General features: G+C 43.5%; 3 protein-coding genes across 6 annotated transcripts; 1 reads left to right on the plus strand and 2 right to left on the minus strand.

Annotated features, from left to right (window-relative positions):
• Window positions 1-8,970: 8,970 nt before the first annotated feature.
• LOC127071988 (neurotrimin-like) lies at window positions 8,971-25,021 on the plus strand. The gene is made up of 5 exons (XM_051011958.1): window positions 8,971-9,826; window positions 15,558-15,709; window positions 17,552-17,762; window positions 18,125-18,421; window positions 18,500-25,021. Exons 1-5 carry the CDS (start codon window positions 9,757-9,759, stop codon window positions 18,682-18,684), a joined length of 915 nt encoding a protein of 304 aa, XP_050867915.1. The 5' UTR covers window positions 8,971-9,756; the 3' UTR covers window positions 18,685-25,021.
• A 141-nt stretch (window positions 25,022-25,162) lies between these two features.
• LOC127071971 (3-ketodihydrosphingosine reductase) lies at window positions 25,163-27,602 on the minus strand. 4 transcript variants are annotated; one of them, XM_051011910.1, is made up of 6 exons: window positions 27,271-27,602; window positions 26,950-27,141; window positions 26,394-26,697; window positions 25,900-26,329; window positions 25,592-25,833; window positions 25,163-25,520 (listed from the first exon to the last, which is right to left on the minus strand). In XM_051011910.1, exons 3-6 carry the CDS (start codon window positions 26,529-26,531, stop codon window positions 25,308-25,310), a joined length of 1,023 nt encoding a protein of 340 aa, XP_050867867.1. In that variant the 5' UTR covers window positions 26,532-26,697; window positions 26,950-27,141; window positions 27,271-27,602; the 3' UTR covers window positions 25,163-25,307. The 4 variants fall into 4 exon arrangements, with proteins under 4 accessions (XP_050867867.1, XP_050867858.1, XP_050867889.1 ...); XM_051011901.1 differs by having other exon boundaries at window positions 26,913-27,141; XM_051011932.1 differs by lacking the exon at window positions 26,950-27,141.
• Window positions 27,603-46,685: 19,083 nt separating this feature from the next.
• LOC127071953 (RNA-binding protein MEX3D) lies at window positions 46,686-111,344 on the minus strand. Its single transcript, XM_051011835.1, has 2 exons — window positions 109,637-111,344; window positions 46,686-77,148 (listed from the first exon to the last, which is right to left on the minus strand). Exons 1-2 carry the CDS (start codon window positions 109,935-109,937, stop codon window positions 76,145-76,147), a joined length of 1,305 nt encoding a protein of 434 aa, XP_050867792.1. The 5' UTR covers window positions 109,938-111,344; the 3' UTR covers window positions 46,686-76,144.
• Window positions 111,345-111,546: the final 202 nt, after the last annotated feature.

Genomic DNA, 111,546 nt, shown 5'->3' on the forward strand with positions numbered 1-111,546 from the left:
CCGTGATCGATTCCTTTTATACATGCGGTCGAGAGATCGAGAGGCATGCTTTCCACTCGCGTATCCTTCAGGATCATGATGTTCAACGAGTATCGGATTTCTGCCCTCAAGAGAGAAACTATAGCGTGGCAACCAAATGCTTTCCACTTTTGCTCGCAGATCCTGCCAACAAAAAACATCTACGATGTTCGCGCGATTCCGAAAAGACTATAGCGTTTTTTTATTATTCCACGATAGCGTTACGTGACAACGGCATCTTTTCGCGATATCGTATGACAAAATCGTGGCTGGATCGTAACGACGGCTAAGGTTTAACGCGAATGTAACGCATTGTCATGGGAATGTGCATTCGGTGCAAATATAGATCTCGAACGATCGAGAATCGGTCTGCTTTACGCGATCGCTAACCACCGTAATTCGAGACGGACGAAACTATTTCGATGGGCGCTTTCGACCGATTCAAATATTCACCAAGCAATTTCATCGTAAAGCTAATTCCGTGCTAACGGATTCCGACGCATATTCGACTACGAGGGTAGTCCGTCGTTGCGGAATCGTAAGTGCGAATTCGCTTCGAGAAATTGCCGTCAGATATGTATGTGTGTGAAAAAGAGAGAGAGAGAGAGAATGAATACACGAGAGATTCGCGTGTCGTCGGGTAATCAAGTTGTATTTTAGATCCGCGTTTCTAGTGGAAGCGATATAGCGGAAGTCGCAATGTCGCGAACTCAGTTTATTTACTTAGATATTTTCTTGTACCGCTCAAAGAACGAGGATGGGATTTATATAAACGGTAGCTGTCCTAGCGAGTTACATTAGGAGGAAGGGCGAATAGCTCGAAGAATAATAATCGTAATTCTAGCACACTCGGGACTAGTTTCATTGCAGCGTTAACAACGCGAGACCCGTTTTACATTATTCAGGAGATCCAAGAACGTTCCAACGTTGTTCCGTCGCTGCCCGTCTTCGCTTCTTCGGTCTCGAGGATAAGTGTTCTCGGAGTTACGAGTATCGCAGGTATTATCATAGAGCTCGATCGACGACGGTGCCGGCAGTCGTCGAGGTAAGGGGGAACGAATCGATCTCATCGACGTAAATTATTATCTCGAGCGAAAGAGAAATAAAAGTGGGCGCAAGAAAAGGTTTCAGAGTAGAGCACGGACGCTAACTCACACGTACGCTCAAAGATTACCATAGTCTCCTACTCGTACGTCGTACGAGTTTAAAATAGGCGCTTATCGACGTTTACATCTGAAGATCTTACGATTAATCATGATGTAGACGACGTTATCGAATTTATCAGCTCTTCCTCGTCTTTTCTTCTCTCTTTCCTTCGCGAAAGAAAAGTTTGCGCACGCGTTCGTGCGTACGCTCGAAAGGGAAAAAAGAGGAATGATTTTGAAAGGAGGTCGAAGGAAACGTCGAGGAGTACGACGGTGACGAGGGGTGATCGACGGCCAACGTGATAAACGCACGAGCTCGCGCGTTGATTACACGGCATACGTTACTCCGACGACGTCTACCGTCGCTTTCTTTGCACAAGCGTGTGCGCGCGTATGCACGCCGGTCTACACGCGTGAATTATGGACGAGCGAATCATAATAATGACGACGAGGATTCTAGACAGGTAGCGTAAATGAGAGAAAGAGGGAGCCGGAAAAAGAAAGAGAGAGAAAGGATGATGGTTCGCTGCGTGTTGCATTAAATCGTCCTATAGCGACAAAAGTATAAAGGGGTCTCTCGCTCTTTCTCTGCGAGATTATTATACCCACGTACCACCGACGCTGTCAGACGCAACCTCTCGACGAGCGTGACTTTCGAGCCCGCTCGAACTTCTCTATGGGATTTTCTATAGGATTTCTCTCGACTTTTCGCTCGTAGTTACTGTACTTCGATGGTTGCGTCGCGAGCAACGCTTAAAATACCAGACGAATCGAGAGACGAAGCTGTTCCTACTCGTATTTATTCTGCGATCCACTTATAAAAATTTAGTTTCCCTTTCCGCTTAATGAAGCCATAAAAAGACTACAAAACTGGGAGAAGAAAGAAATGAAAGTTAATAGCGGGAGACAGTAGTTTCGATTAAAAATGAAATTTCCTATATCGTGCTTTGGCGATCTCAATTATCGCCACGCTAATCCTTTTGCTTATCGGTGAGCGTCAACTCGTAAAAAGAGAAAGAAAAAAGGAAAGTAATCCTCATCGAATAGGACAATAAAGACGATAACGCGGACGATGAAGAGTACAATGGTTAAGGAGTAAGGACGGACGGCAGTGTCGGATAATGGGAAGATCATTATTTTCGCGAATAAAGTCGTCGTCGTCGTCGTCGTCGTCGTCGTCGTCGTCATCTTCGTCGTCGTCAACGTAGTCGTAACCGTCGTAGTCGCCTCGTCGTCTTTGCCTAAGCGCGCCTTAATTAACATCTGCCCCAATTAGAATGGCTCTACGAAGGTCTCGTCGGCTGACTCTCTCGCCGCTCTCTTCGTTCTCTCTCTCTCTCCTGACTCCGTCTATCTCTCTATCTGTCTCTTTTTTTCGTCCCTCTTTCACTCTCTCACTTTCTCTCTGTCGTTTTCCTCGGCCCTCCTCATCGTTCGTTTCGCCCTTTCTACTTCTCTTTCCTCGTCAACAATCGCACCGTAACAGTGACCCGATTGTTTGCAGAAAAGACATGCTAGCGACGTTTCCAGACTGAAAAAATGACTACAATGCACACGCTCGCGTAAGCAGGCACCGCGATGGCGGCCAGGGGAAGGAAGCAACGGCTCCGCGTAGAAGCCGCGGATCGTTTAAAAAACGAGGAAACCGACCCGACGAGAGAAGGCACGTACGTTTCTTGCGCATCGTTGCCCGTAAACGTGCACCAAAATCCTTCGATATTATTTTTTAAAGCGAAACGCGAACGCACGACGCCGTCCCGAAATCGTTAAATTCGCCGGAATGGACACGAGAATTCCTCGTGCTCGGAGAAACCTCGTTTTCCACGTTATTTTCTACAGATCCATTAACGATAATGGAAAAAGGATCCTCCCTGATATCGTATACGATTTTTTTCCCTCTTTCGCACTCTTTAATCTTTCCCTCTGTCTTCCCTTCTTTATTATTGTCTTCGTTTTTCGTTAAGAAAAAAAAACCAGTTGTCGGGCGAAAGTGTACGTCGTATCACCTGTTCGAGAGCTAATAAGGTAGAATTGCAAAATCTATCTTCCAGAAGGCAAAGTTTCGTTGGTAAAGGAAAAAGGGATTTTGAAAGAAAGGAAATAAGAACGACTTATCGTCTCTTCTTTTATTTCTCACGTCGCGACCGCAATATACAGTATATTCCAAGTGCAATAAACGTATCTCGCTTGTATATCTAATGTGTAAACGTATAACTTACATTTATAGGAATAACGATACGTATACGCAGAAATATAGAGTAGAGACATACGAGCTCGCTCATGGAGAAACGCATGTTCCACGGAGAACGATACATTATATCGCGTAATAATTCCAGCAACGGTGCGCGTTTACGCGTATGCTTTCTCTTATCGTATCTTATTATCGGGAAATAAAATGAGATCTTTGAAAACGATATCGCGGTACTACCTTCTTTTTCTTTTTCCTTCCCTTTTTTCAACAACAAAGAGAATTTCATAGCACTCTCGAGTATCGCGTTCGTAAATATTCGTATATTTTCATCTCTATCGTTCTTTTTGCTTTGGACAAAATTCACGTCCGATTAGTACGATTTGCGGTTCCTAATTATAAGAGATTCGATTAAAGCGTAATGTTCGGTACGTAGAGACTCTGATTATCAGTAACGAGCGATAAATTTGCCGATGGAAAAGAAAAAGGCTCCTAACGTCGGTCCTCGAGGATACGCGATAGGTATAGTTGGCTCGGAAGGAGCCACGAGACGTTATTTTAAAGCGCAGAATTTCTACCCTCCAAGCAATTTGGAAAGGAAAACGAGCGGCTGTTTCTTCGTCGATATAGAGTAGACGCTTCTTTTCTTTTACCCTCTTCTCTCCACCCTCCGTTTATGTCACTTCTTCGAACCTCGTTCCAGCAATTCTCCCCCTTTTCCTTCCCTCTTTTGACGCCTCGATTTGTCAAAGGTATTAATCGTAAGAGCGATAACGTCGTTGCTCCTGCTTTCGCGTATGACAAACTACATCGATATGGCGTGCCCGCGAATGCCACGGGTTAAACGGAAAAGCTTACTTATTTTACGTGTTTTCACGGAGGTCCGTACAACCGAACTTTCAGGATAAGCGAAAGTACGGGGGGGGGGGAGATGACAGAGGGAAAGAGAGAGAGAGAGAGAGAGGGAAATTAGACGAACGAAGAGAGATGAGAAGGAAAAGAGAGACATAGGAAGCGCATAAAAACTTTCATTTTCCCACGCGTTATCCAATTATCTCGGATATTCAGGTACTACTCGTAACGTCCTTAATTATTCGTCTTGGAAGAGGAGTGCCCAGTCATCGTCCCGTGAAAAAATTCCACCGAGCCGAGCCGACGCGACGCGACGCGACGTCCACCACTGAATGTATACGCTTAACGCGCGCGATTTCGACAATTTTGATAAAACTTTCGTAAAGAGCCTGCGTCGAATCGAGAACGATTTAGCATCTATGTAAGAGGAATACGGTAAGAAAAATCGCGCGTGTACGATAGCATTACTTTTAGAGAATAACGAGCGTATGGCGTGAGCAAATTCATCGTGAAAAATGATTTAAGTAACGCACCGTGATAAGTACAGTAGCTGGTAATGCTAGCGAGAAATTGGTCCGGTCGTTTAGCGATAATATAAAATAATAACGGGCCACCTTCGTCGTTCCTCGTTACAAGGCGAATTTGTCGTTCAAAGATAAATGTTGGAGCGAGTGGCATGCTTCGCACGACGAGTCTGCTTTCGTTTCTCTCTGTCCACCATCAGAATTCCGCTCGTACGAGCGTATATGGAACAGTAAAAATATAGGGAAACGTTTCCGGCATTCACAGCTATGTTACCAATCGAGAGGAGACGTTTTTCTCGTACGGGCGAAAGAATTTTCAACGAGCTGGAAAAGAGAGAGAGAGAAAGAAAGAAGAGAAGCAACTGCAAGAGATTCCACTCCGACGGCGGAGACGAGACAGGAAGCAGTCTGATGCACTTCTTGCAGCTGCGCGCGACGTTTACGCTCCTATTCCGGAAAACGTTTTTCTTTTTTCCCCCTTCCCTTCTCTCTCTCTCTCTCTCTGTCTCTTTATCCTTTCTTTTTCTCCATCTTGTAACTTTGCCTACGTACACGCACTCGAGAAACCCTCGAAATAAATGTCGCGTTTCGAGCATGTTTGAAGGAACGTTTACGCAGAGCCCCGGGAAAACGATAAAGCGCAACGTCGTGAGAATACCTTCTTTTCTCGCCGTGAAGATAGAGACGAGTGGGCTGCGTGCGTACACGCGCGTCAAGGGGACCGACGCTACTTACTCTCTTTCTCTCCCCTTGCGATACGGTAATCTCGAAGAAAGCTCTCCGTGTCTTTTCTTTCTTTTGTCTTCGCGCACTTAATAAGAATGATTCGCGGATTCGATATATCTCAGATACGTTGTGTAGCCATCTAAAAAAATTTGCGAGAAAGGCAGAAAATTTGTACGAGGTTGAAATTCTTCGGGCACGACTCGACGTCTCTATGCATTTTTCTGCGCGACGGTAACTATTTTATATATATATCCTATTTTATATATACATATATATATGTATACGTATATCATTCGACTTTTTCGGCTATTCTACAATAGCGAGGCGAAGATTCTCTTCTCGCGAAGAGAAGCCAATTAACGAGCGAGCTCGACGAGAAGTTTCGCTCGTCGTTCTACGTGGATCGATATACGGAGCATGAAAACACCGGGACAAGCTGAAAGTCCAGAATCGAAGGAGCGTACTTTGTGAAGTGTAATGAGGAAAATCGCGAAACAAATAAGTTGGAGAAGTTTGGTAACCTTGACCCCGTATTAAGTCGGCCAACGGTAGATGCAAAAAGCTCCCGTAGAATTTCACCTCTTATATCGCGTACCGCATCGATAATGCGTCGTCAAATATTCGCGTTGCTTCTTTGCAAAGTCTAAAGTCTTTTTCTATCTAAGAAAAATCAACGACTACGTACGAATCGAGGGGTACGTACAATTTTAGAGCTAATAGCTCGACGATCTCTCGATTGCATCCCTCTTCCTCCTTTCCCTTCTTTCTTCTTTTAACGGTAAAACGTAGAGCGAGGGAGAAATAAGATAGAAAAATTTACGAAACTTCTACCTACGTAACTCCGAGAAAGGTTCCAAAAGAGAGAAAGGCAAAGGACTGCACGATAAATCTCCGACGGTGGAAGGAAAATGGCGTAAGTTGTATAGAGGAGCAAACCGTCTGATCACCGACGAGAAAAGTTATGCAATTTACCAAACGTTGGCACGTAGACCATCGTCCCTCCTTTTTCGCCTCCAACACGGACTCGATAATCCACCTCTCTCTTCCACGCTCTACCACCGAGTCTTTAGGTTTTCCTCTCGCTCGAAAATTCCTGCTCGAAGCGCGAACGGTGTCTTCGATAAAGCTTAATCTCGACGAATCAACGATCGAAGATATCCCGGATACGTTGGGAACGGCAACGTACGGATCTTTCCAGGGAAAATGGAAAGTGTTTCTCCTCTCATTATTCAATTTCCTCGATACAAAGTTTAACTTTCTATTTTATCGCATCTTTCAGACGTCGCGGAGCTACTCGCTCGCTCGTCCCACCTCTACCCTTCGACGCGGCTAATTAATTTTGTATCGCGATATAGCGGTAGAAGCGGAAACTGGAATTTTCCAATCTTCAACGAGGAGCCGAGCGCTCGACGTCGCGCGAAGAAGTTGGCTGATTTTATCGCGGGTTAAGTCTTCGCCGAGTTATTCGATACAGCGACTACCTATATCGAACTAACGCTTTCATCGAGTCAACAAGGAAGCGATCGAATAATCGATCAGTCGAGAAGAAAAAAATTAGATGGAAACATTCGATAAGACGCGAAGCAATCGCGATCGAGTCGATCGAATTTTTATCGTGTCTTAACGAAGCGGTCGAAGGGACTCGTTGGAAAGGAATCCGTGCGAGCGTAAAGAGGAGATACGAATTCGGTGAGAAATATAGAACCTTTGCGCAGAAATTAGCAGTTCTCGGCGGAACTTTTCTCAAACGAAGTCGATTCTTCGGCGACGAGCGTTGCAAAGGATGCAAATATGCTAAGGAATTTGAGAGAAAAATGAGAGAAAAGAAAGTCGTTCGTCCGTTCATAAGTTCGCTTGAAAAGCGTAAAGTAGGTACTCCGTGCCGAGGAATCGTCGAGCAAGATAAAGTTAACACTATAAGAACCCGTCAAATTGGACCCAAGAGATACGTCTCCGCGAAAGAGGATGCAGGAGGAAACGAGAGTCGTAAGGAACATGAAAGTTTGAAAAAGCATCGAGGAAGAAGCATCTCCGTTCTCTTTATCGTCATTTTCCCTTTGAAAGTATTATTCGTCGCATGGAAAATATTCGACTTTCCGTCGTACGAGACTCGAGTAAACTTTTAATTTCGGTAAAACGCTCTCGCAAAAGGACTCTCGAACGAAGTACATGTAACGTATAAAGAGACGCGTATACAAAGAAGTGACGTATCCACGTTGGTGACAATTATCCGAACAATAGCAGAAGCGAAGGATTTTTATTTCCGCGCTTTTTCTCGGAAAGAGTAATCGTTACCGCCAGCGATCACGATGTCCACGGACACCATAGAAAAAAAGGAAAAAAATTACTTTTGTAAAGCGATCGAGTAAACGCCGGCTCGCGATGAAACGTGCGTATTATTCTCGTCCATGTACGAGTATGTACGTCAAATGCAATATGCGCCGAGGCTCGATATAATAAAAGCTTATAAATACATTTTACCTAGCGACCTTATACCAACTTTGTTTTATCTCGAAGCGCGTGATCGCATAATGCATCCGTTCGCTTCCTCTCGTTATTCATCTCGATCGCCGATGCGTCAAACAATTATTCTAAAGATATTTATCGATTGAAATTAAATTCCAAAAGTTTTCTCGCCGCTTAGAAAGAGCACCGACGACTGGTTGAAAGGTAATCTCGTGAAGAAAGAGGAGGAGGAGAGATTTACACGGGGCAAAGTTCAAACGCGTTGACACGTTAAAATTATTTACGAACTAAAACGGCTCAGGTAGACGCGAGGAAGCAAATATATCGCGAGCAGGTACCCTCGTAATTAACCGCACACGGCATAATATTACGGCCGGTGTCTCCGACGTTGGTGCGACCGGCTATTATACTCTTTTTGCTTTTGGCGATACGGAAACGCTCGAGAATGGTGCTCGTTACGAGGCAAGTATTAAAAGAAGCGACGTCGTTTGTACCAGCCGCGGCTATCTCGTTCGGAATCGTAGCGAACGCGGAAGGCCAGAAACGAATAAAGAGTTTCGAACGAAAGGGGAAGAACGATCGAGGGATAAGGTCGATGGCGTCAAATCGGTAGGCCTGGCTTTGAATAAACAAAGATGGAAGATAGATGGAGTCTAGAAGGGCAAGCGTTAAAGAGTACATGAGCGTTGGGAGCATCGAAGAGCGGAGGAGGGAGAGAGAGAGAGAGAGAGAGAGAGAAGAATTCGAAGGAAAGAGGGATTGGTACGAAGAGCCGAGGGTAGTAAACGAACGTGCGAGGAACGGCATGGAGAAAGACGTAGCCTACGTCGTGAAAGGGGAAGGAGAGGGAGAGGGAGTCGGCGAAGAAGAGGAGGAAGAAGAAGAAGAAGAAGAAGAAGAAGAAATAGACGAAGGAGATGGTGGGGTTCGTTGGCGAGGCGGTAGACGCGCGGCGACCAAGAGGAGAAGCAGCACAAGGAGGAGGAGGAGGAGGTGGAGGAGGAGGCTGAGTGATCGGCGGAGTAGAGAGAGAGAGGACGCCTGCGCGGAATCCCCGGGCGGGCGCGGGCAGTGCCACCGGAGGCCCGGCGGTTTCAGAGCTTCGCCCGGGACGACGAACCGCAGACGACCTGTACGCAAAACTCGGCCGTGCGTTATCTGGAGGCTACGCTGTCCTCCGTAAGTGTCATTAAAATATAAGCGAGGAAGATAGCAAAAAAAAAAAATACAAAGGTTCGAGAGGTCTTTCGCAAGACGAAAAAAATTGGAAAACGAAGAGACTTGACTCCTTTCTCTCGCGTCGAGTATTAGCAACGGCAACGTATCGTTTACGCGACGTAACATAATATGTGATACAGTGTCGTCGCAAAGGTGCCAATCGGATAAGATAGACACTTTCACGAGTTGGGAAAATAAAGAGAGAAAGAATATTGCGAGAAGGTGTCGCTGTCGGTGGAGCTGTGCAGTGGAAAGAGAAAGAGGAGGAAGAAAGACATGAACGACGTCTGGTAGCGACACCGACTGCGGAGGACGAACGCGGTTGAGATGACGAAGGATTAGGAGAAACTGAGAGAAAGAGAGAGAGAGAGAGAGAGAGAGAGCAAGAGAGAGAGAGAGAGAGAGAGAGAAAGAAGCATTGAACGCGCGCGCGAGCAATAGAGAAAGAGAGAGAGAGAGAGAAATAACAGGCTAGAGAGTGGCGTGGTGCACCAGGACGGTGTGGTGCGCGTTGTGAGATGTCAGTTGACCATCAGTCGAAGACATCCACGTTGTCGTCGTCGTCGTCGTCGTCGCCGTCACCGTCGTCGTCGTCGTCTTCGTCGTTGTCGTCGTCATCATGAGGAGATCCTCTTACGTCAACTATTACGTCCTGTGCCTCGTCTGTTGGATCCTTTTGGGTATTACCGGTAAGATTAAAAAAAAAAAGGATCGAGAGGAGGCTGTGGAAATGGGTGGGGATGAGTCGAACTACGATGACACGTTCCGTTATAAATCTCGCGAACGCAAAGAGGACAGAAATCGACGATCTTTGGATTCGTGTGACCAAGGTAGAAAAGAGGAAGAGAGAGGGTGAGAGAGAGAGCGAGAGAGAGAGAGAGAGAGGGAGAAGTCCGTGCTCGGGTGGTGGATCGATCGGATTTTCGGGTGTAGCTGTGTTGTTGTCTCCGTGCGCGTCGCGTGCATACGTTCTCGCGCGTTTTCGCACGCGTGTCCGTCTTTTATCGCTCATCGCCACTATCATCACCGTCTATCTCCGTCTCTTTTGTTCGCCTCACTTTCATTTCGAGTGCTTCTTCAGACAATGAGATTCGCATGATACTCGCGATCGATGATCCTTTTAAGATCGAAAGAAAAAAAGGAAGAGTCGGGAATATCGAAAAGACTAGGAGAGAAAAGCAGGGACGAGAGAACGCGAGGGAGGTTGGTTCCAGACCCGGTCCAGGATTGTATCTAGCGCCACCCTTGTTTGTCGCGCCGCGGCATTGCATTGTAAGCCGCCCTCCTCCTCTTTGAGCCCTCCTTTACACCCTCTCTCTCTCTCTCTCTATATATATATATATATATATATATATATATATATATCTATCTATCTATCTATCTATCTTCTTTCTCCAGTTTTCTTTTTCTCCTCCATCTGTTCTGTATTTCTCTCTCTCCTCTCTCGTGGGGTCACCGTGTCGACGAGATGATTCCATCGTCCGGGGCGGAAAGACTCTTTCTTTTCCTATCTCGTGACGTCGTTCACGAGCGCGTATATCGATTCCACGTTTTCGCTGCATCAAGCCCGATGCAGTTGGATTTTCGAGCTATTTTTCGACCTCGCGACCTGTCTAGTTTTATTGGAATCGATTCGGATGTATTTTCCATCTCGCCCGTTGCCTCTTTGAAAGACCCGTTTGCTCTCTTATCCCAGTGGCGCGAACTTTCCCAACGTTTGTTCGACTCGCGATAGTTTCCTTGGCCTTTTTGGCTAATGGTAATAATAATATTAAAAGAAAAATATTTATATATCCATCCATCCGTCCTTCGCTGCATCGATCGCGATGCAGTCGAACTCGGGGTCTTTATTCCCTGACATGTATTTCGATATTGCCATACGTCGTCGCTGTGACATTCCTGTCATCTAAAGGTTACGCAAAGTAGTTTACAATTTTATGCACGCTCGCCCCAATATCGAGAATTTTTCTAACGAGGCAACCACGTACGAGCTCGTCGATGTTTTCGCACCTATGAGATAACAATGTTCTCGTCTTTTTTTTTTTCTTTCTTCTTTTACCATCGTAAAGTATCGAACGACTCGTCGGTTGATCTTTCGACCTCTTTCAACGTAACTATGATTCAGGATACTCGGGGATTCAAGGATGGTGGACGTACGCGTCAATGAAGCCAATTATTTCTCAATTCCGATTTAGTGCTTGAAAGATTTTCTATTCGGCCACGTAGAAGGAAAACGATTCGAGTAGAAAAGAACGATTGATCGAGTTACCTCGACAGCGAGATTTCCTCTCTCGCTTAGAGTTTCTTCCGGGGCGTAGAATATCGTTACATCTTTATTCGTCGATAAATCGATGATAATTTGTACGACGAAATTATTATTGTTGAAGGAACTTTTCAAATTAAGTAATCTTTTTGATCCTACTCGTATCTATAATACCTGTGTAAAGAACACGTAACGACTTTAGAGCATACGAACTTGCCTCGCGAGAACGATAATGTTGGATATCAAGAAATTCGAATTAGATCGATCGAATGATTCTTGATAAAGGTCATTTCACAGAGTCCTTAACATATTCGAATTACGTATTCAAAAGCAATTCTATCCACTTTGAGAGGATTATTCTATCATCGAGTTAATGGAATAAAACGAGTTCGAGTAGCGGCACGATGCGCCGCAACAGCCGATTATGCTTCACGGTGATTAGCCGAGCGAGCTTTTCCTGCGAGCTTTGGTGCGCGCGCGTATTCTCGCCTCTCTCTCTCTTTTTCTTTCCCTTCCACTTCCTCTTTCTCCTCCTCCGTCGTTCGCGTCCCTTTCTCCGTTCTGCTAGGCCTTCGATGCTGTCGTGGCAACGACGTGTGCCTGATTCTATGGAAAATCAGTTCGAAGAACGTGCCGACCAGAGACTACCGAGCAAACTCGCGTGTTCGCTAGTTTCTTATCGCGCTAACGCTAATGCTAATTCCAAGAATACGAAATCCTTTTCGAGAATATGTTGGAACGGCGCAACGCACCGTTCTTTATTACGTTTTCGTCCGATGGAAAAATTCCATTTTTCATTTCGATCTCAGATCCCATCGCATCTTGTTGCAATTGCTCGATTTAACGTAGAAAAGTTTAGCACGGTGGTAACGTATCAACGTTTATTACCTACGGCCCGTATGATCGCGTTAAATTGATAAATGACCCGTGACTTACCGCAACGCGTTACTTCGTGACCAGGTACACATCAGCACCACCTTCGTCGTGCATCCCCCCGTTGTTCGCTCGATCGAGTTCTCCCTTATTTCGCGACTTTTTATCGACTCGAGAATGTGCCGACGAGAAGGAGAAAGAGTTACATTAATGGTAAATAAGAGTACGGACATTTTTCTCTTTTAAATTTTCTTGAAAAAAAAAAAAAAAAAGAAAAGAATCATAAAAGATCTTTGTTCGCCTACGAGCCAAAGATTCCGACGTATGCGAGATAAAGAAAAAAAGGCTTGTCGCGAGAAAGCTATAATAAAAATCGAGAGTCAGCGATTCAAGGAGACTATCCTAAATCTAGATTCATGCAGTGGTTTGGAGCTACGTGACGACGTCGTAAAGTTGCACGAGCAACGTGCGTACGTGTCGTTCTAATAAAGTGAAAAGGAGGACGCAACCTCCCGGCGACCCTCGTCGCTTTTTACGTCGGCTCGACTCACCATCTCCAGGGAAATATACCTTACGACGAATCTTCCTTTCATTTCCAAGAAATTTACTTCCTTTTCTTTCTCTCATATAACCTCCGCGTCCTTTTTCGCGCTCGATTTCTCTCTCATGGAACTTATCGAATAAAATATTTTTCTACGAACCCTCGAAATTCTACGATATTTTCCATCCTCTTCTTTCGACGTATTAGCCTAACGATGACAAATCACGGGTGGCTATGATTTCCCGAATGAAACGCTTCGATGAAAATCAAAAGAGATTATATCCAAGCTTTACCGTTCTCTTCCCGCTGGAAAATTAGTTTCGGATCGTCCTTCTCTCTCTCTCTCTCTCTCTCTCTTATTTTCTAGTGTCTCCCTTCGTCTGGAAAGGACGAGGAGCGATTTCTCTACCCTCGCTAGAGTGGCACACGTCTTCCTCCATGTCCCTCGCTCCGAGCATTTACGACAATCTTGACGAGAGAAAGGGGGAGAGAGAGAGAGAGAGAAAGAGAGAGAGAGCCATGCCTCCGAGGGCTGAAATGAAAAATGTGTCTCAGAGAGCAACGTTGTGTATGTAGGACCGCTGTTTGTGTGTGGCCCCTTTTTCTTGCGGATAGGCAAATTATTTCGAGGGGGTGGCGGTGAAAGAGAAAAAAAAGAAAGAAAAAAATAGAGAAAGAGAGAGAATCGCGAACAGGCGCGTGCGCGTCTCTGCGTAGATTTTACATCCCTTGGGATCCTTTGTACCGAATCGAGTATTCTGCAAAACGACTGCCTCCTCCGCGTTCGATGCGCATATCCCTGGTATATTTTGACGCGTCGCGTCACCCTTTCGTCCCGCTCGGGCACGCTCGAGTCCGTTCGAAAATCTTCCTGCTAGATGATAGAAACGCATTAAGAAATACATTTCTCGCGTATCGACGTTGCGATAAGCGTTTGATCGTAACGTTCGCAATAAATATCTTATATCGATTGCCGCACGTCCTTTCAACGCGGTCTAGATATCGAGGGAAAAGAAAATGTGATAATCGATTGGCGACCTTCGTGACACAATCGATGCGTTAATCGTCTACCGCGAGAGATTTTCTCCATTTTCGAGTAGTCGAACGGCCGATCGTCATCGACGATCTTAATTTTTTTCATCGTTCCATACACTCACTCCTTTCCCTCCTCTTACCTCCTTCCCATCGATCCGTTCTTGAGGCTTTCCACGAGAAATTACGCGTATTCGTGTCAAGCATGCACGTCGTCACACACGGACCATCTGGGATCGGCTCTTCCGAGCAAGCTGCCTCGTCCGCTCCGGAAGAATAATGACGCCCAATCATATCGGTAGACTTTCCTCCGCGTTGCCACCGATGCGCACACAAAGACCCAACTTTCGACTACTCGCTACGCTAACGAGACCCAGTTCCGAGTATTCCAGCAAACTGGATCGTTATCGTTCCCATTTTTTTTTCCCTTCTCGTTCTCTTTTTATTCAGAAAACTTCGATAGGTCGATTGGATATTAAACGCTACGCGAAACTAAAAGTAGAATTCGTCGATATTTTTACTTTTATTTTAACCCACGTTCCGTTATTATCGTAAAATGCGAAATTGGAGTAAAGATATAACGTAGGATGTTATACTCCCCGTAATAGGCGTCCCCGTATGGCGTTGAAAAATATCGCCTACGATACCTGCGAACGTATCGTAGGATGTAGATAAAATAATCGTAAATCGATCGCGTCTAGGAAGAACGAATGTACCACGGAAGAACGATAGCGCGCGCTTTGCTCTTGCCGCGACTGAGGTAGGAAGCGAGGATATTCAAGGTCGTTGGAACGAAGCCCACGCGATTCCTCGAGACCGAAGGCTGCTGATCCGGCTCTGAATTCCTCGGATCGAGATACCCTGAATTAGTATCCATTTCCCCGAGGTAACTCGGCAGGGTCCTGATAGGATTTATTTCGCAAAGCATTCTTGCCGGAGCTCGACTCGGGCGGAAAGGCGAGACTGGTCCTTTCTCTCGTTCTCTCTCGCATTTCCTTTTGTTACTTCGTCGTCACTCGTGGCGCGTACGAGAGCATCGAGAAGCGCAAAAGAAAGGTACCCGGTAAAAGGTGCTAGGACGCGCTCGCGCAAAAGTAATTGGAATACGAGGGAAAATGTTTTAGGCGTTATACCGCACTTTTTATTCGAAGAAACGTACCCTCGGGCAGAGGACAAACCCTTTATACTTTTCCTCCCTCGGAAAGGATAACAAAGGAAAGCGTAATTCTAGCTTTGTTCTTTTTAATCCCTTCCTAATGCAGAGATCGTAGCGCGTTCCAGTTAATGGCGTTGATGGTGGTGCCGACGTAGCACAGACACTTTCGTGTATATTTTAACCACGGAATATACGCGTCTACCTGCTGTACTCTCGTTGCGCTTCATGTAATTATACTCGGAGCTCGCGCGCTTTGTTCCAACGACGAATCGTCGAGAGCCCTTTGCGTTCGCCTTATTATACCGCGGTCACGTTACGTTTCCATATCTCCTTTGCGGGTTTTTCGGCTGGCTGGTGCGTTAACAGCTCGCAGTCTCTTGTCAAGGAGAAGTCGATTGTAAATGAATCCGTACAAGGTTCTACCTAGAGGGGAAGACGTAGACGATCTCGACGTGTGTCCTATCTACGTCCATGTACATACATACGTATCCACGTCTCGATTCTAAGATCGAGTCGAACGTTTACTAACGAGAAAATCGATATTCGATGTTTCAGGTGTGAGCACCAGATCGCATTCCTTGGTGAAGAGGTTCGACGGGATTTACACGGGTCCGTATTTCGACTCGAACTCACCGACGAACATAACGGCGCAACTAGGCTCTCATGCGTACCTACCGTGCAAAGTGCGACAGCTCGGTAACAAATCGGTAGGTCGACGTTGAGTAATTCACTTTTTTCTTTTTTTCTTCTTTGCAACCTTGACTTCCCTCTGACTCTACGTTAATTTGCGTCGTCTCGAAACGGCTTCGTGTGCTCGTCGACAGCTATACCGGTTATCGATTCTTTTTCGACGTTCGAACGGTTACCGATCTACCGAGCACACGAAAGCTTTCGTCGAGGCTCGTTATCGAAAACTCCATAAAAACTTGCGCGTTCTCAGGGCAAACCTCCGTTTCTTTTTCTTTTCTTTCTCTTTTTTTTTAGACGCCACCGATATACGTTTTAATTGTAAAAATTTTTTCCCCCTTCCTTTTTTCTTTCCCTTCGAGGCGCACCCGCGAGGCGTACCCGCCAGGGCGTAGCCACAAAGCGACACTATTATTTTTCTCTTTTCGATGTCGATCCTTATCGCGCGTAAACGCACGACACGCAACGACGGCTCGATAAGCTTCGACCTTGCTTTGATTTTTCGCGATGCGCAAGTTAAAAATACTCTCTTCGGTTCGAGCTGCTGGCCGACTTAAAGGCCGCAAATAGTCCACAGTGGTAGAGCTCGACGATATGGCGCTCGTAACCCGTAAACGAGCAATACGTTGATATATCGATATATGAATAATAACGATTACGTAATGTATTTCCAACGACATATCGCGTAAAATAATTGGTTCGTAACTCGTATCGTATTAAAAAAAAAAAAAGAAGAAAAGACGAACAAAATAAAGAAGCGACGAGAAGATTCGGAAGAAAGTTTCGCGTACCTTCGATCGAACGAACGAATAAGGAAACGATAATACGTATAACGTCCTCGTCGGAAATTGACCATTCGATCGATCCGTTCCTTCGTTTCTTCACCCATCAAGCCGAATTCGAGACGATGATGCGATTATTTCGGAAGATACCTTCGAACGAGGTGAAACGAAAAAAGACGCTAGTGAGGGAACGAGAGAAAAGACGATAAAAGTTTCTCGTGCCGAGAATGGAACGTCGCTCCCGTATCTCTCGTTACAGAACTTTAGACTCGCGAGCTTTGGTGTATATACAAAGAGAAAAAGAAGGAACGAGAGTTCTGCCTACGACGACAAAGCGTACGACGACACGCGACTCTCGTATAATCGTCTTGGAAAACGCGCGTTAATTTAAGGGATTTAAGAACCTTGCTTCGCGATACTACCGGATGCTTATCGGCCGAGAAATTAAATGCTCCTTCCCTTTGTGCTTTCCACGTAGATACGTATTTAAGTATGTATGTATGTACGACAGGTCCGAGTTATCGCGGCACGTAGACTCGCTTAAATATCCGGTCGATGGACGATACATTAAGATATGGAAAGGGTCGGAGAGGGTTGAGAAAGAAAGATCGATCGTGGCCGCCTAACGACGAGGTTTCCTCCTTACCCTCGCTTATATTTATATTCTACCTTCTTCCTCGTTCTTTTTTTTTTGTTGTTGTACCGCCTCTTCGGAATAAATATATGAGCCAGGAGGTTACCGGGATGATTTGTGATCGTGACTGGCGAAGCGGAAACTTCCTTCGTTCCGACGAATTTTCTTTTACTACTCGGACGGAGTATTTCCTGACAAGGGTAGAAAAGGGGGTGATAATAAGACGATACGACGATATACGAGCTTGTCTTTTTTTTTTTTTTAATCGAGTAAGAAGTTTATCGTAGAAATTATTTATCCGTGACGGTGAAACAAACGCGTGCTTTCTAACGTAGAGTGAGATCGATCGTTTTGTTTCTTTATTCGCTTTTTTATGCACGTAGGTAGGAATCTATGAAAATAAGGAGTAAGTACGGTCGCGTAATTAATTGGAATAAATTGACAAGGTCTCGTGGATCAGGAGAAGAGACTCGCACATACTCTCCGTGGATAGGACCATGTTCATCCCCGACGAGAGGTTCCAGGCGATCTTCGCGGACGCGTCGGACACTTGGACGTTGCAGGTGAAATACGTCCAGGCACGGGACGAGGGCGAATACGAGTGCCAAATCTCGACGGATCCGAAGAAGAGTCACATTATCAAGCTCAACATCGTCGGTGAGCCTTGCCAAGAGGAACACTCTCGAGCCTTACCTCTCTCGCTTTTTATTTCTTCCGAACGAATTTTTTCTCTTTTCTTTTCTTTCCTTTTTTTTTTACGAGCGAGCTGAGCGATTAAGCGAACGAAAGTAAAGCGTTCGTTTAGCGACGGTACACTTTCGCTTTTCCTCGCTTCCGTTCGATGGAAAAGTTCGGCGGGTCCGATCGTTAAGACGAACGCTAAACTTTTTAACGCTCGAGGATACCTCGATAATGATCGTAAATGAAATAAAAAAGAAAAAGAAAGAAAAAAAATTGCTTGATAACTGGGTTAACTGCGAGAGGGTGGAAATACGTTCGGTACCTTCTTGATATTTTAGTGCCAAAAATCGAGATCCTGGGAGACCGGGACATGTACGTGAAAACTGGAAGCACGGTCGCAATACGTTGCATGATAAAGCAATCTCTCGAGGGGCCGTTCTATGTCTTCTGGTATCACGAGGGCGATCGCGTTCTCAATTATCAGCAGGGTAAGATCGACATCCAGACTAAAAGGATCGATCACGATACGGTTAGCAGTCTCGTGATTCGCAACGCCAGGCGGGAAGACTCTGGTAATTACACCTGCAGTCCGAGTAATTTGGACAGTGCCAGCGTGCAACTTCATGTTCTGAATGGTGAGTCGAGGGAAAGACGTTTGTTGGTTTCTCTCTCTTCTTTGAAAAGATTTACCAAGTGAAAGCATTTTCTTTCAGGAGAACATCCAGCGGCGATCCAAAGAGGAATCAGCTCGGCTCCTGGCGGTTGTCATACGTTTTGGTGGTTCGTAGGAGTGGTCACGCTCTACTCGAGTCACGGAAGTCGAAACTACATCCTTGTCCTCCTGGCCATCATGGTCCTTTACTCGAAAAATCCATCTTACTTTACGCCGGAACGATAATCAGGATCATCGGGAAGGACCAAGCACGAACGAGCGAGCGAGCTAGCGAGCTAGCGAGCGTGCGCGCGAGAATCGATTATCTTCGGCCATGAAACGTTGTGTCTCTTAACCTCACGTCGAAGGGATTTCTTGGGAAGGAGAAAGAGAGAGAGAGAGAGAGAGAGAAGGGGAGAGATAGGAATAAAGATTTCCATCGATCGTTCGATATCGAGAAGATGCTTGAAAAGCGTTAAAGTTAGGATGTGACAAGAATTCGAAGAGAAGAACAGGGTCGAGAGAATCGAAAACTTCTGTACGGACACGCGAGAGAGGAAAAAAGGACGAGAGTCGACGAGTTCGGAGAAGAACGATCATCGTTTCTAAATCGTCGCTGCAGACTGACCGCTAATTTTTTTTTTTTTGCAAGCGAGCCGAAAGGATAATCGGAGAGTGCGAGATATTAGTCGTTGATCGTTCGTTGAAGTGGCGATTCATTCGAGGAATAATGGTCTAAAAAATGAAAAAGGAAAAAAAAGAAAAAGAAAAGGAAAAAAAAAGAGCGAACAATCTTGGTACCGAGATATTGCACATTTATAGCGTAAACCTTTGAAGTTACAGTCTTGTCAATCGATCAGCAATATCAAGGTCCAAAATTCTTTCCGCGGGATGAAATTCTAAAATTATTAGAGATGCATTTCGTCTATCGAGACAGTATGATCCGGCCGTTAGTATCTTAGGTATTAGATAACTCGTGACGATTTTTCGTTGGATTCGCGCGAGTTTCTCGAGCAGGTCGTGACTTCTCACGGCCGGCTACCTTGTATACGAGAACGTATTACGCGAGGATCGTGACCAATTTCGTTATTTCAATAAACGACGGATGGAGTAGAAGCCTACGTTCTATTTTTAAAGAATATACGAACGAAGAAAGAAGCTAAATTCAGCAACGAAAAATTATATATCTGCGAAGCGAACCGATGGCACAACGATCATTATTATTTCCTTTGCTTCAGACGCTATACTGTATCACGATCTTCCCGTTTTCGTGCTCCCGTATTTGTGGAGAAAGTTCAAAGAAATAAGAAAAAAAAAAAGAAATATAAAGATCTCGATAACGAGATGCCCCCCCGATAATCGATGATCGCGCGTCACTAGAACGATCGTGGAGGTCCTGTCGAGGTCATCGAAGGGTTTCGTAATTTCTGTTAATTACCGACTATGAAGTCACGAGTCGACGGTAGTTAACGATGGAAGAATAACGCGAAAGAATGAAAGAGAGAGAGAGAGAGAGAGAGAATGATGTAAGACAAAAGAAACTTCGTCCGCGCCACTCGAAAGAATTGAAACTTGTTCGATGAAACTTGTAAAGACGATGTGATTAATTATATTTCCATAGCGATCGATTAGCAAAGCGTGTCTATACTCGACGTCTATACCGTTTTCATTGCAGGATCGTAGCGAGAGATCGTAGCGAGAGAACGTGGCGGCTACAAACCTTTTTGCTTGCTTTCCTTTTTTGTCTTCGTTTGCAATCGGGCCGAGAAAATCCTCCCTCCATCGTCGATGATGGATTAGACGTAACGCCAAAAACGTCGCGAGTCGAGCCATCCTACAGCGAGATCTTTTTTACCCGAGAGCGAAAATCGATTTATCGATACGAAAACGACGAGCACCTCTAATTAACCGAAAAGAAAAACGTTCATATCAAATGTCGATGTCGACCCTTCATATCAGATCTTTTTCCGAAATCGTTTTCGTGATCTTCGCTCGAAGTTGATCAAAGTCGACGAAATCGAGAAGTTCGTGGCGTTTAATTAAAGTCATCGAATAATTAATCTTTCTTATCGAAAGAAAAAAAGTCCCTTGGAAAGAAACGCGTTTTAATTCCTCTCGTCCTCGGTCAAAGATTCGTTCTAACGACTTAACGCGTAAACTGGAAGATGGAAAAGAAAGAGAAAATGAAGTGATTCTCTCGTGTCGATCCACGATGTCACGAGAATGTGACAGTCGGTAAAAAAAGCGCATTGAGTATACACACGAAACATCGAAATGTGTCATGTAACCGTGCGTGCGTGCGTGCGACTCCTAGAGTACTACAAAAGGTGTCAAACCTCTCGCTTTTTTGCTTTTTTTTCTTCGTCTTTTTTCGACCATTATCATTTAACAACCGATTCGTCGTTGGTGGAAAGAGGAAGGAAAGAAACGGCTTTCATCTTGTATCTCGCGATCCGCACGGACGGCTACACAATGACAAGGACGGATACAAAGCTTTTTGAAAAGGGCTCTCTTCCGTCGATGAGGCCCTTTCGTGAGTTTGCTTTACTTCTCGCGAGTATTAGGGAGAGTACTGTTTTTTATAATATTATATATATATAAATGAATATATATATATATATAGGTATCTATATATATACAAACGGAGCAGATAAATATATATATGTATATGTGTATGTATATGTGTACGCGCGCAGATACGTTGCACAATGGTGTTGAGTATTGAACAAGTTTCAGCTCGTCGAGTAAACCAGAGGCGCACATCCAACGGGAAGTTACGATCCCTTCGACGGAGAGAGGGCATCGTCGCGAAAGTGTCACGAGAAGATCGTAGGGTGTCGGCTGATGTATTTAGTAGCGAGTAACGAAGGAAAAGGCGACGAAGAAAATTATCGAGTAAGAGAAAGTAAGAGAAAGAAAGGGAGAGAGAGAGAGGGGAGGAGAGAGGGAGGGAGAGAAAGAGAGAGAGAGATGAACGATACGTTTAGAATATCTACGATTCATGTGATTGTAAATACATAGTATATAAATAACGTAACGTTAACTAACGATATGCCGTACGTGTTACACTAAAGAAACAAAAAAAAAAAAAAAGATAAATAACGTTACTGTGTAATTTTTCGGATCGTAAACGCATTGGAATGGGTCTGGCCGCCTGTGCTAACCGGTTTGACGTAATCGTGTAAAAGAAAAGAAAAGATAAAATTATAAGAAGGAAAGAAAGAGAGGGAGAGAGATTTCCCGTCGGAACAATAGCGATTTCAACCTTTCATAAAATCGCGAAACAATAGTAAAAGTCATAAGAACTTTGATTAGTCCATTCTTGTGAATTTTGTTTTCTTCCACGAGTCGTGTTCCGTGCGGCCGATCTCTCGACGATACGAATTTCTCGCGATAATGAGATAGAGAAGGCGGCACACAATCGCGCGCATGTTCCTTCTTGTGCGCGATTGCTCGAAAGAGAGAAAAAAGAAAAGGCGAGAACGGTAGGACGCGTTTATCCTCAATCGGATAAAAAGGGTCCGAGGATAGCACGGGCCGGCCACACGCGACTAGATGTAACACACTAATTAACGCCTAGCGTAAGACTTAAACGGATATAAATGAAGATATATTGTCTGATATAATAAGAAGAAAGCGTGCGCGAGTGCCTCTGCGAGTGCGTGCGTGTATTTGCGTGCTTGGATGGGTGAATGCCTTGCGTACAAGAGGAATAAAAAAATATGGGAAAACGTGTGGAGAATGAGTGTGCGTTCGTTGAATGTGCAAACGAGCGGTCGAAAGATAGATAAGGAGAGAGAGGGAGAGAGAGAGAGAGGGGGAGGGAGAAAGAGAAAGAGAGAGAGAGAGAGATAGCGAGAGGTTCGTTGGACTGACGCGACAAGGCGTTGGTCGAATGACGCACTTTCGAATAAAAAGGGGCGACTGGGGACAACTTCTTGTATCTTCCTTTCCTTCTTCCCGCGCCTCGCGAGGCCACTCTTCGTAGACTTTGGAGATAAAAGAAGTAGAAGAGGAGGTGGTAGCAGCAACAGCAGCAACAGCACCTCGAGGCCACAATTAAAACACGCGCAGCTCCGTTTCGCGTTTTTCACGCGGCCTCCCCTCGCCGGGTGGAAGAAGGAAACTCGTAACGTGTTCGTCCTCGTCGCTCCTTTGTTAACGAGAAAGAAGAAATGAAAAGAGTGTATGTGTGTAAGAGAGCGAGCGAGCGAGCGAGCGAGCGAGCGAGAGAAAGAAAGAGAGAGAAAGAGAGAGAGAGGAAGAGAAACACGAGATAAAGCGAAATGAGGTAACGGCGAAGAGAAATAAATAGACACACATGTACGCATACACGATACACACAACACGTAAACATACACAAGAACACACGTCGTCTAGGGTACATAAACTATAACGTCGTAGGCAGCATTGAATTTTTGTACCAACGTCTATTGTAGCTCTTAAGTGTCGCGAATTCTTACGTTCTCGTACGACGACGGTGAGGCCACCGCCGTTCGTTGGTTTTTTGGTTTTCTCGATGAAGCCAAAGCGGGCAGCGGACTCGGAGAAGGCACAAGATGCGTTTTTTCGTCGATCGAGATTAATCGATAACCTTTGTAAACATCTTCTTATCGGCGTTCCAAAAATCGGAGCTCCGATTTTTGTCGAACGATCCGTAGACTCGTTTCGAGAAGGATCGATCGATCCGAAAACGTTGAAAGCGCTCGATCCGCTCCCCTTGGTTCAATCGACCAAGATCCACGTCGATTCCCGAGAGTCGCGGTACGAATTTCGAGAGAAAGAAAGACGGAGAGAGGAGAAAGAGAGCAATTTAATTCGAGCGACGCTTGACCGTCCTAAAAGTTCGTCTATGTGCTCTTACGCGTCTATAGTCGTGTTAAAACTTTTGTGATAGCGTTAACGAGTCGAATCAGCGCGTAAGATTCGATCGTGATGGTTGAACGGATGAGAAGAAAATTGATCGGTGGCCCGGAACGATCAAAAAAAGAAAAAAGGAACAGGGAGAGAGAAAGAGAGAGACAGAGAGAGGGGGAGGGAGAAGGAGAGAATAGCGAAAGCGGCACTCGGTGGAGAATTTGTCCGTCTCGAAACTGGGTTGCCGAATAAAGATTTTAGCGTTGGAGCTAGGAAAACGAATCTCCGCTTCGGCGCGAGACAAATTTTTTGTCCGCGTCAGAAGGTTCGAAGTCTGCCTGCGATTTTGACAACTTTTCTCTCCGATCTCTACGATTTATTTCGTCGGAGTAAGAAATATTTCGCCGCGTAAACTTCGACGTTGATTCGACCGTAGGGAATACGTTTTACGATCCAATTTAGGATCGTTCGCCGGTAATAGAGCTCTTTCCTTTGCGCGTGTAACCCGATCGCTGAAAGTACGTTTAGCTGCCAAGGATCGGATGGAAGATGAGACTCGTAGTACACTTTCGTTGTCGATCGAAACCCTCGGGACGACAAAACGATTTTTCTTGCGTTTCCTCGAGAAGAAACGCAAGAAGAATCAGAAAAGATCGAAGCTCCTGAAATAATTGGGTCTCGAGGTATGGAAAAGAAAGAAATTTGAAAAGGGATACCCCGGGAACTTCGATCTGAAATTGTTTATCCAACGAGCGATTGATTATTTCTCAAGAGTCCTCCGATATAACGATCGTCACGTTAACAATACGCGGCAAACACACGTAGCGAAGGGTCTAATTAATCGTTAATACGTCATATCTGCCAATTCGAACGTTCGACGAAAAATACGATGCGGAGAAATGGAAAAGGGATATAAAGGAGAAAGGAGATCACTTTGTCGAGCGAGCGAATAAGCGGAAGTCGAATAAAAATAAAGAAAAATGAAAAAAAAAAAAGAGAGGAAATAAAAAGTACGAAGAAAACATTGAGAAAAAAAAATTCCTCGAAGAAAGCCTCGTCTCGTGGATTCTAATTCGTACACCTTACGCGCTTTATGGTTTAACGAGAATAAACTTTAAAGGATCTACGAGATGATGCCGAGGACTGCGAAAAAGAGGACGAAAGAAGAATGAGCGTGAGAGCGGCGTGAAAGTCGGGAGTGCCTGGCGGAATGGCTGAGCAAGAAAAATAATAAAGGAAAAAAAAAAGAAATCAATGTTAAAACCGATCATTATCGATTCGCAAGTTTAAAAGAAAAAAAAAAAAAAAAAACAGGTCTTCGTTATCCGCCATTTTCACACGTATAAGTTTGAATCTCGTTTTGTACAGGTGTGGACGGTACGCTCCTGGGGCATCGCACCCTTTAATCATCTTCCAGTTTTATTTTCTACTTCGAAACCCAGACGAATTCATTTCTCTTTTTACTTTGATCTATATAACTATGAAATTATCTGGGTATCAAGGGAGGACCGTTCGTTCGGTCGAAGAAATGAAACGGTGCCCTTGGAGCAAGCTCCACGTTGAGGTACACTATACGTACAAGTTTGAACGTTTCCGTTTTCGATCTATCGTGGCAAAGGGAGAAAAAAGAACTGCCCCGTTCTATGTGTGTAAGAACCATAAAGCTTAATGAAGAACATTATACTATGAACTTACGGGATACTAAATAAAAGTAAGCCAAACCGTTGAGGGACTTTTTACTTATTTATGATTTTTTGTCATGTTCTCTAGATTACCTTTGAAATTTTCTTCCTAAGAGTATTTAGAACTTATATAGCTCTGGGACTTTGTTTTCGATTCAGCGTGTACGCGTAATAAATCGTTATCGTACTCAAATGTGCATTTATTGCTCCCATTTCGACGTTACTATAAATATTATATGGAATGATAATACATTCAGTTTCCTGAAGTGAATTGATTTTTTTTTTGACGCAATCGGACCACGGATCCTTCTTATTATACAATAACGCTGTTCACTCCGACTTCTTATTCTTATCACGAGTTTTCATACACTTTAAAATAATTCTTTGGAATGAGATGAGATAAAATGCGCTTATGAGTCTGCTGAGACCCATTAATGTTATTTGCACTAATAACTCCAAAATCGAAGTAAAAGGAGACATCCCACAAGATACCGTACACAGAAGAAATCCTTCCATACCAACGGTAGAAAAGAATTTGCCATTCTACAAAAATTAAACGATATGAGCGATCCGTCATTAGTAGGTAACGAATATTTAGTTTTATTTAAACTTACCAAGGCATCTTTAAATAATTGATTCGCAATTACGTTCGGTTTTACTAAGCTCGACGATTGAGAAATCAATTTCGTTTCTAACAGCTTTGATAGTTCTTCCTCGGCAAAACCAGGTGTATCGGTATCAGGAGGTAAACAAAGAGTCACCGAAATATTGTGCGGAGTAAGTTCCATGGCCATACTCTCTGCCAAACCGCGCAGAGCAAACTTGACGCTACAATAAGCGGAATAACCATAGATACCTAAAAAAATGTATAGCAATTATCTTTGTTACCATGATAGTACATTCGAGTCTTCAAGAATATTACCTATAAAACCAGCCTGAGAGGACGTTAATACGATGATTCCATCTCTAGCAGTTTTCATGCTTTGCACGACGGCTTTGATGCAATAATAAGTACCAAGAAAATTCAAATCGACCATTTTGTGTATATCGGAAGTAGATGTATCTTCGATTTTAGCACAGACAGAAGAGCCAGCACAATTTACTAACATATATATAGGACCCATCGTCTTCTCGAGTTCCATAAATGCTTTTTGTAACTCTTCGTAGTTTTTAGTTATATCAAATGATAAATATTCCACTCGCTGGATGTCTTTATTCTTACAAGCTTGCATTATTTCGTATTTAGCCTTTTCTAGTTTTTCTACGTTACGGGCTATGATAGTTACGTGCGCTCCATTCTTAGCAGCAACGATTGCTACGGATTTTCCGATCCCACTGGAACCACCAGTTATCTGAAAAATTATAATACCGTTTTCATAACACGCACGAATGAGGTTATATTTAAAGAAAACTTACCACGACATGTTTATTCTCCACGCTTTTTAGACGATCACGATAAAATATTAATTTAATTATCAAGCCGATAATTAACAAAACAATAGCGGCTATTATAAGTTTAATCGATAATATCATTTTACAATGATTGATTGTCATTACACTTTTAACGACACAGGTGATACTTTGGCTGCGTCCAGAACAAGCTTCGCAACGGTGACAACAGCGTATGATTTCACTTTGTGTACCGAATACACTTTTTTGAAAAATCTATGTTTATTGCTAGTGTGTCCGTGTTTTGTATCGTGATTAGACTTTGCATAACCTATATTTTTTGAATAAGAATATAAAATGATCTGTCTTACGAACAATCAAAACCTCTCTAAAAACACTCGGTAGTATATTAATTATATTGGATTATTAAAAGAAATTAATTTAGATTTAATAATAGATTTAATGTTACTTATCATATTGAATAAAGATTTTGATCTTAAATCAAATTTAAATTAAACTAAACCAAATAAATTACTATTTATTTACATTCTCTGTGTACATTCTCTAGTAAAGAAATTTTTACTTGAATTTTATTCCATTTCCCAAGCTTCCATTTAATATATGAATTGCATCTATTCGTCTTTCTTCGTATTTTAGCAATTTATATAGATTATATAGTATCCTTGATTCGGTAATATCTTCTTTAAAGTTATTGGAAGGATACTGCTTCGATGGGATATTGGAAATAGGATTGCAAGATATAAATAACCGCTTCCTAAGATTTAAATTTGCAATAATATTTTTATCGCAGTTATTGTTACACTCTACGTCACGCTTATATGGATTAAAAGTAAACTATATACAATTGTTTAGCCAATTAGAAATATGTATACGTATGAGTTACCTTTTGTAAATTTTATTACACATCTTATTGAATTAAAGATTGTAATCTTGAATCGATGTTGATTCAAGTGAAACCTTCCAGATTATTTACAATTAACATTAATAACACTAATTACTTAAATTAATTGTTGTAATAATATTAATTATCTAGATTGTATATATCAATATACTTATATATAATTCCATTTCTCTCTATTTCATTCATCTTATCAAATGACACTTTTGGCGCTCACTTTTAAATTAAGAAGAATTTAAATGTACTACGTCTAATAGGCGTATTTTACTATGCTACAAAAAATGGCGACCGACGCGCAAACAACACATTGAAAAGAGATAGAACGATCGGTGACGTTCAAGAGAAAATCCACCAATGGTTACAAAGCTTCTTATTCGATTGAACGCTGCCATTGGTAGTTTCCACGATCATGATAATGCTAAAAAAGCGAATAATATACTCGCGCGTGACGGTCGTATTTAGAAATATTCAACTAACCTTTATTACCGAGCGAGCAACGAAATCGATCGACTAACAACTGTGAAAAATGATCGCATTCGAATAATTCATTTATTATTTAAGAAATATTCTATTAAAAATATTTAATCGTATTTCGTATTACTATGTCGAATCTTATCGTTCGATATTTTTAATTCATTTACGCTCAAGGATACTGACAAGTGGCGCTGTACACGGAAGCTCTTCCTTGGTTTACCAAGTCGATAAAAATGTTTCTCATCGATTACAAAATACGTCATTAATGAAACGAGTAAAACATCTGTAACAATTTAAGAATTATTTTATCGTTAGGAAAAATAACGATTCTACTTGAAACATTGAACTATAGCTTTCATATATCGTTAATAAAAAATTATCTAGAGAGTGACATGAAAGCACCATCGTAACTAACACTAACAAACGATAACGATAGACTTCGAGCTGACAAATTCACAATCAATTTCAGCGAGAGTCAATACGTTTCAAACGTTATTGCTAAAACGTGAAAATATAATGAAAACGCCCCATTCAAAGTGAAATTTCTTTAAAGAATATATTTGCTAGAGGATACTCGTCGAAATCGTGATCGATCGATTTTTCAAGTTTTCTTTTTTGAAAAGATTCGCATGGATCTCCTACGCGAGAGAACTTTATAGGATGGGTTATCAATTAGTCACTTGGAGTACGTTAATAGTTTGGCGCGCGCGTAAGGGGGTGGAGAGAACGGAGCGAAAAGGGTGGAATGGAAAGAGGGAGGAGAGAGGGATAGAGGGTGAGTACGCTCTACGTGCATTCACCCTCCGTTACCGTGGCGCAAACTCTACTCGCCCTCGCCCCCGCCGTTATCCTTCGTGCAAAAGGTCACGTACCACCGCCCTCTCGATCGTTCACCTCGTCCTGGGACTCGCGCTACCGGCAGGTTAAAGTGGAAGGTACGAATAACGCGTTGAATCCTTTCTTCGCTCTTTAGGATCCTTTTTTTATTTTTTTTTTCGAAGATATACGTTAACGAGTAACAATCGTATCGTCGATATCATGTTTCATTTTCCAGCTACATTTTCTCGAATCTCTCGAACGTTCATAGTTCAATGGACAATTCTTCGTCGAGAATTATTTGGAATACATCGAGAAGCAAGAATGGCTGTCTAGATATCGGTGCATACATTAGGTATACTATATCCGTTAGCAGGTAAATCGATAAAAGTTGAGGACTAAACGAGAATAGACAATCTATGTCGGCAGAAGGGACATTAAAATTTTACGTTAGAAACGTAGTTGAGAGGGAGAGAGAGAGAGAGAGAGAGAGAGAGAGAGAGAGAGAAGGAGGCAGGAGGAGATGAAAAGGAAGTAAAAGCAACCCTCTTGGCAGAGCCGGTGAGTCCGCATTCCCCTTCGCGATTCTACGCGGAATGTTTTCGCATACCGAAGACGTTAAATCGCACGGAAAATTCAACGCGACATCGGATGGTCGTTGCAACGCGCGAGAGCGAGCAAAATAGAGAGAGATGTATAGAGAGAAAACGGAAGAGAGAGAGAGAAAGAGAGAGAAGAGGGAGGGAGGGAGAGAGAAAACTAGAGAGAGGTAGCTTCTCTGGGTGGTAGCATCGAGCCTCGCAGTCTGCAGGATCCGCAGTCCGGAGCTGTGATTTCGGACGGAGAGAGAGAGAAAGCAAGCTGCGAACGAGAGGTAAGCTCGGAGTACTAGAAAGAGGGAAAGAGAGAACGTACGTTGCACCCAAGCGAAGGGAGTGTCCCGTGCAGTCCATCCCCGCCGCCCTCTAGCAGCACCCTGTCGGTGATACCATAGCTACGACCCTGGATTCCATGTCTCCCGGGCTGCACCAGGGGGTGAACGCCCTCGCCTGACCCAGACTCAGAATCGATCTCCATTCGTTGCACGCTTGGCAAACCCTCCTGTCCACCCTCCCACTTCCACCCATCTTCGGCCACCCACCGTGCACTGCCTGCTCGGAAAGAGGCAACTTTTTTTTTCTTCCACCTCTCTCTCTCTCTCTCTCTCTCTCTTTTTCTTTTTCCCTCTTTTTTTCTCTCTTCATCTATCCCGACTCTTCCTCTCACGGATTTTCCTCCACAGATACGTCGCTCGTGATTTTAGAAAAAGTGTCAACGAGGCCGAGAGCAACCGAGTCTCGAAAGATCCTGCGAGCTCTAGGCTACTTTGTACTTTTCCAAATTACAAGCACGAGACTTTGAACGTACTCGGTCTCCGAGCAGAAATCATCCAGGACGATATACATAGCTATATATGTATATATATGTGTGTGTATGTACATCATGTGTGTATCTATCTATCTATATATATACATCGAATAGCATTAAGATATCGTCGTAGTAAAATGATTTAATTTCGCGTTAGTCAAGACCCTTCGACACTAGAGGAAACATCTCGATAAATCATCTGGGATAAGTCAAGCGGTTTTGTCGAGACTCGAAGAACCGCTCTAGAAATCGATGCAAGGATTATCGAATTCGCAGTTGCTTTGGTCTTCCTCTCTCTCTCTCTTTCTCTTCGTTTTTCATCTCATCGTCCGACTAACGATTTCCAAGCTCGATGAAAGTCAGCTGAGAGAGCAGGGGTGCATGAGCGCATAAGCGAGCGCTACACGACTCGAGTCGCATTCTTCTCCTACACTTTCTCGCAATCTCGAGGGCGTTACGCAAAGTCCAACGGACTTTTTTAACGACCCGTTCTCGAGAACGTTCAACGTTTCCAAGCGCGAGGGTGCGCGAGAGAGGGAGCACATTAACGTACCCCCTTCGAACATTATACCTAGCACAGTACCGTCTGTAAGTCATCGTTCTCTTCAACGCTCTCAGGAATATTACGAGGCAAAGCGAAACAAAAATATATTCGACGGATTCCGTCCCTTCTCGATATCTCCGATCGAAACACGCTACAACGTCGACGATGACGTGCCGACGGTGCCAAAGGTGAAGGACCTCGTTCGATATTTTTATTCTCGTTACGAGTAAATTTTTTGTTGAATTTTTTCTACGCGATAATATATTAAATTCTAGCTCGCGACAACGAGCATACACGTAGACGTATAAAATGTATAAAGAGGAGGGTGCGTACGTTTGACTGCAATATTATTAAAAGTAGAAAATGTATATACAAGGCATTGTACGTTCCCTCTCGTGTCCGTTTCCCCAAAGGGAGTGACAATTTCGATACGAAGTGAATTCAGTTTCTATGCTTTCTCGGTAAAGGAGCTCGAACCTCGGTGGAATTATTTCGAGGAAACGCGCCGTATCTCAACGGCAAAGAAGCGATACTTGTCTTCCAACTGTGAAAACGAGGTCATTTCGTAGCAACCCTCCTCCGTCCGTTCGTACGTCCCCCATCGATGCATCCCCCTTGCTCTCAAGCTCTACCCCCACTCTTTTCCGCTCGGAGATATGTCAACGCTTTTGCGGAACAATCGGTAGAATAGTTCAGTGCACCAACGGAGAGTTCGTAGAACTCCTCGCTCACGGTTGCGCATTCGCCGTGCGTCGCGGTCGCCTCGATTCCCTTCGAGCGAACTATCCGATCACAAACTTTCAACTTTTCACTCATTTATACGATCTACGAAAAGTGGACAATAAAAAATTTCGAACAACTACGATTGAATTTAAATTGACATCTTTCTCGTTCTTTTTTTGTTTTGTTTTGTTCTTTTTTATTATATATATATATATATATATATATATATATATATATATATATATATATATACATATATATATAAAACGGACTTGGAAACATAGAGATTCTATTATTCGACGTTGTTATAAATTAGAATAGACGCCATAAAAATTAGTTTATTTTGATTTCACACGGGACGACGCTCTCAACTATAAAATTACGTAGTAATCATAAAAGTTAATGGAATTGAAAAAGTTACGGGGAAGTAAACTTTTTCATTTCCCGACTCGCGACGCACTTTTCTACTACCTCATTTGAATCCCCTTTCTTCGGTTCCATCTTCAAGGCGAAACAAACTTATGCGCGTTCTAATAGATATGCGTTACCATGCGAGAGTAAACGATCTACGTAATTATTTCTTCGTCTAGTAATTGGAAGCCGACGATCTCACAGTCGACGGTACTCGCAAACGGAACTCGTAAGCGGCTCGACGCAGCCCCGCCTATAATTCGCATGCGCCTATATAACAGACATCGGTGCTGTTGGAAATGAAGCTAGATCAATAATAAAGATATATGATTCGATCGTGGTTTAGATCGATGTACTCCTCGACCGAGTCACTCTCTGTAAGAAAAAAAAAGAAGCAAACGCTTTTAATGTTTTTGTATTCCTTAGTAAATTTTCATGCAATACTACTTAGAGTAATTCTAACAAGGATGAGAAGCTTTAAAGGTCCCATTATTTATCGAGCGCTTTTTCGAGCAGGATCGAGTCTCCGAACCGACAGGAAGCTCGTAGCATCGACGTTTAATCACGAGAGAAGACAAAGTAGAATTTCGATCGAGTCGGAAATCGTGGCCGGGAAGGGAAAAGGGCGTGGGCAATGTTTTGTTGGAGAATGCAGAGAGATAGAGAGAGAGAGAGAGAGAGAGAGAGAGAGATAGATAGAGAGAGAGAGGATGGGGGAGAGAAGAAGGGGTAAAACGGAAGAAAGGAAAGTACCGAGACGAGTAAGAGAGGAAGAGGGTCTGGTGCTTCAGGGTGGCGTTGACGGTGGTAGCTTCGATGGTAGCTTCGGTGGTGGTGTTGTCGACGGCGTGTGCCGGGAGGCCGCTCGGGCCGCGCATGCGTTCCAGCTACGGCCCTGACTGCACCGCAAGGATGGTTCAATGTTACGGGAGGGCACTGACCCGAGCCAAGAATCCACCCCACGGTGCACCGAGGTAGCTACACCCCTGATACTCCGCGTCACCCCCTCTCTCACTCTTTCTTTCTCTCCCTCTCTCTCTCTCTCTCTCTCTCTCTTTTTGTTCCTCTCTATAGGTAACACTACTACCAACGGCATCAGCAGCATCAGCACCGGCACCGGCACTACGAACGAGGGTGCAGCAGTGCCACGGCCCGGGGTAACCATCATCTACCTCTCACAAATCACCTGGACCTCCGTTCATGGGCTGGCTGTTTTATCCACTTCTCTCAAACTAAAGAGAGATAGATAGTCGGTTTATTTCAATGCTCATTACTATTTTGAATGAGCCTAAAGGATATGCAAATGTATAATATGTATATATATTATATATTTGCATATCTCTTAGGATATATATATATATATAGATAGATAGATAGATAGATAGATAGATTGATTGAAGTATATAGATACATGATTAGTATAGAATTATGGCAAATGCATAAATAAGGATAAAAATGTCTTTTCATTTATACGTAAACAAGAAAAATGCTTGAATGATACGAAACATGTAGGTATATCGAGTCTCATCGATCTCAAGATATATTACGTAGACTTCTTTTTTTCGCGCAAAAACGTTCGACGACTCGATGATAGTTGTTGAATCGATTTGTGGAATGGAGGGTAAAAATTGCGGGGACACAGTTAACGTTCGTGCTTCTCGCTTCACCTCGATACGTTACGGGGAAAACGACGTACCGTGTTAATAATGCAAACGTCTACTCTATGTCCATTTATTTTTATCAACGTAGGTGAACTAGTCGAGACTAGATACCTTCGCGATTGACAGATGCTCAAATCCAACGACTATGTAACGAATACGATTTTCCGATGGAATTTTAACGGCAGACGACAGACAGAATCATGTCGTCGATTTACGTACGAGTTGGAATTTAAGCGAAGTTGGAAAGAGCCAATTATCGTTCGAGTAATCCGCTGATTGTGATTACGAAAGTGGCTAATTCGACCAAAATGAAAATGATTTATTCTCTTTCGTGTTCTTTCGATCGTTTAAAAGTATTAATTAATTTAAAATATCAAGAGATACGCGTGATACGGTTACCAAGAAACAAGTTCACTCGGTATTAGAACTTTCCGATTCAATTCGAGCGACTCTCCGATTCAATTTTCAGCCCAGGGACGTTTTGATTCTCGTAACTTCCGGCGGATTTATTCGCGTAATTGAGAGATTGGAATCTCGCGGTGATACCGTGGTCGATTCAACGAGGCCCGTCCGACCCCTCGGGTCACTATCCCCGTCCGAGATATATCCCTCGCTGCTTCGATCATCGAAAAAGGGGTAGTTTTTTGCCGTAGGCGGAAAACGAATCTTGGAAAAGAGGGAGATGCTCGAAGAGATGCTAAAGGATGGAACGTCTCGTCGTACGTCGCGTCATCGGAACTGTATTTTTCCGATTGCAAAATGCTTGAGAAAAAGTCGAGGACTCTTTTGGACTCCGAGCCAAAGGCATTACTCTCTTCTCTTCGAGCTTTTTTACTTTTTACCCTTGTCTCGCTTCACCGTAATCACGCAGGCGAGATAAATACGAGCCGGTAATCGTGATAATTAAACGATTCGCTTAAGAAGGTTCCGTCGAATTAAACGGATACATTCGTATAAAAATTCTGTAAGCGTGAAAATTGAATGTACATATATACGAAGGTAAAAAGGAAGGAGTCCTTTAGCAGGATTACGAACGTTAAACGTCGGATGTTGGCTTCCATGGACGCCTATATAATTGGCACTCGAGACGAGCCGGTAGGGGGTTTTTAGTGGGGGTTGACTTGGCGGTTGGGTCGATTCCCTGTTATGCTAATTTGTCAACGGTCGGCCCCAGGGTAGTCGACTCGAGCTTAAAAATTATTTCACTCTTGCCGACCCTCTTTCTCTCTCTCTCTCTCTCCTCTCTACTCATTTTCCTCATCCATCTCCTTTTCCATTCTCTTAACGCGTTTCTTTTTCGCTCTTTATATCTTCGTATAGCATCTGGTTCTTTGAAATCAAGGCCACGAGATTATACGAGACCGAGAACATTCTCTGCACCGAATGATTTCTCTTCTTTCAGCGCTCAACGAAGAATCGCATCGCCTCTCGTATCCATTTTCCTCTCGAAGAGAAGATCGGTGGAAAGAGGGACGCTTTTCCATCTGTTTTCGCTGCACTATGCCAGTCGAAAGAATAGACGAGGAGAAATTACGAACGATCATAGTCCTCTAGATGAAGGAGGAATATCGCTTCGTTCGTGTTCGAAGTCGGAGTTAAAATTAATCAAGAGAGAGAGAGGAGAGAGAGAGAGAGAGAGACTCCGATCTCGTAGTTCTTTCTAAAAATTTCATCTACGATCGAAAGATCTCTAAAGGTTTACCGTCGTAGTGGAAAAATCCGAGATATAAATTTTCCCAGACGTGTATTTCACTTTTATCGCCGTAAAATTGCGGCTTTTTTGTTCCTTTCCTTTTCTGTTCCTTCTTTTTTTGCAGTTTCAATGAGTGCCTTCGAACGTAACGCGGTGTACAGCGCTTTGTCGCATCGAAAGGCAAGAAACAAAACGGTACTTTCGGCAGTGACAGCCCGACAGGGATATGGACCGCGAACAATGGAGGAATATCGATGACGACCCGTTATACTTGGTGGAAAAGCCAGAAAATCTCTTACGCTGGCATGACTCTCGGATCCGTACGTTTTGCGTGCACGACACGTAAAGATCATACATAACGAATGACACAACTATTCCCAATGAAAAATTCAATTCTAATCCGATCATGTTCGTGTTTGGATAAAAATTTTATCGAGCATCTCGTAGGAGTAATTTTTAAAAGGGCTTACGAAACGACGTTTCGAACGTAAACCTTTCGACGAAAGAGTAACAAAGCCGACGCGGCGCCGTCGAGCCGTAATTTTCGTCGGGAGAATCGAGGGACGATAGAAACGAGCGAAAGGCTCGAAGGATGGTAGACAGGATGTTAGGAAGGAAGAAAGGAAGGAAGGAAGGAAGGAAGGAAGGAAGGACGGAAGGAAGGAAGGAACGGCAGACGTCTCGTTTGCTCGAGACGGTAGGGCCGACCCGGTAGCTTCTGTTGGAAAATACGAGGCGCGCTCAAACCATTCCACAGCTTCCTCGTTTCTGCAGCATTCAACGGTAGCCGTAGTCTACGATCGATTCGACATCGTTCCATGCGGATCGTCGTTCTCCGACCGAACGTGTTCCTCGCTCTTTGGTTATAGGTATCTATCATCTATCTTTTCCTAACGTTATCGATTCGCTTCAAAGAAATTTCTTCGCTCGTATAGAGAAAGAAAGAGATAGGAGTGGTTAGAGTTATTGCAAATACGCTAGACCCTCCTCTTCATCCTTTCTTCCTGGTGGAATCGAGCAGAGAGAGAGAGAGAGAGAGAGAGAGAGAGAGAGAGAGAGAGAGAGGGAGAGGAAAATATACACACGCGGAGAGAGAAAAGCAGGAGCGTACGTCGTTATTTCGCGGTGGATGCTGCGGGATCGATAGCGTGGAGAGCCGAAGAGGCAACAGCGAGCGAGAGGGTAGAGGGAAAGAGAGAGCTCCAGAGTAGCGAGAGAGGGAGAGAGAGAGAGAAAGCGAGGGAGGGTAGATAAGTGGGAGAGTCGATAGGGAGAGTCTGGCGGAAGGGAGGCGAACGAGGCGGAGGGTGAAACAGAGAAGGACTAGGATCCTGGATATGAAGTTCGTTAAGGAGAAAGAGATGGTAGACAAAGGATGATTCCCCTGCTCCCACCGCGTCCCTATCATTCTCCCTCTCCCTTTCTCTCTCACTCTCTTTCTCTCTCCTTTCCTGTCACTCGGTGCACCTTTCTCCCTGTCACTGTCTCCCTCTAGCTACTACCCTTACCACCGAACAACCCCAGGAGTCGATGCATCCAGGGTCGTTGCTACCGGCAGCGAACGATCCAACCTTCCAGGCATTCTCTGTCCTCCTCTTTCACTCCCTCCCCTCTTGCAGTCGTCGTGTGTGCGTTCTCCTCCCGCCTTTCGCTCTCTTTCTCTCTCTCTCTCTCTGTCTCTCTCTCTCTCTCTCTTGCAGCTCGGCTAGCCTCGTCGACGCAGCTCTCGCACGCATCGATACGCGTCGACAGGCGAGCTGCAGGTGCGTCGAGAGAGAGAGAGAGAGAGACAGAGAGGCTTCGCGATCGCACGTGCGTTGCGCGCGGACGCGCGCGCATTCTCGTATCCCAGCATCGTCGCCGCGGCTCATTTCGTGCGACTGCATCAGGGAGCACGCCAGAGACGAGAGAGGGAGGAGGAGAGAGAGATGAGGATGAGAGACAGAGGTTACGGGCCTCTGCCCACATTGCGTACACGCGCACTGCCCGCACGAGAACTTTTCAAGGACGTCTGCTTAGAGCGATACAGAGAAATAAGAACCTCTCGAGCTGAGCGTGCATGCGATAACGGTTCGTGCTGGACTCGAGATCGATTCGAGATGCGCTCGGAGACTTTCGAAGCTTCTATCGCGATTCTTGTTAATCGAGTCGCTCTAAGAATTCTTTCGTATATGCAACGAAAAAAGATAACTACGGTGCTACGAAGGAACAGTGCAACGCAATAACTTTTTTTCCCTTATCTTAATGAGCTCAACTTCCCTAAGTATACTCATAAACCGAAAGATATCGCGCCGCCGTCGTTCCTTCGTAGACGGAATAGATGTATGTATAATGCGATCTCGATAATAGTACACCTTCATTATCGCATCCCTTTTATTTACATACGTATATGCAACGTATCGATGGCACGCATAATTTCATATCCTTGGGAAATTTAGCCACGTTCGGTGACGCGTATAATTCATTAAGAGAGAAAAGGATTAAAGCGACGGGAGACTATTCGAGATGTTTCGTCGAATAAAATAATCGAAGGATAGATTTAAAGCCTCCGCAAGGAGCGTGTAGAAGGCCGTACGGAAGCGACGCGTCTATTCGAGTATGGCGCCACCTTATGCTTTCTCGCAAACGTCTTGGCTCGGCTTGTCGAAATAATTATCACGGTGTCGTTCGATCACGCGTTCAAGATTTACGCTTCCTCGCGGCTAAAGTTTCTGGAAGTCCGAGGATGCACCTCGTTTCTCTCTCGCTCTCTCTCTCTCTCTCTCTCTCTCTCTCTGCCTCCTCCTATACGCATAACTTCGAGCGGTAATAATTATTATATTATCATTAGCCGTTAGTCATCTTCTCCGTTTCTCTCTCTCTCTCTGAAAGAAGAAGAAGGAACGAAAGAAGAAGAAGAAGAAGAAGAAGAAGAGGGAGAACGCGGCATCGTGAATTCGTGGAAGGGAACCCGAGGACATGACGGAAGGTGAATCCGCGGTGTATCTTTGGCTAGATATATGTCGGTATATATAAACACGCGCGTATACGAGCCGAGTCGCATGAATATTTATTTTCTGGCAGCGCCACTAAATATTATTCATTACCTATTCGCATTTACATGTAGACTGCGGAGGGGAGCGCGACGCGAGAGTGTCTTTGCACCACGGAAGGAGAAATTAAATACGAGAAGTACCATGTCTCGACTTCTTCGTCCTCGTCCTTCCACCGGCTTCCTCTTATTTGATCTTTCAAAGAGAGATTCTCCGCTTTCGCTCCTCTCGATACTTTTTATCCCTTCTTCACGTTCGCATTTTCGTTTTTCATCAAAATTCTCTTTCTTCAAAATGAAATTTTTCGTCGCTTTTGAAATCAGTTTTCTTCGATAGAGACAGAGAAAACAGAGAGGGACAGAGAGAAAGAGAATCTCTCTAATACGGATAATGCGCGAGGCTGTGCGTAAAAATGATTCGACGAAGAGAGAAAGAGAGAGAAAGAGGGGGAGAAAGAAAGAGTGAAAGGAAAAAGAATGCGTTAAAATGGGAGATCAACGCTCGCTTAGTCCACAAAATAGGAAACCGCTATTCGCTAGGGGATCGGCGATCGTGGCAAATTTTCATGGTTCGTCGAGAGATATACGAGATCGCAACAACTACGGTGGCGGCGCGACGTGCGGTTTACGTAGCGCGATACGCAAATGCATCGAACGATAACCCCGACATCGATCGTGCCTCGAAAAGGCGGGAAAAACGTTTCCGAAATACGTATAAATTCGATAGACTTTCGTCCGTACGTTTCTATATGTATTTCGTTTTTATTCCGTCGTATATTGGAAAGTTATTCGTACGGCTGACATTTGATAAGCTCTTTGAAAATCGTCGAAACGAAAGTAATATGGCTTTGCTTTAGAGCGAACCGCATTGAATCTCGGTTTATATGCTGTACGGTTTTCGTATTAACGTTGTCTGTCCTTATCTTTCGATCATGCGCTAAAAAGGGACGTAATTATCCTTTCAGATATATTTATATATGCTTTAATATATCTTCAACGTCTTCATTTCGCTGCTCGAGCACGGTCTAGTAGGATCAAAGAGTAATTCGACTAACTTCGTTTATCGTTTAATTTTAGAGAAAAACCTGATATTTAAATGACAAGGTTAACAAACGTTATCTTATCTTAAGGTAAACCGATATCCTTCTCGTCGACCTCGTAATTTTACGCTCTCGCTATCGAAGGTGGTGTCAAGAGTGAATATCAAACACGTGGCGAGGGAAGAGAAGAAGGAAAGAGGGGAAAAAAGGAAAAGAAGCAAGGTGGCCGGGCAAACTCGTCTTTGTGCTTCGATAAAGACGAAATTCGTGCGTGCGAGAGGGTTGAAGACGGTCCGGAGGCAGTTGACGTCAGCCAGGTGGCGTCAAAGCGTACATCGGTCGTGCCGAATGCAAAGGGTCCACGTATAAGCGTGCGTAAGTACGTAGGAACACGTAAGAAGCACGAGTCCAGTCACGCGTCGGGCCACGAGCCGAGACATCAGCGTCGAAACGAGAAATGCGAGGATGCTCCTCGTACGAAATAAGGAACAGCGAGTCCCAGCTGGGAGACAGCTGCCAGCCACCAACACCTGCCTCTTCCTTCCTCCTCTTTCTCGACAAGACTCGTTTTGAGAATCATCCTTTCTTTTTCTACTTTTTTTTCTCCATTCGTTCCTCTCGCTCGCACTCGAACGGACCTTCTTTTGCGAAAAGGAGGAAGAAAGGTAGCAGCAGGAGGAGGCTGCGTGCGGGTGCCAGTCAGCAGGTGCTGCCTTTTTCTTATCCTCGTTTCTCTCTCTCTCTCTCTCTCTCCCCCTCCTCTCTTTCATTATCGTTATTAGTGCAGTCCTCTTTTGCGCTATTGTCCGAACACGTCCGACACGCGGTGTCGCTATGAAAAAAAAGAGAAAAAAGAAAATAAAATAAAGAAAAGAAAATATACCGGGGTCGTCGCTTCTTCCGGAATGCTTCACCTCGTAATGAAACGTCCTTCTTGTTCAACGTCGACGCGACTCTTCTCCCTCGTGGTTCGAAGATTCGAGAAGAAAAGAAATTTTGGACGTACGATGTGAAACTCTGTGGTCCGAGTCTCGCCCGATATCGTGATTACAATGATTAAAAAAAAAAAAGAAAAAAAAAACAGAAAAAAGATATCAAAGGGACGAGGAGGAGTGAGGAAAGTAAATGTTTCTTGTAAGTATATGCTGAAATTCGAATAAAGCCGAAACGAGGAGGAGAGCTATTCGATTAAGAGAGAGAACTTTGGGAATTTTCAATTAAAAGACACTCCAAGCGTTCCAGTTACTACTTATCGACGAAAGACTCCCTCTCTCCTCTTTCTCTTTATTCTCTTTCCTTTTTTTTTTCTTTTTCCTCTGTCTTTTTCCCTCTTTTTTTTTTTACAGAAGACAGATAAAGAAAAGAAAGGACGGAAAAACTCGAGATTCGATCTATCGGATTCGTGCTCTTCGATTCGATATCCCTTCGATGGACGCGAACGAAGCAGGAAAGAGAAAAAAAGAGCCTACATTATACGCTGGCACGATCTCGCTTGCCCATCATCTCTTCTTTTGCCGTATCCTCTTTCCCTCTCTCCCTCTCTCTTTTCAGCAGTAGGCAGCCCTGTTCAGCCCCCACCAGGACTCCCACGTGGCACGGGCGCCGCGACCATATAAACGAGCACGCGCCACCACCTGCTCCTTATTATCCCCACTCTGCTCGTAAGGAGCACCCCTCCAGCATCACCGCATCCCTCGCGACCGCCCAAGCCGAGTCGTTATATTCGAGCGCGTTACTACTCCGAGTACATCCAAGACGGATGGATATCCGTCCTCCCTCTCCTTCTTCCCTTCCCCCCCCTCTCTGTCTCTCCCTCTTTTCTATACGCGCTTTTTCTTAGAACATATTTCAATTTTCGATCCTTTCTCGGTTCTACCTTATTCCTTATTAATATTTCTTTGACATATACCGAGAAGATATGTCGTTATGTTGGCAATAAAATTCTAAAAAAGCAGACATCGAGGAAAATGCACAGCATTTTCTATGATCAATGATAGATCCATGTTCATTTGGATAATGAGCACGGTGCATTTAATCTTAGGATTCCATCTAGCTTTCCTATTTCCTATTCGCATATAGGATATGTAGAAGGATAATAGAGGAGAATTTATCGCCGGCAGCGCGCAGACTCCGTCGTGCTCGAGAATGGTCGTTCCATTCCACCTACTGTATACTTTGGTACGTGTGTACTCGCATGTACGATACATACGTTCGAACGTAGCCGGTTACGATGAAATCCTAATCGTGATATCGGAAGTAATGGCGGCGATAATCATCGAAATAGCCAAGGGTACGATAACGAAGCTACTCGTGATTTCGCTTGAATTCGAAAGATCGATAACGTCGATATAACAACCGAATGGAAAAAATGGATTACGAAAAAAAAGTATTGGGCAAGAAATTAAAGTCGTTGTTCGACGGCCAAAGGAAAAAACTCGTCGGGGAAATATTTATATCATTGTCTCGTACTCTCTTCTCTCTTTTCATTCTTACGCTCTCGCTTCGTCGTTCGAGAAGCGCAGGGAGAACCGGAGGGTTGGAATTGCCGCTTAAAATATTCAGCAGTCTGGCCTTGTAACGGTAGACGCGAGGGAGGAATGATGCAGGGGTGGGCCAATGGAGAGTAAGTTGGGAACGTCGAGGGGTTAGCGCCGATCCGTGTATCGCCATAGATGAAACTAAGACCTTGAAGACCAACGACGACGACAACGAATAGAATATGGATACAACTGCGAGAGTAAATATCGTCTTACGATCTTTTTTTTCTTTTCGTGGTAAAAGTAAATATCCTTATTCCAAATACGATCTCTCCGTTTCTCCCTCTTTCTTTCTTTCGATCATTATTTCATTTTATTCAGTTGGGCGGTTAATCAGGCTATCCTGAAATTCCAAAGCAAAAGGAATAGTAAATACTTACGTACGTGATTGTATGAACGGTTTTCGACGTACAGAAGGATAAGGACGAGCGTTGTATTTAGTAGGAAATGCATTTGGCGAAAAGGGATTCACCGGATCGATGCTTTCCTTTGATTTCGAGCGAATTCGAGCGGTGTATAGTCGAGTGCGTTACGTTAAAGCACGGAGCAGACATCAAAGACGCGCTAGGTACGTTGTGTTACAACGACGAACACGCATTCCTGGATCCACATAACACACTCATCAGGAATATCCGTTCGCTATCCATTAGAAAATGAAATACAAGCCTGGAGTAAGTGTGGTATCGTTCGGTCATCTCGATTTTTTCTTCGTATTATTTTCTGTGTTGACGACCGTTCCTTCATGCAAATAAAATGGAAGGCATGAAGTTTATGTTGTTTTGCGATCGAGAAAAAGGTGTAATAAGATCGATATTGCACCTGGAACAAGTCGATGAACGGCTCGGGAAAGCAGCTGCCAGCCTTAAGCTCGGGGACGTCTCAACGCGATGAAGAGAGAGAGAGGGAGAGAGAGAGACACAGAGAGAGGGAGAGACAGAGAGAGAGAGAGAGAGAGAGAGAGAGGAAAGAACGTTCCTCGCTCGCTCCGGTGGTAGTTGGCTATGTTGTGGGAGGTAGAGTGTCGGTGGGAGCTGATGGCGGAGGCGGAGTAGAATGGGAAGGACAGAAAGAGATACGAGGGAAGGTAGCAAATGCCGGGATGCTGATACCCAGAGCAACCCTCCTCTTTCATCCCTGCTTTACCTTCTTCCTCTCTCTCTCCTCCTCCCCTCTGATTCTTCGTCTCTTTCCTTCTTCCAGCTTTTCACATAATATCGACGACTAGCTATGCTATATAAGAGAGAGAAAGAGAGAGAGAAAGAAAGAGAGACAGCCACTTGTATTCGCCTTTGCAAATCGTATCGCGCGATATTCGCAGACGAAGCATGTTTCCATAGCTCGTAGTCGTCGTCGTCGTCATCGTCGTCGTCTCTTTGATATTTGCGGAACCCACGTTTTCAAATCGAAATTATAAACGAAACTAATAGTATCAAATGTTGTTCGTTATCGCGAGCGCAATGACAATTGGAGGAAAATTTGTTCTCTCTGTGTGGACAATCGACAAAAGGACGCATTTTCGAGAGCAATCTTGTAACGTTTACGCTCACATTGCTCTTTCTATGTCTCTCTCTCTCTCTCTCTCTCTCTCTCGATTAATGGAAACGATTTGATTCGTACGCAATAACGCACCTCTATTGCTAATTACGCGATCGAATAAGAACGGGTAATAAACGATCGACATAGCTGCGAGCGATTCGAATCGATCTCGTACGTGGCCGCGAATGGTTCATTAAATTATCGTTCGCGCGTTTGATAAACTCGAGCCTGGTAATTATGATCGAAGGATACCGAATAAATTGATGCATCTGCAGTAGCTCAAAGATAGAAGTTGATGTCACGAGAAATAATCGTCCGACTTATCGAGTTTTATTTGAATATGTCTCATCTACTTCCGTGTTTGTTTCTAAACGACGAAATATCGAGCTCGAAAGTTCGATTAATTGCAAAAAGGAAAGTCATACTGTCGTAGTTGAGATATCGTTCGGCTCGTATGTACTTACATCTCGTGTTGGTCAAAAGTAAGCACGACTCCCTTTCATATCGATAACCGAAGTTGTTTATTCCACTGGTTCTCCGCACGAGCACCCAATTAATTAGCGAAGGCAAAGAACTCCGATACTTTTATAAAACGGGACGAACTGCGTCACCGTCGAGAAATCACTCTAACGACTACCGATATCAACATTTCGTTCGTGTGCGTGCACACGCTAATTAATCTCGACTATATTCGAGCCGTGACGCCAATAGAGAAGGGATGAAATAATTCAGGAGCTTCGTCAGAAAGGGTTTGTGGCACCTACCCTCGATTTTCCTCTTTCCCCTTTCCTCCCTCTCCTCCCTCTCTTTCTCTTTATACTTTCGTACCTACTTCTCTTCGGTTTTCCCTTTTCCAACCTCGTTCGGTAAATCTACGATATTTACGAGCAAATCGTTTGGTCGTTCGCATAGAAATTACGACTAATTCTTTAATCGATACAGCGACCGACGTAAAACGAAGAAACAGAGGGTTCTTTCTTGCCAAAAAAAGAAAAGAGAATCGAAAAAAGGCGAAGCGAACGACTACGACGGATGTTCTGTTATTTCAATACTTATCTCGTAACATCGTATTACATTTCCAACAGTGCGATGAACTTTGTCCTCTCGAGAAAAATCTTTAAAGGAGCTCTGTAGGAGATATCGGAAGTTATCATTTCCTGCGATCTTTCGTTTCGAAAGATCCAACGAGCTACTATTAATATCCTTTATTCTATCGAGGTTTTTAATAACTTCGTAAGAACTTCGCCAACCGGAAAAATGAAACCTCGCGAGCATAGACGATGTTAGAAATTTTGCGGACTGTCAAATTTCATTGCGAATTACTTTCGAAAAGGGAGTAGGGGTTAACTCGTGCAAAGTAATATCACGCTCTACGCGATATGGCAAGTCGATGCGGATGAAAGGAAAGAGGCGAGACATATTGCTACGCGCGTTACGTGGGAAACTTTTACCGATTTATATCACTTCCTATACTTTTCTCGACCGACAGATACCATCGTTTATTCGTAGATATCTCACGGCAACGCGATAATCTTTAATCCAAACGAATTCGTTCTTTCGAAACGTAAATAAAACGTTCTAACGAAACTAGGAGGATAAAGGCAATGCAAAAAAAACAGGTACGAGTCGTCGTCTTCGTTTCTGTTTTCGAAAGACTGCGGTTTTCCATGCGGATCCGCAAAATGGAACGGGCTATTCTCTTTTCGAAAGGTCGAGTCGAGGTGTACGAAAGAGATAAGAGAAGAAGAGGGTGTGGTGGAAAGAGAAGGTGGATGAACCACGAGCGCGGACTTCGGTGAATGGGTGCGCAGGATACGAGAGAGGAGGAGGATCAAGAGGATGGGAGGAGAGAGCGTTGAATCGAGAGAACGAATGGAAGTCGGTAGATGAAAGAGCAAAGGGACGCAATGTCCTAGGACAGTTACGGTCGGACAATACGAAACTTTTCCACAATTATTTCAATGGGCAGCGCCGCGAAACGACGACGTAAATAAAAAGACGTATTCGTGAACAATGCCGATCCGTTCCTCCCTCCTCCTACCTCTTCGTTCCGCGAAAACTGGCGACTACGTGTAAACAGGTCGTCGAGGGGACCAGTTCCGAAGAGAGAGAGAGAGAGAGAGAGAGAGAGAGAGAGAGAGAGAGATTTTCGGATGAGGACAAGAGACCGTCGTCGTGGAAAAGAGAGATGAGGGAAAAATCCCATCCGTAAATATTCCTCGGTAAATATTCCCGACCGTCGTTTCTCCGCCATTTTCCTTCTGTTCAGGCCGGTATTCTTCAAACATAATTTTTTCGAATCTAATTTTCGAGGGGTCCTCTACTCGATTAAACCGAGCTTGGCGTATAGTTCAAAGAATTTTTTTAGATTCGATTCGATTCGATTCGATCGCGGAGCGCATCTCAAAATCAAGGGGTAGGTGTACCGGTCATCCGCCGTCTCCAGCCTTCGCAGACTTTCCGGGCGGGGGTGCAACAGCCTGGGACAGGATGGAGGAGGTGGATGAACCGGGCGGCAGTCTGCGGAGTCGCTCGCGCACATAGACGCGCACAGAGAAAGAGAGAAAGAGATAGAGAGCGCGAGAGAGATGAATGTACGAGCGGACGAAGCACGCACGCTACCAATACGAATATAAACGCAAAATGTAGAAGGCGAGAGAGAGAGAGAGAGAGAGAGAGAGAGAGAGAGAGACGTACGATATATATATATACATATATATATATATAGATGACGAGCGAGAAAGACAGACATATAGATAAAGTGAGAGAGGGAGAGAGAGAGAGAGAGAGAGAGAGAGAGGAAGAAAGAACGATCGTGGTTGCAGAGAAGCGAAACGCGAGCAACGAGGAGTGCGAGAGTGGCTGGGTATCCTGGGTTCGTCGTCATGACGACGAAACCTCCGCTTCCAGACTAGACAGAGATTCGCGCCAGCGACAGGAACAAACACACGAATGCGCGAAAGAGAAGCACGGAGAGGGTGAGAGGAGAGAATGAGAAGAAAGAGAGAGACGAAAATGGTACTGCTGGAAGACTCAGAGAGAGAGAGAGAGAGAGAGAGAGAGAGAGAGAGAGAGAGAGAGAGAGAGAGCAAACCCCTGGAAAAGAGCACCCCTCTAGCTTCGACGCCACCCTTCTAGACCGTCCTGCAACCCTCGCCGTCTGGCTGCCGTTTGTTGCACCGAATCCGCGCCGGACCAGCGGCTCTCAACAGCTCCCTGATACACATATATATCTGCACCGAGCGAACGTTCGTTCCCTCTCTACCGAGTACTTCGACCCTTTCGTCCTCGAGTTTGTCGCACCCGTGGCAGCGGCTCTCCTTTGACTTTTAGCAAAACCTTATTCGACTCGAAAGAAGAACCTTCGTGGCTACGTTTTCAAAATGTAATATTACGTTACACGTATTTTAAACGATCCGTTTTTTTAGTCCGATAAAACTCTAGAATTTCTACTTACCGACGTTCGCAGAGATCGCAGAGGGAAGTAGGAAGTGCTTGGAAATATAATTCGTAGCGCAGACACGAAGTTAGATATGATATTATTTATTAATATAATATATTTTGTAATATATATATACATATATAAGTGAGTGCGTATGTATGTATATATATATATATACATATACATATATATATATATTTATACTTATATTTATATATCTATTCATTTATTTATTTATTCATTTACTTATATCTTTTATATTATCTTTTCTTCGTATCGTTAAACATACGTGAAACCCTGATAGATTGGGATTAGCTACATTATGTTTTGTCTTTCTCTACCACTCACTCTTTCTTTTCCTCTCTCTCTCTCTCTCTCTCTCTCCTCGTCCTTTCGCTCGCTCTCGTTAGATTTTTCATTAATGCTCTCTTCGCCACAAATGACGTACAATATACATTTATATAGCGCAAATTTCGAACTCACCGGTTCGGTGTACATATATCATCCTCTAAAAAGTACGCAAGTATCGTACTGTTTCTTTTATTAAAATCGTGGAATTTTTATTCGATCGAAAGAACGAACGAGCCGAAAGCGGTTACGGTTTTTATTCTCATCTCGAAAAGCAGATCGATAAGGGTGCTCGCTCGACGGTCCTGACCTGCCTCCACAACCACCGGCACACGATTTACCCCAAGTATTCTCCCAGACAGGCATGGATTAAGAAGATTCTTGCTCGAACCCTGGATTTTACTCTTCTATTTCGTTTCTTCCCCAATCTTTTGACTCTCTCTCTCTCTCCCTCGTTTCTTTTTTTTTTGATCTTTTGCACTCTCGGTCTATTTCTCTCTTTGCAGCGAGCCGATCCGATATCGCGGCAGCAAGACAAACGACGCGTCACGAAAAGTCGTTTATCATCGCGTGCCTCTCGCGTGCGATTTCGTCATTTTTATACGTCCCGGACACTCGACACGTCGTGCCAATACACGAGAAAGAGAAAGAGAGAGAGAGAGAGAGAGAGGAGATGGGGAGAAAAAAAGAAAAAACGTAACAAAGAATTTATACGCTAGCCTCGATGTTAATCAACTCGGTGATGAAGCTTTTGTGTCTCGTTCGAACGATCGGATATTCTTTCTTTAAATGAAAATAAAACGATCCATTATCCAAGAAAAATCGCATTCGCGTTTGAATGTTTTTCGACCTTTCCGAGATCATGGACGCGCGCTTATCCTTTTTCCGATCTTGCCTTTGATCTTTGGCGAATCGGAACATTTTCGAAAATTACTTCTCCCCTTCTGAATGTCGTTATTGAATGGTAGTAATATTGCAAAAATAGATTTTCTCGTGGTGCGTAAATTCGCGCGCGATGTGAGGTGTTTAGAGCCTTTTACTTTACGAGCACTTGCGCGTCCACATTCTTGCAAAAGTCGATCTCGAAACTATGTTCTCTTAAGGAGAAACTCGAACGATCTTGCGTGCTTTCGTGAACGGACGAACAGTCGTACATACACACCGATAAGCGGACAGACAAACCGACAGACATATAAAATACCGGAGAAGTACGTATATCAGCCCAATAAACATGCATTCGTATAAAAATGGAAAAAATGTTCGTCTCTCTTCGGACCGAGCTATACGTTGCCGTTAGCAAATTGAAATTCGTTTTATCGTTGACGCATTTCACTTCGCTTCGGACATCGTAAGACGACCATATAATCCGGGAGCATTTTACCATTTTCTTGTCTCTTATCTCGATTTCTTTTTTTTTTCTTTTTTCTTTTTCTATCTTATTTTTTAACATCGAAGATTTCAAACATCGACGCAAACTATAACGCAACTTACATCGTTGTCTATGGAAAAATATAATCGTACCATTCTCTTGTTCGCGTTTGATTTTATAACGAAACTCATATAAAGCTCGCAATTCAGACAACGAAATTTGCGCCGGGACGAAGAACGCTTAACGAAGAGAATCTAATCGTTGTCGTACTCGAACGTAGTAAGTTATTCTCTGCGCGCGCACACGCGCGTGTATACTTGTGTGTACCTGTGTGTTTCTATGTGCGCGGCCACTATTAAAACTACTTAATAAAAATTCGCAAAACGAACGGGATGGATCGGCTTACAGCGTTGGAATTTGCCGGACCATCGTGAACCTATATACCACTTATGTTTATCGTCGCGAGCACGCGACGCGAAGACGCACGGTAATTCGGTACTGGGCTAAAAAAACGACGAAAAAGCAGGAGCAGGCTCGGGGTCTGACCTGCCTCTCTTTTCGCAGGTGCATAACCTTCGAAGGTCGTCGCCGTGCGTATTACCACGCGAGCAACGTATACAGGCTGAGTTAATGACTACCGAAAATTGAAATAACTTTGTCGATCGACTACAGAAGAAACTATTTCCTTCTATGAAAAGCCGATAGTGCCGCGCGCGTTAATAACTTTGTATTAAACATTAAATCCGAAGCAATTATGACTAAAATTAATAAATAAGTGTTTCGATTAACAACGTTTATTGACTCACCCTGTATATGTGAAAGGGGAGATCAAGAGCGAGACTCGCGATAATGCTTAGGATAATGTTTATGATTCGAGGAGTTCGAGTCAAGGATTCGTCGGAAGAAAGCACAGTGATGCGGCACTATGACTATAGCTTCGATCATATAAATCTTCGCTTACTTCGAACTTTGTTCGTTCAATTGGCGTCTCGCCCTCGAATCGCACATACGCTCGAGCAATAAAAAGGAATAGCATGTAAAACGAATAGTAATTTATCATAATTCTACAGAAACGTTCAACATGGAATAATCTAGATACACGAACGATTAATATTTCTAGATCTTATAGAATTCATTAAAATTCGCATGTTTGTCCGAATGGCTACTGATCTTTCAAGAAGAATTCGATATGAATTAAATTGCATGTAACATTGCTTTCTTTGAGCTGTCGAAACGCTTCGCAAAATAAAAAGATATTGAGCTATCACGGTCGCTTAACATCAACTACGTATTAAAGGCTACGAGCGTATCTCTCGTTTAACTTCGTTCGCAAAGATTTTTTTAAAAAATGAGCGCAGGCTCGAAAGTTCTCTTTCCGATTTTCAACGTTTCCGCTTGTTCTCCATCGGACCAAATATTTCAAAGCATCGTAAACTTCTTTTTCTTTTATTTTTTTTTTGTATTTTTGTATTTTTGTATTTTTTTATTTTTTATTTTTTTTTTTTATTATTATTGTGCATTCATACGTCCACACTTTACAGAATTATATAAATTTTTACGCGCACCACGCTCTAGGATACATGTTCGTTAAAATTAACGAGGTTTTTTTTTTGGCACCGATGTCATGCTATGTCGATCAAACGTGAGTCTACGAGTTACGTATTCGTCCCTTTCGTATTCTATTTGTCTTCTTTTCATTCTTCGTTCGCGTCTTCGTCGATTACTAAAGAAGGAAAATAGGAATTTATTTGACCGAGAAAAGCAGGAAACACAGAAAGTTCACTAAAGCGTCACGCGATAGAAATCCTTTTCTTTCTCTTCATGCTCTTTTAGAAGCTCGCGAGAGCTCGGAAATGAGAAGACATCGTTAATTGCTTCCTTTCTGTTTCTTAACTGTTTCTCTTTCATTGATTCTTTCAAGGGGAAGCAGAAATATCGCCACTAATAGATCCATCTAGAACATATAAATTTGTTCCACGTTTTCTATCTCTAAAATCATAAAAATATTTCTATCGTCTCTCACATAGACGAAAGCGTGTCGTACACGCGTGATCAGCGGAATATCCCAACCGATACCAGGGCCTCGATTATACACTTAAGGGTGACAATCTCTTTGTTAATGACAATGAACAATTAATGATTAATCGGGATGAAAAATTGTAGAATCGAAGAATTGGAAGATAAGAAGTTAGATTATGATAACTCCGAGAATTAGATTTTCTTTTTCCAGTCTTAGGAACCGACGATTGGAGAAAATATAGATATATGTATGTACGTATATGTGTGTGTGTGTGTGTATATATATATATATATGTATATATAGTATATATATTGGGAGTAAGTAACGATTAGAGGGTGAACATATTGGGGTAGAGATGAGGTGGGGCCGGAGGAACGCAGGCTCGCACGAAACGTGATTCTCAACCACGATCGCGACTTGTAATTTTTTCTTCTTCGCACGGGGCCAAAAAGATCGATAGATTTTCTTCGAGTTCGATCTTCGATCTCTCGATCTTCTTCGACGCGATACGAAGGTATCTCCTCTGAAGCTGTTACTCTTTGTTTCATATCTTATGGGTTTCAAGTACTTTTGCGAGCCCGCCATGAAATATTTTCCAAAATTAGATTTATCTCTTTTTTTTTTTTTTATTCAATAACTTCTTAAAACGTCCTCTGTTTTGTCTACTTTTTTCTCATTTTCCCCTTAATTATATCTGAACAGTTTCATTTTTCTCTCTCTCTTTTACATTTATTCTTTTTATTTATTTATTTATTTATTATTTTTTTTTATTATTATAATTCTTAAAGAAATATAGATACGTATATGTAATAACTCTTGCATCCTCCCCGTATCCTCCCTCGCGAGAGATTCGTTTCTCGATTTTCCTTCCCCTTTTCTTATATCCTCACGCACGCGCGCACACGCTCGTTTCTTTTTCCTCTGTCTATTCGCACGTTTAAAACTGTACGCTGTCTCGTCGAAGACGAACGATTGTAACATTGCCCATAGAGGCTAATATTTTGGTTCTCGCGATATTTCAGTTCTCTCGAGATTAATACAAGGCGTATGTACGTAGGTACTTGCCAAGGCTCGTTCTACCCTTCCAAATGGACGTCCTTTCGAGGTTCTCGCAAAGGGCAGTATCTGATCAATACGTGGTACTTCGTATGAAAAGAGAAAGAGATGGAGAAAGAGAAAGAAATGGAGAAAGAGAAAGAGAGAGAGAGAAAGAGAAAGAGAGTGGGACAGAAGGGGAGAGAGAGACAAAGAGGGAGAATAGAAGGATGAGGAAAATGAAAATAAATCGGAAGAAACAGAACGGCGCGAAAGTTACGCGAGAGTATTTGTTCGTTCGAATAAAATCGTCGAATCAGAATTGGGCAGGTCGTTGCACGATTAAAGGAAAACTTCTGCGCGCGTGCGTACAATGGATCGAGGATCGAACATTCGCGATATAAAAAAGAAAAAAAAAAAACGCTCGAACGAACTCGAGTTAAATACGGTTCGATGCTCGATCCTTCCTTTCGACTCCATTCGCTTTTATCGATAAATTCTAGAACATACGTACGAATACGAAACTACGAAATATGCATAAATATTTTGTATATACGTATATAATATATTATGCTATCAATTATGCTCCATGATATAAATTACCATAATATAAACTAATGAAAATCATATGCTTCTTTTCGTCTCATAATATACCATCTCTTCGGTATTTATATACATATATAAATACATCATATGTATATTAATATTTTTAATTCATATATATATAATATATATATATTTTTTTTTATAAACTGATTATATCGTCATATATTCCTTTCATTTCTTTCATCGTCCTTTTTTCGATAATCGTTTACGCAGACACGTTGAATCGTTTTATGCGGAGGAGAAAAGTAATTATTAGAAAAGAAATTACACCCGTTCCCTCTTTCTATCTCTCCGTCTCTTTCTCCTTATTCCGTCGGGCCGAGCATTTCTCCGCATTTCTCGTTACAATTATGGAGTGCCATTGCGCGAGTCGTACGAGATTAAGATTTTTCTTTGTTTTAATCTATTTTTGAAACGACAGAAAACAATTTTAATCTGTCCTACTACGTTCGTCGCTGTTTAAAAAGAATCGATGTAACATGTGAGAATGTGAAAAATTCGCGTACCATAGAAGCGACTTTATTCGTTCTCTTTTATTTTCACCGGTATAAGTAGGCGCACAAAGACGAAAGCTGAGGATTCGAACGGAAATTTCGTTCCTCTTTCTTGCGCGACTCTTCACGCTTTTCGATCGTTCACGTTTTTAAAAAAGAGACTATCAGTCTTTCGTGGATCACAGAAAATTTGGATACGGTCTCGCGACTCTTTACGAGCGCGATTCCTCGCGATCGCTTATCGAAGAAAATAGGACGATGCTCCAAGATTCTTTCTATTTCCTCGCTCGAGATTAAAGGATGCTGCGTGAGAGAAATAGATCGAGCGCGCCGATCGAGTGCGCGAAAGAATTGAGAATAGCGGAAACGAAAGAAAGAAAAATAATGGACACTGTGCTTTAGAAGATAATATATATTTTCTTTCAATATTTTATGTATTCTACATACATAAAGCAATATATAAATATATTATCGATATTACGACACAATCGTTCAAATTAACACATATACGTTATTACAGGCAGGATATGCGATTTTCTGCAATTTTTACGAAATACCTATGACGAGTACTCTCTCGCGAACCCTTTCACGACGCGAGAGAGAAACCGATCACTAAGGAATTTTACAAAATATCCGATGCCACGCTCGATCTCTACGGCATACTCCATAAATATACATCATATATCGTAATATGTCATTATATAAGTCTAATATACAATCTCCGATAAATTATAAAAATATTATGACGATGTACTATAATCTGTTCCAGTCTATATCGCCCCATTGAATTACGTGCGATATTCAAAAACAGGAAGCTTAAACCAATTGAGACTCGAAGAGGGGAGTTTTTCTTATATTTTCTTTCCTCTTTTCTTCTTTTTTTGTGCTTTTTTCAATTTTTTTTTCATTTTTTTTTGTTTTTTCTTTGACGACATACTACGAAATAGCCACGCCGATTTATACTTCTCTCTCTCGGTCTTTTTTTCTCGTTATAATCTTTTTCTTTTTCTCTTTTTTTGTTTCTTTTTCGTTCATTTTTTTTTCTCGGCGAACTCGAGCGTACGCGAGCAACGAATCTACTTCTCTCAAGAACGACCGTTCTTTAAAACGTCTTATATGTAAAAGCGCCAACTAGATCGAAATTCGACGAGAAACGTCGGATTTCTCTATCGCCGAGTAAACATCGAAAGGGAAAGAGAATCCGATAGGTTAAGCGTGAAAAGCCCAAAGATGCGGTGGTCGCGATAAAGATCTTTTTCTTGTTTTATGGCACGTCGCGATGTTACTGGCTCGTTAAAAGCGATAATAGCTGTGCTCCGAGCGAGAGTGATAAAAGCGCGAAAGCGCACCGACGTCCCCTTTCGTGTCTTTTATTTTTCCCTCGCTTCTTCTCTCTACGTTCGGCATTTTTCTCTCATCTACGTAATCTCAAGTTTATCACAGTAGACATTCGAATGGATAAATAAACGGTATTGCCATCGGAATAGTGCGAATGCCCGTGGTTCTTCGATCGCGTCGATCGAAGATTATACGTATTTATTACTCGTCGACTCGATCGGCCGAACAAAATGTAAGTTTTCTTACGGACCGTTCGAGCATGAGAAAACGAAAGAAACCGGAGAAAGAAGCGATCGCTCGATGGTTCACGGGTCTCCGACTACTTGTCAGTCTTTTTGTAAATTTAATAGGGACGTCGTGGCGCGTCCATTGCTTCACCGAAATTTACGAGGAGAGAGAGAGAGAGAGAGAGAGAGAGAGAGAGAGAGAGAGAGAGGCGGGGCAGGAGCGAGGAAAATCGATAGGAGAGAATACGTTCGAGGATGGAGAGGTGGATGATCGGATAGACGGAAAGAGAGAAAATCGGGCGATGAGTTCATCGACGGAAAAAGAAAGGGAGAATGAGACGAGAAAGAGAATCGAGAGATTATCTTTTTTCTTTTTCTTTTTTTTTCTCCTTTCTCTTTCTCGTAGATAAAATACAAGATCGACGTGACTATGCCTCGCGATTCGTCAAGCGTCGCCGTATGATTCGTCATCGTCGTAACGGCCAAACACAAAAGTTCATACGCAAATCCATTCACCCTTGCACTTTTGACGAATGCGAATTTTTGCCTCTCGTCAAGACGTCTCATTCACACGGCTAGCGTACCTTAATTAATTTCATTTATTTATTGCTTTGAAATTCCGTATTGAAGACGCGTCGGTCTACCTCATATAGCCGAGGAAAAATATCATGGAGAATGATGTATGAGAGGAGTAGATGAAATGGATGGAAGAGGAGGGGGAGAAGGATGTGCTGTCAAAGAGGGAGAAAGGGCTCGAAGAGTATTTTCAACGGGAACATGATAATTATCTGGGGCACATCGTTAGACAATTAGTTAGACAATGACCATGTAATTCACGTAAAAATGATAGATTATTAGCGTATTAAATACCGTTAATATTTATATATATATATATGTATTTCTTTATACGTGTACGTGCTTGTATAAATATTTAAGTTCGTGTACGTGCGTGTGACTGTATGTGTATGCGCGTATGCGCGTATGCGTGTTCCTTCCCCTTGTCGCGGAGTGTTCGTGTTTCATTTTTTTTTACGCGTGTGCTGACGCACGCATCGTATGTCTCATTTTTTTTTTTTCTTAGGCCTTAATCACTCTCATCGCATACTTTGAAAGTATGCAAGAAGATCTTCGAACGTGCTTTTTTTCATCGAAGTCGTCCTTCCTTTAAAAATTCGGAATCCTTAAAAAGACAGCGCTTTAAACCGAATAAAAAGAAGAAAAGTATGTACGCGCGTATCTCGCGTCTTTTATGTGCCTCCTCTTTCCTCGCAGGAAGAAATCATCCAAAGATCGCTTTCTTTATTTATTTTCTTTCCTTTCATTTTTTATCTCTTATCCTTCTTCGTAGCGCCACGAGTCGAGACAACAAGACTGTTTGATTGTTTCCTCGCGAATGGACGTACAACGGTGCGAGTTTCGTCGCGAGCGACGAAGTCGAATTCTTTCGCTATCTCGTCCCTCTTTAACCTCTTTATTTCTCTCTCTCTCTCTCTCCCTCTCTTCCGAAAGCATCGTAAAATATATCAATCTCTTTTTTCTGCCGATCGTACATCTTTCGTTCTCACTCTCCTCCTCTCTTTCTTCTCTTTTACTTTCTGTATATATATAATATATCTATCCCTTTGATCAAGGAGCCCGGGTATATATATATATATATATCTATATATATATATATATAGCGATAATTAATAACGAAGATCTCTCGATGGTGATTAAACGGCGAGACTATTTGGACCTGCTCGAATGAGAACCAATCCACGCAATGGCCAAGCGACTACGTGCGACAAATTTTAAACGGCAATAAATTTTATTGCTTTTCCATTTCTTTTCTTTCCAATTTATTTTCTTTCGTGAGGACTGTGCGAAAATACTTTTTCCCGTTCTTCCTCTCTCTCTCTCTCTCTCTCTCTCTCTCTCTGTCTGTCTCTCCTTCTCTCTCTCTCTTTACTCTCTCCAACTATAACGAATCGCATGAACGAACCACCGTTATACACTGAATTATTATTATTTAATATTATTATTATTTATTACATCGTGTCGGATGTCGTGTATCCTATAGTGTCTTTACAAAAATATATATATTTATATATATATTTCAGCACGTTGCCTATTGAAAACCTATCGTTAAATAATACTTCTCGACATTGGTCCGGACGCGTCAAATGATTCGAGAACGATGCCAACGAATTGTCCAGCTAGTGTGAACAGAGCTTAATCGTACGCAAGACGGTATATCTTTTTTTCTCTTTCTTTCTCTTTTTGTTTTCTTTATTATAGTTTACTTGTACGTTCCCGATTTATAGTTATGTATCTTTTCTCTCCTGTTTAATCGCGTTCCTCACTTGCCGCTTTCCATGTTCTTTTATCGTGGATTGGCGTCCGTACTTTCGCACAATCGAGGACTTATAGTCTCCAAGAATTTCGCCTTGCATTTTATCAGCCCGCACAGTACGCGAGGACTCTCGTCTGACACAACACGCTGGTTAGTCCTCGCGACAGAACAGATCCGCTTTACTCTCTCCGCTATTCTTCGTTTCTTCTTCTTCTCCTTCTCCTTTTCCTTCTCCTGCTTTATCTCCTCTTTTCTTCCTTCAGCTGCAATATAGCGTCGTGTAGTCTCTTTGTGTATAATTATCATTCGATCTTCCGTCGTGAAATTTTTTTTATTTTCATCTTTCTCACGTTACGATAATCAGTCGAAAAGCTATTCGCATATCATATTCATATACGTTTGTAAATAAATATATATATATATACACGATAACGTTAAATATATATATATATATATGTATGCATATGTATGTACGTACGTGTATATGTGTGTATGTGTGTGTGTGTATGTACGTATAATATATAATATATATATACTATATGTATATGTATATAAATCACTTATTTGCACGAATCAATTGCATTTAGCCATTACTTCTTTTAGGTAATTAATACGATACGATTTAGCAAGCGAGCGAGCGAGCGAGCGATTTGGGAACGACCAAAACACATCTACGAGGCTAGAAACCTAATGGATGACCGTAATGAGCTTTCGTTTTGATCGCTTCTGTTTTTCTTTTTGCAACTGTTTCCTTTCCCATCATCCCTTCCTCCCTTGCTCGTTTACGCACGGTTACGATAATAGACAATAACACACAACACGACTGCCGGTGAGAAACTCATGGCGGCTGCCCTTCGTCCATAAGTCGATACGAAATATAATACATTTTTTCACAATTTTCTCTTCTGTATTTTTCCCTTCTCTCTTCTTTTCTCTCATTAATGCTTCATGCTATTGTGTATTCTCGACGAGACTCGCTTGGCTTATATCGTCATAACTTCCTCACACACGCAGCCTTAAATAAGTAACTATAGGCTATAGGAGCGTTGGGCAGTACATGGATCCTCTTTTCTTTTTTTCTCCCTCTATCATTCTCCTTCTCTTTTTTTTTTTGTCATTCTTCTCCCTTCTTTTTCTCTTTCCCCTTTCTTTTTTCTTTTTTGTTCTTTTAATCATTATCAAAGTGGTGCCGTCGCGTTTTTGGGCGTCGCTCGACGCGGCCGTAGATAGTAGCATCTGTATGTATCGTTTCTCTTTTTCTCTTTTTTTTTTTCTTCTTCTTTTTCCTTTTTACTTTCCTTACTATCTTCCTTCGCCTTACCGTCTTATGTGGGTTTAATTCGTAGCTATGAAAAGTCTCACGGTAAGCGCGGTACCTCGTTAAAACTACAGAACAGAGGAGAAAAATGGTACCAACTGCGATGTTTTACAAACGAGATGGGTAAAGGTGGCACGTGCTAGGTAGATAGGCGTATACGTAATGTGAGATTAACGTAATAGCTGCTCATTAAGGGCAACAAGTAACTCATTTTTTTTTTTTATTTTTGCGATATACGCGAAAGGAGGATAATCGCGAGGAAGATGCAAAGGGACGTTGAATTCTGTGATACTTTTGTCACAGGAAACATCGTGTAATTTTTTTTTCCTACGTTTAATGTACCACCGATCGATCCGTTTATTGCTGAAAAGATGCTGCCATTCGACCACAAGGAAAGACGTCCACTGTAGTCATATCGCTAATTAAAAATCTATGGTGTCTGATCTTACAGTTCTTTCTTAAGTATTAACACACTACATTGATAATAATTATATACTATATATACGTATATATATATACACATATATAATAAATATATATATATATATTTAATGTACGTTTACGTCAAATAGTATTTTTACTATTTTATTATAGCTTATGTCGGGAATGTGTATTACGAACGGGTCGATGTCCTCTAAATTCGCATTCTCGGGCTGCTCGAGAATTTCGAGAATAGTAAAACTCGTTGGATTGAAATCTCTGAGGATAATTATTACAAGGTTTCGGAATATAGTTTATACGGATAATATCAATCTGTAATTGTATCGTATCGCGACGAATGCGGTATGATCGTCGGTAATACTTCGTTACTCGTATTACTAGAATAATATGTATATATATATATATGTATGTATATATATATATATATATATATATATATATATATATATATATACTGATAGATATCTATATATCATACACAGAGCATAAGTATATAATATTCATCATCATATATATATATACATATGTGTATATATATATATATGTATGTATTTAGATTTAAATATTACTTTTAAACTTTTATAACGTTTCATAGATCGAAAAATAAATATAAAAATAAACCGGGCATTTAGGTATTAATATTTTGTATCAATAATCTTTTTATTCTCTCCATCTTCTTTCGTTCTCAGCCTATCTCCTTGTTACCCTCCTCGTTATCTCGCATTTCCGTCTGATTTGCTCATTGCTCTTTCCTTCGTTTCTAAATTTCGGCGTAAGATCTGACCAACGAACGTTTTCTTTTGCATAATCTCGCGTTAACGCGTCTATTTTCCTTTCGTGTCGTTCGAAGATTCGTTCGATTGTGCGTTGTTGAATCGATAAAAATTCATCGTTGACCCCAAGAAAACTAATAATATCTTAACATCTCCCGTTTTCCAGTCTCTCTTATATATCTTAATAAAATATCTCGACGTGCTGCCGTCTAAGCCGCCTGTGTCTAATAAGAAATGAAATTATTCAAATATTCATATATTGCTTCTATGAGCGATGCCCTTGGAGAGCACGTGGCATCGTCCTACTAGTTCAACAATATTTCGCTTCGACGACGTCTTATAATTGCAACCTTTTCCGATCACGAACTCGTTCGCGTGTAGTTCGCGTCGTTCGTTCATCGAGACACTTAACGCCGACGATCGTATATCCCCCACGTTGAGGCCAACACAAATCATATATAATATATATGTCCCAGCATATCGCGAATTCGTACGCCAGTTCATCGATTACGATAAATAAGATTTTTTTCTTTTTTCTACTTTTATCCTTCGTCGAGCATATCTCAACGCTCCACGAAAAGGTATAAAATTAATTATTCTTTATCATATTACACAGCGTGTTTCATACATCATACATACTCGCTCGATTCTTCTTCTTCTTCTTCTTCTTCATCTTTTTTTATTTTTTTAATTTTTTCTTCATATTTTCCTTATGGTCTCCCCATCGAGTTTATTCTCTCTTAAATATTAATTTTTAATAACACTGCGCGCGTCTGTTTTTTTTTTCTTTTTTTTCCCTTTTTTTTGCTTTTTTTTCTTTTTGTAGTAATTTCAAGTCGTCATCGCGAAACATCGCACTTTTTTTTTTTCCTTAACCGGGCAGCGAGTTGGATTTATCCACTCGCCATGCGGCTTCATCCCTTAAACATCTACATACTTATATGAATATATTTGGATCGATACATATTATGTATAATCGTGTTGGTATGTTCACACGTGCAAACAATATTCACTCGAACGCACGCACGACGCGCGTTTCTTCGTGTGTATGTATGCGTGTATGTTACGCTTTTACGTGTCTCTATGCGGCTGAGTGTGTGTTTGCGTGTCCGTTTATTACCTCGATGGATACAGCAATAGTAATATGCTAGCCGAAAAGCTAGGGATTAACTTTTTTTTTTCGTAACGCGTCGTATCGACAAAATGCTCTATCACCTAGATTATAGTTATCATAGTAAAATAGAAAAAATCCCATTCTTAAACGAGATTACTATTCTATGCTCTATTACTAATAATAATAATAATAATGATAATAATAATAATAATAATAATAATAACAACAATAATAATAATGATAATAATAATAAGAATAAGAATAATGATAATAATAATGATAATCATAGTAATAATAATTAATAATTAATAATATATAAATATCTATATGTTACGCGCATTACGACACACATACATAAGACACATAGACAATGTACATGATAATATTTGTAATACAATCGTGTCGCGTATCTCGTTCTCTCGCCAATCAGATCCCTGATCGATCGTGTTCGATTTCACCAATTTCGCGTGTATCTTTTTTCAAGTATCTTTTTCGTACCATTTAAAGGATCCATCTCCTGACGCTCGTTCGTCGTCTCTTTATCGGTTCGTTGGTCGATTAGAGAACGATCAATGAGCCGTGCAAGAGAAAAGGAGTCGTTCTACCTAGCGGACCCTTTGCCTCGAATTAATCGCACCACGTAAAGCGGACAGGATGTAGTACGAAGATTAATTGCGATAAATTAGACAGAGTCGATTAATCTTCTGTACGCCGATGCTGAACTCGTTGCACCCATTCATTCGACACGTTCGATCGCACCTGTGCGGAAAATAATGTTGCGGCTAGCGTTTACAAAGACCGCACGCGCCGGCATGAATTTTGAACGTCGAACGAATCACACGTGACACGTTCTTTAGTCTATCGCGAAAAAAAAACGAATTTTCAAGTTTCACTATACGTGAGTCCTGTAGATAAACTATCGGCATACGTGTAAGCTGCAATAGAATATAATCCTAGGATTTTCATTGATTTGTAATTATTTAAACCTTAAGCACTTAAAGCGTTAAGTCCATATAAGATATCGTCTTTTTTTTTCATGACGAGCGAAGTGGACTTTGAACGGAATTCATAGTCGTGCTTCACTCGCTACGACGTAACTCTTTGTATTTATTACCGTCGAAACAACTCGACTACGTAATAAAAATCGACGCTCGAGCAGAACACAAAAGTTTATAAAGCATTACCGCATCATCGCCCCTCTCCTCGATCTTTACATTTTTCAAACACATTTTTTCTATGCTAATCACATCTGGATATATGTATATATATACAGACACACACACACATATATATATATATGCACTCGTATGAACAAAGAAGACAACAAATCAAAATTATTAAAATGATTACGCTAATGAATGAAAGTGATGAGTGAAAAAGTAGTAAAACTGATAGCTCTAAGTAAAAGAATGGCAAGTTATTGACATCAAAACGACGAGTGGAAGAAGGTCATATTGTATTACGTGCCGGAAGGCCTTTCAGTTTTCTAAAATACATATTGCCAATAGTTACGAATCAGTTGTCTTCGATTGAGAGAATTTAATGTTCATAAATCACATATATATGCATGTATATAAGTTTCTCCATTGTAATCGACAGGCCTAACGTGTACGCGATGCAGTTGGGTATATCTGAAGTTAGTTTATATTTTTCTTCTTCTTTTCCGTTGGTCTAGCATATATTGAAAAGAAAATTTCATTTGAGGCAATCTGCGATGTGATATTTCTATGTAAAAGATCAGCCGTTGAATATACATTTCGTGCAATTTTATTTCTGGTCTTAATTATGCGATTTAGGCTTTACGGCTTGTATATGATATAGAAAATGAAGAACGTGGTGTTTTTCAGTTCATTAACGATGTAGAGAGCACGTATATGGTCGTCGCGTCTCTGCGACCCTTACAAGCTATCGACCGAGAACGGAGAGGGGAAAAGAGTCAGGGGAAGAGATTGCGTGAGAGAGAGAGAGAGAGAGAGAGAGAGAAAGAGAGAGAAGATAAGAGGCGAAAGAGGGAGGTATTTGCTATCTTTCTTTAAAGATTCTGTATTGCTCCTCTTTCTTGAAGGAATCCCACCAAGCTTTAAAAAAAGAGAGAGAGAGAGAGAGAGAAAACGCGCGAAACGTTTGAAAAAGGAACGAAATTAAATCGATCGCCCTCTGAGCTCTCCGGCAAATATAATCTCGAGCGCTTGGCATTCTCCGTGTTTCAAGATATTACGTTTGTTGTGTCTCACGTAATGCAACCTTAGGTCGTTTAAATATGAAATAATTCTCTTTTCCCTAATGGAAAAAAGATTGTATTATCTAGTCCCGTGAGAATAAAAAATAATTTATCTCTATAAAATGAAATAATAGATGAATCGAGTTAGTCCGTGAGCGGTCTTCGTAAAAGTCACGTTGCCGTTCTAGCACAGCACATCTAAGACTTCGTTCTCAATCACAGAAATATATCCACGTCGAGTATGGGGACAATAACGACGCACTGACCTTCAAGTCGAGATTATACTCCAACGGGAGTCGCAAAGTTTGAAATGGGAATAGTTTTCTCTAGTAGATCCGACCGAGTTAAGAACGATATAATGTTATAAGCTGCAAATTTAAGGATCTTTGTTAGATTTTTTTCGTCGATTTACAAAGAATGTAAAAAAAAAAAATATATTTACGTATCGAGCGTAAAAGAATGGCGAAAGAATAGCGTGTCGCAAAAAAGGTAGAGGTTTACGGCCCTGGAATCGGCCTCGGGGTGGCTGCTAACCGTCTCTCTCTCTCTCTCTCTTTCTCTTCCTCCCTTTCAACCCCTCACAGCGGAGAATGTTCTCTGCAATTTTCCAGCGACGCGTGCCAGGCCTATACATACATCAGGCCGAGTAGCGCGAGAGCGAGCACCATTGCTGCTATCGATCTACTGCGGAGCAATGGAGGCTGCTGCCGAGAGTATAACGTCGAGGGGAGAGAAGAGAGGGTTGAAAGCGACAAAGAGAGAAAGAGGAAAGGAGAGAGAGAGAGAGAAGGGAACGACACGACGGTCGGTCATATTCAACGAAGAGAATATGTTCTGTCGTGGCCATTCGAGTTGTTACGTGACGAACAAACTCCCTTACTCTTGCATTGTTATCTCCCTCACTACTGCATCTATTACCGATCATAATAAGTTTTTGTTCGATTCAAAGCTATCAGCAAAATTATTAATTATCATTCTGACCGAGGGAAATAAAAATTTGGAAGGATTTGTTGGGAAAAATAGAAATCAGCCTATTGCTCACGAGGAATTTTTAAATGATCGATGTATACGAAACGTTTCTGATTAAAATATGATAATTAGAAGAAAATAGGCGAGGAAGTACGATCGGCAGCGAACACGCGATCGCAAATCATCCGTGAAACATATAAGATATTTTCGAGGGACGTTAAAAAGGTTCGAAAACGCAAGAATCGAATAAAATAAGGGTGGAGTCGAGCACGAAGTCGAGCATGGAGTCGAACAGTACGGCAACCTCGCAGCCCGATAAGCCGCCATCGTGAGGACGGCGGCATCGACCGCAGCCCTAACGCTGCAATGCGACGTTGCCATCCCAACGGGCAACAACCCTCGACCAAGGCGCTATCGTTGTGCGAGCCACCGACAAATTTTCGCGGCACGCTCCTGCTTCGTGCGCTCGGTCATTGGTCGACGCGGACATGCGACGATCAGGGCCGTCTACGCTACTTTCATTGCCCGGCTCGACGATCTTTACATTTTTCTTTCTTTTCTACGACATCTTTTTTCTTATCTTCCTTTGTCTGGATCGCGCGGAGAAGCATATATGTATATTCTTTTGAAAATCTCAAGAAACTTTTTCGTTTCTCCTTTCTTTTCTTCTCTCATTTTTTAATATACTTTACGAGCTAAATTTATATTACACAGACAGTAATTATATATACGTATGTGTTCGAAAAGCTTTTTCTCTAACGCATGCACACGTTCGTATGTACGATAATGTATATATGTATATATTGTCATAGGAAGAATACCGTTCGTATTTCAGCCTTAATTTTTCTCTTCCTTCCGAGTACGACCAGACAAAGACCATCTACCTACTTGCACAACGAATAATTATACGCGCGTGATTACACCCTTCGATCTGAAAGTCTTGTTCCATTTTCCGCTCTAACGCTAACGTCACACCAACTCCGATTGCGGATGCCTGCATATTTAATGGTACCACCCTCAAAGTTAATTTTCATTCTCTCTTTCTCTCTCTCTCTCTCTCCCCTCCCCCTTTCTATCTTCACATTTATCTGTCTATTAGATAAAGTTCACGAGGGAATTATTGAAATACGGCATTGAAAATATTGAATGGATAAAGAAACCCAAATTTCGGAATAATCCTATATCGCAGATCAAAATTTCATCTAACTTGTTTATGACGATCATCGATCGTGAGCGTTTGAACAAAAGAAGAAACAAGAAACCGATTCCTACGCAATCCGGACTTTGAAGATTCTCGAGAGAGAAGAATCTTTCCATAGAATTGAAGACAACAAAAAAAAAAAAAAATTTCCGAGGAAAATCTCGATTCTTGATTTTTATCGGTACTCGTCGAGATTAATACCATCGTAGTCGGCTTTGAGTCAATGGCTAGACGCTAAGAGATTGGTAGGTGTACGAATGACGTATGATATTTAAGAAAGGTGTGAATGTGTGGCAATCGCAGTTTGACTTTCCATTTTAATCATGGAAGATAAATGATACACGCGAAGGCGAGCCGGCGTTGATGCGATGAAACGATGATCCTTGCGGATTTGATTCCGCAAACTATGAATAGCGTGGAAAAATGAATACCGCGAGAACACACTTACAGAGCGAGAAGGAGAGCGTGCGAGTGCTAAGAGAAAGAATGAAAGATAACCAGCGTCGATGTGTATAAGGAAGAAAAAAGAGAGAAAAAGAAAGAGAGAGAGAGAGAGAGAGAGAGAGAGAGAAAGAGAGAGAGAGAGAGAGAGAGAGAGAGAGAGAGAGAGAGAGAAAGAGGATTGCACGAAACTGAAAGCAATAAACGTGAGTACCTTTAGGAACGGCCAGATATAATCGAAAGAAAATGAAGAAAAACTAAGAATCAATTTATAAAAATCACGTAACATTTTATTAAATTTCTTGTTATCCAGTAATAGATGCATGTATTGTGTACGTGTTGTTTTCTTGACTCTTAAGTTTTGTCACTTTTTAATAAAATATTTGGTACCATTTTTTTTTTTTTTGTAGGATTTCTTAACATTAGACCACAATCTGTCTGTACTATTTTGTTTTGTTTTTTTATCCTTTTTTTGCCGCTCTGAGAAACGCGAATTGGCCATTCGCAGTCGGATTTCGATATACAAAAGGAGGGTGGCATCTTGCCGTTAGTTATTTATAAAAAACTTAAGGGTCGTACGGTACAAAAATAAATGTTTCGGAAGTAGGACAATGGTGGACGGCGGCGTTCTCATTGATTCTCGTAAAAATCCACGCCGCTCGTCTCGAACTCGCGGAGAGACATATAAAATATAAAAAACGGTGCTCTGCGTAATATAATATATATGTATATATATATATGTATATATATATTAATATAAAAAATAATTCGACAAAAATATATTACGGGATAAAATATGATTTTTTAATAAGTAGTTGGATAGAGTGTGTGCATGTGTAGCGTATATACGCGTGTTTGTATATGTATTTCTGCTTCTTACCGAAAACAATAAATCATTATCTTTAGACATTCGCAAATGACAATAATGATAATCGGTATGCACTATGCCATTTATACTATCGGTATATCGGCTATAATAAAAGTAATCATATGTTATAAAATCGTAATCATAAAAATAAAATAGTGATAATAATAATAATAATAATAATAATGATAATAATAATAATAATAATAATAATAATAATAATAATAGACAATAATGAACATAATAGTAATAATCACAAACATGATTATATCAAAATAGGATCGTCGGGTTGCAATAGTCGCGCATGTTTGATTCTTGTTTCCTCCCTTCGTCTTTGCTCATTCCAAAATATGCGATGTTATTCCAATTTACTTACTCGCTTATCTTTGTCGTACTAAATAAATCAAACATAGCTTTTAAACAACCGGACACAGAACACAGGGAAGAAAACATAAGTACACGTCATGTGAAAATCATATTATATATTAAAATATTCATAATAATAATAATTAATAAGTCATAATATATTATCGCATATCCGCAAAATTACATAAAAAAATATAGAAAATAATAAGCTTGTAGCTCTATTCTCACTATCCCGCTCTCTCTATAGCTTTCGTTCTCCTTTCGTACTGTCTTTCTCTTCATCTTTTTTTTATATTTACGAACCTTATTTTCTTTATCATTTTGCCGAAAATAGCTCTGCTATGAATCTTTCTTTCTCCTTCTTGCTCTCCTTTCGTTTCACTCTCACGCTAGTGATTATCATATCGTTTTATAGCTACACGTATATCGATACACTAATTATCATTACCGTTATTTATCATGAATATGTCATACGTATATATATATATACACACACATACGTACACGCACACACATATATATATATATATATTTACGACATACATCGTGCCATCAGGGTAAAATGGGTGCTAGTGAATAAGTGTTCGCGCGTGTTTTCCGCACGTGCGATGAGTGTGTGTATGTTTCTGTGTAAGTGTTCTGCGAGCGAGGGGGGAGTCTTTCCTCTATATCAAGTAGTAATATCATTCGTGGACGCGACGTGGTCGCGCGAAGGATTAATCTCGCTCTTTTCGAATGGTAGATATCTCTTGCGAATTAATATCGATTTGCGAAGAAATTGCGCGTCAACGACGAGGCGGTATAATGAGAGAGAATATTATGACAAAAGAAAAAAAAAGGAAAAAAAAAAGAAATATGCAAAAGTATCAGAAGAATCGTCCGATCGTCTCTCAGTTCCGCACAAAGCTGCAACGTGATTATTGCTAAGTGAAAGATCGACATTATCAATGATTGCGTAGAGAATTGCAGCCTCGTTAGTTGCACGAACGAGACGATCCGTCGTTGGCTGCCTCGTCGTTCTTCTCGAGAATGAAGGAGAGCCACGATTAAAATCTCATTAGCAACGCAACGCGACAATGTTTCAAGAAATACTATAGAGACAGTAAACGAAACCGATTGAATAGGAGAAGAGTACGGAGAGTGCACGTGTGTTTTTTCCTTTTCCTCTTTTCTTATTTTTTTTTTTTGTTTCTTTTTTCTTCTGTCTTGAATAACGCGTCTTGTGCTACCCTAGATTTTGAGAGAGATCTTCGCCGCATTGCCGACTCGCGGGTCGACACGCGTTTTAAAAGCGTTTACTTTATATTTCAGAAAAAAAAAAGAAAACAAAAATGATCTGTCGATAAATATTAAAAAATTAATAATGATCTAATAATAATATTAAAATTAATAATAATAATAATAATAATAATAATAATAGTAATATAATAGAGAATAATATTAATCTTAATAATGATAAATACACAATGAGGTTTATAACATATTGGACATAAAATATCTTGGCTACATATATTAGAGTTCTCTCGTTATAGTGTTGTCATTTTTTCTTTCTCTCTCCCTTTGATTGATCTTCGCTCGTTGCATCACGAGTGATTTTGAAAGAACGCTCTATGCACAACATTCAATATATATAATATAATTAATATAATAATAATATAATTAAAAAAATGCATAATAATAATAATATTAATAATTTTCATAATGATGCGATAACTACGATAATGCGGTATATGCTTTTATACGTATGTTTGCAACCAAGTTAATCGAGGAAAATCTTAAGAGATTTCAAATCAAAGATTTTCCTGCTGCTCACATTCGACTCCTTTTTCTTCGATTCCCTTGAAATATCTTTACGTCACCTGACATCCTAAGAAACACGGACCCCTAATCACCCAATCTCTTCATGTCTTTTCGATTTCACTGTAGTAATGTCGTAATGCGCGAGATCAATGTTCTGTTTTACTTCTTTACACCTACAACACACATCCTGCATCTATTTTTACGACAATACGTGCGTACGTATTATTTTTTTCCACGTCATTCTCGGAAAAAGAGATCTCGGATGCTCATGATTTTCGGTGTTTATGCTACAATAATATTCGTATGATGATAATAATAATAATAATCATAATGATAATCATAATTATAATAATATAATTATAATATATATATATATATAATATATATTTATTTATATATATCTATATCGAAATACTGATTCTCAAGTCTCGAAGCGGTTGCCATTCTCGGATCGTGCCTGATAAAGCAGACGATATTCATTTCTTACTCTTCACGATGACGAAGGAACGAAAAAGGAAGAATGTTCTTCGAGAGAATACTCGAATAGGGCTGACGGCGACCCTTCGTACCTCGTCTATCTTCGTCGCGTATTCCTCCTCGATGGCGAGAGGACGGACGAAATAAAAAAGGCCGCTTTCGAGTCGAAGCACGTGGAAAGAGCCCTTTTTCTCCTTTTCCTATTCTTCTTCTTTTTATTTTCTTTTCTGAGATCGAGATTGTGGGCTGAGAGAGTGACCGTCGTAATCGCCTCGATCGAAACGAATCGATCGCCTTTTCACCTCCTTCTTCTCATCGATCTTTCGATGTTTTCACTTTTCGATCGGCGATTACGACGTATTCCATTATCAAGAAAAATTCAAGTTAATTGAGTAGAGGTAAGTGAATTCACATGGTAAGGCGTTCGAACGTCGCCTTCGAACCAAGTATGAGCATAATGTGTAGATATATGTATGCGTGTCCAAGTATATGTATCTCACGTAACGCGAAGATCGAACGTAATTACCGCTTGGTACATCCTCCAACGCATTGCCCTTATATCTTTATTCGCAAAGTACGAACATATTCTACGTGTTATTATATACTTTTATATTATATGTGTGTGTATATATATATACTTTTTTTTTGTAATATACATGTATATAATAATATATTAGATATTCGAACTTTCTCACTCATATCCGATCACTACTCATTTTATAGCTTGCAGAATGGAAACGTGTGGAAGTTGGCTTGGTAAATGAGATAACAACGAAAATTGGCAATGAAAGAACAAAGTTAATAAAAAAAAAAAAGAAATAAAGAAAAGTAAAACGAACACGAACAAAAAATGAAGAGAAAAAGCGTATACACGTTGAAAGCACTAGAAATCGAAATCGAACGCGAGCCGTTTTTCCAATTAGCTGCTTGGATTTTAACCCGGTCCGTTTTCGCACAGCTTCCCCTCGGATCTTCGCATGCCATCTTGAGAAGAAGAAGAAGAAGGGAAGAGAAAATGCGCCAAAGAGATAAGCTACGAGCCGTTTATCGAGGGAAAAAGACCGTGTGCTCCGGTACCGAAAAATACGATCTATGATGCACGATCGAAACGCTACATTAAATACAATATATCTATATGTATATACGGTTCAATAATAATAATAATCATGACAATAATAAGTAATCATAATAATTTTAATAATAATAATAAAAATCGGATATACCTATTCAATAGAATATAATCATATAGTAAATAGAGTTAAATTAAGCAACAACGGTCATTTTTGTCTCTTTGTGTATGTGTGTGTGTGTGTGTGTGTATGTGTATTTATTTATTTATATATGCATTTATATATATACATACATACATATACACATACATATATACGTATATATATACACATATATATACATATACATATATGTGTATATATATATATATATATATAACTATATCCGTGCCGTACTTGTGTGTGTATGTATGTATATATATATATTTATATATATGTATATATAAGTTTCAATAGCTCTATAATTAAATTATTACTAACTCTATATGCATTTTCTGTTTCTTTTTTTTTTTAAGTTTCTCTTATTACTTTGCCATCTATTTAAATCCCTATTAATCTCCCTTACGTGTAGTTATTATTATCTGAGATATGTATCGTCGTGTGGGTGTGTGCCTCACATTCTTTAATCTCGCATAGTTTCTCTTCTTTTTTTTTTATTCCTTTCCTTCTTTACACTTATTTTCATTTTCCTTCTGTCTCTCTCACCCTCTCTTTCTTTTTCTCGTCTCTCACTGCGTCGATCACTGCCCTCTCATTATGAAATTCGAAGGATGGCGGGGCCAAGAGTGGGTGTTACAGGCAGTTCACATAAATGTCAACGCTACGTTCGACTTTTTCGCCCGATAAATCGATCCTTCTCTTGCTTCGCGAAGATCTTCCTCTTTTTTTCATCGATAAAATTCAGCGTCTTCTCGATCATTCCTGTAGACTACATATTGATCTGTCTTTCAGTTTCTCCATCCTGTAATACGGTGCATGTGTAAGTGCGTGTGGTTTTGCGTCAATAGTATTTTCGTCCTGTGATTCTTCTTTTTTTTTCTCTTCCTCTCTTTTTTTTTGTTGTGTTACTTTCGTTTTCATTTCTCTTAATGACTTGCTTCACGCTTTATTAGTTTTTTTTTTTACTTTTGCTTTACGAAAATGGCAGTTATCGGTCACAGCCAATGGGCTATTAATAATCATTAAACTTTACGTCTTTTTTATTTTTACATTTATAGTTATTATATTCATTTAGCCTTAGTCACGAGGTCTCCCATTTAACGTGCTTCCTTCGTTCTTTTTTCTCTGCGTTTTTTTGTCTTTTTTTATTTTTTTATTTTTTTATTATTTTAAATTAAATAACGTCTCGCGTAGACCTGGCCCTCTTTCGCGATCGTACGCGCATTCCTACGTCGGTATCCTGCGTTCGCGAAATGGCCCCTCGCGGTTTGGCAAGGACAATGGCTGCGCGGGAAAAACGCACTGCGGAGAAAACTCGGAATTTCCGAATGTTCCGCAAACTTCGGCTCGAACTTGACTTCACATTAACAACGACGAGAAATAGGCTTTTGATTTACGTATGGCACAATAGTTCGTACGAATGTTCTCCCGCTCTTCGCTTTGTCCCTATCGACAAAGGACGATTTCGCGAGCCGAGGACGAAGTTCGAACGCTCTTCCTCCTTCCCTCTTCTCATTCTAATTTCGAGAATTTCTCTCCTTCGTCGAACATCTCTTTCCATAGATGGGACCGTAACGCGACAGGGTCCGGAGAAAGAGAGACTATCTTTGCAAGGAAACGACTACGAACTACGAAAACGACAAGAACGGTGTCTACGCGATGCCAGAACCTCGGCCAAAGTGAAGGCTGCTTGATTATAATGCGCGTAGTATCGTTTATGTGTTTCTTTAATTCAGCAGAGTCGTCCCAAAGTCTAGCGGAGGTTCTCGACAATCCTTTTGTGCTATTGTAACGGCAATAATATTAATAGTAATATTAGTAGCAATGATAATAATGATAATGATGATTATAATAATAATACAAGAAAACGCAATAAGATAATGAAATAAAAATAATGATAATAATAGTAGTGATAATAATAATAATAGTAATAATAATACGGGAAACGTAAGACAATAAAATAATAATAATCATCATGGTGTTAGTAGTAATAGCGATAATAACTAAATAGTGATAAGAATAACTGTTAGTCGAAAACTACACCGTTCGTCATTCGTGTTTTGCCGCAATCCTATTGAATTTTAACAGATTTTGTTCGGCAGTGTCCCTCGAACGCGAAAAGATTTGTTAGCGACGAAAAAAGATGAAATTTCGAAAACGTAGGAAAAAATCGAATGAAACGTTCGAGAGAACTTGCGTTGGTACAAATTGTCTCTCGACACTTTTGTCGACGGAGTGAACGCAAACGAGTCGTTGCCCAATTTGTAGTTTAACGGCTCTTTGTATTGCGTCAATGTGCTATTGTTCTTCTATTTCCTCTTTCTTCTCGTCTCTTCCTTTATATATCTCTCTCTCTCTCTCTCTCTCTCTCCCTCTCCCCCTCGGACACCCTTCGTGAAGCGCGTCGACGTTTTGAATTTCCCGCCACGCTCCGAGTTCTGGCAACCGTCCTAATAAACCGCCTCTACGCTCTCCCTTCGGCAGGTCTGGTATTTTCTTCCTCTACCCTTTCTCCTGTCTCACGGTAATTAATACCGCGTTTCACTTTCGTTTTTGAAGACGCTTCTTCGTTAAATAATAAGATGTAATAGTAAATTCTTCGCTCATTTTATATGTTATATCGACTACTAGTCACTCCATACATATTCGCCTAAATGTAATATATACGAACGCTCGTCTACGCGTATATGTGAATACCTGTATCTGTATGTGACCGAATGTGTTGTGTGGTGTTTTTGTATTATATATTACATATATGTATTTCGAGAGCACACGATATAATTTATACACGAACGCGTGCGCGATCTTAATGCCCGCGTATCATACGAAAAAGCTCGTCTTCCACCTCGATATCTCCATTAAAACGCGGATTACCTTCCCTTCGAAACGAAGAACCACCGTATTTCAACTTCTGAATCAGACTTTTTCAAAGCGAGCTCTTCGCGTTGCGTTACGACAGATTATCTGTCACACGAGATCCATCTGCGAGCGTGCGCACGCGCGCGCGTGCGCTCACCGACAGCGAGATCCGCGCGATTCGGAACGTAGTTATACTAAAGAGAATACTTATAAATATATCTTTTTTATATGTATATGTATGTATATATATATATATCATATAATATAATATAATATAATAATATAATATATATGTGTACGCGTCGTCACAGAACCTTTCTTTACGCATTTATTCTTCTGTTTTCTTCATTTTTTTTCTTTTTTAATCTCCTTTATACTTAACATAGAAAAAATATAGAATTTGCTTTGCCACGAACTTAAATATAATAAAACTTTTTCTCTTTCTCTCTTATGTGAGCGTCGTTTATAATATATAAATATAAGTTTTTGTGTTTGTATGTATACATGTGTGTAAGCTTCGTTCGGAGTCTCAAGGTTGTCTAATATAACGTTCTCATCTATCTATGAGTGTCTCCTTCGGGTTGCTGTGCGCGTGTACGTGTGTTGTTCGCGTGTATTCGTGTACGAATAAAGGAGAAATTTCTTGTCCTTTTTTTTTTTCTTCATGAGTGTATACGTCAGCTAGATAAGTTACGAGAACGCGTTCGAAGGAAGAATTAAGAAAGAAGAGAACGATATAAGTGAACGATGCTACGCGTTATAATATATGAGTCGCGAATATAATACGAAAAGAAAACGCACGGCGGACAAATGAACGAAGATGATTTATGCGAAAATGAAAAAAGAAAAAAGAAAAGGAATATAAAGAAAGACACCTCGAAGCAAAAAGAAAAAATAGAAGGAAAACTAGGCAGGAGCGTGTTCGGCTCGAGCGATTAGAAAATATATCTTCGTTTTTTATCCGCCATCGGTGGATGATAAACACATCTACTTATGTGTGCCCGTATTTCTGTGTTTATATACATACATAGTTTTATATGTATATATTTATATAATATACGTTATTTGCAACATAATATTTATTTTTATATATATATATACACATATGTATATATATATATATATAAATCTCGGCTTGTATTTCGGAGCTGCGACCGAAGCGTATCACTATTTTTGTTCGACGCGAAAATGAACAAATGGCAACATTCGACGACGAGCGGCTCTCGTCGACGGAAAACGAAAAAAGATAACGAAGCTTCGTTTCTTTTTCCTTTCGCAGGGCTAATCGTACGCGGAACTTATTAAAAAAGGTTAATCGTCAAATATATGAATCATTTATCTTTTCCGCGAAACGAATTCGAACTGACTGCATCGAACATCCTTTTTCGATCTTTTCCGTGCAAAGTCGTAGAAAGAAAGAAGCAAGTTGCGAAAAATAGAACGCAAAGACGCGTGTTTACTCTCGAAATCAAAAGAACGAATTCGGGTTTAGGGCGAAAGAGGCCCTCGTCTTTTCTCTAACCGGATTGCGTCCTGTTTGGAGAGAGACACAGAGAGAGAGAGAGAGAGAGAGAGAGAGAGAGAGAGAGAGACAGAGAGAGAGAGAGAGAGAGAGACAAAGGACCAGGGAGATATATATATCGATAGATAGATGGATAGATAAGTAGATAGATAAGTGAATAGATAGAGAAAAAGAGAAAGAGAGAGAGAGAGAGAGAGAGAGAGAGAGAGAAAAGAGCGCAATATAGTGACACATATTATATATGTATATATCTATGTAAGTTTATATATGCATATAGCTTCCGTATATACGTCTATATAATATAATGCACTGTAATATAATAATATAATAATTATGCCTCTTGAAAAAAAGCTACGTATGCGCAAGTCTACGCTTAAAACGTGTGATTCATTTTTCAAAAATTCTTTCTCGTATTTGAAAAGCTCAATCACTATCACGAATACCAAACTTTTTTTCTCGCTTGAAGGTCGATGCCTACGATACCTCTCGACGCTTCATTTTCTCCTTTCATCATCTTTCTCTCAAACTTATTCTTATTATTATTATTATTCTTATTATTATCATTATTACTAGAAATATTATAATTACTATTATTGTTATTATTATTAATATTACTACGTTATTATATTGTTATTCGTTAAATGAACGCTCGTAACAACTCGATCGAACCACCCGTCGTCCCGTCGTCAAAACGCGCGAAAAATACAAAATCTACATCTCAATAAAATATCGTCGCGTTCGCCGAGGCCGACGAGCACGCGCAAGCGCGCGTCGTCGAACTCGTCGGATCACCATATATATATATATATATATCCATATATTTATATATATTTTTAATATATTAATATTATTACTATTATTATTAGTGTATCAGTGTTATTATTATTATTATTATTATTATTATTATTATTATTTATTATTATTATTATTATTATTGTTATAATTATTTCAATTGCTATGTCGCTTATATAAATGTAAGATAATACTCTTAGTAGCGAGGGATGTCGGGTGGAACAAGCGCGTTTTACGAGTCGTCGTACGAGCTATGTTGCGCTTTGAGGGACACGTAAGCATCGTTCTCCGTTCGTAGAATATATTTCTCTTGTTCTCTCTCTTTCTTTCTCTCTCCCTCTCTCTCCTCTCTGCCTCACTCTTTCTCTCTCTGTCTCTCTCTCTCTCTCTCCCCTTCTCCCTCACTCTCGCGTCGTCCTTCGCTTCGCACTCAAGTTTAATAATTACTCTGCGAAATTATTTCCATTGGCTACGTAGCATTTCGCGCGAAACCTCGAAATCACGATCAGGTGCCCTCGACGACGAAACGAGAGATCGGACATCACAAGATTCCTGCCGTTAACGTTGTCTTTCTTTTCTTTCTTAAATTATCGTCGTCGAAGGCACGTTGCCGATTTTGAAAAATGCCGCTGCTGGAAGAAGTATTCTGTCGAACGTGATCGCGTTTAAAGTGGCACAGACGAGTATCGTTGCCCCGTATTGAAAAGGATGTACGCTATTAAAGGTTTTTTCACGCGTACTTCGATTCGAGAAACTCGCTCGGAAAAGATTTATTTTCTTTAACCAACTGGAATGACTGATCGTTGAAAATGAAAGAAAATTTCGTCGAAAGGTGGAACAGATCCGAGCGATTTTCGTTCAAACGCTCGAATAACAAGGGTGGAAGCCGAGACGAGATCGTCAAGAATAAATAAGACTCTTCGAAGGAGAGAGAGAGTCGCTCTCCGCCGAAAGTTTTCCGATAGTTGACGAAGTAGCGGAGACAAGGTTCCTCGAAGGAGGTCATACTCGTAGGGCCGAGTCGAAGCTCTTCGCCTTCGAAAAGCTACGCATTGAGACTGGAAGAGAAGGACGCGACGACGACGAGAGTCTACTAGTATTTTTTTGTTCTCTCTCTTTCTTCCTCTCTCTCTCTCTCTCTCTCTCTCGCTCTCTCTGGTTTTCTCTCGTACTAGCTCTCTACTCTCTGCGTGATAAAACTTAAAAGCTGACTTCGTTGTATCCGATCGGGCACTGGGAACGAGACGACGTATCAGAAAGGTCGAAACGTTCCTGGCGCGTTAAAGAGATTATTGGCAGCAGTGGAATTGAGAGATTGTGCGCGTCCGTCGTGCTTGTTAGCGTGCGGGAGCTGTGCTCGGGTGCGCTCGGGTGCGCACACGGCCGTTTATGAGAAGATGCGAAGCGCCTGTAGAACGGGCCTGGAGCAGACGGGGCACATCGGAGTGGAGCTCTCGCAGACCCTGTTGCCGCAGTCGAGACAAAATAGATTGTGCCCGCAGGGCACGAGGGCGGCGGTGACCTCTTTGTCGCCGCATACGACGCACTCGCGACGGCCACCGGCGCTACCGCCTCCTAGAAGGGAATCCGTCGGCGACGCTGGACTCGCCGATGCCGGAGGCGAGGGCCTCGAGGGTAGCGCGACGCCGGGAAATGACCAGATCGAGGAGGCCGAGGCCGCCTGAGACTCGAAGGAGGGCGACTCGCCGAGGCCCTCGTCTCTCTCGAGACCGGCTCCCCATATCGCTACGAGATCGTGCAGTCCCGGTGCTCCGGAGCTGCTGGAGGAGCTGCTGCAACTGCCGCTGGAGGAGAAGCCGCCGCTGGAGTCGTTCGAGTTCGAATTGGAGTCGTTGCAGGGTGTCGTTCCCGGTGGCACGAGGCAGCCGAGGATCGAGCCGAGGCCGCCGCGGCAGAGAGCACCCAAGAGATCCTCCTCGGCGAGACCGGTGCCGGTCCTCAGGGCGATGTGTCCCTCGATCTCGCGTCTCGCGGCTTCCACGCTTTCCGGCAGGCCCGTCACCTCGAAGACCGGTTCCTTGTCGCGACTCGGCGTCACGATGTACGTGTGCGTCTGATGTTGAATCCTCTTGATCGTCGCTCCCTTCGGTCCTACCACCAGACCTACTACTCTGTACGGTACTCGTACCTGGATCGTCACGTGTCCCGGCACCGAGGCCGGTGGACCGGGCGGTGCACCCAGCAGCGCGCCCAACGTGCTCTTCCTCGACGCTCGGATCTGCGAAAAGTGCTCCGCCGCGGAGAGGATCTCGCGCTTGGCGCGCGCCACGTCCTCCTTTCGTCCGGTCACCACGAACACCGGCTCCTCGCCGCGTACAGGCGTTTTTATGTAAGTGTTCGTTTTCGCCCGTAGAGCCTTGATCTTGCAGCCTGCAATCAGAAGAAGAATCGTGTGAGCGTTAGAGGATACCCTTGCGTTTTCAGGGGAGAGCCAGAAAATGAGCCGGCCCGGGGAATAATGGCCGGCTCGTCGACGAGCCACGTCGACGCAACGAGAAAAAGGAGAAACAGGAGGAGAATAAGAAGAAGCAGAAGACGAAGGAGGAGTTCTCGACCCGTTCGGCTCTCTTTCTCTCTCTCGGACTCTGGCCTTGAGCCGGCGCAATGCTAGCAATGCAGGTGAACCACTCTTCTCTCTCACCTTTCCCCTGTGCTCCCCCTTTTTCTCTCTCCTTCTCGCACGCACGCACGCACGCACGCACGCACGCACGCACACGCGCGCACACTCTTTCATTCAGTTCACTCTCTCCTTCTGTACGCCGACCGGAGAGAGACCGAAAAGGCGTCACCTTTTATCGCGAACCGAGCTCTCTCTCTCTCGAAAATCCAAAAAGTAATATTCTAGCGTTGCATCGGCTGTGACGACGACAATGTTTCATTCTCTCGCTCGTATAAAGCACGACGTCTCCTGTCTCTCGAAACTCTCCGTAAATGACGAGTTCGACAGACGCGACTACTAGACGCGTGTCCTTCCACGCTCGTCACGCACGTCTGCTCCGAGTCGAATGGCGCCCTCGGCGAGGAGTCCTTGCATAACGCGACAATGTCACGGACGTTCTCGTCTCTTCGGGGCCGCATGCTGCAGCATAATCTTGACATCGATACGGGCTCGCGAAACACCACCGCGATTGGTCGCGGTTTAACCACGAGAAAGGGACTCTTAGCATAGTTGCTAAAACGCATCTCGTCATAAGCGAGAGAACGAGAGAGAGGGAGAGTCGCTCGAGGTCGATCGTCTGGTGGGCGTTCAAAGCGTAATTACCGAGAGATCGCTAATCAAGCAGCTTTTTCTTTTAATGTAATTAAGCCGTCCTTTGAATGCTCACGAAGATACTACTCGCGTTGTCGTCTACGAAAAAAATATTTCACGTACGCGATGAATCCTGCTCGATCTCTCGTATCTCTGTCGATTTTAACGCTCCAAAATCGTCTCTGCTTGCAACGAAACAAAAGATTTTTAACGATAAACGATGGGATTAAGACGAGTTAAACAGACCTATCGTCCCTGTTCTAACTTGGTTTAGGATCACTCGCAAATCATTCGTGCAGATACGTTCGCTAATTACGTTTGTGGTTTTCTCGATCAGTCATCGAATGGGAAGCACGTATTCCGAGCGTGTTACGAACTTTCTTCGGTTATTCGATTTACGACTCGTCGCGAGACAGAAAGGAAATTACGCGAGAATACGAGCACCTTCTTAGGTTAGGAGGATGAATCTTGTTTCGGGATACATCGATCACGTTTATTTATAGAACTCGTCGCATTTTCTCTAACCCCATCTGTCGACCGGTTCTTATCCTTAAATATCAACTACTCGTACGGGGTTGGATGGGTCGTAAATAAAATTCTCTTTCGATCGCGAGACGAACGCATGCTAGCTTTGCGAGATAGTCGAACGAAGATTACTCGACTTCTCGATCGATGAAACGTAGCGATAAAAGAGAAAGAAAAGTACGAGGAAAGAATTTTTGTTGCACGCTCCAACGATTTTAGATCGCAAAATCGGATAGAGCGACTTTCTACGAGGTTTTCCCACGTTTTGCGTAATTCGCCTATGGCCAAACGGGCGTCGATCGCTAAATAACTTGACATGCAAATGAAAGGAAGGAAGGAAGGAAGGAAGGACGGAAAGAAGGACGAAAGGAAGGAAGGAAGGAAGGAAGGAAGGATGGAAGGGCAGGTGGAGAATCGTACGCGCGCACGTGGGTCGCAGGTAGGCTCCAAAGATCGAAGACCTGCGAAGGAAAAGAAGAAAGAGATGGTGCTGGAGTAAGATGAAGAGAATAAAGAGAAGAGGAAGGTTGCTTTCCTCGTGGTCGATGGTGACGACGATGGTGTGGTATGGTGTGGTATGGCGTGGTATGGCGTGGCATGGCATGGCAGAGATGGTGGTGGCTACTAGGATGCAGAAAGAAGAGGTGGGGCGTGGGTCGTAGACGGTTGAAGGGCCGCGGCCAAGGTGAGGTGAGACGGGGAGGGAGAGAGAGAGAGAGAGAGAACGTGTACGTGTGCACATGTCCGACTGTCTGTTGCATCGTTCTTTCGTACGTAAGTGCATGGATGTGTACGCGTGTCCGTGGAAAGAGAGAGGGGTCGCCGGAGAAAACGCAAGACTCTTTTGCCTTTGTCCGTCTTCTCGGAGAGACCAGAGAGGAAGAACGCGAAGAGAGTATCTCCAGAGAAGCCTATTTCTCTCTCTCTCTCCCTCTCCCTCCCTCCTCGTTCTTTCGATTTTAAAGAGCCTTTTACAGAGATTTTACTTTCGTAATTATTTTTTACATTCGTATCGATCGTAAAGAAAAAATATCTAATTCCAACATCTTTCAGTAGGCATATTAAATTACAACGCTATATATATTATGAGCTTTGAATCGCGTTATGTTCTCTCTAAACTTATTTGTTTTTTTTTTTTTAAAGACGCGTGTTATCCGCGTATCGGACGGGCGTTCGACACGCACGACGAATATTAAGGCAAATCATTTTCGCGACGCGTCACACTTTCAAGTGACGTTGCTAAAATCTGCAGAAGCAGCGGTGGCGCCGGCAGCAGGGCGGTAGCTTCTCTCTAAAGGCCGCAGGATCAATAGTTACACGCTTCTATAGTCGGAGACTGCATTACACGACGGCGCCATGCACTGCGTGCAACGAGCATAGGCATACCTTAGAGAAACGCTCTTTCTTTGATTGAAAAAAGAGAAAAAGAAAAGGAAAGAAAAAAGTGTCAATGTCGCATTCATTCCAACTCGCGTTGCTTAGAAAGATTTATATCTTTTTACCATTACTTTGTCGTTATTGTTTAATATTAATTCAACGTCGTCCGTCGTCAATTTTTGCAGCTACTGTACTTTCCGGGAAGTCCTCGGTAGGCGAGGACTTTCGAAGAAAAATTCGTTTGAAAGGGACAGGAACCCGCGGGCCATCTGTTCGGGGCTTTGCTTTAATTACGGCCTCTACACCCAACGACCGCTTTGGAACGAAACAAGCTCGCTCGCTCGTTCGTTCGCTCTCTCTCTCTCTCTCTCTCTCTTTCTCGTTTCCGAGGATTCGCCGGCGAGGGTCGCTCAGCTTCGACGGAAAGTCGATCGCAGAAGAAGCAGAGAAAGGAATTCCGACTCGTTCCACGGCCGACTGACTGACTCTCCTTCTCGTTGCGGACGACCGATCAAATTTTCAATCGCGACTCTCTGTTTTCAAGACTCGTACACGCTCGTCCGAAGAAACACGTTTCGTAAACGTAGGAAAATCTATGACGTCTGAGCTATTCGTCTACCCTGGCCACGGACAAAGGAAAAGCAGGTATCGAAGACCCTAAACACGCACACCAAGAGAACGTGTTCAACGTTCTCTGCGTTTGCTTAGGAGGCGTCTCAACGTTTTTCACAACGTGGTATCCGCTCGTTTCCGAAAGCCTGTTTTACAAATACGACGATGTTTTAATTTGTTCTTCCTACCGAAGATCAAATACGTTCGAAACGAATTTTTCCCTTTGACGTGAATACAATGCACGTTGCGATCGTTAGTAGGCGATAGTATCTCGATCGATTAAATATTTCCTATATGCGATAGTATCGTTCGTTTTGAAGAAAATGACGATATCCGGAGAGAACGGAGAAAGCGAAAAAGAGGAGATTTTGTTTAAGGGGCCTTACGGGCCTTTAAGTAGCGGTATCCTTTGCCGACTCCGAAGATTTCTTTGGTAGCTGGCCGCACGAGCCGCGTCGGGTATCACGAGTTTCTCAGGCAGGTCAGTGAAACTGCGCCGTCAAGTTGAAGGCCAACACCCCCACGATACAACGGCCGAGCACCACCGTCGCTATCTCCCTCTCTCTCCCTCTGTCCCTGTCCCCCTCCCCTCTCTCTCTTTCTCCGTACCCCCACCAAACGTGTCCTCCTATCCTCCTCCTCCTCCTCCTCCTCCTCTTTTACCCCCTCTCTTTCTTCGAGCGACCTCGCGCGCGCCGGAGGAACGTCCGAGGAAACACCAATAACGCCAATAAAGTCGGGAACGTGGTCGTCGCGGGGACAACGCGGCTCACGATTCTCCACGTTCGCTTTGCGCTCGTCTTGGCATCGCCAGAGTCCGATCGATCGAACGTCGGATCCTTGGAATCCCTCGCCTACTCGCAATCCGATCGCTGCATTTCTACTCTTTTCAACGTTCTCGAACGTTCTCTGTACGCTTTTCGCGACGTACCTATAGCCAGAGAAAGAGAAAGAATAGGTCTTTACGACTTTTACGAGAAAGCAAATGAAACGCCTTTTTCTTTCCTCTGTGAAACTTCTCCGAGGATAGGAAGAAAGAAGCGTTAAATTTATGCAAAAATAGTATATTAATATTTTCTCTCGCATTCCCTCTCTCTTTCTCGCTCTCTCGTAACTAAGGAAATTGCTTTCTTCTCTGTTTTCCTTCGTGGACCCTCGAGAAAGCCAGAAATTCCAGGTTCCTCTCGAAATAGATCGATGACACTCGGCCGAACGATCTCGCGTGCGTGCGAACACGTGGACGCAGTCGAGCATCTCTCTCTCTCTCTCTCTCTCTCTCTCTCTCTCTCTCTCTCTCTCTCTCTCTTCCCGCGAGTATAGTGGTTCGTTCGCGCGCACGCTCGAACGCCCCGTACTCGCGCCTCACTTCGAGGCCGATGTCTCTGAAATAACCGAGCGAGGCTCACTCGCCGGACAGGGGAATAAGGTGCAATGCACGCACCCGTTCACTGCGCTCGCTTCTCTATCTATCTTTCTCGCTCTTCTCGACTCGTGCACGCTGCTGCAGTCGCGTCCAACACTGTTTCGAATGGCAGTGGGGGTCACACTATATTAAGATTGAACTCCACTGACACTGCCGCCCAACTGCGTTCATTCTCCTCCGATTCTCCCTCCTATGCCTCCTTCTCTCATCCTCTTATACGTCGCTCGTCCCTCGCCTTTCGACCTGCCTCTCTTTCCTTTCTCTCTCTTTCTCCTCCTTCCCCCCTCCTCGCCCCACCTCTTCCTCCTCGTTCTTTCTCCCTTTTTCTCCTACGCTCCGAGCCTTCTCCATTTCCGTCCATCCACCGTCTACTATTACTACACTAGTACTGCTGCTACTACCACTACACCGATGAAACATCGACGCCACGACTAACACCGATATGCTACGTATATGTATACGTAACTCCAAGCCCGGCCTGCTATCTTCGCGATAATGCATCCCTGAGCGAGCGTTCTCGTGCTAGCAAGGGTCTTCCAAGGTCTAGCGATAGAAAATCCAGATTGTGACAGAACGTTGTTTTTCCTTGAAAACGAGTCCGAGCTTGAATCGGTCGCTGGTGTCTTTTTACGAGGGAACGAAAAAATAAGTGAATTTTCTCTCTTTCTCTCTCTCTCTCTCTTTTTCTTCTTCTTTTTTTACTCGTCGAGTATTATCGAGATGGAAGGAAGAAGGTGTTCGTGACTCCTTCGAGTCCTTCCAGATTAATGGCTTATCTTTGAAAAACAAGTAGCTTGTTATAGAAAGACGACGTTTAGAATTTCATCGAAATATATTCGCTCGAAAATTCGTAGATCGCGTGAGAAGACTCGTAAGATGGCGTACGATGCGAGCCGATAGAACGAGCTAAATAATAGGACCTAAAGGGTTACTCGTTACGCGTTAGGAATTCCAACGCGTCTCGTAGCCCCGAAAAGACGATCGTACTTGTAAGACGTCGCGCGACGCGCAAGCAAGGATTAAATTACGACTTTGACTTAGTTATTTTTACCTCCGAGCGCACGTCGAACGCGTTTACGCGAGCATCCAAAGTGCGTATCTTATCGACGAACTTGAAGAATACGAGAAATATAAATAAATTTTTAAAGGAAGCTCGCAACGCGTTAAAAGAAACGACGTCTTGCATAACGTCGAAGTGTAACGACGACTCGATTGGACGGTAAACGAATAATTGGAGAAGAACGAGAGAGAGAGATATGCGTATATATATATATATACACGTATATAGTCAAGAAAAAAGTAATACGAAGAACGACGTTCGATTATAATTACACGATATTGGATGTCACGATATTAACGAGCCACGGCGGATATAATGGGACGTGCTGGCCACCATGGAAGAAGGCACTCCGACCAAAGTGCCTCTCTCGACGACGGCCACTCGAGAGGCCGAAGGGTGAGTCACTCCGCCGATCGACCTACCTCAAACTCTTCTCCGCCGTTAGAGAGCGGAGATGTACAGTGCGGTCTAAGAAAACTCTAAGAGAGGAGAACTTCCTCGATCCAAGTTGCTTTATATTTTCCAGTTTTCTCCATCCGCTGTTTATTTATCCATCTTTTTATCTTCGCGTCGACCGAACGACAGAAGAAACAAAAAGCTTGGACGGTCCTTCCTCCTGCGAGTATAAAAAACGAACGTCCTTTGGTATCTTTTTGTAGTCAGGATCGTAAGGAACGTCGGCGAATAAGGACGATCGGTCGAGGACGTCTACCCTCCGCGTCGTCGGCTGGACGTCATCGTCGACCCCAACGAAGCGCGGTCGATCGATTAACGTCGAGCCATTACCGACGCTCTCCTGACCTCGAAGCACGCGCGCGGTTAAAAAACATCGGGTACGCGCGCGACCCTAAAATCGGGACTCCGTCGTTCGAGAGGAGACCCTGCCCTGTTCCGTGCCGTTCGTATCAGCTGTGCGCCTTGAGCACGACGATCGCTCGCCATCGAAGCAAAAGCCGGGGGAAAAAAGGCTGCGTGTTCGTTCCGCTTCTTCTCTCCTCCGACGTCGAAGGGCTCGAAAAGGGCGGCTATCGATCAGGCCTCTCTGTCTCTACCTAGCAGTCGTAGACCCTCCTAAAACGTTGTACGGCTCGCTTCCTTTCGTCCTGCCCTTACGTTTCTCTATTACCTTCGAAGTACCCACTTTCTTTTCCCTAAAACGAAACTCTTACCGTTCTTTAATAATATTTTACCAGCGTAAATTCTCCACGAGTAACAATACCGGTTTGGATTTCGTTCAACGCGAGGCCGAGAGCAAAGACGCAAAAGCGGATCCTCCAGATCGTAGTCCTTTCCTTTCAGGAAAGATCCACTCTCGTTTCGGGCCCGCATCGGCAGTCTCGTTCCCCCTATTTCGCCAGAAGCATAAAACCTTCGGAAACCTCGAGAAGCCGACGTAATTCGAGGCCCTAGAGGGGCCTCTTCTCTCTCGACCGACCAGACGAGCAGCGAGCTCTCCTTTGTTCGCCTTCCTATGCTACTTTTCTTCTTCCTTCCTCTCTCAATCGCTTCTACCAACGACCGGTAAACTCGTTTCGGATGCTCGTCGTTTTATAAAACAAACAGCTCGAAACGTTATATTCGAAAATCTCGCATAAGAGCTCCGCGGACACGCGACAAGTAATTACGCCGCGGAGCAACGAAAGAGCGTACAACGATATATATAGGTATAGGAGCCCTATAGATATATTTTCCGTTCGATTTAATTAATTAAACGTCGAAACGTCGGTGACAAGATCCATTTCGATAAACGTCGAATACGCTGTACGCTATACGTATTCGATCGGCGAGAAAAAAATCCAGGCTACCTCCTAGAACGATGAACGAGGGCGGGCTGAAAAGTGATTTGCGAAATTGATAAAAGAATGCCGATTAAACGCGATAGGAGGGACTTAAAGTCGGTCGTTTAAAACGATCGTGCGAAAAAAATCTCGACTACCGGGAAAGAGGGAGGAACGGCGAGCCTGCGAACGGCGAGCACCGAGACTTCGAGTTCCACCGCACGACTAGGGTTTCCTGTTTCTGCTCCGTGACCAGCGACGAGTGTAATTGTTTTCACGACTCGCCGCGGCTTCGTCGTCCGTTGCTCCGCTCGCGCCTACATGACGACGTATCGACTCTTAATCGTCGATAAAACGCGAGAGTCGATTTGTTATTCCGTCGGGCGAACGGTCGCGGAGACGCGCGAGACAAATTTATACCTCGCGGATACGCGTGTTCCTCGATGATGTTAGAAACGTACGCGCCGTACGGTATCGACGAATCGCTAATTATTACAATTGGCTACGAAAATTGTCCGGAGATAGAAATTTTCATAGGATTATCGTTCGCCGATCTACCTCCGTCGTCGATAAGGATTCCCAATCCACTCGGACGCGATCCGAAATTAAGTTAAATTTTATTATGTAGCCTTACGCAACGAGAACTTCTCGATCATCGCTTCGGAGAAAGGTTGACCCGAAAAGATTTCGTTCGTTTATTTCGAGAAATAAACGAGCGTTTGATAACTCCGACTTGAGAATGCTCAAACGTTTACGTAACTCACGTGTTTCGCGAGATGAGAGTATCGTGAGTACGTATATCCATCTTCTCAAACTATCGCGTAACAAAGACATACGATTTTTCCATCGATCGGGAGAAAATGGAAATCGCTGGATCTCGTCGAAAAGAAATAAGGTCACCGGTATAATTATGTAACGCTTTTGGTCAAGCTCGTCTTTTCGCCGTGCAACCCTGCCAGAAGGATCTCGTTCGCGAAATCGAGAGATCGATTACGAAGAAAGAAATCGAGAGAAAAGACGTTTCGCAAGGTCGCAAGAGGCCCACGAAATTTTTCATCGTAAATTATTTTTACGCGTCACCCGGTATATACACGTGCTACGCGATACCGATTATCGTGGTGGACAGCTTTGAAAGAGGGAGAGGGAAACAACCAAGGTAAAGTAATGGGCACTGGAGCGAGAAAGACAGAGCGAGAAAGATAGAGAGGAGGAGGGAGAGAGAGAGAGAGAGAGAGAGAGAGTGCACATTCACGTCTGTGTATCTACGAGACTTGCGCATATTTACAATCGTAAACCGTAAAATGCGTCGAGTTACTCTGGCCACGTCGTCGGAACGTTAATGGCAACTCGTCGGCTCATTCATTTTTACGCATAGACCTTCGGCGTTACTCGAAAAATTTATACGATTCGTACAGTCTCTCGACCTAAAAATCCACTAAATCTTAAGTCTACCTGGAAATATATTAATCGACTCGATGGTGGAATTTGGTCGACACGTTTTGACTGTTTATAAACGTTTATTCGATGCAAGATGTAATCGAGGAAAAGGAGAAATCTTTTTGTATAAATTTGCTCGTAGAGAGATTTGTTTTGAAAGAGAGAACATCGAGTTAAGAAAAGTAAACGCACGGGATGAATCTTATTCGAGACGAATTTTTAATCAAATCCTCTTTTGAAAAACATTGGCGCATTCTTCTTTATCGATGTTCCATAGACAAAATTAGACTTGGTTAAAAGGATTATTTCGTATCTATTATAATCGTGTATCGAATTGCGCAAAAAAATGAAGGATACTTCAAAGCAAACATGAAATTACTACGATGTCTCCATATGTTTGAGCATAAAGAAAATGTCACCTTTCACAACTCATCGATGGTGTTACACGTTCCGCCTTGAGAAATATTCTCGTCGGAGCTCCGTGAAACTTTCGTTTATTCGTATTACCGCAGAAAACTATCGAGGAGAACTTTCTAATTAATTTATCTATCGTTGAATTTGCGTTTGTCGTTCGGAGATTTATAAATTCTGATCGTGTGTAGGAAACGAATCAAGAGGCCTGAGACTATTATCCAAACGAGGCTTATACCGAAATTAATAAACTAGGTTTAGAGAGAGTCGTCGGTTAGCCAATTTCCAAATATGGTCGAGTTTGAATATGATCAGCCTCGTTTCTTCGAAAAGAAAAAGAAAAAAATAATAATAATAATAAATTGTCAAACCGAATCGATCTCTAAATTTCATATATTTATTTCTCGTTGGGTCGGTCAGCAACGCTCGAGACGAGAACGTTCGATCGAGGGGGTTAATATCTTCGGCAAAGCCTTTGCCAGTCCCTCCGTTCCGTATCGACCGAGAATGGTCGATGTACAGGGTGACGAGAACGCGCGCTACAACGTACCTTCTCGCATATAACGGACCATTTTCCGTCTGACGCTCCACCCATTTTTTTCTAGCATTATCATCGTGACTCATCTAGAAGGCGCAGCGTGAGGGACAAAGAGAGAGGGGGAAGAAAGAGAGAGAGAGAGGGAGAGAGTAAATGAGAACGACGAAAGAAAAGAAAAAACCTGAAAAACTCGTTTTTCCGATCTCTCGACGCGTCTCGGAAAATGTGTACGAATTTTCGTGAAAAATCGACGAAACATTCTTTACGAGTCGTCCGAAGGAAAAAAATAAAGAAACGAACGGATCGAAGACAAAGCGTTGATTCCGAAGGGTGGATATCGAAGATCGAATTAATTATTCGTGTATACGTAGGACGGGCTTACTCAACGACGTCGCCCAACCCTCTTTGTCGTTCACCCTCGAGCGTCGATCCCTTCTCGTCGTCGTCGTCGTCGTCGTCGTCGTCGTCGTCGTTGTCATTGTTGTATAGCACGCACATACGTGAGGCACGCGTGGCTTATCGATCTCGCTCGTAGAAACGAGCCCTTCTCGTTCTCTTTCCCTCTCCTTCCCCACCCCACCTCTCTCTTACTCTCTCACACTGTTCTGCTCTCACCTCAAAGAAAAGGGAAACGTGGGAAAGGGGAGAGAAGAGGAGAGGTCTCCTCGGCTCGAGGTATTGACCTAACAATGAATCATCCGAAGAGCATCGATCGTTGATTATTATACGATATACCGTACCTACACCACTTATTCGTATCGTAAAATATTCGAGCCCTTAGCCGATTTTTTCTTTTCGTGAAATTTTAAAATCAACGGATGAACGAGAGAGAGAGAGAGAGAGAGAGCGTCGCGTTGAGATAGAAACGCGAGTCGAATAATATTCTAAATCGTTACAGTGTATAATACGAAGATCGTCGACGTAGTCGCGCATACGCGTACGCGAGAAAGTTTGTCGGTATTAGTAGACACTGTCTCTTCCACGATATGACATCATTCGATGCATCGTCGAAGAATACATTAAGAGGTCAATGAATCGAGAGTATTACCTGTTTGCTAGTAACAAAGCTTACCTTTTTTACGCGACGTATTTATACGAATACGTATAAAATATCGATTATATCGAAACTAATCTTATCCGAAAAATCAAATTCGGATTTCGTTGACGAAGAGTACATGACCCTCTAGTGGGCGATCACAGATTACGTATTTTATCGAAATAAATAAATGCGAGCGTCGAGCCAGATTCGCTTCGAAAGTGCCTTCTCAAAAGGTACACGTAATGTAGAACACACGTACGTACACGTTCTTTGCGTGTTAATCGCAATACCGCGCGATTAGCGACAATCGGTCGTCGGCTCGTCGACGATCAATAATTAATTGACGATTACGCGCGCGCTACGAAGAATCGCGAGTTCGATATATTGTACGCGAGAACTCCCGCTATCTCCCGTACGATAAACGGTGACGCGGTGTTTTCATTGTTCTTCCATTCACTCCTTCCATTCTTCTACGTACGTACGTACGTACACGCATGCACGCACATACGACGGACGATACGCGTGCATCTCGGAGAGAAATATATACGAGTTCGCCGAAATTTCGCGATTCTAGAATCTCGATAGATACTTTTTATTTCGTCCTCTGCGTTCGATCGATAGAAATTGGCGATGACGTCGTCGAACACACCCCAAGTTCGTTCGTTGATGAGTTGACGAGAAATGACGCTTCCATCGGATAATTTCAAATTCCGTAGAACAAAAGGATAGGTCGAAAAAAGAAATGAAAGAAAGGAGAGAAGAGGCAGGTGCCTATAGGCGCGATACTCGACGCAGCAGGTCGGTTGCACGGGGTCACCGGAACGAAACTCGTAGATTTTCAACGAGGGCGTATCAACATTTGCACAGCTGTCGGTCGCGAGTTTTTTTCAAGAAGAGAGCTTTAAACTACTACGCGGAGGAGTCATGTATACCGCTAACCTCGACATGCTCTGGCCTGGAGGCTGCTCTCCTTTTCTTTTTTCTCTTACAGTATCCGGCACGAGTGAGACCACTAGAGAAAGAGAAAGAAAGACAGAAAGAGAGAATATGAGAGAGCTTTCTCGCTCTCTCATCCCCTCGGAACGTGCGTACCGATCGATATTAGGTGGTGCATGCTACTCGTGGCGTCGTGCCACAACGTTGGCTTTGGAAAAGATTAGAAAAGCCGGCAGCCACGCCAATGGTTTCCATGGGAACCTTCTTCAGGGACAGCAGCCGGCGTGTTTCGGGGTTCCGGACCCGAAGTCGTGCCATTTATTCCATTTCCAAAAGAATCGTTCGAGGCGGAGAAGGACGAATATAGAAGAAACGAATTTCCACGATCGGAGGGAGCTAAGCACGAATAGGAGAGCCGTGTCCCTTCTTTTCTAACCTACATACGTTCACCGTCAAAAGAGAAAGAACTGCGCGTCTGTATTCGTATCCGTGTCCCGTAGGTATCTCCATGTACATTCGTGAAAATCGTCTGGGCGTTATTAAATTCCACCATTGTATATCCATCGGTGCATCGAAATATTTTTTTTTAAGCGTTACTCGATGGTTCATATTTTAAAACTCAATCGGAAAGAGATCGATATGCTCGTTAAGTGTATTTTCATTAAAATGCACATTGTGTACCTATGTATTTCATTTCTAAATATAGCGTTCGAGAGTTTCAAACGGAAACGATACGGTATTGTTTTGATTTATATAATATATATATATATATATATATATATATATATATATATATATATATACATACACACGCTTATTACAGAGGAAAATCTTTCTCAATTTTTCGCGTTAAAACTAGCACGAACTAAAAGATGGTATAAGACGTTTTCGAAAAGAGGGCAGCATTTTCTCGAAGCGTCGAGTGGAAGCACTCTCTTCGTCCTCAAATATTTTTTCTATAGGTGTAACGGTAGCGAAGAAGGGGATGGTCGAGTACCTGAAAAGGGAGAGAGAGAGAAGCTATCTCGTGCTTCTTGGGCCGAGATTTCCAAGGCTCGGTTCGACCAATTTTCGTTTGTCGACGATGGCCCGACGAGAAAGTATTTGTATACTTGAATTGTGTGGGCGGAAACGAATGCAAGAGAGAAAGAGAAAGATGAAAGGCAAAGTAGACGCTTGCGACAAAGAAGAAGAACAGACGGCTCGTGAAAATTCAGGCCGAGTAAATCCTTCGACTCGCTAGAAAATTTTCCGCGTGGTTTATGCAAAAAGTGGTAAGTTTGTAAATTCGTGGAAAAGGAAAAGGAAGAAAGGGAGGAAGAAAATGAAAAGAAAAAAAAGAGAGAAAGAAGAAAACGAGTGAAATTCTTTTTGAAAGGAAACTTCTTAAAGAGAGGATAAACGTCGGATTAAGTCCCTTCTTACGTTCTCCCAAACGACCTGTGCACCGTTAACGGTTCAAACGTATACCTGCATAGGGTACTACCTACTTTTCCTTCGGAGAAAACCTAGAGGGAAAAGGAAATGGAAAAATAATTCGTTCCGAATATTCCAAGGTTTCTCGACGGTATACACAATGGGTAGCTTGGCGACCCAACCGGAAAGCAACGACTGCAACAACTCCGACAGCTGCAATAAACGGATGTTTTCAAGAGCCGCCGTCGTTCGGGTTTCATTTCTTTTCTCGCATTTCCTCAAAGCCTCTACTCATAAATCGACGTAAAAGTAAAATTACGAATCGACTCTCGGCTGGAACTTGGGAAACGACGTTTTTCGAGAGGAAAAAGAACTCGAGGTGTATTTCGAGAAATTTTATCGTCGAAATTGTTTTATTCGCTTCCGAAGATAAATGCGGGCTACTTCGAAACGGGACGATCTCGGAAGGCAAAGTAGACAAAGGAGACGGCCGAAGTTGACTGCAATATCGCGAAAGTGCGCACGGTGGCGAGACGTCTTGCAGACGGAACCTTGAAGTACTTTGTCCTTGAATTCCTTGCGAAAGACCCAGTGAACCTCGCGCGTGAAATCCAAACGCGTTAAGCGTTCTTTTTTCCGTAGAGGATCGGGCGATCGATTCGTTTTATGAAAAAAAAAAAAAAATTAAAAATATATGCGTGTGTGTATAAGCAAGGAGCGAGTCGATAATCACGTATCGATTATAGGAAAGTATCTTTCGTGGAAACGCTTTGATCAAATGGGTAGACTTTGTAAAAAGGAAGACAAGACAAATGCAGATTTCCGCGAATAGGCGACGATATACGTTCTACGATCTACGGGCAAAACGATGGGTGCTCCTCTTTACGTTGACACTATGTATTATCTCTATATTTACATTGCAACTATCGATTCTTGGCTCGCAACTTAAGCGAACCGTGCAGTCGCGTAAAGCCGATCGATAGTTTATCTATGACGATATACCCCGCAAAACCACGCTATATATTCGTACGTATCTACATACGTCTCTAAATGTACACAGTATAGCTCTATATGTCTATTCCCACGGTGACGCTTGTATCACGAATCGTATAATTTCTCCAGAAAAAAACAGTAAATAAATAAATAAATAAATAAATACAACGTTTATTAATTACGAGTCCTACGATACGTCTGTCGATAAGAGAAACGTTGTTTGCTTTATCACGAGATAAATTTATCTATGACCTATGACGATCGTACGTAATAACCCAATAAAAAGCGATTCTTTAATTTTTCCAAACCTATTGGCCGAGGTCGTTCAACGCGGTCTTAACCCAATTTCACTTCCGTCTCGACCAAATGACATTTCGAAGCTACGACGAGAGATTAATCCGATTCGGTTCCGACGACAAAAACATATTATCCGATCTTTTCTAGGAAGAACGGATAAAGAGATAAAAGAACAAAAGGAAAGTTTGTAAATTTTATCTGTTGGACCACCGGAGAGAATATTCCAACGAAATCTTCGTCTCCTGGGGAGGAAGACTCGGTTGAAGGACCAAGTGGAAGTAAATAGATCGTCCAAGAATACCAAGCGAGAGGAGGTGAGGCAGGAGGAAGAGAAGATGGAGAAGGTGGGGAGTGTCGCAGCCTCCCGCAAAATTCGTCGCGAGATCTCGCCGTGCGATTCGTGTGAGAAGTGAAGAGAGTCTCGAAGGAGTTTCGAGAAGCAGCTCGAATGTACTCTCTCGATCGCTAAATTCGCTTCCAATTCGATTCCATCTACGTATTAACTCGATAGAGGCGGATTAATAAATACGAAAAGTACGTTCTAGAAAGTGTTGTAGGAACGTTTGAAAACAGAGACGAATTTCTCGCACAGAGTTACGAGTTTATTTGTACAAAGTCTTGCTGTATGTTCGTTGCACGATGTTACACAATCCAATGCCGGCAGCCTGCCGGCGCCCATTTATGTGTCGCGATCGGCCCACGTAACGATTACTAATATCCAACATCCGATTTCTAATTCCTAATCGCTTGTCCGTCGCGAATCGATTTCTAACCAAACGCTGCTTGTACGAAGTTAATTCAAAACCACTAACGAGAATTAACGTTGGCAGTAGGACCGACGAGAGGGTTGAAAACAAACTGGAGCAACGTTTGAGTATCGTAGAGTCTTGGAGCATAATCGAGAGAATGGCGATTCGCTCCGATTCTTTTAAAAAATCATTCTTCCAATTGTTCGATCGGAAATTTCATCGACCTTTCTTCGTAATTATCTCGCCTAATATTTCTGCAAATACTCGCGTACCAATTTATACACACACACATATATGTATGTATGTACGTACGTATACGCGAATACGCGCAGCTATGTGTAAAATCAACGACGCGTCGTCTTATGAAAATAGAGAGGTTTTCGATTTCTTTCAATATAATATTATATAGCGTATTTACGGATACGATATTCCGATCTGGATGTGAAACTGTGTCGGCATGTCCTACGTCACCGATCTTTACTTTGCGTTCATTCGTAAAAAGGATTACCTTTTACGGATTCTGCAAATATATCTACGTATTTCGAAGAGGTCAAAGGTTATCGAACGCAGACGTTAAGTCGCCGATGGTGCAGGTGCCATCGAGCTCGAGAGAATTCGCGAGGAATCTTCGAAGGACGGAGACGATCGAAGAAGAGGTTGGAATAGAATGAAAAGAGACTCGGGAGAGACAAAGAAAGAGAATCGCGTTCCGCGAAACGCATCCTTCTTTCTCTTTCTCCGTCGTTTATTCTCCTGCGTGATCCTGGCAGTGTACACGGGTCAAAGATGCAACGACGATTCGCAAATTCGAGAAAGCGAAGAAAGGAATGATCCGAGAGTGGAACGAGGAGAGAAAACAGCTTCTTCTTCTTCTTCTTCTTCTTCGTCGTCGTCGTCGTCGTCGTCGTCTTCGTCTTCGTCGTTTGCTCGAACGAACGTCGAGAGGGTATGCTCCGCATTTTTGTCTCCCACACGAGCCAATCCGGGTTCTTCTTCTTCTTCTTCTTCGTCGTAGTTTGCCGTCTTGGTCTTGTTCTTCTTCGTCGTCGACTGCTCCTTCTCTTTCTCTTTCTCTCTTTGTATCTCTCTCTTTCTCTGTTCCACTGGCTCGAGAGACTACCAAAGGCTACGAAGAAGAAGAGAACGACGAAAGGCGTGCGCTCTACGGGAGAGAGAGAAGATTCCAGTGGTAGAAGGGCCGTTCTGCCCTGCACATCCCACCCGTGGTTTCCGCCGGCCTTGGAGCCACTGAACCACTCCGTGGTTCAACGATTCGATGCAGCAGAGGTGCTCAACCAAATCTCAAACAACACCTCTCTCTCTCTCTCTCCCTCTCTTGAGAGAGAGAAAGAGACGAAAGCACGAAAAAGAAAAGCGATACCCGCTCTCTTCCTCTCTCCCCGTGATAAGGGCCCTTCTTATTTGACAGAGATAAGAACGCGAGACGCAGTCCGACTTTGGCTCCGTTCCTTGGGCCCCGAAGACAACGACGACAAAGCGGCCAGTTTTGTACCACCCACGTACCACGCGAGTAACCACGAAAGACAACCGAGGTAAGGTGCTGTAAATCGTTGGAAAAAAGTTTGTCGGTCGTCATTTTTCCAGGTAGATGACGTCGTCGATAATAAAAGACAAATGGCGCTTTCGAGCGAGTCGAAGGAAGTTTCTGAGAAAAATCGAGATGCGAAGGAATCGACGAACGTCGAAAGAAACGGACGAGTAATTAGGAATTCGAGACACGATCGGACACCTTCCGTTCCATCGTCGAACGGGCAATGAACGATTCTCTTAGCGAATACGCCACCCAATTTTTTCCCTTACTTTCTAAGCCTCTCCAGTCATCGGCAGGAAGTAGTATAGTCTCGACGAACGACGCCTCGACTCATCGCGGAGATCTCGGGCCGCGATACGCGTGCAAACGCTCCTACTACCAGGGGCCCGGACCTACCTAAGACCCTTTTCTTTCTCTCTCTCTCTCTCTCTCTATCTCGCGTACGCTTTACGCATCCGAGAAAACTAGAAAAATAGACGGCAAAAATAGGAAATCTTGTCAAAATAAACTCGTCGAGTCGTCCGGACGGTTTCGATCGGTCGGTAGACCTTTCGCGTTTTTCGATATCCTCTCACAGTCGAAATAAGAAAAAGGTAAAAATGGTATATCTCGTAAAAGCATCGCGAGCAATCGTGCGACTTTGCGAATTTAATTTAACGTCGAATTATTCATAAACCCTCCTACCTTGGCGTTTTACCGTAAATTACACCGACCCTCGTCTTTTCTCCACATCCCGGCGCGTAATTGCCCGTACCTTCCCCCCATCCACTCTTCTCTCGATTATATATCGCTCGCTGCATCTCGATAATAAAAACGACTACACCTTCCGTGTCGAACCTTATTCCACGTTAAGTCGAGCACGAGAGAAACGACCGAACGACACGACCCACTTTTTACTGGGGAAACTCTATCGAGAATTTACTTGTTTCCTATGCGAGAAAATAAAGACGATCGAGACGCGTTCGAACGTCTAGAGAAAATTGAAATATCGTTATCGAGCCGGCCGATTATCTTATATCCATGGTAGAAATCGATCGGTACTCGGCGGCGTTCGAAAGGAACGAAAAACGAGCGAGGTCGATCGCTTCCCATGATAAGAGCACTTTAAAACAATTAATACTTTATGCGCTGTAAACGCGAATAAAATCGCACCTGTTTGGTATAAACGGCTTCGCCGAATAAACTTTACGAGGAACGGATTAAGCCTTACGAGACAGCCAATAAATTCCAGCACCATTTTGTCTTTCCTACGACGAAGGAATCGTCGGGTTCTCGACGCCAAACCGATCTCCCATCTACTTTGAAAAATCGAGCCAGACGATTCCACCGTAGATTTTCTCTCTCTCTAAAGTACATTCTAAACATAAAATTATATTAAACGAAATACCCTCGACGCCGTAAATCTTCGAGGATGTCGAGGCTAATGGCCTAAAGGGACGAGGAAGAGAACGACGACGAGTCGAAGCAAATCTTTCGCGAGGCAACAGCGGGAGCCGTGAACGTTTCGCGTTTTACAGGGCTTCCTAATGGATCGATGATTCCCTCCTAGAGATAGAAAGATAGAAAGAGAGAGAGAGAGAGAGAGAAAGAATATTTCCAATGGTAGGTAGGTACTAGGTGCAAGAGATGCCATTATCTTTAGACGTAACCGCTCTCGTGGTACCAACGAAGAGTAAGACGAGAAAGTACGTTGGTAAATCTTCGTGAAACGCAGGTATACTCTTAGGATCGGGGTCAAATCTATAAGGACAAGGGTCCGATAGACCCTTGTCAAGGAATGATCCTGTAAATTGCCGACTAGTCGAAAAGGAAGATCGTATTCTATGCGAAGAACTCTATAAAACTCCGATGAGTCCTCTTTCCTTCTTTTCTCTTTTACTTTCATACCTGAGGATAGACCAACGCTTTCTCTTTCGAATGACCGTCCACGCAAAATCGTCGTTGCGAAGATAACAACGGAGAAACGATTAGAAAGTGAAAATGAAATAATACTACTGATAGACGTGAATAATAACGGACATAAGCGCGTACAACTAGATTTATAAAGTTGTAGGTAATGAAACGAGGGGAGGAGAGAGAGAGAGAGAGAGAGGGAGAGGCGGGAGGAGGAAGAGAGAACGAAGATATTCTAAATTACGATCCGATGAATCGTTGAAAAGGAGTTAACACGTGGCACGCGTCGATACCTAGCGGATGAAACTGGAAGGAAGAAAAGAAAAAAAAAAAGGAAAAGAAACCGAGAAGAAGATGGTAGTGGTAGTAGTAAAACGAAACTCGTTTAATTATAGACAAGCACCTGTCCCGCAGGACGCAGACGTCGTCTCCGGCCACCTTGCAAGCTCGTCGCCTTAACTCGCCCAATTAACGGCGAATACTTTTCCCCTTCTCTCCGTCTCTTATCTTGGGCGTACTATTATGTCGACAACGTTCATGGCCAGCTCCCTTCTATCGGGCATGGCGTGTCCGATAGACACGAAGAAGCGCGTCGAGAGCGTTCTCGCGCGCAGGTGCGTGTCCCCGAAGGCGTTGGACCAAAGTCCGTGCGATGCACCTGCGATCGGCCTGTGAGGGAGGAGGAGCGGGCAGGAGGGAGGGAGGGGGGAGGAGGAGGCCGACGACTCTGTCCACGGCCCAGAGAAAGAAAGAGAGAGGAGATGAGAAAAAGCGAAAAGATGCAGACACAAATAAATTGCAAAAACGTAATAATAGTGAGAAGGTGAAGGAGAAAAGGAGAGAAAGAGATAGAGAGAGAGAGAGAGAGAGATGCCGAGGGTCTTTGGCTGAGGAAAGAGAAGCGCGCTTTGTCTCAAGGCGAGCTGCTCTCCTTCGAGGAGAGACGGCGGTGGCGGTGGCGGCGGCGGCAGCGGCGGTGGCGGCGGCAGCGGCAGCGGCAGCGGCGGCTCTTCAAAAGACCGAACAAAGGAACGGACACGCACGAGGCCCGCGAACCAGGCCCACGGACGAAAGAAAGAGACGATGGGACCTTTACGATCGAAGGTTGAGAACACTGTACGTGAGAGTCCGCTCGTCTCGCAAATTTCTCCTTCTTTCTCCTCTTCTTTCGCGTCTAGTCTCGTAGTCTCCTCGGTTGCATTGTTTGCTAATCGTCGCGTATCGACAAGATTCTTTGAGCGATATCTCGAAGCGTAAACGTGTGAAAAAGATGGAGAAGCCTTGGGAAAATTATTTGTATCGAATACGACGACGGAGTAATAATACTGATCTCGATGATTTTCGTTCGTTCGTCCGATTGTTCCTTTTCGAACGTTTCGACGACGGATATCTAATTATTTTCAGACGTTAAAAAATTCAATCGACCGTAGAGAAGAAAAGAGCTACACGGTGGATCGATCATCCTCGCTAATCACGTTCGACCGGCGCCGGACTCCTTTGTTTACGAGAATCGCAAGGAAGATGGCACGGCTCGCGGCATGCTAAGGCTAGCAATCACGTATCGGAATGCGAAGCATTGAACTATGAAAGAAAAGAAGAGGAGAGAGGCAGGGAGGAGGACACGTAGAAAGCAAAGTTCTCGCGTTCGTTTTCCTCGCTCGCGGTATCTTCGACTCGATTAACTATTATCGCGATTAATTGACCAAATGCAATGACATTTTTCGCCGTTCTCTCTTTCCTACGATTTGAAGGAAAGCTGCTAGCGTCCCACCGCCGAGAGAATACGAGTCGAGGTCTATCGATCGATCGGCCTATATAAAAAAAAAAAAGAGAATAAAAAGAGAAAATAAGATTTATCATTTCCGGCGGGTTCTTTCGGGGGTCTTCATAGTCGTCGAGGACGTTGCTGCTTCGAGTGAAATTCGAAGAAAGAGTGCCGACCTTCTCGCGATATTCTATGGATCGTCACGTAATCGTCGTTCCTCTCTTCGGTCGGACTAACTTTTCGAGCAAGTATAAAAAAAAGTCAAATCAATGGTGGATCGAAGATAGCAAGGCAGTGGCGTAACCCGCAACACGTCGTCGTCCTCTTAATGTCTCTTTCAACGTCACCTCTTAGTGTCTCGCTAACGATTAGCGACGAATCGAGGTTAGCTCGCGCCTTCCTCCTTCGAGCCAGGCCAACTCCTCCTCCTCCTCTTTTCGACGAGATACATACCACCGCGTGCATTGCCGGTTCGTTAACGAGCAAGGCGAACGAGATTTCATCCCGAGAGACCTCGAAATGCGAACAACGAGAAGAGCATGGAAAGAAGAAAGAAAAAGAGAGAAAAAAAGAAAAGCGTTTTGTTCGAGTAAGGTCGATTCTCTCTCTCTCTCTCTCTCGACGAAGCGCCGCTCGATCGCTATCCGCGCTCTTCCTCTTCTCGAAACGGCGCGGTAACTTCTTTAATTAAGTAAAAGAAGGGTAATCCGCGTGCTCGCGACAAAGGAAAGTCGAGGGAAGAAAAGGGTATCGGAAAAAGCGAAAGAAATGGGTCATCGAAGGAGATTTCGCGTCGAAATTAGCCCGCTCGAGAGCTCGTTAAAGAGAAATAAGCGTAATAAGATGGGCGAGAGAGCAGGAGCATGCCGTCATCGCTTTCCCTTTCCGCGGCTTTTGCGATTGTGTAATCTCCTCCTCCTCCTTCCCTTGTGTCTGCTGCCCTCTCCTCTCTCCTCGAGCTCCTCCTTCGACTCTCTTCTCGGCAGCAGGCGCAACCTTCGAGAGCACGTGCCGCACACGAGAGAAACAATTTCTTTTTTCTCACGGCGCTGCGGTACACCTTTCGGCGCGAAGGAACACCTTGGCTCGTCCCGGCTATCCGAAAAACGTGCCACGCGTTCCACGTTCTTTCGAACGGCGCGCGATCTTAACGAGGATTAATCGACCAGATAAACCCTTCTGTTCCCCTCTACTTCACCATTTTTATCCTTTTCCTTCTTCTTCTTCTTCGTCTTTCCCCTTCCTCTTCTCCGGTATGCCGCACCACCGACCTTGCTCGGTTTTTCAATTACTCGGGAGAGAGTGAGAAAAGAGATTGCTTTGGTAACCTAAGTGTACATCGATTTACTTACTACCTTGAAAATATACGTTTCTTTCGAAAGGGGAATATCGGATAACGACGTGACTTCGATAACGATAATCTGTGTTATTCTTAAGAGATGGGAGAAAGAGCAAGGGAGAGAGAGAGAGATGGAAAGCACGTGTCCCTGATCGCAGCACGATTTCGATAAACCGGTACGGAGCAAAGGAGGTTCGTGACACGGTGTCCTTCTTCGAGATCGAGAGTGAATCGAAGCACGGCCGGAGCACTCGGAGAGGACGAGTGGCCCGAACTGGCTTTGTTTAATGCCCTGGAAACCCAAACCGCGTATATACCCGGGTATCCTTTCTATATACATCTGTACGTACGTACACGTTCATCCTTTTCAACTAATTATTGCTCCAAACAAATTTTATCCGAACAAAGGGTAATGTTTTATAGAGCGATAGTATTCTTTTTCCTTTTGTTTTTCGAACAAAAGTTTTCTAAAAATTGAAAGAGATTAAAGAAAAGGAAGGAATGTTTCGCGACAGGAATTCTCTCTCTCTCTTTTCCCACCCACATATACACACGTACACGACTAGCACGAAAGGCGTGTACACGGACGTAAACGAGAAGACGTAGCGAACATTTTGTAGCTTCTCGAAACCTATATGTATGCGTGAGCACACGCTACGACCAGCGAAAGGACGAGGTTCTCTCTCTCTCTCTCTCTCTCTTTCTCATTCGTTCTCTTTTTCTCATCCTCAGAGAACGAGTAAAAGTAGTAATAGTAGTAGTAGTAGTGTAGTAGTAGTAGTAGTAGTAGTAGAATAGTGTAGTAGTAGCAGCAGCAGCAGCAGCAGCAGTAATACGATGCTGGTGGTGGTAGTAGAAGCAGTAGTAATAGCAGGCAGTCTTGAATCTTGACCTAGGACACGCACCGCCGACTACGTCACAGTTCGACGTACTACGAAAGCACTATTACGTGCACTCCGCGTTCTTTACTGCGGATACAAAGGTCGAACAGGATCGAACCTTTCGAGCCCTTTGACTTTTTCTCACCAAACTATCAATTCTGTTTCTTTTTCTTTTTTCTTTTTTTTCTATCGAAGGAAACTCATTACGATCCAATTTCTTTATCGCCGTCTATCTATTATTCTATTTAAAATAATAATTAGATATCGTGAATTATACGACGGAAAGGTTTTGTTGGAAAAACGTAAAAGAAAGAAAAAAAGTCTGGGAGTTTGTGGTTTCTCGAAAAAGAAAGAGAAGCGAAGAAAAGCGAATAACTTCCTCCGGGGCTCCGGCGTGGACGGAAGTGCCACGTCGGGTGCATTGTTGCGAGTCGAGCGCGCACGGAGCCGGCGCGGATCGGCCAAATGGAGCGAAAGAGAGTCACCGGTGGGAGAAAAAGCCCGCACACGAACTCTCCTCTTTTATACGTCTTTATACGTACGTACGTACATACATACATACATACATACATACAGACAGATAGACATATATACATGCATTATATATATATATATATATATATATATCACAGACGCATAAGCGTAGGTGCATACTACGTATCCAGCGCTCGCCCGCACGCTCCAACGTAGTTACGTGAGAGAGCGTGTAGGTGGTCGGACTCGCGGACCACTTCCTCTCGGCTCGTGCGGTCTTCGAATAATCGGATACTCTCGCTTGGGAGAACTATCGATGAGAAAACACACCCTTCTTTCCTTTAATCAATTTAAAGGAGAAAATCGAATGTTTTAAACGAGATCTCGTACGAGCACTTTAACCAAAATAATGATTACAATTTTTTAACGACTAGTCATGGATTAGCGATTAATTATACTCCGTTTCGAAAGTAAGCTTCTCGAAGGCACGTTTTCAGCGTAACTATCGAATAAGAAAGTGACTAGATTCTATACGCGGTATAGATAAACCGGTTCGAATGGAACTATCGGTCTTAAGAAGCAGCAGCTCAGAAAATTCACGCCTATCGCGCGAATCGTTCGATGAAAATCACCGTCGAGTCCCCGTCGATCTTTCGCCGGAAGTAATCGATTTTCCTTCGATGAGGGATCATTTCTCTCCCGAGTCGACTTTTATAAATGGGATAGTCCCGTTTCCGAGGCTCGAAGGAAAGGAGAATCGATGCTTTTAACACACCTACGTTCTCTTCTCTACATCGAGGAGTATAATCTGCGTATGAATTTCGAGGACGAAAGAGCACGCGGCGGTATCGATCCGTTCATAAAAGTCGAGGACAAGCCGAGGGTATCTGGATTTCTACGATATACATTCGAAAGAAATCGAGTAAGGACGGGACGACCTCGATAACGTTCGTGTTATCGACATTGTTTAAATACGATTTTTCGATATATAAACGTTAAATCTTCAATATTTTCGGATACAATAATGGATCCAATTACGAAATTATTATATATCGGTCAGGAAGACGAACTCTCCGGATAGTGCCTGTATTATCACGCAAAGATGCATCCGAGTGAGAAGAATAAAAAAGGGAGGAGATGGTGGGAGAAAAAGGACGGAGGTCTGACAAAGGAAAGGAAGAGGAGGTGGAAAAGAGAAACAGAGCGAGAGAACGCGGAGGGAAGAAGAGGACGAGGAGGTTGATCGGACCCTTTGCACGCGTTCACCTACACACACGACACACGTGCATACTCCACTTGGCTCGTTCTCGGTGCGTGAGTACTCGCGTCGTTTTCTACCTCCCTTCCTCCCCCTCTCTATCTCTCTCTCTCTCTCTCTCTCTCTCTCTCTCTCTCTCTCTCTCGGATATTCGATATCCTCTCGCGTGTTTCGCAGAGAGAGAGAGAGAGAGAGAGAGAGAGAGAGAGAGAGGGAGGGAAAGGAGGGACATACACGACACACACGCAAAAGTAGACGCACGTACGATGTATGCAACAAACAAAGACGTTTCCCACTTCCGATGGGCCTCGCGAGCCACTCGAGCGTCCCTATCCGGACGAAATTCTATCTTATCCTGTCTCGCGTGATCTATCGAACCACCCGTTGAACCAAAGGCCACGCGGCCCAAACACTCTCCGATAACTCGAGTCCCGTGAAAAGATTAAGAACGGCCTCTACCTCCCGCGGTGGACCGATGCCAAGATTTGCGACAGAATTTAATCCCCATCCCTCCGTGTGCCGGTTCTTCTTAATTATCCCTAATGTTAAAAGAAGAAGAAGAAGAAGAAAAGAGAGATTGCAGAGGGTCCTAAATAAGTTTCTCGGCTTCCTCTCTTTTTCATCGACTCGGATTTACTTTAGGGATTAAAGGCGAGATCGTTTGTGCTTAATAAGCAGGTCGGTCGGTAAGAAGAAAGGATACAAATCGTCGACGATTATTACGCTTCCACCCTGGTAAGAAGGGTGATCACCGGTGACGAAGATCGCAGAAGAATCGCCCTCGTTCGCTGTTTTTTTCCACGAAGAAGCGATGATAGTGGGTGAAGATCGATCGCGCTCTCTCTCTCTCTCTCTCTCTCTCTCTCTCTCGCGCGCGCATCTCTCGCTTACATCTTCCTCGCTGGTTAATCGAAGAAGACGAGTATTAATAATACTCGCGCTCGCCTGACCTACGTCGAAGTTTAACGGCCGTATCGGCGGATGTCATTTGAATGAGAATGTAATAAAATTCGCGTGCAGCATAATTTCATTCAAGGTCGTCGCGCTCTGCCTGCAAGCAGATGCAAAAGCGACCGATTTAACGTCATTTATTTGGTTTCCTTAGATCCCGTCACAGCGGACGTCATTATTTTCCCAGAAACGAGAATATCGAACGGATCTTGATTCTAAATATCGATACCTTTTGATCCTAAGTTATCCGACTATACTTTGATCGATCACTTTTTCAAATGCACCGAACGGACGTCACCGATGACGTCAAGTGCAGACGCAAAAAAGAATGCAGCGGAGAAGAACGAGCAAGGAGAGGAAGCGTACGAAAAAGGAGAGATACCTTGAAAAGGATCCCACGATTCGCGTCTCGTAGTCGAAAGGATTTTTCGAGCGCTCGCCGGTGGAGCCCTCGAGAAAAAGGCGGCTTATCGCGATCTCGAAGGAAAGGGCGGTTCGAGAGGCGAGCGACCTCCTCGCTTTCTCTCTCTCTCTCTCTCTCTCTCTGGCTCCTTCTCTCTCTCTCTCTCGAGGGTAGTCCCGTGCACATGGCAGACAGAATAAATAAAAAAGAAGAAAAACCGCTCGTTTCGAGCAACGCGCGCTGTAAACATCTGCTAGGCGGGGGGCTCTCGTTCGCCTTTCGACAGTGTTTCTCATTCGAATTTAGGAGAGAAGATATTCGGTGTTTGGCTCTCTCAACCGGTGGTTTTATCATCGACGTCTCTCTATTGGACGTGCGCGTACAAACGACGTATCTTCTTTCTACCTTACTCCACTTTATTTTTCTCTTTTTTCTCGCTCCTCCTCGGAGCAGAGGGTCGGGCGTTGATCGAGTTTCGAGCATGAGAACGGAAAGAGAGGCCCGGTGTGGGTAGGCAGCTGCTTCGGAGGCCAACAAAGGCATCGGCAACCACCGCACTACCGTCGCTGCCAGCAATTTCTCGACCCCCTCTCTGCCACCACCTCTTATTCGATCTCTCTCTCTCTCTCTCATTTCCTTCTCGAAAAATACGGTAGTAGTCGAAATCGTTCCTCTTCAAAGCCGATAGATCACCTTGGCCAACGAGCGTTTACGATACTTTTACGATCGGAAAAATATCGATACATCGATGAGTCACGAGGAATCGCCTAACGAGCGACGCTTCTTTCCCGAGAAGCGATCGAGATTAATCCGGAGAATACGCGCGAGAGACGCGAGAGACACGGGGTCCTCCTCTTTCGCTTCGAGAGAAAGCGCGCCAAGTTTCGACATCGTCGTCCGCAAAATCGAAGGCTCGTCGTAAACGCACGTACCCGTATGTAGGTACGTATATAGAAAACAAGGCGTACGTACGACCGACGCCTTTTGCCGGCTTTCCAACGTCGTCGGTCTTTCTCTCGACAGCCGACAAAAGGAGGCCCGTTTCCACGACACCGGAAGTTCTTCGTTTCGTGGTCGATCTTGCGGTCGAGAAGAAGCGACCGTTCCGAAACTACAATGGCGAGTTCGTCCAGAAACGTCTCTTTGCATCGTACATGTGTACGATGCACGTACGTACGTAAGTTCGATCTAATAGCGCGACGAGACCAGCTCGGAATCACTATAAATGCGCGAGGAGGGGAAGCGAAGGGTCGCTCGACGAGAGTCCATCTGTCGAGCAAATGCCAGGTGATCGAGATACGAGAGAACTCGACGTTCCAATTAAATACTATTTTTACTGCTTATCGTCTTTACTCGATTATCCGTTCGAGAATCGTATCGAGATCGTCAAGGAGAAAAAGAGAAATTCGTACGCCGGCATATGCCGCATTTTATCGCGATTTTCGACGAATAGAAAAAGTAGCGCTCGAGAATCGAGAGTTTCAATTTTCTTGGACGAAAGATTCCGCAGTTTGGGAGAGGCAAAGGGAGGGGAAAAGTTTCATAGGGCGCTCCACGAAGGCCGAACGCCTTGACCTCGTATACGCTAGTCGTAAAAGATCCGTAAAGGAAGAGGAGGAGTAGAACGGTCTCTCTTTTCTTTTCTGCTTTTCACGGAGTCGCGTTAACGACGACGAAGGGTCGCCGTGGGTCCGTTGACACGCTCTCTTTCGCTCTTTCTCTTCTATAGAGGAACGACATACATCCTTCGTTTCTATGCTGGAAATAGAACGGTCAACCTTACCGAGAGATACGACGACGAGGCGAATACTGTATTCCTCCTTTACTTTGTTCGTGCTCTATCCGTTGCCTTTTCCGACAGAGTTACATGGTCGACTTCGATCGCAACCGTAAGATCGTAATTCGTGGAAGTTATAATTACGAAGCAATTTTTTTATTCCCCCTCGCAAATCGGTCCCTCGAAGAGTCACGCGGTGCACGAGCTAACGACCTGGATAACCAGCCGTGATGTTTCCAAAGTAACGTCATCGTCGAGCACGACGCGACGAACGCGCGAGGCGACGAGAGTCCGTCGACGGAGGCGTTCATTACAGCTTCCGGTCCACGAGACCGAGAGAGAGCGAGCGAGCGAGCGAGCGAGAGAGAGAGAGAGAGAGAGAGAGAGAGAGAGAGTAGAGCGACACACTCCTTCTCTCTCTCGCTCCGCTAGATACTACTATACGAGATACGAGTCGGAGCAAGACAGAGAGAACGATCGAGCGAAAATGCTTAACAAATAGCTACATCCTCATAATGGAACGGCGTATCAAACTCATTAGACGTCGTTATTGGATCGACGCGGTCGCGTTCAAGAGAAAATTGTCATCTTCTCGCGCTCGATCGAACTTCCGAGAGAAAGAAAGACGCACGGAGATGCAAAAGCAAAGTACAAAGCAAAGAGAGAGAGAGAGAGAGAGAGAGAGATATGCAACTATAGCCACATATACGAGTACAAGTCGGAGCCGCTATTCGGCCACGCGAGTCCATGGACTCTCGAGTTATGGGAATGATTCATGGCTAGGTATGTTAAACTGGTTTCGAGGCGGCCAGAATGCGCGCGCTCGCGCGCGACTGAATGAGAAAAAAGCTCGCGTCCCGATCTACGAGACACAATACGCCGCGCCGTTCGAAAGATAGAGAGAGAGAGAGAGAGAGAGAGAGAGAGAGAGAGAGAGAAAACGGGCTTCGGTGCGCGTTGCGCATGCAAATGCGCAACCCCGGTTTCCTCTCCCGGCGCTGACGCGAGAAGGGTGCTCTCTGTTGCGCGCGCGCGCCTCTACGGCCAGCTGAGAAAGTTCGTTCTTTCCGGAAGGTACGTTAACCGGTTGTTAGAAAAAGGAGGAGAAGCAGAAAGCGAGCGGCGTGCGATACGAAGAAGAATCTTTAACGCGTACCAATGCGTTTCGAAACGTCTCCGGAAGAATAAAATACTTAAGGTTCGAAATTTGCATCGATTCCTAACAGCGACATTCAAAGCGTTGCTTTCGTTAAATGTTAGAGTTTAGACGTCGAGGTAAGACAACGTAATCGTTCAAGAGGAATCCGCTCGGTCCTCGAACGGACGAATCTTTCGAGAGCCGTGGCGCACGGTGCATCTTCGTGACGCGTAATCGTCCCGAAATAAAAGGAAGACGTCGTGAGAGAGAGAGAGAGGAGAGAGAGAGAGAGAGAGACGGAGACGATCTTCGCGTTCCACACTCTCGCTACGTAGCGTCGTAAGTCCCCTTCTTTCCCTCCGTCTCGCTCGCGTGATTCGGTCGCACGACCGTGGCAGTGACTCTCAACTCACGGTACCGAGAGAAAGAGAGAGCGGTACAAAGAGCCAAGGGAGAACGGAAGGGACGATAAGCACGTACGCGAATCGCAACGAGGCCTGAATTTAAAGCGCGATCGGCATGACACCGTTCCTACTGCCTGCTACGACGATCCACGACGATGTTATTGCACGCTCGATATTAGCACTCCCCGCGTGTAACCTACGCCGCTTCCTCCTACGTTCGAGCGAGCTTTCGCTTCGTCGTTCGTTCGCTTTTTCATCCTCGGACGTCGTTCTTCTCGCCGATTGATAATTTCAACGATACGTCTATCGCGCGATCGCTGATCGATCGAAACGGTGACACCTCCTCGTACATACGCGTTGGATAGATAAATTCGTCTTTTCCTTCTTTCAAACGTTCGCGAAAGAAAATAAAGAAAATCAAAGGCGCAGCGCGGCACGAACTCCGATAAACGCATCGCGTCGAGCGATACGATTTAAATCGTCCGTGACGACGGCTCTTGAAACGGTTTCTATCGGCGTGTAGTCGTACGTAGAGTCGATCGATCGTCGGCACGCGCGATCGGCTTCGGGCTTTCTAGTAGAACTAGACACCCGTCTGTTCTAATCGCGAGTATACACGAGTCGTATAAATCGCGTTACGCTCGTCCCTTCTCCCATTTCCTTTTCCGTCCTGGAACGATAGGACGGAGCAAGACGTCTCGGAGTAAACGGAATCGATCGATCGCTCGACCGTATCTACGATAAACCGAGAAAACCCAAAGGTCGAAAAGTTCGTTTTCATTGAAGAAGTTCTCAACGTACCGTTTCAAGATTTCACAACATCGATCGTCCTCGACGATCCTTTCGAAGGACAAACACGGCGCGGTAACGATCGTACGCTCGAAATAAAAGGGAAAATAATTTCAAACTCGGATTCGAACTCGATATCTTACAGCTCGCTTCGCTTACTCGTTCGAACGATCCGAGAGGGCAGGCCGGCCTCTTTCCTCGATGCATTTTGCCCACGGTGTCTTTATCGCTTTTTCCTTTTTCTTTCGAGCAAAACGCTCCGCGCCGAGACCGTCGAACGTGTTTCGCAAAATATCGCAAGATCGTAAATTCACGGCGAGCGAGAGAGCCATTGCTTTGATTCTATCGATACTTCCGCTTCGTTTGCGCCTACGCGTCGTAAGAGAGAGAAAGTATGATAAAAACCTGCGGAGAGACGATCGTAGGCAGTCGATATTTTCGTTATAAATGACGAAAAGAGAGACGGAGACAGGGACAGGGAGAGAAGGAGAAACGATCCGATAAAGATGCTTTAAATCGTCTCGCCAGAGTACATACGTATGTAGTCACGTAGTATCTATGTATAAACGGTTATGTACGATCCGAACAAAGCGCACCTACACCTGGCACCTTTCTCGGAAGCGGCCTTGGGGAAAGACCGTAGGGTAGAGACAGGACACCACCGGTCGATGAACGAAGGATAAAGAGAGAGAGAGAGAGAGAAAGAGAAAGAAGAGAGCGTCGCGTAGCGGAGAGCTGCTCGCGAACCTGAAATATCCTGAAACGGATCGGAGAAGAAGAGAGGTAAAGTCGGCAACGCCGAGCAAAAGCATTGCCACCGAGCTGCGTCAAGGCTACTGCCTGAGACTCTCTATCTCTCTCTTTCGGACGCGTCGTCGGACGTCGCGGACGCAGAACACGAGACTTCTTTATTTATGAGACGCGCGAGCAATGTGTATCGTTCGAGGCTACGATCGAGACGTAAAAGCGAGATAAACGATAAAGAATAAAGAAGAATGATAGAGCGAGCGAGCGAGCGAGAGAGAGAGAGAGAGAGAGAGAGACATGCACAATCGACAAAGAGAAAGAATCGAAACGAAAGGATCGACGATTCGTCGTCTTATTCGAAGGTCGAGAGAGACGATCCGCGACCTACGACAGGGCGAAGCGAGTGAAGGTTGTACGTGAACGCGCACGCGCGCGCGCGCGTGCACCTTCGCCATGCACTCTCTTTTTTCTTTCTTTTTCTTTCTAAAACGATCATCCTTTCCCACGATATCTTACCTAGAGTGAAATTTTCGTCTCTCGAAGCCTCGAGTTTAAAGTTTAAAACGCGCGCGCGCGAAAGAGAGAGAGAGAGAGAGAGAGAGGAACAGCACGACCTAGGACAAAGTTAAAGAGAGAGAAGGTTGGGAAGCTCTCCCTCTCTCTCTCTCTCGAGGAGAACGAGGGAATTTCGCTCGTTCGAACGTAAATTGGCTTTAATCGGCGACGTTTACTCGGTATCGAGTTTCCCGCGGTGCGTTGCGTTCTAGCGCGCGTACCACACTACGACGACTCCTCGTGGCCAATGAACCGTCGTCCATGGCGCATCGCGTCGCATATATCGACGTGCAGCCACATTTTCCGTTTCCCTTTTCCATATTCCCTTTTTTCCTTCGTCTTCCGACTTCATTTCTCGACTACAACGAAAACGACTCTAGGGAACGGGAGCGTCGAATTTTGTCAGCTCTACTTTCATTTAGGATTACTCCTTTTAATTTTCTCTTCGAGCCTAAATGGACTTTTCCAGCTACGAAAACAATGTTTCAAAATCGCTTCGAAATGGCGAGGAGTCGTGACGGTTTCGCTAATGGTCGATTGTAAAAATAGTACCGAGTTATTGCTTCTCACGCTTCGTTTATCGTCGCGGTATACACCGCGAAATAATGCGAAGGAAAGAAGAGAAAGAAAGAATAAAAGAAAGAGAGAGAAAGAGAGATAGCGATAAGGGACGACGTTCGACGACGCAAACGCAAATTCACGACGCGGTGTGCAAAGTGCATACGTACAATAATATGTAACATGATTTTCTAGCATTTCTACTTTTCTTCTCCTTTTTGAGAACAATTTCGAGCGGGAGAAGAAAATGAAGGGCGGATTAAACGTGCGCGCGCACTAGACAACGAGAGAGAGAGAGGAAATAACATCCAATCGAGCGTACGCTTTCGTTATTCGACAAACGGAGCTCTGTTCTCGGTTATCGCCGATACAGAATATATCGGATAGGACGAGGATACGGCAAGCGACTGGGAAAAAGAGTTCCATCGCGAGGATATAAGAGTTTGCGAGGAAGCGGAACGTCGGGCGAAGAAAATAAAAAAGAAGGAAGAAGCGCGATAGAATCGAAAAGAAATCATCGAGAGTACGCTCACCTTGTCGGCCGACGATCTCGGCCACGTGCTCGCTACTGGGCACCGGCACGCACTCGGTCATGTTCTGGCTCTTTTTGGAGCGGGCTTCCTCGAAGACGCTGCTAGGTGCCGTCTGCAGAGGATCGGGATCGGCGTTGGTACCGGGTACGGTGGTGGTTCCGCTACCGGGACATCCGGGCGTGCCTTCGAGCCCGAGCATCGAGAGCTCGAAGGCGAGCTGAAGGGCTCGTTGTTCCTCGATCGAGCCGGCACCTCCGCCATTCGTACAGCGATCCATCTCGCTGAACAGACTCGTCGGCATTTTCAAATCTCTTTGTTTCCTCTTAATTTCCCTGTTTACTTTCTTCCCTTAACGTCTCTCACGCCTATGTCCGATTTTATTTTCTACGTGCTCACCTCGATGCGCGCACCAACACACCACTTTCCTCGGATCTTGAGAACGGCTCCCCTGGTCCGTCCAATCGAAACGTTCGTCGTTCGCGTTCACTCGACACGAGATTTGAAAACGGTTTCGCGCGCGTACTCCGAAAGAGAGGAAGCAAAGGGAAAAGCAGCGATGCACCGTACAAAAATAACGAGCGTCGTCGTCGTCGTAGTCGGGCTAGTCTGTCTTCCCTCCCTTCTTTTCCTTGCCTTTCTCCGCTCTTCTCTTCCGTTCGCTATCACCGCGCTCCGTCCGACTCTCCCTCTATCTATCTTTCTTTCTCTCCCTCTCTCTCTCTCTCTCCCCCCGTTCGTTTCTCGTTCGTTCGTAACGAGAAGTTACTTTTTACTCCGATCAACGCACTAAAAACAGCAGCACGGGCGAGTAGGAATGGCTCGTGATACTCGAACGATTCACCGTGCGACCGTTCCAAAAGATAGGGAAAAATGTTCGTTCGCGTTCTCGGCTGCAACTACCGGTCGTCCTCGTCGTCCTCGTCGTCGTCGTGTGCGCAACGCGCCTTCGATATTCGTTCGTTCGTTTATCCTTTTTCTTCTTTACGTGTTCGCGTAACGTCTTTCTCCTCGTCGCATCGAAATCGTTCGTATGTCGTATGACGATGATTATCGGCGCGTTTCTAGCAAAGCGTGCGTTCCTCTATCTCTTTCCTCCTCCTTTTAACGACCGCGAAACGTAGAAGCTGACTCGAATCGTACGAGAGCGTCGTCGCGCGACTGAAGCACACTACTGACAAACAAGACCGAGAGACGCGCTCTCTGTCTCTCTCCCTCCGTCTACACGCACGCCTTTCTTCTTTCTCCCTCTTTCCGACGAAGCCGGCCGTGCTTCTTTCTCCTTCCTACTGCTATCGGCCCACCAAAGCAGCACTCTCGTACTCTTCTCTCTCTCTTTCTTTCTTTCTTTCTCTCGCTCTCTCGCTCTCGATCTCGCTCCGCGGTCTTTCCTCTCGAAGGCAAGCGCGTGCAACTACCCTCTCGCTCGTGTTAGCACTGCGACTGACTGCGACGTACTGCGACTGCGGATGCCGAAGCCGGCGCGTCGCCATGTGCCGGACGCCGGTTTTGAACGCACCCGATTGGCTGGCACGGTCACGTGGTCCCGACGCCGTTCCCCTCCGAGCTCTCGCCCGTAGCCTCGCCGGCAACCTCGCCGCCAACCTCGCCGCCGGCCGGCCCCGTTCGGCCACCTTCGCGTTCCTTCGTGTTTCCTCGTCAACCTCCGGTGGCCGCGTGCGCCGACGGCGCGCTGTGCTGCCTCCTATGTTCCTCTCTTTCTTCTTCTTCTTCCTCCTCCTCCTCCTCCTTCTCCTTCTCCTCCTCCTCCTCCTCCTCCTCCTCCTCCTCCTCCTCCTCTTCTTCTTCTTCTTCTTCCTCTTCCTCTTCCTCCTCCTCCTGCTCCTCCTCCTCTTCTTCTTCTTCTACTTCTACTTCTTCCTCCCTCCGACACTCGCTTCGCCCAACGATGT

The sequence above is a fragment of the Vespula vulgaris genome, chromosome 1, assembly GCF_905475345.1.
Source record: "Vespula vulgaris chromosome 1, iyVesVulg1.1, whole genome shotgun sequence".
Lineage (NCBI taxonomy): Eukaryota > Metazoa > Arthropoda > Insecta > Hymenoptera > Vespidae > Vespula > Vespula vulgaris.

Coding starts and splice junctions, on each gene's coding strand:
- LOC127071988 (XM_051011958.1), top strand. CDS start 9,757: ATGAGGAGATCCTCTTACGTCAACTATTACGTCCTGTGCCTCGTCTGT. Junction 9,827..15,557: donor GATCCTTTTGGGTATTACCG/GTAAGATTAAAA, acceptor TCGATGTTTCAG/GTGTGAGCACCAGATCGCAT. Junction 15,710..17,551: donor GACAGCTCGGTAACAAATCG/GTAGGTCGACGT, acceptor TAAATTGACAAG/GTCTCGTGGATCAGGAGAAG.
- LOC127071953 (XM_051011835.1), bottom strand. CDS start 109,937: ATGCCGACGAGTCTGTTCAGCGAGATGGATCGCTGTACGAATGGCGGA. Junction 77,149..109,636: donor CGAGATCGTCGGCCGACAAG/GTGAGCGTACTC, acceptor TTCTGATTGCAG/GCTGCAAGATCAAGGCTCTA.
- LOC127071971 (XM_051011932.1), bottom strand. CDS start 26,531: ATGACAATCAATCATTGTAAAATGATATTATCGATTAAACTTATAATA. Junction 25,834..25,899: donor CTCTCAGGCTGGTTTTATAG/GTAATATTCTTG, acceptor ACATTTTTTTAG/GTATCTATGGTTATTCCGCT. Junction 25,521..25,591: donor AATTATTTAAAGATGCCTTG/GTAAGTTTAAAT, acceptor TAATTTTTGTAG/AATGGCAAATTCTTTTCTAC.